This window comes from Coenobita brevimanus, chromosome 3, assembly GCF_032717465.1.
Source record: "Coenobita brevimanus isolate Jiangsu-jjx chromosome 3, ASM3271746v2, whole genome shotgun sequence".
Classification (NCBI taxonomy): Eukaryota; Metazoa; Arthropoda; class Malacostraca; order Decapoda; family Coenobitidae; genus Coenobita; species Coenobita brevimanus.
Window position 1 is genome coordinate 21549453 of NC_136956.1, and position 144179 is coordinate 21693631.

Genomic DNA, 144179 nt, shown 5'->3' on the forward strand with positions numbered 1-144179 from the left:
GGATATTGTCAGCCTGCATCCCACATTACAAAGTGCAGTTAGCAATGATATAGGAAGGCTAAACACACTCCATCTTACTCACTTCCTTCAGAAATAATCATAAATAAATCAGGACTTTGCATTTCCCTCTTTCTTAGCGTTTAGACACACAATAATTACCTTGATGTTGTAGTGGGACGGTTGGTGTGTATTTGTGAAGACTGTGCCTGTTACAATGTTCATATTATTGGAACCAGTGTTGTTGATACCCAAGGCTGCATTATTGGTGTGGTTGGTGAGGCTCTTGTGTATGCCAACCCACACTCTACTGGAAACCAAAAAGCAATATTGTATACCTTGCTTAGAAATGACGTTCATAATTATCATCATCATCATCATCGTCACTGTCAATGCCATTACCGCTATCATTTCATCATTATCATCACCACCACCATCATCATCACTGTTATCATCATCATCATTCATCATTATCATCACTGTTAACATCAACATCATATCATCAATGTCATCATCATCATCAACATCATCACTGTCATTATCATCATCACCAGCACTATCATCATCACTTATCATCACCATCACTGGCATCACCATCATCATCATCATCATTCACACCTTTTTCCCACCTAAGGATGAAGTAGGGTTCAGTCTATCTATCTATTGCCAGACGCCTCAATCCCATTTGGGGTGGCCACAAACAAATCGCCTCCAAGTCGCCCTGTCCCCCGCCATTTCACTGCCCTGCTCCCAACTCACACCCCCCTCTCTCATATACCTCTCCACCCCATCCCTCCATCTCATCCTCGGCCTCCCCCTCCCTCTTCCCCCCTCCACCTCACTCACATACACTCTCTTCGTCAGTCTTTCACCCTCCATCCTCTCCACATGGCCAAACCACCTCAGTGTGTTCCTCATAACGCTTCCTATCACATCCACATCCACACCACAACGCTCCTTTATATCCTCATTCGTCAGCCTGTCTCTCCACGTGACTCCACAGGCTCCTCTTAAATAACTCATTTCCACTGCTCTCACTCTTGACTTGTGTCCTTCCAACAATGTCCAAGCTTCACTTCCGTACGTTAGAGTTGGTATCACAATACTGTCATGTAGTAACTTTTTCACTTCCATGCTCACTTCCCTGTTTCTTATCAATGCTTTCAAGGAACCAGCAACCTTTCTTCCCTGCTGTACCCTTTCAAGCACTTCACCCTCCAGCAAGGAAAAAAACTGATATGAGAAACTGACCAAAAATCTGCCAAAACAAATGAGACACACACTCATCCACTCATCAATCAAGCCCCTGGAATCCTGACTGCACCCCACGGGCATAAACATCCACACTAATGCACTTCATACCATAGTGGAGTGATTGATGTGGTGGAGACAATTTGTTTGTGGCCACTCCTCATGGGATTACGGTGTTTGGCTATAGATAGACAGAAAGGCAGACAGACAGACAGAGACAGATATGGACAGAGACAGACAGACAGACAGACGACACACAGATACAGTAATACCTCGACATAATGGACTTCAATATACTGGAATTCGCTTTTATCGGACTTGCAGAGCTGACTGGACTAAATTCTTATGTATCGGAAAGGTTCATTAAAGCCAATGCAGTCCGGAACACCTTTAATTATGAGTGTAGTGTAATGTACAGTATAATTTAAGTTTCAAAATTAAGTTCTGAATGTGTGCCTTAAAGTATATTACAGCACAGTACTGGTTTAGTATAAGTACCTTTAAGTTAAATAAGTGCATCACCCACCTGTGCAGTACACTCATTTCTACTGTACAAACTCCACTTTCGCTATGTTCATTACAATTAGGTAAATAAAAGATATGTTTATCAGTGTATAATGTACAGTACAGTATTATTATATATATTATACCATTTGATTATTGTAGTGAATGTATAATACAGTACAGTACCGCAGTGGTGGTGAAAACAGTTGGTGATGCCACGGTGAAAAACAATGGTGTGACCCGGACTAATGTCTGATATATCGGAAAAAGTCAGGGTTGGCAGAGGGAAGTCCAGATGTTGCTTTTATCGGACTTTTGCTTTTTTCAGACTGGATTGGGCCCCATGAAGTCCATTATAAAAAGACTGTAATGTAGATAGATAGACATAGATAGATAAAAAGATAGACAGACATACAGATAGATAGATAGACAGACACAGACAGCCAGCCTTACCTTCCAACCATGCATGTAGGGTGAAGGTAAACTTGTAAGGGCAGTGGCTGGTACAATGTTACTATTATGGTAACCCTAGTCTGGCCACACCCGCTGCTCCACTACTGCTGCACTCGGTGAATAGCAACTGCCATCAATTACCACACACTCTTCTGGAAAGCAAAAAGTGACAGTTAATGTTTTGTTTGGATATGTAGGGTAGTTATTCAGATGTGACTCAGTAATAACCCATGCATACCATACCATCCCACACCATACCATACCATACCATACCATCCCACACCATACCATACCACACCATACCATACCATACCATACCACACCATACCATACCACACCATACCATACCACACCATACCACACCATACCATGCCACACCATACCACACCATACCACACCACACCACACCATACCATACCACACCATCCCACACCATACCATACCATACTATACCATACCATAACATCCCACACATCGTTCATTTATGCACAAGGTCAACTCTGGAACTGTCTCCCTCTGTCTGTATTTCCTACTTCCTATGATCTCCAGTCTTTCAAATGCAGTGTGTCCAGGCATCTCAAAATGAACGGATCTTGAATTTGGCTCTCTTTCGTATTGTTTTTGTTTTTTTCTTGGAAGGAATGGTTTATGGGCTCCTGGCCTTTGGTTCCTTCTTCCCTGCATAAAAAAATATAAAAATAAATACCATCCCACACCCAACCGCTGCATACCATACCATCCCACACAATACCAGATCATACCATACCATTCCACACAATACCAGATCATACCATACCATTCCACACAATACCAGATCATACCATACCATCCCACACAATACCAGATCATACCATACCATCCCACACAATACCAGATCATACCATACCATCCTACACAATACCAGATCATACCATACCATCCTACACAATACCATCCCAGTGCACACCAAACCATAGCATACCATTCCATACCACCTTCCATTACACAGGCTGGTGTGGGTGCCTTCATGTGGTGGCACTGGTATAAATGAACAACTCCACATCACTGTCCTCCATTTAGGTGGTACAACACTGAACACAACCAGGCAGTAAATGTTCACAGGTGTACTCTCACTCCATTTACACTCAAATTTGTTTTTCCAATAGTTAGGTGTGTGATTCATTCAATTTTGACTTTCTCATTCATTCATTCATTCATTGCCAGACGCCATGTATCCCAGACAGGGTGGCCAAGGGCTTAGAGTTAATTGTTTTACAGGGAGGGGCACTAATCCTCCACCAACCCCACTTGACGTAGGGATGCCAACAGCATCTGGTGTTCCCAGGCGGTCACCCATCCAAGTACTAACCAGACTTTCTCTTTCTTTCTTTTTTTTTTTAATGCAAGGAAGAAGGAACCAAAGGCCTGATGCCCATACGATTGTTCCCTCCAAGAAAAAAAACAAGATAACACAGAGCCAAATTCAACATCCGTTCATTTCAAGACGCCTGGACACAGAGCGTTTGAAAGCCTCTATGGCGTCTCCTTTGCAAATTGATCCGGGTTGATTGATAAACATGGCAGTCATTTAACAGTCAATCTCAAATGTCAAAATTAAACATATCACACCAAAACCTACTGGGAAAACCAATTGTAGGTAAATTTTTTAACTTTTGGCCAAACTTGAGTCTTGTGGATAAGGCATCATTTTTTGGTACGGTATTTTACAAGTTGCCAATATGTGGTTCAGGGATCTTACCACCATAAACGCATAGTATGATACCTAACTCTAAGGCAAGCATTCCGCTGCACTAGGTTAGGTTAGGTCCAGAAAAATATACTGCACAACCTGGGGGGTGTATTGCCAACTTGTAAAAATTTACCTTTTTTTTTTTTTTTTTTTTTTATTTCCGCAGCTTTTTCTGTTTTTTGAAAGCAGTGATAAGAAACAGGGAAGTGAGCATGGAAGTGAAATAGTTACTACATGACAGTATTGTGATACCAACTCTAACGTATGGAAGTGAAGCTTGGACCTTGTTGGAAGGACACAAGTCAAGAGTGAGAGCAGTGGAAATGAGTTATTTAAGAGGAGCCTGTGGAGTCACATGGAGAGACAGGCTGACGAATGAGCATATAAAGGAGCGTTGTGGTGTGGATGTGGATGTGATTGGAAGCGTTATGAGGAGCACAATGAGGTGGTTTGGCCATGTGGAGAGGATGGAGGGTGAAAGACTGACGAAGAGAGTGTATGTGAGTGAGGTGGAGGGGGGAAGAGGGAAGGGGAGGCCGAGGATGAGATGGAGGGATGGGGTGGAGAGGTATATGAGAGAGGGGGGTGTGAGTTGGGAGCAGGGCAGTGAAATGGCGGGTGACAGGGCGACTTGGAGGTGATTTGTTTGTGGCCACCCCAAACGGGATTGAGGCGTCTGGCAATAGATAGACAGAGAGATAGATTTTTCTGTTTAATTTGATTTTCCTCCTTATTTCTTGCCAACATGTCTCACTCTCTGCTTCTCCTCCTCCCAGACCCACAAAACATTACTTTAACCTCATCTAAGAAAACCAGATCCAACCTAACCTAACCAAACCTCAAAAAGTCTAACTAAACCATTTCTACTTTTACTAATTTATGGAAGAAAGATGTTAAATGAATAACTTGTTGCTATTGGTGAAAGGAACCCAGAGAAAAAACATAAAAAAAAAGGCAGACACAAGTGAGAGTGTATTTATAAACATCCGTGTACATGGCCTGGTGATAGTGATGGGATCTGCCTTCATGTGGTGGCACTAACACAACCAGGCAGCTCCACTGCCTGGTTATACAAATGTCCCTCAGCTCCTTCCCTATCCTCTGCATGTAGGATGGTTGGCTGCAGGAGAGGGCAGCTTAATTCAGCCTTCACTCCACTGGGTTCACGTTAATATGAGTCTGTGGCCACAACTCCCCATTGGATACCCTGGCACCTCTAGTAACTGCCCTCCACCTACAGTCCACCATCTTCCTTTTAAGGGATAAGAGGTTAGAAAAAGACATTTGAATAACCAGGCAGCATCACCATCGGGTCATATGACTGCCACCACGTGAAGGCGTCCCTCACCAGCACCGAGGCTTTCACGTAAAACAAGTATTTTTCATTCCCTGCTCCAGCCACCCTATACACCATCAGTCATTACTACATCAATCACTTTGTTATATACACTCTAACTGCTTCTACTTAATCTTACAAACATATAAATTACATGACAATACTCACTTTCAATTTTTAATCCCTACGTAGCCAGAAAACAGACAATTATATAACGATGGCCGACGTTGCTAGGACGCCATATCACGTTGCTTGGCTATTATATAATAAACAATTTTTTTCCTAGCAGCTTATAAAAAGATATTATTGGCTGGTTAATTGTTATTAATTAATATATCAAAATAATAAAAAGTTTTTTATTTCTACGTTTATTTATTCAAAGTCCAGGTTAGTTTTATAACACGGAGTTAAGATAAAATGAAACAAACTCACCATTATACAAGCCGTAATGCACAGAATTTATGTTCATGTTTTTAACATACCGCGTTAATTTTAATACCTTTATGGTTGCATAGGTTTCGAATTAATTTTCTTACGTTGTTTTTACACAGATTTACCTAAATTAATGATAAAAATGAAGGCGAATATCCATTCCTCGCTCCCTTCCTTCCTTCTTCCTCCCTCTCGTACTTGTTTCCTTCTCATTCCTCCTTTTTTCCTTTCTTTCCTTCGTTCTTTTCTTCCTTTCTCCCTGCCATCGTTGCAGTTTCTTTCTTTATTTGCTTCCTTCCTTCCTGCTTTCTTTCTTTCCTTCCTTCCCATTCCTCCATTTTTCCCTACTTTTCCATTTCTTCTCATTTATTCCTTCCCCTCCTTCCTCTTTGCATTCTTTTTTTCCCCTTCATTCTTTCCTTTCTCCCTTCCTCTTTGTCTTCTATTTTTCCTTCCTTTTTTCATGTGTCTTTATTCCCTTTCCTTCCTTCTCATATACCTATCTTATTCCATCTCACTTTGCCTTCCATCCTTTACTCCTTTCCTCCCCATTCACCGGTTCCTTCATTCCCTTCCTTTTTCTCATAAAAACTCATTCCCACCTGTTTGACTAGTAACCAAGGAGACTCATTCCCATTTCAGTTTGACTAGTAGGCTAACCAAGGAGACTCATTCCCATTTCAGTTTGACTAGTAGGCTAACCAAGGAGACTCATTCCCACTTCAGTATGACAGGTAGAGACTCATTCCCGTTTGACTAGTAACCAAGAAGACTCATTCCCAACTCTGTTTGCCTAGTAATAAAGGAGACTCATTCTCACCTGTCTGACTAGTAACCAAGCAGACTCATTCCCACCTGTTTGACTAGTAACCAAAGAGACTCATTCCCACCTTTGACTAATAACCAAGAAGACTCAATACAACAACGAGGAGGATGAGACAGAAGGGTGGAGTGGAGAGCATGGAGAATGAGAGACTGACTAGGAGTACATAAGAGGGGTGGAGGGGGAAACCAAGGATGAGATGGAGAGAGAGAGTGGAGCAGGTGAAGAATAAGAGACTGACTAGGAGAATGTGTGTGTGAGGTGGAGGGGGAGACCAAGGATGAGATGGAAGGATGGTGTGGAGAGGATGGAAAATGAAACAGAATAGGATAATGTGAGTGAGGTGGAGAGGAAGACCAAAGGATGAGATGGAGGGGCAGACCAAGGATGAGGGAGGGATGATGTGGATGAAGAATGAGACTGGGAAGGATAATGTGAGTGAGGTGGAGAGGGAGACCAAGGGTGAGATAGAGGGATGGTGTGGAGAGGATAGAGAATGAGAGACTGACTAGGAGAGTATGAGAAGGGTGGAGGGGGAGACCAAGGATGAGATGCAGGGATGGAGTGGACAGGATGGAGAATGAGAGACTGTCTATTAAAAATTGACAGGATGATGGAGAAATTGGAAGAAAGGAGGACAGACACAGGAGGAGGAAGTAGACAGCATTACATCACGTGAGTGGATGATGGTCACCAACTCCTACCACCTTTAGAATGAGACAATGAATATAAAAACTTCTAATACATGATTCTTCCTGACATGAATAAAATAGTCTTGTGTAAGCAGGAAAGCTGGACGAGATTATGACAGAGAGAGACAATGAGATACAAGAGAGGCTGAGTGAGGGATGGGACACTGAAACGTGGGAAGGCAGGGTTTAGATGTGAGTTGAGGCGGGAATTTTGAGATGGGAAGCAGAGGGAAGTAGGAAAGGAAGAGATGTATAGTAGTGGTAGTTGTACAGTGGTAGCAGAGTAACCCTTGTCTGTCTGGGCAAGCAGATCCATCAACCACAGGCAATCAACATCCCCTGAAGGCTGTTTTGTGCAGTGAAATGATGTTCCTTGTGGCAGACAACACCTCACCACAGTAAGCTATGGGGATGAGGTTTGGTTCCTGGATGGCCACTGTATTTGCATCTCTCCACCCAGTTAACAAGGGCACCTAGGCTGCATCACCCTGTTACAGTATATTTGGTTATATGGTTACTATCCAGTGCTGTAAATGGTTTCCTGGTTTCGGAAACTATTAGGCTTGGCACTCAGTGTGGAATCACCTAAAGGCAGCACTATGCTGTGTGAGTGGATGGCTGCCCCCACCTGCCACCAGGAGGAAAAGGGTAATAATAAGTACAGACACAGACTTTTATTATAAATATTCAGCTGTTTTTCAAGATGAATCAAAACAGGACTTAAATATACAAGTATACTGTGACGAGTATGACTAAAAATTCATAGAAACAGTTCAGTGAATGGCTTACTGACATTAACATACAAGTGTGGTATATTACAAAGATTAGCAAGTCAAGAGTGAGAGCAGTGGAAATGAGTTATTTAAGAGGAGCCTGTGGAGTCACATGGAGAGACAGGGTGATGAATGAGGATATAAAGGAGCGTTGTGGTGTGGATGTGGATGTGATAGGAAGTGTTATGAGGAACACACTGAGGTGGTTTGGCCATGTGGAGAGGATGGAGGGTAAAAGACTGACGAAGAGAGTGTATGTGAGTGAGGTGGAGGGGGGAAGAGGGAGGGGGAGGCCGAGGATGAGATGGAGGGATGGGGTGGAGAGGTATATGAGAGAGGGGGGTGTGAGTTGGGAGCAGGGCAGTGAGATGGCGGGGGACAAGGCGACTTGGAGGCGATTTGTTTGTGGCCACCCCAAATGGGATTGAGGCGTCTGGCAATAGATAGATAGATAGATAGCAATATTTTAATACATGACTGATCAGGAGACCAATTAATAACTATATGCACAAAAGTACTGTATTTTGATATCAGCAAGTTTATATCACAACTCATATATTAAACAGAAAGATAAATGCAAATCAGCTGCATCAATGGAACTTTAACAGACAATTTTTGTGATTTTTATTTCAGGTTGCAGAGGTGGCTGGAGGTATTTCTATCATGCAAAACACTAACAAGGGCACTGGCTGGTATTCCTTCCTTTAATGTTGTGGATTATGGTGGCCTACTCACAGTCTCCCACACACCACTGAGGGACTTGTCGGCAATAATGAACACCCAAATGCATGACATAATGAAGACTTACAGTATACATGACTGTACTGGTACTTACAAAAGCATGTGTGGTTACTCTGAATGTACAACTCTCTTTATTCCAGTGATCTATCTGCATTTTACCCTTGTTCTATTCAAATAATTTTATTCAGCTCTGGAGTGACCTTTTCCAACTATGAGCAGGTTAGATAAACAACTTCATCAAACCTTTGCCTCCTTCAGTGTTCTTTTCACCTGACTAAAACACATCCTTTGCCTGAAGTAGTTTATAAAAGCAGGTTTTATCAAAGTGGAAGGAGGTTGCTGTAATCATCATCATCAATGCCTTCATCCCAAAAATGTACTGGATATCATGTTTTCTACCTTCAGATGAGTTTATTCAGTTAACAGGAAGCTATTTTACTTGGAGGTGTCAGATAAAGCTTTTACAAACCTTTTCCCTACTTGGACACTCTTTTCACCTTGGCCAAAATGTCAAGTGTCAGTATAAATGAATCATCATCATCATCATCAGGACCTCCTTTCCCACCCAAGAGCAGGGTGAGGAACACAGTACAAACACACCTTCAGACTAATGGGTAAGAGTTCAAATACTGGAAGACTGGGGTGCTGTATTGTCTGTCTCTCCATCTATAGTCAGATGCCATAATCCAGTAAGGGGTGGCCGACTGTCTTCGAGTTACTTGTTTGTATTACACTAATTCGTTCAATCAAGGACATTTACTATGCCCTTCCTACATCTACATACTATATTCAGTGTTGTATTGTCTATATATCTATCTATCTATAGCCATATGCCATAATCCTGAAAGGATGGCCATTTGTCTCTAAGTTGTTTACATTACACTAACTCAATCGCGGACATTTACTATACTCTTGCTATCCACATAACTAAATCCAGTTCAAGGGAAATGCTTCTATATGGAGGGGTTAAATATAGACTTTATTAACCCCTTCCACATCACACATCCATCTTATCCTAATTTCTTCAATATGCTGACATTTTTATACATCTTTGCTTGCTATTTCCAGATGGTTCAATTCAGCCTGAAAAAAGTCTCTTGTAGTGAATGGTTACTGAAGGCTATATCTAAGCCCTACAGTTTTGAAAGTCTCTCCTAGCTGAATCAAATCACCTGGAGAGTGAGAATAAAACAGAAAATACATCAACAGACTGCAAGAGTTAAATGATCAGATGTAAACAAAAGTGCAGTTTCAAATATATCATTGTTGCTAGACAGATGAGATGGAGGGATGGAGTGGAGAGGTATATGTAAGAGGGGTGTGTGAGCTGGGAGCAGGGCAGTGAAATGGCGGGGGACAGGGCGACATGGAGGCAATTTGTTTGTGGCCACCCCTTACAGGATTAAGGCGTCTGACAATAGATAGATAAAGATATTAATACTCTTGCCACATCATCTACAATCACCCATATGCTATTTAATTTATCCCTCAAATCAGGATATTACTACTACACACTCTGGTTCATATATAATGCTCTTTATTCACTCTGTTTGGTGACTTATTTTACTGTGTGGATGGCTCATAGTTACCAATGTCTATCCTGCATCAGTTATTTATTTCCTGCTCCCACTGCCATACCCACACCAGCACACTGAGCCACCCCCACAACACATACAATATCTTCAGGTGAGTCTCTATGTCTACCCTGCATCGTTAATTGATTTCCTACTCCCAATGCCACACCCACACCAGCACACTGAGCCATTCCCACAACATGTACGATATCTTCAGGTGAGTCTCTGTTGGCACTTTTTACAATCCATCCTGTATATACCTGTCTTAAGGCCAGTATTCTGATTGGTTAAGGAAGCTCCCTAACACCTATTCCTGAGTGATTTATTTTGCTTATTACATCTTACTTTCTATTCTGTTACAAAAATCCTTCCAATAGTGCCATAGTCTGCATAAAGATCCCTAACACCTTTTCCTAAGTGATTTATGTTGCTTATTACATCTTACTGTCCTATTCTGAGTTACATAAATCCTTCCAATATTGCCATACTCTGCATACAGCCCCCAAACACCTTTTCCAAAGTGATTAATTTTATTTATTGCATCTTACTGTCATATTCTGAGTTACATAAATCCTTCCAATATTGACACACACTGCATAAAGATTCCTAACACCTTTTCTGAAGTGATTTATTTTGCCTATTACACTGTCCTATTCTGTGTTATATAAAGCTAACATCACCATATTTTGCATGGATAATGTAAAAAGGGATATTAACCAGCCATGGCCAAAAATAAATCACCAAGGAAAAGGTGTTACAGAGCTTCCTTATATGAGCCATAGTTATTTTTTGGTATCTACAGACAGTTATATTCAACGTAGATGTTTTATACTGAAAACCTTCATTATTTATCTAAGCCCCACAGGTCAAAAACTTTCTAAATAAACTCAACTGGAGACAGCAAGATTAACAAAGAGATTCAGTATATGGAGAGTTATTATACTGTCTAATTCAGTATAATCAAGCTATTGCTAGTTGGAGGGGGAGGCCAAGGATGAGATGGAGAGATGGAGTGGAGAGGTATTAGAGAGAGGGGGGTGTGAGCTGGGAGCAGGGCAATGAAATGGCATGGAGGCAATTTGTTTATGGCCACCCCTTACAGGATTAAGGTGTCTGGCAATTGATAGATAGATAGCTATTTTGACTCCTACATCCCAGGAACATCTTACAGTATTTTTTTTACTACAAACAGGTAACCTTTTTGGGAGAGGTTAATTAAGAACCAGGTATATAGGTGACCCTGCCAGACTGAAGGATGTATTTCTCTCTATTGGATTCCATGCAATATTTTTTTCCTATAATAATGAGGGCATTAAGTATGTATGTGATCCACCCTGGTCAAAAACTTCCTCTAACCTACATAAAATAATCCCGAAATAGTAAGAATAACACTTTTTTAGACTGTACGGTATATATTCTGGTAATGACATCATTATCCTAACCATATGCTCCAATGGTACTCTGGTCATTCATGTTGCTTCTCACACCTTCCTACACATCATCATCATCACTGCCATCATCATCATCACTGCCATCATCATCATCACCCCATCATCATCATCACTGCCATCATCATCATCATCATCACTGTCATCATAATCATAATCATCATCACTGTCATCATAATCATAATTATCATCATCATCATCATCACTGCCATCATCTTTATCATCATCACTGTCATCATCATCACTGCCGCCATCATCATCATCATCACTGCCGCCATCATCATCATCATCACTGCCATCATCATCATCATCATCATCATCACTGCCATCATCATCATCATCATCATCAACCTTTAGTACCAAACAGTGCTGCAGCCAGAGGGGTGGAATGGGTGACACTGGCTACCTCTAAATATGCTAGGCCACCCAAACATCCCAGGAAATACCCTTGGCACCCACTTCAGTTTTCTTTGGCCCACCTACACACACATCATCAATGGTGTAGGGAACCTGTGGGGTAATCTGATAGGGACAGTTGCTTACCTGCGATTCACGGGCATGCTCGATCAAACAGACCAGGGATTAAGCAACAACAACTACTACTTTTACCAGTCACTGATCTGGTATATGTTTCCTGTCTTATTTTTAGTGATGTCTTTCTCCCACACAATACCACACCATCCTGCCTCATACACTTCTCACACAGTTATCAGTCTATCTCTTCTCCTCACAACCATTCCACTCTGATGGTCATTTTTCTGTAATTTAAAACCAACCAAATTTAACCCAATCAGACCTAACTTACCCATGCTTAACCTACTTTAATATATAACTTAACCAACTATACCCTAATCAAATATAACTTATGCTTAACCTGCCTTAAAATTAGCTTAACCTAACTTTAACCTTACCTAACCTTGCCTAACTTAATTTAAACAAACTTAACCCTTACCCTAACTTCATCTACCTCACCTACTGTGTATCAGGTCCCAGGAGACGGGGGTGTTAATGGGATAGAGGGGAAGGGGAGCAAGCCGGGGTCCAACTACAGTAATAAGTGTAGTAAATATTCTTCAGTATTACATAATCAAAATTCAAAAAGTGTGATCACATTTTGAAACAAAGAAATGAATGTATTATCAGAATTATCATCATCATCATGATTCAGGGACTAAACAGGGAGGCTGCCAGAGATCAAACATCATGGACAGCTGCCATTAAATGACTAAGGCCGATGTATACTAGCATGGTGAAGCCTTTATAGACAGTTTGATGCAATACAATTACCATCTAGGGATGGGTCAGGGTTACTGACAGTAAGAGTGAATGGTCAAGGGCTCAACGCTTCTCAGCACAAGGGCCACAAGCTGTCTGTCCTGGGTTCTGCTGTCTATGTTTTAGCACAACAGGATAAAACAGTGTACCATTAGCCTGCTGGTAGAGGTCTGGTGTTGGAATGCAGTGTGGTGTGTGTGTTACAGCTGAAGAAGTGACAAGAGGTAGTCCTATAATGCAAAGTACTACCAGAGGCATAGGTCAGTCTCTTACCCTTAAATGTTCTGGACTTAGGTGGCCTAGACATGGGCCCCTACACTCCAAAGATGGTAAAATGGGACTGGTTGATTAACGTTCATGTAGTGCCACTAAGGGAAGTAAGCTGGTCATCTACCCTTGTACCCCTTTGCTCTGAAAGGGTCTAGAGACAGCCAGAGATTTTTCTATTTAGATAAACATAACCAAGGACACAAATTGGTCTCGTACCCTTATACTGGTATGGTGTGGACTACAATAGCCTAGTATAATAGTGAAAAATTGTCCTCAAGCAATTACTAACTCCACCACAAGGCATCTCTACAAAGATGAATTAACTGGTGAAAGAAAGAGAAAAGGTAGGTCCTGCAGTGCCTTCACGTGGTGGCACTGTTATAACTGGTCAAAACCATTGCTCATTCATAACCTGTTCCCCACAATGTGTCTCTACAAAACTGGAAAGCTTTATAGGTAGGTGTTGGAGAGCCTTCAGGTGGTGGCACTGTTATAACCAGCTGGAACCACTGCCCACTCACAACCTCCTCACCACAAGGCATCTGCACAAATTGGAAATGACTCTGGTGGCAGCAACAAAATCAATCACCATACTGTTTGGATTAAGGTGTGTCTTTCATGGCAAATAAAATCCTTTGGTATTACTCACAATAAAATACACCAAGACACTGTAGGGACAAGTCTTATTTTTAACTTATTAATACCACAGAGGGGGGACTGTAGTATACTGTTACATGCATCATACTGAACTTAATACGTACTCTCTATTTTAAGTGGTGTTTGTTGTGTCTTACTGTGGGTAACACCTCATGATTTTATCCGCCTAATTCAGTTTATATTACTGTATAAACCAACAAATAGATGCCTGGTTGTTTAGTGGGTTAATGTGCTCCAAATGACTAGGATAGAGGTCATAACAAAATGGTCTTTAAGTACAAAATCTAAGCTAATTCAAATTTTAAAAAAATATCCTAGGGTTACTGCTGATAGAGTTTTATACAATGTAAATAAATGTCAGGTGAAAGCCAGGATAGCTAATGGTCTTGGTGGAGGATTCACTGATATAAACAGGCAGATCCACTACCTAATTATATAAACACCTCTTAACTCTGATGAGGTGGAGGGATGGAGTGGAGAGGTATGTGAGGGAGGGGGGTGTGAGCTGGGAGCAGGACAGTGAAATGGCAGGGGACAGGGTGACATGGAGGGGATTCATTTGTGGCCACCCCCTATGGGATTAAGGCACCTGGCAATAGACAGAGATAGCTAGACAGATTAACTCCCTCCCTATTCCCCCAAAAGGACAGTGGATGGTGTATGAATGGCAACTTCTGCCTGAAATCTACTGGGTTCACAATCAAATAAACTGTGGCCAGAAGAAGATACCATAACAAAATAAAACAGACATCCTTGTGTACAATGTGTTACTACTACTGAATACAATATTGATACCACAGGGGGGGACTGTGGATAGATGTTAAAACATACATTACATATCACAGTACCACTACGACTGCAATACACTTTTCTAATGATGTCTATTTAATATTGTTGTGGCTGTTATCTGGCAACTACTGTTAAGCTAAGATCTCTTACTGTGGAATTAAAATTAATTCCAATAACATTCACTAATAATGCTTTTATGTATTATTTTCTGGAAGGCTCTGAGATACTGGAGAGAGATGCCTTCATGTGGCTGTACCAATACAACCATGCAGTGGGGCTGCCTGGTTATATGAATGTGCCTCAACTCCCTCCCCATCCTCTTGTATTATGGAGTTAGAGATTATCACCACCAGCACCTTCACTAACAATGCTCTCCACTACATTAAAAAAATAGATGTTGACTAAATGCCTACATGAGGTGGTGCTATGCACCTGGGGTGGAGCAGTTGTGGTGTCCACCCTAGAGCCAAACCTCTTCATATTTCCCTGCACCTCACCATGGGAAGGACCCTGAACCAACTCTGGTGAGGTGCTGTCTACCACAAGGGGGCACCACATCCCTACACAATGTATGTACTGAACTGGACCTGCAGGATGGTCCCATGGAAGCAGATGCTTACCTGTGATCAATGGGTCTGCTCAGCCAGACAGACCAGGGTTAAGTAACAGAAACAACTGCCTTGCAAAAGCTAATATATGGTAACTAAAACCTAAGTACAGTATAACTTCAATACTGCTTGACAAAAGCTAAAGTACACTTACATGGACCAAACCTAACTTTCTTTTGTATATCAATTTGGAAAGTTTTGTGATGATGGAGAAGGATGCCTACACAGTGGCACTGATACAGCAGCAGTGTTACCTGGTTGTACAAGCATCCCTCAACCCCCTCCCTATAACCCAACAGGAGGATGGTAGACTCTGGGAAAATGGCAACTTTAGCCTGCAGTCCACTTAAATGTTCTTGATACTAAATAATAATAATAATAATAATAATAATAATAATAATAATTAGTAATTCAAGCACGAATGGACTGGGACCAGATATGACCTAATCTCATATACTAATCTAACCTACACTAACAAACCAAACATAACCACATCTAACTGATTAACACTAATTCAGATTAACTTTACCAAACCTAACATACATTAACCAAACCACATCTAACTCTTATTAACCTAACCTAACCCTAATTCAGCCTAACCTTACCAACCTTCACTCACATAAAACCACCCTACCCTAACCTAACCTAACTTCACTCACATAAACCTAACCTACCCTACCCTAACCTACTTCATATCAACATTATCAAACCAAACTCACTCAATCTACCCTTACAACACTTAAACTCACTCAATCTACCCTTACAACACTTAAACTCACTCAATCTACCCTTACAAAACTCTCAATCTACGCTAACGAAACTTAAACTCAATCTACCCTTACAACACTTAAACACACTCAATCTACCCTTGCAAAACAAACTCACTCAATCTACCCTTACAACATTTAAACTCACTCAATCAACCCTTACAACACTTAAACTCACTCAATCTACCCTTACAACACTTAAACTCACTCAATCTACCCTTACAACACTTAAACTCACTCAATCTACCCTTACAACACTTAAACTCACTCAATCTACCCTTACAAAACTCACTCAATCTACCCTTACAAAACTCACTCAATCTACGCTAACGAAACTTAAACTCAATCTACCCTTACAGAACTTAAACAAACTCAATCTACCCTTACAACACTTAAACTCACTCAATCTACCCTTACAACACTTAAACTCACTCAATCTACCCTTACAACACTTAAACTCACTCAATCAACCCTTGCAACACAAACTCACTCAATCTACTCTTATAAAACTTAAACTCACATTATTCCAACCTAACCTAACCCACCAAAAACTTATAGTGTGTTTGTTCGATTTTGACCAAGACCCCTAACCCCTTTCTGCTCAGTTACCAGCCACATGTAGTCATATTGGAGTCTAGTAACCAAGGAGACTATCTATCCATCTATCTATCTGTTGCCCGACACCTTAATCCCGTAAGGGGTGGCCACAAACAAATTGCCTCCATGTCGCCCTGTCCCCTCCCATTTCATTGCCCTGCTCCCAGCTCACACCCTCCTCTCTCATATACCTCTCCACTCCATCCCTCCATCTCATCCTTGGCCTCCCCCTCCCTCTCCCCCACTCCACCTCACTCACATACACTCTCCTCGTCAGTCTCTCACTCTCCATCCTCTCCACATGGCCAAACCACCTCAATGTGTTTCTTGTAAAGGTTCCTATCACATCCACATCCACACCACAATGCTCCTTCACTCATTTGAATAATTCCTACCTCATAACAAAGAACCACAGAATAACATGCAATCATAACTTAGTATTTATGTTATGTGACTGGCTCAGTTCTATCAGGTGAAAAAAAATGGCTTTATATTGGATTTAAAATGAAGGGGTGGCCACAAACAAATCACCTCCATGTCACCCAATCCTTTACCATCAGCCTGCCCTCCCTCCCACACACACCAGCCTCACTTACATACTTCACACCATCCCTCCTTCTTATCCTCAGTCTCCCTCCCCCCTAAACTTAACTCTTACTCTCCTAGTCAGTCTCTCATCCTCCATTCTTTCCACCCCACCCATCCCTCCATCTCATCCTTGGTCCCCTCTCCACCTAACTTGCATACTCTCTCCTAGTCAGTCTCTCATCCTTCATTCTCTCCTCACCAACCATCCCTCCATCTCATCCTTGGTCCCCTTCTCCATCTCTCTCTCCCTCTCTCTCTCACACACACACACACACACACACACACACACACACACACACACACACACACACACACACAGACTCTCTCTTTCTCTCTCTAAATATAAAATGAAATAGAATACTTTAGTTATTCTATAACCCCCTCCCCCCCCAAAAAAAAAAAAAAAAACTAACAGCAAGAGAATACTAGAGGTGTGCCATCAAGTTAACATTAATGGCTACATCAACACTGTATCTGCACTGACTCCCTCTGACCCAAATATAACAACATACAGTACTGTTAACTTGAAAAGAAAGCTGGAATTGTACTGACCATGACAGGGTTTCTGGTAACAGTATTAACCCTTTTAATATGATTACTTCTTCATAACTGTAAACTGGATGCACACAAACTGAACTAGAAGGCAGAGAGTGCATACCCCTGTCAATGCCAATACAATTACTGTATTTATGATTTACTGCCGTAATTCCTCTTTCCTGCCAGACAAATACTTTTAGTGTCCCACAGTCAATTAATTCCATGGCCTTATAGAAACCCTTTTACACCATCTTACAGAGTGCATGCCTCTGCCAAAACAAACAAAATTAATAATTTTATTTGCATCTAGATCCAGTGTCACCTCAAAATCATGTAAACTCTTCCTCAACCAATTTTGAGATATCTTGTACACAAATAGACAAATCTACACAAGTAAATACCCTTCACATAACCTCCAATTAACATCATAAATAATAAAATGTACTGCAATGGCATAACATGGAACTCCTATAATTCATTGTGCTGCTGCTGCTAACACATGACTCAACTTGGCAAAGGCCACTTGTAATAAAGGAGTAGAATAAGGTTATACATAACCTCTCCTGATAAGTTCTATCAATTATTAATCTTTGTTGAGGCTGCAGACCTTATATGAGGCACAATAAAGGTGCGCATGGGCCATGCTGTAAGCCTCATATGAAGCACAATTTACACAGGTTGTGACTCAGGGCATGTAAATTACCTTAGAAAGATTCAGCACAGCATCGGTTAGGGCTATATCTACCCTTACTGTTCAAAAAGCCTACTGTATGCTGAATATAATTAAAATAGCAAGCATGACTGAATGAATGAAATCCAAGTGCAAGACAGCAAAGCTCATATGGCACTACATTATGTACAGTAACTCGCTGATCCTCCTCCTGAGTGACTGTACACACAGTCAAAGTCTAAGCTGATATTCTCACAGTGTTACAAATCATACAACACATCTCAAATTTCTTTTTTCTCAACATCTCCCAGCAACTGTTGTGACGTACTTAACTGGTTCTGACACTTGGTTTAGCTTCTAGTACACAGGAAATATCAGCTGTACCATAGCCTAACCCAATACAAGGAAAGCATTAAAATTAAATATGGCATTAGTTTTAAATTACATTAATTATAACACAGTAACAATAGGTATATACCCCACTGACATCCATATTTCCAAAGATAAATAAAACCATCTGGCAGCAGTTACAACAGAATTACAACTGGCTCTATGTAGCATATATACCACAGCCTGATTTATTATTCTTTATCAATCTATTGCCAGACGCCTTAATCCCGTAAGAGGTGGCCACAAACAAATCGCCTCCATGTCACCCTGTCCCCCGCCATTTCACTGCCCTGCTCCCAGCTCACACCACCCTCTCTCATATTCCTCTCCATTTCACCCCTCCATCTCATCCTTGGCCTTCCCCTCCCTCTCCCCCCCTCCACATCACTCACATACACTCTCCTTATCAGTCTCTCACTCTCCATCCTCTCCACATGGCCAAACCACCTCAATGTGCTTCTCCTAACACTTCCTAAGTTCAAATATCTCCAAACCATGGTAGTCCATTTAATACAATGCAACAAACATATAGTACAGTATACATATCCACCGACGATGAAAAATACAATGGCAAGTGTATGTTTTAAGAATACATAGCTAGCCTGTATACCCTTATGCATATACAACCACATCTTATCATGGAAGGAGAGCAACAACAAAAAATTAGCTGACAAAGTACAAGTAGGAGGAGAGTGTATGTGAGTGAGGTGGAGGAGGGGAGAGGGAGGAGGAAGCCAAAGATGAGATGGAGGGATGGGGTGGAGAGGTACATGAGAGAGGAGGGGTGAGATGGGAGCAGGGCAGTGAAATGGCATTGGACAGGACTACATGGAGGCAATTTGCTTATGGCCACCCCTTACGGGTTTAAGGTGTCTGGCAATAGATAGATAGATAGATAGATAAAGTACAAGTTGGCAAAGTATGGCTGGGTAAGAGGTGTGTGTAGGATAAGTGATGCATGTGACAGTGGAATTGCTGTACAGGTTATGTATGTGTGTGTCAGAGAGAGTGATGGCCAGAATTAGCTTTTCCCCATGCTGGCAATGTACATACAGGGCTTAGGTACTTTGTATGAAGAGAACTGAATGTGCAGCTAATATCAATTAACACAAATATAGGTACAAACAAAGATCTTGTGATTTGGCCACATGGAGAGGATGGAGAGTGAGAGACTGATGAGGAGAGTGTATGTGAGTGAGGTGGAGGGGGGGAAAGGGAGGGGGAGGCCAAGGATGAGATGGAGGGATGGAGTGGAGAGGTATATGAGAGAGGGGTGTGTGAGCTGGGAGCAGGGCAATGAAATGGCGGGGGACAGGGCGACATGGAGGCAATTTGTTTGTGGTCACCTCTTACGGGATTAAGGTGTCTGGCAATAGATGGATAGACAGACAGTGATATATATTCTTTTCACCTTAGCTTGGCCAAGATGTTTGTGCTTCTGCAGCTCATATCACATAGCCTGATGGTGGAATGAGGCAATATTACAGATCTACATCCTTTCTACAGCACTTCTTCATGACTAGCATCAGTGTTTCAACTCAGCATTAAAGGTGGAATGATGGCAAGTTTAGGCCACGCTAAAGCGAACAGAATATAATATACATAGGGTCTTCTGTATAAATTTGCAGATCTGTATTGTATATGGAAGGGTGGCTAGTGGTGGTATTGTTGTCAGAATGCCCCAGCCGGAGTGATGGCCACGCATCTGCCCTTCATTTTATTATTTTTTTATGCAAAGAAGAAAGAACCAAAGGGCAAAGGCTTGCAAATCTGTTACAATAATAAAAAAAAGCCAAATTTCAGATCCATTCATTTCAACACACCTGGACACATTACATTTAAAAGACTGGAGGTCATATACAGAGGGAAATATAGACTGAGGAAAACAGTTCCAGAGTTGACCTGCTGCATACATGAAAGGCTGAGAATATCTATTAACTCTTGTATTACAGAAGTGGACAAAGAGGGTGAAAGTGCTTAGCCAGGTGGGTGATATAAGCACACTGTAATGCAAGCAGACAATTCAGAAAAGAAGTGATAATTGAAGTACTTATATTAAAGACATATAGATGCAACAGTGCAACAAAGAGCAAGAGGTTGAAAGGAGTCACTGAGAGAAGGGGAGCTGATGAGACAGAAGGCTTTTGATTCCACCCTGTTTAGAGGAGCTGTAATATCTTATGTTGACTATTTACAGAAAAGAGATAAAGATGCTCCAGTGCTGCAAAGACAGAAAGGTAGCAGGGAGGGAGGGAAGTAGATGAGATGAAAATCCTTGGACTCCACTCTGTTTAGATGTGTGTGTGTGTGTGTGTGTGTGTGTGTGTGTGTGTGTGTGTGTGTGTGTGTGTGTGTGTGTGTGTGTGTGTGTGTGTGTGTGTGTGTGTGTGTGTGTGTGTGTGTGTGTGTGTGTGTGTGTGTGTGTGTGTGTGTGTGTGTGTGTGTGTGTGTGTGTGTGTGTGTGTGTGTGTGTGTGTGTGTGTGTGTGTGTGTGTGTGTGTGTGTGTGTGTGTGTGTGTGTGTGTGTGTGTGTGTGTGTGTGTGTGTGTGTGTGTGTGTGTGTGTGTGTGTGTGTGTGTGTGTGTGTGTGTGTGTGTGTGTGTGTGTGTGTGTGTGTGTGTGTGTGTGTGTGTGTGTGTGTGTGTGTGTGTGTGTGTGTGTGTGTGTGTGTGTGTGTGTGTGTGTGTGTGTGTGTGTGTGTGTGTGTGTGTGTGTGTGTGTGTGTGTGTGTGTGTGTGTGTGTGTGTGTGTGTGTGTGTGTGTGTGTGTGTGTGTGTGTGTGTGTGTGTGTGTGTGTGTGTGTGTGTGTGTGTGTGTGTGTGTGTGTGTGTGTGTGTGTCCAACACATGACATGTCCTCTACACAGGAACAAAAAGGACCCCTGTACAATGTTAACTAAATGGGGCAGAGAAAGTTACAGCAGTTTGGACTGAGAGAGAGAGAGAGAGAGAGAGAGAGAGAGAGAGAGAGAGAGAGAGACCCCCATTATATGAAAAACCAGAATGAGATGAATTCCCTAGAACAATGATGACTAAGAAGTTGTACCTTTTTCAATATACAATAGAATTTTTGTGTATAAGATAATTCTGATCCCATACAAAGCCTCACATACAATATACAATCACTATTTTCACTTATACAATCACCCACACTCAAATCTAGTCATGCGTTTGTTGCAAGATAGCCTTTGTACTCATCCTTATCAGATGTATTAGTGTCAGTGATGCAACAGTAGTGTGGTGGTGAGTTCAAGCAGCAGGTGAAAGGAAATAACTATCTATCTAACTACTGCCAGATGCCATACAGGGAAATAACTATCTATCTAACTACTGCCAGATGCCATACAGGGTGGCCACAAACAAATCACCTCCATGTCACTCTGTCCCCTGCCATTTCACTGCCTTGCTCCCAGCTCACACCCTCCTCTCTCATATATTTCTCTACTCCATCCCTCCATCTCATCCTTGGCCTCCCCCTCCCTCTCCCTCCCTCCACCTCACTCACATACACTCTCCTCATCAGTCTCTCACTCTCCATCCTCTCAACATGGCCACAACATCTGAATGTGTTTCTCCTAATGCTTCCTATCACATCCACGTCCATACCACAACGCTCCTTCACTTCCTCATTTGTCAGTCTGTCTCTCCACGTAACTCCACATTCTCCTCTCAAAAAACTCATCTCCACTGCTCTCACTCCTGACTTCTGTCCTTCCAAGGTCCAAGCATAGGTATATTGCAAACTTCTTAGACTTACTTTTGGTGGTAAACAGCAAGTGAAGTGCAGTGAAGGGAAATAACTACCAGCCTAGGTGAGATGCAAATTCATTTTTAGATTGTTGGATAGATGAACATAGGCCAAAAACATATCCTCACTGAACCCATGCTATAATTTACCTGATATATGATAAATCATTATGCAGTGGATTTTTCAAACATTCCCATCATAAAACAAGGTATACAGTACACTATTGATTCATGGTGTTCAGACATACATTCAAAATATTTCCATACATTTATATTCCTCTCCAGCATCCATTCTGCTTCCCCCCAAAGGAGAATGTTTACTGGGTGAGGTCTCTCTCTCTCTCTCTCTCTCAATTTAGCATACACATTTTTTAGAACCTTCATGTAAACAACTATCATTCATTATAATGCACACACACACACACACACACACACACACACACACACACACACACACACACACACACACACACACACACACACACACACACACACACAGCACACCCTCTTTTTACTCTGAGGATGTGTTTGAAAAATCCTTTAGCACATATCAAACAAATTACAACATGGGTTCAATAAGGCTACATTTTGGGCCTATGATCATCTGTCCAAAAGTTTAAAAATAAGTTTGCACCTAACCTAAGTTGGTATTTACTTCCCTCCACCGCATTTCACTTCCTATTTACCACCAAAAATAAGTCTAAACACAAGTCTACAATTTACCTAAGCTGGATTGCATTTCCCATCACCCCCTGCTTGAACTCCATCACCACACTACTGTAACCTGATAAGGATGAGTACAAAGGCTATCTTGCAACAAATGTATGACTGTAGATTTGTGTGTGGGTGACTGTATAAGTGAAAATAGTAACTGTATATTGTGTGAGGCTTTGTACGGGATCATAATCATCGTATATGCAAATATTCTACTGTACAGTATATCAAAACAGCTCCAACTTCTTACTCACCATAATTATAAAGGCTTCATCCCATTCTGGTTCATCATATAATAAGTGTCTGCTGTACACACATACAAACTATGACCACATACACATACAAACTATAACCACATACACATACATTTATACATACAGGCATCAAATATACATCCATCCATCCATCATCCAATTCAGTGTTGCCCGAGGAGGAGTGTAGGAGTTCAAATATACAAACATACATAAACTCCATAACCTATAAACCATACATACTTACACACTATACCCACACACATAAAAAGGTCAAACACACACACACACACACACACACACACACACACACACACACACACACACACACACACACACACACAAAACAAGCCATAAAATGAGCCTGCAAAACTTATCCCTTTCCATATGATGCTATTGTTGTTACTTAACCTGCGTCTACCTCGCCAAGCAGACCTACTGATCACAAATAAGCAAATGCACCTACAGGGTCATCTCAAAGGGTCCCTACACCAGTGATGCTGTGTGTGTGTCTTGGTGTGGCATGTGTTGTGCAGCGTTCCATTTTGTAATGGAGTTGTTCTGTACGTTCTTAAACCAGTGACGGTGGTACAACAACAAGAACAACCACAACCACCACCACAACATACAAGTGATGGTGCCACAACAACAACAACCACAACATACAAGTGATGGTGCCACAACAACACCACCACCAACACCACCATCACCACCACAACCACAACCACAACAACAACAACAACAACAATAGTTCCATAAGTGAAATCCACCTTAAGTATTACACACAAGGCTTCCTCATAAGACCAGCCACACAAGAAGTTCCACACAGGGTTAATTAAAGCATTCAATCACTCTTGCTCACTGGCCATGCAAACTAAGCTTTTGGTGAGACTGTTCTTGTAAATGTGTGCACTCATTTCAACAACACATCTCAGCTTAGTGCACGGCCAACACACCATACACAGAGACAATCTGGATGGTTGAAGGAGAGTCAGCTTCTGTGTTAATACTGGGTGGATTTATCTATTACCAGATGCCTTAATCCCGTAAGGAGTGGCCACAAACATATCGCCACCATGTCGCCCTGTCCCCCCACCATTTCACAGCCCTGCTCCCAGCTCACCCCCCCCTCTCATATGCCTCTCCACTCCATCCCTCTATATCATCCTTGGCCTCCCTCTCCCTCTCCCCCATTCCACCTCACTCACATACACTCTCCTCATCAGTCTCTGGCTGAATTATTTTTGAACTGTCATCCACAAAACCCTCCAAATCAATGAATGTTTGGCACCACATTTCTCTCAGTCAACTATGTAACCTCTGATAGTCTAATACAGTATACAGATATCTTAAAATATTAACAGAAAGTTTTGAAGCTATGAACAAGGACATGAAGCTTATCTATCTATCTATCTATCTATTGCCAGACGCCTCAATCCCGTTTGGGGTGGCCACAAACAAATCGCCTCCAAGTCGCCCTGTCTCCCGCCATTTCACTCCCCTGCTCCCAACTCACACCCCCCTCTCTCATATACCTCTCCACCCCATCTCTCCATCTCATCCTCGGCCTCCCCCTCCCTCTTTCCCCCTCCACCTCACTCACATACACTCTCTTCGTCAGTCTTTCACCCTCCATCCTCTCCACATGGCCAAACCACCTCAGTGTGTTCCTCATAACGCTTCCTATCACATCCACATCAACACCACAACGTTCCTTTATATCCTCATTCGTCAGCCTGTCTCTCCATGTGACTCCACAGGCTCCTCTTAAATAACTCATTTCCACGGCTCTCACTCTTGACTTGTGTCCTTCCAACAACGCCCAAGCTTCACTTCCGTACGTTAGAGTTGGTATCACAATACTGTCATGTAGTAACTTTTTCACTTCCATGCTCACTTCCCTGTTTCTTATCACTGCTTTCAAAGCTTATATGGTTGTTAATCATGCAAAGATGGGTTGTAGCATTAATATATGGGAGGAATAAACTTAACAGGCACGGAAAACTACAAACTAAATCCATCCATCCATCCATCATCCAATCCTATGTCGCCCCATAAGGAGTGTAGGAACCCGGGGCTAGGCAAGTTGGTCTTCACATTTAAGATGAGAGTGACCAGCCTCACTCACCCGAGTGGCATTATGTGAGCAATAAACTCCAACCACCCCTTGGACATAAGTCTAAACAGGCTCAATCTGATTGGAGTGCCTTAATTATCCACTAAACCTCCAGGCGCCATAATTTGGTTATGTGGTTACCACCCAGCATAGTAAATGGTTTCCTGGTGTACAGGAACTGTTTGGCTTGTCACTCAATGTAGAGTCACCCACAGGCAGAAGGAAGAGGAATGAATGAAGGAAAGAAAGAACAGTTAGTGTAAAGTCGAACACAGGCAGAAGATATGGGAAAGAATGAAGGAAAGAAAGACAGAAGAATCAAAATATGGTATGTAAAGTATAGTACAGTAATCTCAATGTAAAAAACCAGTGATGATGCCCAGACTGCAATAAATTCAAAATCATGCATTTACCTTTATGTTTAGAGACCAACAACGGTGCTAACATGTGTAAGTCTTATAACCTGATGGTCACTCTCCGTGTCATAATCTTGGGCTACTTCTATCAGTTTCCTAGCATGGAGGCCTCACAGCATATACAAAGTGTCCATCTGCCTTTATACTGAGATCCATGGGTAAAGCAGACATCACAGGTCACCACTGTAGCCAAAACACACTGGGAACTATCTATCCATATCCATTCAAAGCTATATCTAAATTATTATTATATGGAGTTACATGGGGAGAGAGACTGACAAATGAGGAAGTGAATGAGCATTGTGGTGTGGATGTGATGGAAAGCGTTGGGAGAAATACACTGAGGTGGTTTGGCCATGTGGAGAGGATGATGAGAGACAGTCTAATGAGGAGAGTGTATGTGAGTGAGGTGGAGGGTCAGAGAGTGAGGTGGAGGGTCAGAGAGTGAGGTGGAGGGTGGGAGAGTGAGGTGGAGGGTGGGAGAGGGAGGGGGAGGCTGAGGATGAGATGAAGGGATGGAGTGGAGAGGTATATAAGAGAAGGGGGTGTGAGTTGGGGGGAGGGCAATGAAATGGCAGAGGACAGAGCAACATGGAGGCGATTAGTTTGCGGCCACCCCTTATGGGATTGAAGTGTCTGGCAAGAGATAGATAGACAGAAGATATCAATCAATAGCTAGACCCGTTAATCCTGCAAGGGGTAGCAACAGACAAACTGCCTTCATGAAACACTCCCCCATCATCAGGCTGCCCTCCCTCCAACTCACAGTAATCTCAGGCAGTAAAAATACAAACAAAATGCCTTCTCTCTATCAGGTAAGCACTGAAAATGAATGCCTTCTCTCAGTGGCACCAATACACAGTTATATGTCCCTCAACTCCCTCCCTATCCCTGCAAACACATACACATCTAAAAAATTACACCATCACCACCATCATCATCAATAACCATCACCATCATCACTGTTAGCATCGTCATCATCATCATCACCATCATCATCCAGACCTTTTCCCACCTACGGATGGGGTGGGGCAGGTTCCAGAGAGCAACAAACACAGAGACAAACAAGGTACAGGTAAAATCATCATCATCACCCTACCAAAGGATGGGATAAGGTGCATGTGTCCAAACAATCATCATCATCATCATCATCCAGACCTGTTTTTCCACCTAAGAATGAAAAAAAAAGGAAGAATAAAAAAAAAGAGGAAGAAACAGAATTGACTCTACCAAACCTAAACCTAACACTGCTTAACCAAATGAAACTTATCATAACCTAACTCAACCAGTCTTGGGTGCCTTCGAGTGATGGCACTGATGTAAATTCAAATACCGGGTGTCCAATGCGATCTCTAAGAAACTTCAGCTTATCTAAAACTAAATTTGAGTAAGAAATGCTATATAAACAATGGTCCGATTCTGAACCATGACTGTGCTGAAATTATTGATGATCTATGGGTAAAAATGGTCTTATAATTAACCCATAATCATCAGTAACTGTACCTCTGTAAGGGTTATGAGTTGGACCCCTGTTGTTAGAGAATATTCTACAATTACTGATAACCAAACATGTGGAGAGAATGGAGAATGAAAGACTGACTAAGAGGGTGTATGTAGGTGAGGTGGAGGGAGGGAGAGGGAGGGGCAGACCGAGGATGAGGTGGAGGGATGGAGTTGAGAGGTATATGAGGGAGGGGGGGGTGAGTTGGGGGGAGGGTAGTCGAATGGTGGGTGACAGAGTGACTTGGAGGCGTTTTGTCTGCGGCCACCCTTTGCGGGATTAGGGCGTCGGGCTATAGATAGATAGATAGATAGACTGATAACCTTATGGGCAAAAATGGTCTCTCATAATTAACCCATAAATCAGTAACTGTAGCTCTGTAATGGTTAAGAGTTGAATCCATGTTCTATTTATCTATTGCCAGATGCCTTAATCCTGTAAGGGGTGGCCACAAACAAATCGCCTCCATGTCGCACTGTCCCTCGCCATTTCACTGCCCACGTTGATATAGCAAATTCTACTCAAAATCAGCCCTAGCATCACCTCCTGAAGTGTCTAAACAACACATCATGTATAAATAAACTACAAAGACGTTGGCACAAAGTCAAAATATAGAACTGTATTGAACAAGGACATCTGGAGGTGAGCTAAAGGAATCAGAGGAGATAAAGGAGTGTTTGCTGTCAGACTCTTAAGTGCCTTTGGAGAGTTCTTAGTACATTTCCCTAGGTGATTTATGCTGCAGGTTACATGTGAATTTTTTGTATATTACTGATACAAGCTTCATAGATACTTAATATATGAAAATATTAAGGTGTAATATGCATAATAAAGTGGTGGCAAAGGAAGCATCTTAACACCACTTACTCAGCAGCTTATTCTACACATACAGTACTAAGCATTCCCTATACGAAACTGATGCATCAGTGTCAGTACTGAAACAATATGACATACAGGATTGTTTTAAGGTACAATATGCATAATAAATTGCTCAGGAAGGGTTTTAGGTGACACAGGCTTCTTAACATCTCTTCCTCAGCAACTTATTCTGCACACTGTACCTCTTCCTCCTCCTGTATGTTATTGAAGCAAACCCACTTTTCACAGTGAAGTTTTGCTTGTACTAACAGGCTTGTAGTTACACCTGCATGGCTTCAACTTTAGGACAAGCATGTGACTACTGCAAAGGTAAATAAATCTTGTATGGTATAAACCTTTGTTGAATGCCATTACACACAAAAATATTGTTACCTTTGTTATTTTTTACCGTGAAAAAAATAAAGTACACACACTTCTAGGAACACATTGTGGTTGCTGCCTTTCTGCTGAGGGTGTGAGGCAGTTGTGTCATGTGCCTCATGGTTGATGCAGCACTGCACAACACCAAGCATCAGGCCTTAAAACTAACAGTGGGAGAAACCAACAGAGGAACCCCCATGAATGGGGTCAGCAGGTGAAGGTATGCACCACCACAACAGCTTCCATACACTGACCTGGAAAGGCAGGTAATTATTAACAACAGTTGGTGGTGGCCGAGTCATTAAAGAGACCATCTGCTGTCCTAATGGACATAAGTTCTATTCCAGGCTGGGGCAAAGAACAGTTTAAAAATTTGAATTTTATTGAGAAACACTTTGGTGACCTACCGTAAGCCCCACTTTAGCTTGGCTTAATACCACCAACTCTCAATTTTGAATGCTGGACTGTAACAATAGGTTAACAAGAGAATATGATGATGATCACAAAGAACTGCCATGGAAAAGATGGTGCAATATAGTACCTACTGTCTTACCTAGCTATTGAGGTGCATGAAATAAGTAGTAAATGGAGAAAAATCTTGGCAAAGTTATGGTGAATGAACTACAGAGTGATGCTGCATAAAGGGTGTTATAGTTTATTCTCTTTAACCTGCAAGAGTTTTATCCTTTTGCAGTCAGTTTCTTTTAACTAAGAGCCATAATATGAAATTACTATTGGTCTACAGCCTTCCTCTAGCACTTCTTTGTGACTAGCATCATATTCTTGCATTCATATCTTGTAACAGTTCAGCATTCAAGACGGAGAGAGAGCAGTTTTAGGCCAATGTAAAGTGACGAGAGCATAGTGAGTGTGTGACTTTGGTATGACATGTGTGAAATGTCAACAGTGAGAGAAGTGAAACTGAACTGCTACCTATTTACATTCACCACCACCACCACCACCACTTACATACATACATACATACATATATACATACATATATACCGATATCGTCATACACACTGTACATCTGAACATATATACCTTCATACATACATACATACCTTCCATTTGCAAGGAGTTTTTGTGTAACATTGCGTCCTTCACCCGACATTGTTGTTTAGGGTATACAGTCTATTTTCAGCTGCTATCCTTGTCGTATCATCAGGGCTTACTGCATCTAGGGTCAGATCTGTAAAGTTTGCTATAAATCAGTGGGATAAACTAGGATAATTTTAGTATTTTCATTATTATTATTACTTTATTACTATTAGGTTGAATTTAGGCATTGTTGGTTTGTCAGTCTGTATACAGTAGTAGTAGTAGTAGTAGTAGTGGTAGTAGCATAATAATAATAATAATAATAATAATAATAATAATAGTAGTAGACTAGCAGTAGTAGTAATAACAGTAGTAGTAGTAGTAGTGGTAGAAGTAGTAGTAGTAATAATAATAATAATAATAGAAGTAGTAGTAGTAGTAGTAGTAGTAGTAGCAGTTAGTTTGTCAGTCTGTATATAGTAGTAGTAGTAGCAGTCTGTTTTTTGTACTGTGCCCTTCTCCTGTAGTCCACCATCTTCCTTTAACAAACAGGGAAGGAGCTGATGGATATTTGTACACCCAGGCAGTGGTGCTGAGTGGTTAATGTTATGTGTGTCACCACATGAAGGCATCCCTCTTTAGCACCACTTAAAATACAATACTTGCAAATGTGGAGAGAATGGAGAATGAAAGACTTACTAAGAGGGTGTATGTAGGTGAAGTGGGGGAAGGGAGAGGGAGGGGGAGACCGAGGATGAGGTGAAGGGATGGAGTTGAGAGGTATACGAGGGAGGGGGGAGTGAGTTGGGGGGGAGGGCAGTCAAATGGTGGGTGACAGAGTAACTTGGAGGGATATTGTCTGTGGCCACCCTTTCCGGGATTAGGGCGTCGGGCTATAGATAGATAGATAGACTTGCAAATGTATGAACTCACCTCGATACAAGAAGGGTGTGGGTGGCTGGCATCAATTACCCCACAACTACAACACACTACATCACAAGCCATTCCAAAGAGACCTGCTGCAGTCCTGTATATCATGTGAGTCAGCCTGAAAACTGAATAGAAAAATGATTCAGATGTTGGACTGGTACTGTGTGATGGGCAATTATTAAGCTAGATGTTGGGGCTGTGCCAGGATTCCAGAGGCTTGAATGGTGAGTCAATGAGTGTGTGGCCCATTTCACCGGGGTCCAGTAAATTAGTTCTCCCATTATCATATTCTTTTTTTTCTTGTTTTCTGGACCCCACCTCAACCCACTTGGAGGCGTGAAAAAAAGGCTTGATAAAAAAATATGTACGGGTAGGGCACACTGTATACAGTAAAACCTCGATATAACGGACTTCATTAGACCGGAATTTGCTTTTATTGGACTTGAGAAGCTACCGGACTTTTTTTTATTTTTTTTATTGCCAGACGCCATAATCCCGTAAGGGGGGGCCATTTGACTCTGAGTTATTTGTTTTACGGGGAGGGGCACTAACCCTCCACCAACCCACTTGACACGTAGGGAGCACATATGGTTTGGTTATATGGTTACCACCCAGCGTTGTAAATGGTTTCTTGGCTTACAGGAAACCATTTGGCTTGTCACTCAATGCAAAGCCAGCCTGTAACAGAAAGAAAAGCATTAAGTAGTGACAGGAAAGATGGGAGAAATAGGAAGAGAGGAGGGCAGGCACAGAAAAAGAATGATTAAGGCTAAGGAAGAAGTAGGCAGCACTACATCAAGTGGATGATGGTCGCCACTACTGGACTAAATTCCTATATATCGGAAAAAGTCTGATAAAGCCAGAAGCGGTCCGGACTGCCTGACCACTTCAGCTATGTTCACCACAATAAGGCAGATAAAAGACATGTTTCTCAGTGTACAGAACAGTATTATTATATATACTATACCATCTGGTTAATGTAGTGAAGGTATAACACAGTACAGTACCCCAATGGCAGTCAAAACAGTTTAAAAACAGTTCATGCAACCCGGACTAATGTTTGATATATCGAAAAAAGTCCAGGTTAGCTGAGGGAAGTCTGGATGTCACTTTTATCGGAATTTCGCATTTTTCTGAATGGTTTGGGTCCCAATTAATCTGTTATAGTGAGGTGTTACTGTACTTATGCCTAAATTAACACAGCCATATTTCAGCGTGCCCTTTTACATCTCACAACCACGACACTGGTTTCTGATAAACTGAATAAATGTTCTTTGTATATGTGTTTTTCTCATAAATAAATGTGCTGGAAAGGAACGCACTCATGTGATGGCATCAATATAACGAGGTGGTTTAACTGCCCTGTGGAGAGGATGCAGAGTGAGAGACTGATGAGGAGAGTGAATGTGAGTGAGGTGGAGGGTGGGAGAGGGAGGGGGAGGCAAAGGATGAGTTGGAGGGATGGACTGGAGAGGTATATGCAAGAGGGGGGTGTGAGTGGGGAGCAGGGCAGTGAAATGGAAGGGGAAAGGGTGACAAGGAGGCATTTTGTCTGCGGCCAGCCTCTGCGGGATCAGGGCATCGGCCTATAGATAGACAGATCGAGATAGGTTTAACGGCCTGGTAATACAAATATCCCTCAAGTACTTCCCTATCCCTGGAAAGACGGATGGTGGACTGCGGGAGAAAGGCATCTTAAACCCTTCAACCCTTGCACATGTTTCAATGCTAGGGCAGTTGCTTGCCTGTGGTTGATGTGTCTGCTTGATCAGACAGACAGGGGTTAACAATTGATTTATCCTTTGTGAGTTGGGGGGGGGAGGGCAGTCAAATGGTGGGTGACAGTGCGACTTGGAGGCATTTTGTCTGTGGCCACCCTTTGCAGGATTAGGGCGTCGGGTTATTGATAGATAGATAGACAGACTTTCAGAGGAGCACTATGGCGCTGATGTGGATGTGACTGAAAGTGCTGTAAGAAATATTTTAATTGGTTTGGCCATGTGGAGAGGATGGAGAATGAGAGACTGGCTAGGAGAGGGTATGTGAGTGAGGTGGAGGGGGAGATGAAGGGACGGGGTGGAGAGAGATATCAGAGAAGGGGGCATGAACTGGTGGGAGGGAAGACAAATGGCTGAGGAAAGGGTGAATGGAGGCGATTTGTTTGTGGTCACCTCTTATGGGATTAAGGCATCTGGCTATGGACTGTTAGTTTCTTTGTGCAAAAGGACGCTGATTTTCTCACATGCACAACTACCACTCAGTGATCTTGCCACTCACAGCTCCACTCCCTGCCTCCCTCTCACTTCTGACCACACAAAGTCCAACCTACTAAACTTTAACATATATTTCATTACTGTACTATAATGACAGTCAAAACCAAAGGCCACTAAGTGACCACATTTTGCTGTCATTAATTTTGAAATGTCCAGGTCACCGGCCAATGAGTGACTTACAGTATCTGCATTCCCTTCTCTTCTGCCAATTATATTATTATTATTATTTTTTTTTATAACATCAGGCCTGTGGCAAGACTTTTTGAAGGGGGGATGGGGGGTCATTTTCAGCTGAATCTGGGCTTGCATAGTAGCCACCTGGTCAAAGGTGTGCTGCATGCTCACTATGGGGATCTAGGTGTATGCATAAGCAACGCTGAGAGGCAGCACCAAACTTCTGAACAACGGAGTGGCTTTTTGCACTGATATTAAAAAAACAGACTGTGGAGAAGTGAACCTTTAGGCAGATGGGGGGTCGTCTGGCCCTCTCGATACCTGCCCCCCCAAGCTACAGGCCTGAATGCAGGAAAAAGAAGTCCCAGTATCAACATGAATCTAGTTCAGCTATGGCTACAGTAGAGTGTTACTGCTTTGACTTTTACAAATGTGGAGCAAAATTCCGCAAAGATGACTGAGAATCTATCAATTTTATGAGACAATGGCCTTCTATCCAAGTGTGTGTTAGGTGCTCAAAGTGTGTCAGTGCTGCTCCCTGCCTCTGTAAGCCACACAGACAAAACCAGAAACTGTGATTATTAAGGCAAGTTCAAGTTAATGCTTAAAATACCAGTACCAACTTTTCTGATCTGGACATGTGGCTTTCCAAGGGTAGGTCAGGAACTGTTTTGGATGGTTACTGATCCGTGAGGGCTACCAAGAGGCAATGTCTTGTGTGTCTAACATAAAAATTAGAGCTGAATAAACTTTGGTAACTGAAAAATTTCCCCTTTTATAATGAGTTTCTTCGACGTTTGTACAGTTTGCCCTATTTCACCCACTGGAGGGGGAGAAGGGGGGTGGGCTCACTATTTACCTGGTTAAAAAACGAGCACTATGTGGGAGCAACGGTAACTACAATCACACAGAGCAAAGTAAAATCCTTACGAAAAGGTAATTTGCAAGACTGAAGGGGTCATTTGTCCGAAACTATAAATTTACCATTCCACATAAACACCATTTTCACTTAAAGCTGTATATGTACCTTTAATTCTCCGATATATCTTAAATATTACCTTCACGCCTTCCAAGATATAATGATGGCATAAATATTTCACGATTTAAGCCACAGCTGTTAAAAAATGTCTTGGTCCGGCCCTTTAACTAAAATGAAAACATTAAACACTTCACCTTCCATGATTCCCGAAATTAAACTAAATAACCTTCAAAGCCTGTCCCTGTAAATGACCACATTCTGCTGTTAAAAAATTACCAATATTAAAAGACTTATGGGAATTAAACCCCACGTCATCAACCTCCCTGTTAAAGGGACATCTTGGTTCACCTGAGTAGACAGCGACGTATAATCTTCCTTATACGTAATAATTACACCATAACTGTACTAAAACCACCTATCCACATTGGCACTAGGCATTAATTAATACGAAGATTGGAAAATTACCAAGATATTAATTAAAGATAATTGAATCAAATGCAAATGCATCCACTCACCTCGATCCCCTCAGCACCTCCATGCCTCTCCCATAATTCTTCAGTGACGTGTCGTGACGTCACACATATTTACCCTAAAAAAAAAAAAATCTTACAAATAATTTATTATGGATGACTAGTTTTTCAAATAATAATTGGCGGCAGATTTTATAAAGGAGCAAGCAAAATTATATTCGTTGTTTTGCATTTCCTGGTTTGTTACTTGTTATGAAAGCAGAGTATAATCCACCTCCTTTAACTAGACATAAAATTACCATAACTCCATCTTGAATACCGGTTGTCATCATCCTCAATGAAGCACAGACATAGCCAGGATATCACAAGTAGGGGGTCGACGGTGAGGCCAAGCTCTACATGATGGGGGGTGGGGGGATCGTCACATGGTGTGCACACATTAAATAAACCGAAATCTCAAATGGGTTGAGGGGGCCTGGAGTTTGACTGGGGTGCCTGGGCTCATCTAGACGTGGACTGCAGGCTGGAGTTGCCTGTTTCCTGCAGTCCGTCCTTCTCCTTTTGGAGGATAAGGCAGGCAGGGCAAGATCCCAAAAGTAGGCCCCATTTTTCCCCAAAGAGGGGGCTGACCCCTCCACCATACCACCAAAGAGGAGAACTGGACCCCACCTCTTCTCCTCAAAACTGAGGCTGTCACCCTTTACCCTGCTGTAGAAAAGTGTTGGTCCTTAAAATGCCTGCCGTGCCCGCCGCCGGACCTCCCACCTCACCATCCCCCACCCCACCACCAGGCCGCCACCGCACCACCACCCCAGGAGGACACAACGGTGGGGTTAGTGACCCCAATCAAGAGGGTCACCAGGACACTACGGTCCTGGGCCCTTGTTCCCCGCAACTGCCCCAACACCAGGTGACCAGGGAAAGGCAACTACCTTGCGGGTGGAACAACTGTCGTCAGAAAAGGGGTGGGACTGAACTAGCTTCAGTCCCAAGTAACACCGTACTGATGGCTATTGTTACACCCTCTAGGGCAGGAGGCCCAAGGGCAGGAGGCCCAAGGCTACGGCCTAATAAAGTGTACGAGGGTAAGGCGACCCAAGGCTCCGGCCTTAGTACACCCCGGAGAGAGAGTTGCCCCAGTGCATCCCTCTCCTGCTGTTCTCCCCTACAGGAGCAACACCACGCCGATGGTCCCTATACGTGGCGGGGAAGGAGCGGCCCTGTACGCTCTTCAGTTGCTTCTGGTCAGGAAGATCAGCTCCTGGCTCCGGCCGTGGCACGTACCAGGGTAGAGAAGACCCTGAAGATAGCCTCAGTACGTACTGGAGAGAGTGTGGCCTCTGTGCCCCTCGCTCCGGCTTGTCCCCTACTACCGGAGCAACACCGCGCGGACGGTCCCTATACGTGGCGGGGAAGGAGCGGCCCTGTATGCCCTTCAGTTGCTCCTTGTACGCCGGGTAAGCTCACGGCCACAGCCAACGTACGTACCAGGGTAAGGCGACCCAAGGCTCCGGCCTCAGGACGTACCAGAGAGGACACGAGTGACGTGAGTCCTTCTCCAGCCTCTTCCCCCTGTGGGAGCCCTTCATCACCACCCGGGAATATAGCCCCGGAGGTGACACTAGAGTGGTGGCAAGGCCCGATATCGGACCTACCTCCCACGCCTGGGAGATCCTTGTTCCTGCCCGAGTCCCGAAGGAGAAGCTGCCGCAGCCCAGCCCTGTCGGCGCCTCTCCCCCGCAGTCCCAGGACACCCAGGTCAGACCCACCGGCTCCCGACGAAGGCGATCCCGGCTCCCTCACTCCACGGAGCCAGAGACGACAGGCCCGACTGCTCCAGCTGTTCGGCCCGTCCCGAAGGCCACCTCTCAGGTCGAGGCCCCCAGACAGGAGAGCCTCCCTGCACCACACCGACGAGGCCCCAACTCGAGGGCCACCTCCCAGGTCGAGGCCCCTAGACAGGAGGGCCTCCCTGCACCACACCGACGAGGCCTCAGCTCGAGGGCCATCTCTCAGGTCGAGGCCCCCAGACGGGAGGGCCTCCCTGCACCCCAACGACGAGTGTGACCCGGGCAGTGACTCCCCTGCGGGTAGTCCCTTGCCCTTTGCAGGCCGGGTCCCCCTAGGGCTCTACCGTCACGCCCTTGTCACGGAGTGAACATTACCCAGAAGATACAGGTAAATAGTGACGCCCCTTGTGTCGAGAACAAATCGGGGAAAAGAACAGTGAACAGTGACTAAGTGAAGACCAGTGCAGTTACCAATAGTCCAAAAAAACTCAGTGTCGGCAGAACAGAGAATAAACCTTAGAGTAATTATCCAAGTCCCCCCAATAAAAGAACTTTCTGTGAACGCATAAGGCTAGGGTGCGCGGGCCGGTCAAAAGCCTGAGTGTGCGTGTCGCCGTGACCAGGTGACTGTGTCAAGTGTCGCTATCCGCACCCTATCTTATTTATAGTAATATTTCCCCTACAGTCTCCCAATCTTGTTTATCCCCTTTGTGATCAGTTCAGTGTGTATCCTGCCTAAAAGTGACACATAAACAATACCATATATAATTCAAGACATCCCTGTATGAGCATTGTAGTGTGCACTGAGTGTAACTATATTTTGTGGTGCTGAATGTTAACTCTGTGTCCCTGTTCCCCTGTATCTCAAATATCACTCTGTGTTGTATTGTAACGGAATTAAGGTAATAGATGTGTTAAGGTGTACTGCCTGGTTTTTATGCCCTGTTCCTTTGTTGGTGCTTTACTTCCGGTCTAGAAAGAGAACCCCGCTTCAGTCGCTAGTGTTTTTAGGACGAACAGTCGCCTTAAAAACACCAGCATAACAGTTTTTACTGAAAACTTACCCATTACAATTATCTTCATCAATACCGTCATTTTGTAAGATACTGATGTTTACTTTGGTGTATATTTATCACTTTATTTTGTATCAGAATTAGGGCATACCATGAATATCTCATAATTATAGTAATATAATCATATCCACTACTAAAATAATGTTACAAGAAATACCCTTTGCGCCACTCTAGAAAAATGCGGTCCATAGAAATTTAATGGATAACTCTTAGAAATGTACTTCCTCTTGCAGATGATAACTCAGCAAGATCATAAGAGAAGTATTTTCAGTGATCACCATTACATTAGCCATTAAGATCACTCATCTGTCAAAGCTATGCGTCCCACAAAATTTACAACCATGCTAACTTTCAATGCAGAATTATCGTACAAACTGTACGATGATAGAAAATGGTACGTACACGTACCAGGGGCAATATTATCGTGTTATACGATAATTATCGTACGTGTGGCAACACTGCTTGCTGCAAATGTAAACAAACACTGACATGTTCGACTCGGAAAGCGCAAGTGAGTAATTCTATCACGGGGTGGCCACAAACAAATCGCCTCCACGTCGCCGTCTCCCACAGTTTCACTGCCCTGCTCCCAAATCACACCCCCCTCTCTCACATACCTCTCCACTCCATCCCTGCATCTCATCCTTGGCCTCCCCCTCCCTCTCCCCCCTTCCACCTCACTCACATACAGTACACTCTATTCGTCAGTCTCTCACCCTCCATCCTCTCCACATGGCCAAGTGAGTAATAATTTATATGATTTGATAATATTTATTGCTGAGAAAGTTACAAAATACTTATACAACAAAAGAAGGTATTGGATTTTGCCACACACCTCCTTCAGCATGTAAAATGATATACAGATATGGATTAATTCGTTTTGGGTCATATTTAAACATTTCGACCGAGACGGATTATCCAAAAATGCCAAACGTTTGATAACAACTGAACTTCTTAACTTTAGCAACGTTCAAAAAAGGATTATTATACTGTACACTAAATATCGCCCAAGGAATGTGTTTCTCTGCTACACGTAAACATAGCCCAGGGAATGTGTGTTTCTCTGCTACACGTAAACATAGCCCAGGGAATGTATGTTTCTCTGCTACACGTAAACATAGCCCAGGGAATGTATGTTTCTCTGCTACACGTAAACATAGCCCAGGGAATGTGTGTTATTTCCTCTGTTATCATCATCACACACCATCATCAACACCTCAAAGTTCCTCCTTGTGATCTCGCTCAAACCACCTTCTCCGGGGCCATCAGCAGGTTCTCCTGCAGGGGGAGTGTCGACCAGAAGTCCAGTACCTGAAGAAGGCGGTGAAGGCAGGAGAAAGCTAAAATGAATGAATGGAAAAACTTAAATGAAGGAATGAAAAAACGATGAAATGAATATAAGAGTGCGGACACACACACACACACACACACACACACACACACACACACACACACACACACACAAATCACTTTTTTTTTCTTTCAACTGGGCCTCTCAGACATAAAATCACATAGGGACAGAAACACCAAGATACTGAAGACATTTTAAATTTAAACACGACTTACAAGATCAATATCCAAGTAGACTGAAGAAAGATGTGACAGGAAGCTTAAGTAATAGTATCAGTAATAGTAGTAGTGGAGTGCAGGCTGAAGTTACCCTTTTTCTGAAGTCCACAATCTTTCTTTTGGGGTAAGTGAGAGAGGTGAGGGACGTGTGTATAACCAGGCAGCAAATCTACCGCGCCATATCAGTGCCATCACGTGAAGGCGTCCCTCTCCTGCACCGAAAAATACTCAAAAAATACTCCCAAAATACCCCCAAATACTCAAAAAAGATAAAACAGAAAAGGGTACAGGACCGCTACACTTGCTAAAGAGGGATATTCAGAGAACTAATACACCTGCCATACACTTGCTAAATACACTGGCGCGGTCACCTACATACACCTTGCTAAATACACTGACGCGGTCACCTACATACACCTTGCTAAATACACTGGCACGGTCACCTACATACACCTTGCTAAATACACTGGCGCGGTCACCTACATACACCTTGCTAAATACACTGGCGCGGTCACCTACATACACCTTGCTAAATACACTGGCGCGGTCACCTACAGTACACACACCTTGCTAAATACACTGGCGCGGTCACCTACACACACCTTGCTAAATACACTGGCGCGGTCACCTACATACACTTGCTAAATACACTGGCGCGGTCACCTACAGTACACACACCTTGCTAAATACACTGGCGCGGTCACCTACATACACCTTGCTAAATACACTGGCGCGGTCACCTACATACACCTTGCTAAATACACTGGCGCGGTCACCTAGACACACCTTGCTAAATACACTGGCGCAGTCACCTACACACACCTTGCTAAATACAATGGCGCGGTCACCTACAGTACATACACCTTGCAAAATACACTGGCACGGTCACCTACATACACCTTGCTAAATACACTGGTGCGGTCACCTACATACACCTTGCTAAATACACTGGCGCGGTCACCTACATACACCTTGCTAAATACACTGGCGCGGTCACCTACACACACCTTGCTAAATACACTGGCGCGGTCACCTACACACACCTTGCTAAATACACTGGCGCGGTCACCTACACACACCTTGCTAAATACACTGGCGCGGTCACCTACAGTACATACACCTTGCTAAATACACTGGCGCGGTCACCTACATACACCTTGCTAAATACACTGGCGCGGTCACCTACATACACATTGCTAAATACACTGGCGCGGTCACCTACACACACCTTGCTAAATACACTGGCGCGGTCACCTACACACACCTTGCTAAACACACTGGCGCGGTGACCTACATACACCTTGCTAAACACACTGGTGCGGTCACCTACACACACCTTGCTAAACACACTGGTGCGGTCACCTACACACACCTTGCTAAACACACTGGTGCGGTCACCTACATACACTTGCTAAATACACTGGCGCGGTGACCTACATACACCTTGCTAAATACACTGGCGCGGTCACCTACACACACCTTGCTAAATACACTGGCGCGGTGACCTACATACACCTTGCTAAATACACTGGCGCGGTCACCTACACACACCTTGCTAAATACACTGGCGCGGTCACCTACACACACCTTGCTAAATACACTGGCGCGGTCACCTACAGTACACACACCTTGCTAAATACACTGGCGCGGTCACCTACATACACCTTGCTCCCAGGCTAACCCCTTAATCTATTTCTCCCATCCTAATCCCGTATTTTATCTCTCTGGTGTTTTTCTTACCTTCTGTCGACGGTCGGGGGCCATGGCTGGATCGAGGTCAAGGTCAAGGTGCTGAGGGTCAGAGGGGTCAAGGGTCATCCAGGTGAACCCCAAGGAGTCATCTGGGGTGGGGTTCCTGGGGGGGGGGTATCTGGGCTGAGTATTCTCTCTCTCTCTCTCTCTCTCTCTCTCTCTTTAATGCAAGGAAGAAGGATGTGGTTTAAGTTAGTATCCAGTATTACTTGTGGTTATATATTGTGTGTGTGTGTGTGTGTGTGTGTGTGTGTGTGTGTGTGTGTGTGTGTTTTATGCAAGGAAGAAGGAACCAAAGGCCAGGACCCTGCAAATTGTTCCAAGAAAAAACAAAAACAAGATAACAGAGCCAAATTCAAGATGCGTTCATTTTGAGATGCCTGGACACACTGCGTTGGAAAGACTGGAGGTCATAGGCAGTAGGAAATGCAGACAGAGGGAGACAGTTCCAGAGTTGACCCGTTGCCTACATGAAGGACTATCTAGGTCTCTTTGATACAGCCTAGCCATATGAAATACAACATGGGCCTGTATTAAAAGACTAAGGGCTTTATAATACAATCTCTAGTCTTTTATAATAACATCTTTGTAGCATTTTCCAGATCTGTGCAACGTTACACAGATCTCTGGGCTACAAACTCTTTCTCTGTAACACATCGCAGCCTTCTGTAGCATAGTCGAGCCCTCTGTACCACAACAAAGGCGTCTGTACCACACTTTAGGTCTTTGTAATGTGTTCCAAATCTCTGTGTAAGAATCCAGGTCTTGGTAACATTCTTTGTAACACTACCTACCCTTCCATAACACAAAGTTGGTCTATGCAACACAATTTATCTATTTGCAACACAGCCCTGTCCTCTCCATAACACAAACTCGGTCTATGCAACACAATATATCTCTCTGTAACACCACCTGCCCTCCCATAACACAAACTCGGTCTATGTAACACAATTTATCTCTGTAACACCACCTGCCCTTCCGTAACACAGAATCGGTCTATGCAACACAATATATCTCTCTGTAACACCACCTACCCTCCCATAACACAAACTCGGTCTATGCAACACAATTTATCTCTCTGCAACACAGCCCTCTCCTCTTTGGCGCAACCGGGGATTCCTGAACGCAATCCAACTCTGTCTCACGCAATATAAGTCTCTGAAATGGAATCTAACTCTCTTTCACTCAATTTAAACCTCTGAAATGGAATCTAACTCTCTTGCACTCAATTTAAACCTCTGAAAAGGAATCTAACTCTCTTTCACACAATTTAAACCTCTGAAAAGGAATCTAACTCTCTTTCACACAATTTAAACCTCTAAAAAGGAATCTAACTCTCTTTCATACAATCGAAGCCTCTGAAATGGAATCTAACTCTCTTTCACACAATCGAAACCTCTGAAAAGGAATCTAACTAGGTCTAGGTCTATGCAACACAATTTAGGCCTGTCTCTCTGTAACACAACCCTGTCCTCTCCAAGTTAAGGTGAAAGGCGTATTGATAGCATAACCAATAACTGCTAAAAGATGTATATTTTTAACAGTCTTTCTCCTGTCATAAAGAAACATGGAATAAACTAGAAAAAGGAAGGAGTTACGGGACACGTTAAGGTGAAAGGCGTATAAAAAGCCTGCCTAATAGCTGATAATAGATATATATTTTAGCACTGTCTTTCTCCTGTCGTAAAGAAACATGGAATAAACTAGAAAATAGAAGGAGTTACGAGACAAGTTAAGGTATGGCCATGTGGAGAGGATGGAGAGTGAGAGACTAACGAGGAGAGTGTATGTTACGAGACAAGTTAAGGTATGGCCATGTGGAGAGGATGGAGAGTGAGAGACTAACGAGGAGAGTGTATGTAAGTGAGGTGGAGGGGGGGGGAGGTCAAGGATAAGATGGAGGGATGGAGTGGAGAGGTATATGAGAGAGGGGTGTGTGAGCTGGAAGCAGGGTAGTGAAATGGCAGGGGACAGGGCGACATGGAAGCGATTTGTTTGTGGCCAACCCTTTACGGGATTAAGGCGTCTGGCAATTGATAGACAGATTGCTACTTAAAAAAATAAATAATCTTAGGAGAGGCCTCAGGTAGTAAAGGATTTATTCTGACATAAGAAGCCTTCCAATAGCAGAATAAAACCGTCTGACTGTGGTAAGGATAATAAAGATGGAATATAGATGGGGTTGACAGAGATTACTGCTTTCTATCCATCTATCTATAGCCCGACGCCCGAATCCCGCAAAGGGTGGCCGCAGACGAAACGCCTCCAAGTCGCTCTGTCACCCACCATTTGACTGCCCTCCCCCTGACCCACTCCCCCTTCCCTCATATACTTTACAACTCCATGCCTCCACTTCATCCTCGGTCTCCCCCTCCCTCTCCCTCCCTACACCTTACCTACATACACCCTCTTATAGTCAGTCTTTCATTCTCCATTCTCTCCAGATGTCCAAACCACCTCAGTGTATTTCTAACTTTGGCTTATTAAATATCTCCTGTCAATAAATTCGTTTGGAGATAACATGACCGAGCAGACCCGTCAACAGTAGGAAAGACTCAAGGTGCCTGGAACCACTGTCCGACTCTCTTCTTCACTTCTGCAACATTCGTGGCCTTTCCTCTAACTTTCGCTCTGTTGAGCACCACCTCTCCTCCTCTAAACCTCACCTTCTTATTCTAACGGAGACTCAGTTGTCTGAGGCAACAGCAAACTCTTTTCTGTATCCTCCTACTTTCTCTATACTCATTTCAAAGCCAAAGGTGGCTGTTGTGTATATATACGCAACGACTTATCTTGCTCTCGTGTTCCTGAACTCGATTCTTCTGAATTCCCTACACTCTGGCTTCGGCTTTCCTGTCATTCACTGACTACATATATCTGTGCTGTTTACTTATCCCCTAATTCTACTGACTATCAAAAATTCTTTGACTATCTTACTTCTACGATGGAACACATTCTATACATTTCTCCTTTCTCTGAAATCTCCATTCTAGGAGATTTCAATGTTCACCACCACCTTTGGCTCTCCTCTCCTTTCACTGATCCACCTGGTGAACAAGCCTACACCTTTTCTATCCTTAATGACTTAGAGCAGCTTGTACAGCACCCTACCCGTATCCCTGACCGCCTTGGAGAGAGCTCCAACATACTTGATCTCTTCCTTACAACTAATCCTTCTGCTTATACTGCTAATCTTTTCTCTCCGTTGGGCTCCTCCGATCACAACCTTTTCACCTTAACCTGTCCTATTGCTCCGGTACGGCCTGTGGACCCTCCAAAAAAATGTCGTCTGTGGCACTTTGGAGCTGCGGATTGGGAGGCCTTCAGGCAGTACTTCTGTGATTTTCCTTGGAATGATTATTGTTTCCATGGCCGGGAGCCATCTGGGTGTGCCTTGCGCATTACGGAGGTTATACTCTCGGGCATGGAAGCATACATTCCTTACTCGTATCCTTTGACTAATGCACGCTTGTTCTAATGCTGTCCGCAACAAGGAGAGGGCCTATAAAAGGTACCGGAGCCAACCCACCCCTGAATCACATCTTTTATACATTTCTGCCCGGAATCGTGCTAAGTCTGTTCTTCGCTCTGCTAAAAATAATTTTATCCGTACTAAATGCTCTCAACTCTCCAACTCGAATTCTTCCCGCTCCTTCTGGCACCTTGCCAAAAACCTTTCTAACAACTTTACCTCATCATCCTTCCCTCCTCTTTTCTACTCTGATGGCTCTTTAGCTATTTCTTCTACTGATAAGCAGATCTCTTCACTGACACTTTCTCCTCCAATTCCACCTTAGACGATTCCGGTGCTGTTCCTCCATCACTTCCCCCCTCTGACTTCCTCACGGCTGACGTTAAAATTTCTTCAGCTGATGTATTTTCTGCCATCACTGGCCTCAGTACTAACAAGGCATATGGGCCTGATGGGGTCCCTCCTGTTGTTCTGAAGAACTGTGCTTCTGTGCTTACACCCTGCCTAGGCAAACTCTTTCGCCTTTGTCTGTCAACTTGTACCTTTCCTTCTTGCTGGAAGTTTGCTCTCATTCAGCCAGTCCCAAAGAAGGGTGACCACTCCCAACCCTCTAACTATCGTCCAATTGCTTTAACATCCTGTATCTCAAAAGTTTTTGAGTCTATTCTTAATAGAAAAATTTTCAAGCATCTTTCCTATCACAACCTTCTTTCTGATCGTCAGTATGGGTTCCGTCAGGGACGCTCCACAGGCGATCTTCTCACATACCTTTCAGACTCCTGGTCATCCTCCTTTCGGGACTTTGGCGAAAGCTTTGCCATTGCACTTGACATCTCAAAGGCTTTCGATCGAGTCTGGCATAAATCTTTAATTTCCAAACTGCCCTCTTACGGTTTCTATCCTTCTATCTGTGCCTTCATCTCTAGTTTCCTTTCTGGTCGTTCTATAGCCGCTGTTGTAGACGGCTATCGTTCTTCTCCTAGCTCTATTAACAATGGTGTTCCTCAGGGCTCTGTCCTATCACCAACTCTCTTCCTTTTATTCATCAATGACCTTCTAAGCTGTACATCTAACCCTATCCACTCATACGCTGATGACTCCACCCTTCACCTTTCCATTCGATTCCCACAACGTCCATCTCAGCAGTTACTTCAACAGGCAAGGGATGAGGCTATGGCACACCTAATGTCTGACTGGGCTCGTATCTCTGACTGGGGTAAAAATAATATGGTTGTTTTTAATGCATCAAAGACTCAGTTTTTGCACCTATCAACCCGACAAAATCTTCCACAGGTATACCCACTAATGATTAATAATACTCAACTTAATCCTGCATCATCCTTGAACATGCTTGGGGTTTCATTTGCTCGGGACTTGTCTTGGAAAGATCATATTACATCTCTTGTAAAATCTGCTTCCAAGCGATTGGGTGTGCTAAGCTGACTCCGTTCCTTCTTTGCCCCTGCACAATTGTTGACTCTATACAGGGGTTTTATCCGCCCCTGTGTGGAGTACAATTCTCATGTGTGGGGAGGCTCCCCACATACAGCCCTTCTCAATAGGGTGAAGTCAAGGCTTTTCGTCTCATTAACTCTCCCCCTCTTAATGACTCCCTTCAACCTCTGTCTCTTCACCGCAATGTTGCATCTTTATCTCTTTTCTATCGCAACTTCAATGGTCACTGTTCCTCTGAACTGTCTGCATGCATTCCTACACTTCTATGATGGTTGCGTAGCACCCGTCTGGCAGCAAACTCTCACCCCTTTTCTGTCCAACTCTCTAATGCAAGAGTTAACCGTTACTCCCAGTCCTTCATTCATGCAACAGGTCAACTCTGGAACTGTCTCCCTCTGTCTGTATTTCCTGCTTTCTATGATCTCCAGTCTTTCAAACGCAGTGTGTCCAGGCATCTCAAAATGAATGGATCTTGAATTTGGCTCTCTCTTGTATTTTGTTTTTCTCTTGGAAGGAACAGTTTTGTGGGCTCCTGGCCTTTGGTTCCTTCTTCATCACATAAAAGAAAAAAGCAATCATCCCTATAAAACCATTCCTTTCAGTGAACCAACTCTTCCCTCACCACATTGGGAAAGAGTGTAGGTTTGGTTCCTGGGTGTACCCCCCATCTGCATCTCCACCCAGTTAACAGGGGCACCATAGTACGCTCATCACCCCGTTATGTGGTTATATGGTTACCACCCAGCGTTGTAAATGGTTACATGGGCTACGGGAAACCATGAATCTTGTCACTCAATGTATGGTTGTCTGACGTGGAAAGAAAAGTAATAAAAAGGAACAGGAAGACAGGAGGGCAGACACAAAAAGACTTATAAAGGTGAAGGAAGACAGGAAAGCAGACATGCAAAAAGAATCAGAAAGGTGAGGGAAGATAGGAAAGCAGACACGCAAAAAGAATTATGAAGGTGAAGGAAGATAGGAAAGCAGACACACAAAAAGAATCAGAAAGGTGAGGGAAGATAGGAAAGCAGACACGCAAAAAGAATTATGAAAGTGAAGGAAGACAGCAGAGCAGACACACAAAAAGAATCAGAAAGGTCAGGGAAGATAGGGAAGCAGTCACGCAAAAAGAGTCATGTGAAGGAAGACAGGAAAGCAGACGCAAGAAGAGTCATAAAGATGAAGGAAGACAGGAAAGCAGACGCAAGAAGAGTCATAAAGGTGAAGGAAGACAGGAAAGCAGACACGCAAAATTAATAATAAAAGTGAAGGAAGAGAGGAGAGCAGACACAGCGAGTCATAAAGGTGAAGGAAGACAGGAAAGCAGACAAAAAGAATAATAAAAGTGAAGAAAGACAGGAGGGCAGACACAAAAAGAATTATAAAGGTGAAGGAAGAAAGGAAGGCAGACACGCAAAATGAAAGGAAGAAGCTGACAGTACCATCTCATTCTGGCAGCGTTATACAGTTCAGCTACATATAGTTATTGTTGTTATGGTGTGCAGTTACTGAAGTGGTTATGGTGCTGGTTATGGTGCCATGGTGCTGGTTATGGTGCCCTGGATCTATAGCCAACTCACCATCACTCCTTCACCACACTAGGTCACCCTCCTTCATGTAATGGTTTTTTTTCTGCGATTCATTTTTAGACCTAATCTCATCTCACATCTTACTGGCTTCTCCACACACACACACACACACACAGTAACACTGGAAATGAGAGCTATCTGAATATGTTTGCAGATGATGCAAAAATACAAAGGAGAATTACTAACAGAGACTCTTGTAAAGAGCTACAAGAAGAATTAAATAAACTTCATGAATGGAGTAGTACATGGCAAATGGAATTCAATGTGGACAAGTGTCATGTAATCAAGTTTGGTAAAGGTGGAAAAAGACCTGATTGGGATTATAAGTTAGGAAATAAAACCCTATACACATCAGAAAGAGAGAAAGACCTAGGTGTGATTATCAATAACAGACTATCTCCGGCTGACCACATCAGCGAGAAGGTACGGAACATGTATACACTGCTTGCAAATATGAGAATAGCATTCACATACATAAATGAAGACATGCTAAGAAGGACAATAACATCATTCATTAGACCAACCCTGGAATATGCATCAGTAGTCTGGAGTCCTCATCTCAAAAAACACATAGACAAGATTGAAAAAGTTCAAAGGGCCGCTACAAGATGGATACCAAGCTTAAGGGACCTAAGCTACGAAGAAAGACTAAATAAACTGAATCTACCAACACTACAGGAGAGAAGGAAAAGAGGTGACATGATAATGCTATGTAAGTGCATATCAGGAAAGGAGAAAATAGACATAAATGATTACTTAACCTATGGGGAAGCATCAGCAAGAGGACACTGCAAAAAACTGCATAAGAAGAGAGGTGATAAAGACGTAAGGAAATTCAGTTTCCCAAACAGAGCAATTGATCAATGGAATGCACTACCGAATGAAATAGTGTGTGCCAAAACAATTCACAAATTTAAGGATATGTACGATAAATATGGTTTAAGACACGGGCCAGTACGAGCTTGACTCATTCCTGTAAAGATACAATTAGGTAAGAACAATTAGGTAGGTAAGAACACACACACACACACACACACACACACACACATTTCCCCTATAACCAAAACGAAAATGGCCTGATATATTTCTAACACAGCTTAACCACTTTCCTAACTTACAATCAAAACCTTACTTTCCCTTGCCTTTCACGCTTACTAACCCTGCCACCTTCCTAACCTTACAATCTTCCTAGCATCATCGTCCTAGCCAGACTCCTTCCTAACCCTGCAAGCTTCCTAAACTCACCAGCTCCCAGTCCTTACCATCTATTACCATCTTCCTAGCCAATCATCCCTCACTCTCCTGTCTGTACCACCTGCATAACTCACCTTCCTAGCCTACCCTGATCACCTCGTTCAGCTTTCCAGGCCATACCAAACCACTGAGAAAAAATGATAAGGATGGGTGATAAAGGAGTGGCCCTTGATCTTATCGCTTGCTAGATTAAAACACCCGTGATAACAGTGTGCTATGCAGTGACCCCCGAAGACAGTGATGATAATTGTGTTAATATTTGTGCTACATCAAGTGAGTGGGTGATGGTCAAAAATAGGAAGAGAGGAGGACAGACACAGAAAAGGATTGATAAAGGTGAAGAAGTAGGCAGCATTACATCAAGTGAGTGGATGATGGTGAGAAATAGGAAGACAGGAGGGCAAGAATGATAAAGATGAATGAAGATGTAGGTAGCACTACATCAAGCGAGTGGATGATGGTGAGAAGTAGGAAGAGTGGAGGACAGACACAGAAACGAATGATATAGGTGAAGGAAGAAGTAGGCAGCACTACATCAAATGAGTGGATGATGGTGAAAAATAGGAAGAGAGAGGAGGGCAGACACAGGAAAAGAATGATAAAGGTGAAGGAAGAAGTAGGCAGCACTACATTAAGTGAGTGGATGATGGTGAGAAATATGAATCAGAAGTGCCGATATAGAGAAAGAATGAAAAAGGTGACGTATGTAGCAGGCAGCACTACATCAAGTGAGTGGACGATGGACGCCAGCACCTACCACAATATCTCCACGTTAAAAAGAACTCTGGAACAAGTGTGAACAGGGAGAATAAGGATGCTGGAAACAAAGAGTGAGGAACTGACGAGGAGAGTGTATGACTGAGGTGGAGGGAAGAAGAGGGAGGGGGAGGCCAAGGATGAGATGGAGGGATGGAGTGGAGAGGTATATGAGAGAGGTGGGTGTGAGCTGGGAGCAGGGCAGTGAAATGGCGGGGAACGGCGACATGGAGGCGATTTGTTTGTGGCCATCCCTTACGGTATTAAGACGTTTGGCAAAAGGTAGATAGGTTGATAGATAGATAGATAGACCTCAAAATAGTTTATAATATTTCCTGTTACGTGGACCATTTTTTTTTTTAAATGTGGAAGAAGGAACCTAAGGCCGCGAGCCCGCAAAATTGTCCCTTCCAAGAGAAAAACGAAATACAAGAGAGAGCACATATCTATCTGCCTCTCTGTCCATCTATCACTCAATCTATCAATCAATCAATGTATCTGTCTATCTATCTATCTATCTCTGTGTGTGTGGTGTGTCTCTGTTCATGTCTGTCTGTCTCTCTCTCTGACAGGATCTAATCACAAGGCCAATACTCCCTGTGTAAAACATTGATCTTCACTAAAATTCCCTAGATTCCAATTGCATTTGTAATTTCTTCCCTCTCCTTTCCTATCTATCTATCTATTGTCAGACGCCATAAATCCGTAAGGGGGGGCCATTTGACTTTGAGTTAGTTGTTTTACGGGGAGGGGCACTAACCCTCCACCAACCCACTTGTTGACACGTGGGGAACACGTATGGTTTGGTTATATGGTTACCACCCAGCGTTGGAAATGGTTTCTTGGCTTACAGGAAACCATTTGGCTTGTCACTCAATGTAAAGCCACCTGAAAAGGAAAGAAAAGCAATAAGAAGTGACAGGAAAGATGGGAGAAATAGGAAAAGAGGAGGGCAGGCACAGAAAAAGAATGATAAAGGCTAAGGAAGAAGTGGGCAGCACTACATGAAGTGAGTGGATGATGGTCGCCACAACCTACTATAAAAGAGAAAATTCCACTGTCTCTAGCACCATCTTTTCCTTATGACCACTTATAACCCATGAAGATCATGGGTCTTCTAAAAATAGGTTCACATTCAGATGAGCCTGGGTACAACACAATATAATATGGTGCTGGAGAGGGACAGCCCAGCACCAGGAGGTAAGAGGGTCCAGCGCGGTGCCTGATGACTCCAAGCCGTACAACTTTCATAATAGTCATGTAAACTTATTAATGAACTTTCGCCTTAAATTTGTAGAAAATCTTTGTGTTGTATTATTATAAACGTTGATATTATGACAAAGTATGAAAAACACTGCCCACTTTTCAATAATAACATGCTGAATCGAGCACAGTGGTAAAATAAATTAACTCATTGTTACGCTACATTTCTTTCTTACATTATGGAAGTTAACCCTACTTGTAACTTCAATATATCATCACAGCTGCATAATTAATGTTTCAAAGTTTGGAGTACGGGGCTGGAACAGCTTAGTGGCAGCGTTCGTACTTCACCACTGTAGGCTGCATGGCATTTCGAGCCGTCGCCAGCAGGGTAGCATATTTCTGGTGAGATGTAGCGGACTCTTAAAGGCTCTCTCCTTACCCTGCAGAGCTGTATGGTCCACTGATTATAGCTCAGGGGAGTCACTTTCCCTTTGCATAAAGTCAAAAGTGTATTTGTTGATTGATAGGAGTATTACGTCAGCAATGGGTGCAGTTTTCTCTCAATTTTAAAGGGTAACTATAATGGATTTACTCAATCGGCTAGGTTTATGTGAAGCTATAGGACGTGGTGAATGTTTTTGCATCCGATAAAGCCAGGATGTATATGGGTCCTGGTCCCGAGGAGAGAGGAAACGACTTTCTCGCCGTCCCCGAGGGATCGCTGAAGGTGCCGCGGATTCGGTTTAACGATTGCGTCGCGGTGCACGAAGGTATCAGTACCAGTATCCTGGCGCTTGATGAATCCGTATCCCGCCCGTACGTTAAACCACACCACGACACCCTTGATCTTCTGGGCCGCCGGGGGTGTTGGTCTGCTGTCAGCCCCCCTCAACAGGTCGTAGGCTGTGGCAGATGTGATGTCCATAGCGTAGGGCGTTTGGGCAGGGCGGTGTCTGGCCTGGCCAAGCACTTGGCCGTTACATATTACATCCTACCACAAAACATCAAGCAGATTAATATACCCTGGTATGGAGGGAAAGCAATATACAGCCAACGGTGCCACGAATTACCGAATCGGTGGTCATTTATCCAATCGGCACTTTTAAGTGGAAGATTATAATTCTTATCACCATATCCCCTTCACCACCAGATGTCTCCCTACAAACTGGAAAAGTCTAATGGTACACAAAAATAAAAATGCCATCGTACTGAAAGGGATATAGAGGGAAGGGGAGGCCGAGGATGAGATGGAGAGGTATATGAGAGAGGGGGGTGTGAGTTGGGAGCAGGGCAGTGAAATGGGGGGGACAGGGCGACTTGGAGGCGATTTGTTTGTGGCCACCCCAAACGGGATTGAGGCGTCTGGCAATAGATAGATGGGCCACCATATAGGTTCATACACACCTAATTATCTGAAATTAAGTCTGTCAACTTTAGCACTTTCTTGCTCTGAATCCTGATATTGCAAACATTCAGTGTAAGCAGAACCGTAGAGAGGTAGATTAGGCGACTGCCAGAGGAAGGCACAAAGATGTCAATAGTCACCGTTCAGGTCCCCCTCGCATTACCACACCACAACAGGGCAACGTTGTCACCGTTCAGGTCCCCCTCGCATTACCACACCACAACAGGGCAACGTTGTCACCGTTCAGGTCCCCCTCGCATTACCACACCACAACAGGGCAACGTTGTCACCGTTCAGGTCCCCCTCGCATTACCACACCACAACAGGGCAACGTTGTCACCGTTCAGGTCCCCCTCGCATTACCACACCACAACAGGGCAACGTTGTCACCGTTCAGGTCCCCCTCGCATTACCACACCACAACAGGGCAACGTTGTCACCGTTCAGGTCCCCCTCGCATTACCACACCACAACAGGGCAACGCTGGAAAGGCAATACCAGCAAGCAGTGGTTACGTCGTAAGAGACGAACTAAACCTTGAATGATGCACAAGATTCTTTGTGCACAGCCTTCGGTCTTGTGGGTTATGTGGTCGCCTTCCAGCCTGTGGTATTCATTTCGCCACTCATAACAACACATTCGATTATCATTACTATCTTATCCTCACATGTAAAATAAGACATTTTTTTATTCTTTAACAATGACAAATAATGACAATGACTGCTGATAATTTTCAACTTTAAGTCCTACTTTTTCTTACTTCTGAGCATATTTAACCCACGAAATTCATGGGTCTTTAAAAATAAGGTTCACATTCAGATGAGCCTGGGTACAACACAATATATGGTGCTGGAGAGGGACACTTTACCGCCACGTAGCCACAAGGTAGGTCCCAGTGCCTGATGACTCGACAGCGCACAGCATTCGTAGTAGTCGTATAAGCTTAATAAATGGTTAACCTCATTTATTTGTAACCATTTTTTGTGCTGTATTATTTTAAGTATTGATATTTTGACAGAATATGAAAAAATATACTGTTAAATTTTTACCAATAACATGTTGATATGAGGACAGTGGTAGAATGGATTAAGTCATTATTACGCGCTTTCTTTCTCACACTGTGAAAGCTAACTCACCCTCATGGATATCGTCATAGCGGAGTAACTTATATTTCAAAGCTCTTCCTTGGCGTAAATGCAGTAAAAAGCGTGTTTGTTGATTAATATGGGAATTCGTCAGTCATCAGCCCCGGGTAACAATTTTCTCTGCACTTTAAAGGGTAACTATTATGACTGTGGGAGTTTACGTTTTCTGTATATGCTGGTACTTCTTCCTGTCTTTTTCTCTGTTTTTTTTCTCATGTAGTGTCGTGTTTCCCTACTGTATATGTAAATGTACTCACTATGATAATTTTAACCCCATGTATGCACCAGTGTATCCCCTTTACTCTTAGACACCTTCTTTTGTTGTATTAGCACTCAGTACCTTCTACAACAAGATTTCAATTCAGTTCAATTTCTGCCTGTTTGGCCTTCAGCGACAACCTTCCTGGAGTGTCGAAGTCTGTACTGAATGATAAATAAAGAATGCACATAAAAAAATAACTAAGTGACTTCTTTAGGTGGTGGCGACCATCATCCACACACTTGATGTAGTGCTGCCTACTTCTTCCTAAGCCTGTATCATTCTTTTTCTTTGCCTGCCCTCCTCTCTTCCTATTTCTCCCATCTTTCCTGTCACTTCTTATTGCTTATCTTTCCTTTACAGTGGTTTTACAATGAGTGATAAGCCAAATGGTTTCCTGTAAGCCAAGAAACCATGTACAACGCTGGGTGGTAACCATATAACCAAATCATACGTGTTCCCTACGTGTCAGCAAGTGGATTGGTGGAGGGTTAGCGCCCCTCCCCGTAAAACAACTAACTCAGTCAAATGGCCAGCCCTTACGGGATTATGGCGTCTGGCAATAGATAGTACATTTTTTTTCTCATCTAGTGTCGCGCTTGCCTACTGTATATGTAACTGTACTCACTAACATTATTTTAACCCCTTGTATGCACCAGTGTATCCTCTTTATTTAATCCTACCTGGTTGGCCTTCAGCGACAACCTTTCCTAGAGTGTCGGAGTCTATACTGAATCGTAAATAACGAATACAAATAAAAAAACAACTAAGTAACTTCTTTAAGTGGTGGCGACCATCATCCACTCACTTAATGTTGTGCTGCCTACTTCTTCCTTAGCCTTTATCATTCTTTTTCTGTGCCTGCCCTCCTCTCTTCCTATTTCTCCCATCTTTCCTGTCACTTCTTATTGTTTTTCTTTCCTTTACAGGTGGCTTTACATTGAGTAACAAGCCAAATGGTTTCCTGTAAGCCAAGAAACCATTTCCAACGCTGGGTGGTAACCATATAACCAAACCACACGTGTTCCCTACGTGTCAACAAGTGGGTTGGTGGAGGGTTAGTGCCCCTCCCTGTAAAACAAATAACTCAAAGTCAAATGGCCACCCCTTAAGGGATTGTGGCGTCTGGCAATAGACAGATGGATAGATATCTTTCTCAGGATCTCAGACTTTATCAGCATCAACAGAGGTCACACACAGCTCTGGCGAGGGAATGAACCTGTCGTACGAAAAATTATTGGAAATGAACTTACGAATAGGCAGATAAGATTTAATTTAAAAATAATGAAAGTTGTGGATGTGATAGGAAGCATTAGGAGATACACACTGAGGTGGTTTGGCCATGTGGAGAGGATGGAGAGTGAGAGACTAACTAGGAGTGTTGTGGTGTGGATGTGGATGTGATAGGAAGCATTAGGAGATACACACTGAGGTGGTTTGGCCATGTGGAGAGGATGGAGAGTGAGAGACTAACTAGGAGTGTTGTGGTGTGGATGTGGATGTGATAGGAAGCGTTAGGAGATACACACTGAGGTGGTTTGGCCATGTGGAGAGGATGGAGAGTGAGAGACTAACTAGGAGTGTTGTGGTGTGGATGTGGATGTGATAGGAAGCGTTAGGAGAAACACACTGAGCTGGTTTGGCCATGTGGAGAGGATGGAGAGTGAGAGACTAACTAGGAGTGTTGTGGTGTGGATGTGGATGTGATAGGAAGCATTAGGAGAAACACACTGAGGTGGTTTGGCCATGTGGAGAGGATGGAGAGTGAGAGACTAACTAGGAGTGTTGTGGTGTGGATGTGGATGTGATAGGAAGCGTTAGGAGATACACACTGAGGTGGTTTGGCCATGTGGAGAGGATGGAGAGTGAGAGACTAACTAGGAGTGTTGTGGTGTGGATGTGGATGTGATAGGAAGCATTAGGAGAAACACACTGAGGTGGTTTGGCCATGTGGAGAGGATGGAGAGTGAGAGACTAACTAGGAGTGTTGTGGTGTGGATGTGGATGTGATAGGAAGCATTAGGAGAAACACACTGAGGTGGTTTGGCCATGTGGAGAGGATGGAGAGTGAGAGACTGACGAGGAGAGTGTATGACTGTGGGGGGGGGAGAAAGGGAGGGGAAGGCCAAGGATGAGATGGAAGGATGGAGTGGAGAGGTATATGAGAGAGGGGGATGTGAATCGGAAGTAGGGCAGTGAAATGACCGGGGACAGGGTGACGTGGAGGCGATTTGTTTGTGGCCACCCCGTATAAGGGATTAAGGCGTCTGACTATAAATAGACAGATAGACAGAAAATTGTTGGTGAAAGTGTACAAGGGCATAGCCAGGAAAATTACCTGGGGGGGGGGCAAAAAATTTCCACTAGTAACTTTACATCACTGGATGATTTATTGGCGAAATAAAATGAGAAATACTATACAAGGCTACAGGCGTGAACATGAATTCTAATAGATTTTGCGGAAAAAAAAAAAAATCACCTCAGGCAGACAGCTTCGACAATGTATACCCATACCAGCATTAATGTCCACGGCTGTATATCATGAAATGCACCAATGTAAGTATATTTTGATTTTTTGAATAATTATATACACTGTAACCCTGTACCACTATGATTACCCAATATACCCATGTTACCACTAAATCTCTTTTTTTTCTTTTAACCTACTGTAAGCTGCCGATTTTTTTTTTTTTTCCACATATAAGATGATCACTAATTAGAAACTGACCAGTCACAGTAGCTCGACCAATATATATATATATATATATATATATATATATATATATATTGTTACGGAACAGAGAAAGATAATGTACACTTTAAGTGAGAATACTAAAAATCACTACTGTCCCGTAAAGTTCCAGGTTCAAAACAAAAGAGTTAGGTAAAATTACAAGTTAAAGTTTAATGCTCAAACTAACAACAAAACATTCAGGACTCATAAGGATAATGTAATGGCAAAAAACAGGTTAAATATATGGTTAACTGCAATTAGCCTCTATTAACACGAAATTAGGAAGAGTAAATTTATCTAAGTCAGCCCTGATAAACTGACACTACCAGATAATACTCAGTGAATGCAAGATATATTATTACAGATACAAAATATTAATGATGGCTGACAATAAGAACCTTACATGAATTACAAAAACCTCACTAGGCCTACAAATTAACACCTTACGCTACACAGTACAAGAAAAAATACAATAACAGTTATACTCAAATTACACAGCTGCTAGATGGTTGGAGACTTCCTGAGCACTCACAATAATAACAACTGTACAGGGGAGGACAGAGATGTGAACAAAATGAGGAGTAGATCTAAGTGGCAATAATGCAGAGACTGAGCTCATTATATAGGGGCCGGCAGAGCTTGATACAACTTGTAAGAAGGACGCGCAAATGAAGCCATGGGGACAAAGAGTTGACAATCCTGCTCTGAACAACAGAAAGAACGACTTACTTTACGATAAGGGTAGAAGGGGGGAGTGAGGTAGAACACGCTCGTGATCAAACATGCAGCATACTGTACGTTAGAATTACACAAAGGATGATGAAATCATAGGCTATGTAACTATATATATATATATATATATATATATATATATATATATATATATATATATATATATATATAAAACCTCGAAAATTATCTGTTATCGTATTACGGTTGTAGTGCCGAACACCGGTAAAAAGTTTACAACGTGTCCTCTCTGTACTAATCTATGGATCAGAAATTTGGAGAGTAACAAGATGTCTATAACGTAAGCTTAGGAATGCCCAAAGCGGAATGGAGACGATAAACAGTAAATGCTACACATAACTTGGAGAGGCAGGAAGAGAGGCTTGGATAAGAGAGCTAACAAAGGTAGAAGATATCCACATTCCTATTAAAAAGAAAAAAAAAAAGAAAAAAGGAAATGGTCCTGGGCACGTCATGTATTTAGAAGACATGATAACAGATGAACTACAAGAGCAACAGGGTGGGAACCTAGAGATGGAGCTAGAAGAAGGGGTAGACAGAGAACCAGATGGACCCTGCAACATCTGCAAGAAGGATACAAGTCTAGGGTGAGAGCTGTTGAGGCAAGTTATCTGAAAGGAGCGTGTGGAGTTACATGATGAGACAGACTGACAAATGAGCAAGTGAAGGAGCGTTGTGGTGTTCATGTAGGTGTGACTGAAGAGGTTAAGAGGAATAATGTAAGGTGGTTTGGACATGTGGAGAGGATGGAGAATGAAAGATTGACCAGGAAGGAGTATGTGAGTGAGGTGGATGGGGATAGGGAGAGGGGAAGACCATGGTCGAGATGGAGGGATTGAGTGAGGAGGTATATGAGAGAGGGGGGTGTGAGTTGGGAAGAGGGCCGCCGGATGACAGGGGATAGGGTGACATAGAGGCGATATTTTTAGGGCCACCCCTTACAAGACTGAGGCGTCAGGCAATAGCTAGATAGATTTAGCCTACTCAAATTTCAAATGACATGGAGGTTAGACCATCATGTTCCTTAATGTATCAATGTCCAAAGTCATTTCAAAGGCCCCCCATAGACTGCAGACAGTCAAGCATAACTAACAACCATGACTGACAAGAAAATATCTAAACCTGCCTAATACAATGGTCCAATTTATTGTGCAAATAATAACACCCATACACGAGGCCCGAGAAATACCAAGCCTGAGCACCGATTTGGAAAAATTCTCGATCTGGAGCCAGAATCAGAGACCAAACAGTATGACTGACTGTATACGGTAACGGTTGATAAACTAGATACATAAGAAAGTATATATATGTACCTCGTCGTCCATCTAATGCAGCCACAGCACAGCAGCTCAGCAACTAATAAATGTCAACAATGAAATATAAACACGCGTGCTGAACATTCGAATAAGAATATAATTATAAAAATAATTTAATTGTCTTGTACGTCTCTTATATAGTACAGTAATATGTATCAAAATGTTTTATTATTTACTAATTAGTAAGATGAGATATTATATAGATAATAACAACATATACAATATTCAAAATTGAAAAAAAAAAAGTTTTTTCAAAGAAAACCACTCATATAATTATAGGGTAACTACACTGTTTAGGCAATGGCGGATTGGCATGCAAAAATTCCTGAATATTTAAGCAACATAAGTGATTATTTGATAGTAATCGTACTATACATATTTTTTACTAAGTTTTGTGAATTGGGGGACCATGGCCCCCCTTGTCCCCCCTCTGACTACGCCCATGAAGGTGTAGGATAAATACCTCCTGTATAAACCGTGATTGAGTTCATGACGAGATATGAGGTCCGTTTTACTGTACCCTTTACCGTGATGTAAAGATATTTACTTTTCCAGAATAACTGACTCATCAAAGCTCAATGAATTCGTCTGGCATTTCCACAATAACATAACATCAAGGAATTATTAGAAGTTTGCAATTATTTCAGCCCATTGACACTACAGCTGCTTTTATCACGGAACCGGGCACCTACCTTTACATGGATAAGATAGTGAGGCCGACCGAAATTACGATATTGAGTGTCATCCTCGAGCAGGGGCCATGCTAATCTGTGTACCGTTCCAATTTTAGTATATGTACTGCCGAAGAAAGTACAGGTGACCGGAATCGTTAAAACGGCAGTGTTTTGTGTGTGTGCATGTCCACTAGACTTTTTTATTTTACCTTTTATTCATTTATTTATTTATTTATTTATTTTGTCGTCTGCCTTCCTTAAGAGCCGACACATTCAAAGACTTATCGACACCAAAATCCTGTTATCTTTTGACTACATGGCAGAGCATTGTAACAAGTGACTCGGACAAACTGGGTAGCACATATCAGTCCAGTAGCAACTGCGTCTCTGATCTGTACTGAAGCTCATTAATTATGCTTGAGAAAGAATGTAGTGGTAGGTGGTGGTGGCGACCATCATCCACTCAGAGGAGTAGACTGTAGCACCAGTCGAGCAGGGCAGTACTCCCGAGGTGGATGGAAAGCTGATGACAGGGAGTGCTGGAGCTCCCGTTTCATCAGCCCTCAGGACCAGTTCCTGACCATCCCCCTTTGCTGAACTTTTTCAGTGTCTCAGTTTCACAGAGAGTAGGCCAGCATGCTCTCCAGTACAAATTTCTCTATCTACACCAAACTACATGCACAGTACACACTACACTTCCTATTCAAAATTCAACAAAAATGGCGTCTCTTCATCAAGCCTCGGAGTCCCCAGGGGGGGGGGACCATAAATGCCCCCACCATCCGCCCCTCTCCCGATGACGACTCGAGGTGCCTGGAACCACTGTCTGACTCTCTTCTTCTTCATTTCTGCAACATTCGTGGCCTTTCCTCTAACTTTCGCTCTGTTGAGCACCACCTCTCCTCCTCTAAACCTCACCTTTTTATTCTAACGGAGACTCAGCTGTCTGAGGCAACTGACAGTAAACCCTTTTCTGTATCCTCCTACTTTCTCTATACTCATTTCAAAGCCAAAGGTGGCTGTTGTGTATATATACGCAACGACTTATCTTGCTCTCGTGTTCCTGAACTCGATTCTTCTGAATTCTCTACACTCTGGCTTCGGCTTTCCTGTCATTCTCTGACTAAAATATATCTGTGCTGTCTACTTATCCCCTAATTCTACTGACTATCAAAAATTCTTTGACTATCTTACTTCTACGATGGAACACATTCTATCCATTTCTCCTTTCTCTGAAATCTCCATTCTTGGAGATTTCAATGCTCACCACCACCTTTGGCTCTCCTCTCCTTTCACTGATCCACCTGGTGGACAAGCCTACATCTTTTCTATCCTTAATGACCTAGAGCAGCTTGTACAGCACCCTACCCATATCCCTGACCGCCCTGGAGAGAGCTCCAACATACTTGACCTCTTCCTCACAACTAATCCTTCTACTCTGTTATTCTTTTCTCTCCGTTGGGCTCCTCCGATCACAACCTTATTACCTTAACCTGTCCTATCACTTCGGTATGGCCTGTGGACCCTCCAGGGAAACGTCGTCTGTGGCATTTTGGAGCCGCGGACTGGGAGGCCCTCAGGCAGTACTTCTTTGATTTTCCCCGGAATGATTATTGCTTCCATGGCCGGGAGCCATCTGAGTGTGCCTTGCGCATTATGGAGGATATTCTCTCGGGCATGGAAGCATACATTCCCTTCTCATATCCTTTGACTAACGCAAGAAAGCCTTAGTTTAATCACGCTTGTTCTAATGCTGTTTGCAACAAGGAGAGTGCCTACAAAAGGTACCGGAGCCAACTCACCCCTGAATAACATCTTTACGTTTCTGCCCGGAATCGTGCTAAGTCTGTTCTTCGCTCTACTAAAAATAATTTCATCCATACTAAATGCTCTCAACTCTCCAACTCGAATTCTTCCCGCTCCTTCTGGCACCTTGCCAAAAATCTTTCTAACAACTTTATCTCATCATCCTTCCCTCCTCTTTTCTACTCTGATGGTTCTGTAGCTATTTCTTCTGCTGATAAAGCAGATCTCTTTGCACAGACTTTCTCCTCCAATTCCACCTTAGACGATTCCAGTGCTGTTCCTCCATCACTTCCCCCCTCTGACTTCCTCATGGCTAACATTAAAATTTCTTCAGTTGATGTATTTTCTGCCATCACTGGCCTCAGTACTAACAAGGCATATGGGCCTGATGGGGTCCCTCCTGTTGTTCTCAAGAACTGTGCTTCTGTGCTTACACCCTCCCTAGGCAAACTCTTTCGCCTTTGTCTGTCAACTTGTACCTTTCCTTCTTGCTGGAAGTTTGCTCTCATTCAGCCAGTCCCAAAGAAGGATGACCACTCCCATTCCTCCAACTATCGTCCAATTGCTTTAACGTCCTGTATTTCAAAAGTTTTCGAGTCAATTCTCAATAGAAAAATTTTAAGGCATCTTTCCTATCACAACCTTCTTTCCGACCGTCAGTATGGGTTCCGTCAGTGACGCTCCACTGGTGATCTCACCTACCTTTCAGACTCCTGGCCATCCTCCTTTCGGGACTTTGGCGAAAGCTTTGCCATTGCACTTGACATCTCAAAGGCTTTCGATCGAGTCTGGCATAAGTCTTTAATTTCCAAACTGCCCTCCTACAGTTTCTGTGCCTTCATCGCTAGCTTCCTTTCTGGTTGTTCTATAGCCGCTGTTGTAGACGGCCATCGTTCTTCTCCTAGATCTATCAACAGTGGTGTTCCTCAGGGCTCTGTCCTATCACCAACTCTCTTCCTTTTATTCATCAATGATCTTCTAAGCTGTACATCTAACCCTATCCACTCATATGCTGATGACTCCACCCTTCACCTTTCCATTCGGTTCCTGCAACGCCCATCTCAACAGTTACTTCAACAAACAAGGGATGAGGCTATGGCACACCTACTGTCTGACTTGGCTCGTATCTCTGACTGGGGTAAAAATAATATGGTTGTTTTTAATGCATCTAAGACTCAGTTCTTACACCTATCAACCCGACAAAATCTTCCAGGTATACCCACCAATGTTTAATAATATTCAGCTTAATCCTGCATCATCCTTGAACATGCTTGGGGTTTCATTTACTCGGGACTTATCTTGGAAAGATCATATTACACCTCTTGTAAAATCTGCTTCCAAGAGATTGGGTGTGCTAAGCCGACTCCGCTCTTTCTTTACCCCTGCACAATTGTTGACTCTATACAGGGGTTTTATCCGCCCCTGTGTGGAGTACAACTCTCATGTGTGTGGGGAGGCTCCCCACATACAACTCTTCTCAATAGGGTGGAGTCAAAGGCTTTTGGTCTCATTAACTCTCCTTCTCTTACTGACTCCCTTCAAACTCTGTCTCTTCGCCGCTCTGTTGCATCTTTATCTCTTTTCTATCGCTACTTTAATGGTCACTGCTCCTCTGAACTGTCTGCTTGCATTCCTCCACCTCTACGACGGGCGCGTATCACCCGTCTGGCAGCAAACTCTCATCCCGTTTCTGTCCAACTCTCTAATGCAAGAGTTAACCGTTACTCCCAGTCTTTCATTTATGCTACAGGTCAGCTCTGGAACTGTCTCCCTCTGTCTGTATTTCCTGCTGCCTATGATCTCCAGTCTTTCAAACGCAGTGTGTCCAGGCATCTCAAAATGATCGGATCTTGAATTTGGCTCTCTATTGTATTTTTTTTTATTTTTTTTTTTTGAGGGAACTGTTACTGCGGGCTCATGGCCTTTGGTTCCTTCTTCCTCGCATTAAAAAAAAATAAAAAATAAACTCACTTGATGTAGTGCTGCCTACTTCTTGCTTAGCCTCTATCATTCTTTTTCTGTACCTGTCCTCCTCTCTTCCTATTTCTCCCATCTTTCCTGTCACTTCTTATTGCTTTTCTTTCCTTTACAGGTGGCTTTACATTGAGTGACAAGCCAAATGGTTTCCTGTAAGCCAAGAAACCATTTACAACGCTGGGTGGTAACCATATAACCAAACCATACGTGTTCCCTACGTGTCAACAAGTGGGTTGGTGGAGGGTTAGTGCCCCTCCCCGTAAAACAAATAACTCAAAGTCAAATGGCCACCCCTTATGGGATTATGGCGTCTGGCAATAGATAGATAGATAGATAGATAGGAAAGGAGAGGGAAGAAATTACAAATACGGGAAATTTTAGTGAAGATCAATATTTTACACAGGGAGTATTGGCCTTCTGATTAGATCCTGTCAGAGAGCGATTTATTCTTTTCACCCCCTTCCCCCTCCCGTGACAGTTGTAGTTGTGGTGGTAGCTGTGGTTGTAGCAGTAGGTAAAGTGATCGTTGTAGCTGTGGTTGTAGCTGTAGGTAAAGTGATCGTTTTAGCTGTGGTAGTAGCTGTGGTTGTGGCTGTAGGTAAAGTGATCGTTTTAGCTGTGGTAGTAGCTGTGGTTGTGGCTGTAGGTAAAGTGATCATTTTAGCTGTGGTAGTAGCTGTGGTTGTGGCTGTAGGTAAAATGATCGTTTTAGCTGTGGTTGTAGCTGTGGTTGTGGCTGTAGGTAAAGTGATCATTTTAGCTGTGGTAGTAGCTGTGGTTGTGGCTGTAGGTAAAGTGATCATTTTAGCTGCGGTTGTAGCTGTGGTTGTGGCAGTAGGTAGTGATCATTTTAGCTGTGGTAGTAGCTGTGGTTGTGGCTGTAGGTAAAGTGATCATTTTAGCTGTGGTTGTAGCTGTAGGTAGTGATCATTTTAGCTGTGGTTGTAGCTGTGATGGTAACTATAGCCGGGATGGACTGGTTTGGCTGAGACTCGGGTAAAGGAATTCTCCCCACGTTAATGCGGGCACGTCACAGGGAAGTATAGTACGTTTTTGTGATTGAGGTGAAGATGCACACACACACACACACACACACACACACACACATGGTAGATACATTGAATCTCTAATAGATTGCCTACACACACACACACACACACACACACACACACACACACACACAGATAGATACATTGATTGTCTGATAGATTGCTTACACACACACACACACACACACACACACACACACACACACACAGATATATACATTGATTGTCTGATAGATTGCTTACACACACACACACACACACACACACACACACACACACAGATATATACATTGATTGTCTGATAGATTGCTTACACACACACACACACACACACACACAGATATATACATTGATTGTCTGATAGATTGCTTACACACACACACACACACACACACACACACACACACACACACACACACACACACACACATATACATTGATTGTCTGATAGATTGCTTGACTGATAGATAGTGATAGATAAACAGACAGACAGATAAATAGATACATTGATTGATTGATAGATCGCTTGACTGATAGATAGACTGTGATAGATAGACAGACAGACAGATAGATATGTACACAAAAATGGTCCAAATAACACAGAAAATATTATAAACTATTTTGAGGTCTATCTATCTATCTATCTATCTGTCTATCTATCTATTGCCAGACGCCTTAATCCCATAAGGGGTAGCCACAAACAAATCGCCTCCATGTCGCCCTGTCCCCCGCCATTTCACTGCCCTGCTCCCAGCTCACACCCCTCTCTCTCATATACCTCTCCACTCCATCCCTCCATCTCATCCTTGGCCTCCCCCCCTCCACCTCACTCACATAAACTCTCCTCGTCAGTCTCTCACTCTCCATCCTCTCCACATGGCCAAACCCCGAATTGCTTGTTAAATATCACTGGCATCCTCGTCTCCATGTTCAGTACTTGTTCCAGAGTTCTTTTTAATACAGAGACCTTATGGTAGGTGCTGGCTGCTATCATCCACTCACTTGATGTAGTGCTGCCTACTTCTTCCTTCACCTTTATCATTTTGTGTGTGTGTGTGTGTGTGTGTGTGTGTGTGTGTGTGTGTGTGTGTGTCTGCTCTTCTTCCTATTTCTCACTATCATCCACTCACTGGATGTAGTGCTGCCTACTTCTTCCTTCACCTTTATCATTTGTGTGTGTGTGTGTGTGTGTGTGTGTGTGTGTGTGTGTGTGTGTGTGTGTGTGTGTGTGTGTCTGTCCTCCTTCCTATTTCTCACTATCATCCACTCACTGGATGTAGTGCTGCCTACTTCTTTATTCACCTTTATCATTCTTTTTCTGCGTCTGCACTCCTCTCTTCCTATTTCTCACCATCATCCACTCACTTGATGTAATGCTGTCTAGTTCTTCACCTTTATCATTCTTTTTCTGCATCTGCCCTCCTCTTTTCCTATCTCTCACAACCATCCACTCACTTGATGGAGCAAAAATATCGACACCCTTATCACCACTGTCTTCGGGGGTCACTGCATAGCACACTGTTATCACGGGTGTTTTAATCTAGCAAGCGATAAGATCAAGGGCCACTCCTTTATCAGCCAGCCTTATCATTTCATCTCATCACCTTGGTATGGCCGGGAAAGCTGAACGAGGTGATCAGGGTAGGCTAGGAAGGTGAGTTAAGCAGGTGGTACAGACAGGAGAGTGAGGGATGATTGGCTAGGAAGATGGTAATAGATGGTAAGGACTGGAAGCTGGTGAGTTTAGGAAGCTTGTAGGGTTAGGAAGGAGTCTGGCTAGGACGATGATGCTAGGAAGATGGTAAGGTTAGGAAGGTGGCAGGGTTAGTAAGCGTGAGAGGCAAGGGAAAGTAAGATTTTGATGGTAAGTTAGGAAAGTGGTTAAGCTGTGTTAGAAATATATCAGGCCATTTTCAGTTTGTTTATGGTGTGTGTGTGTGTGTGTGTGTGTGTGTGTGTGTGTGTGTGTGTGTGTGTGTGTGTGTGTGTGTGTGTGTGTGTGGAGAAGCCAATAAGATATGAGGAGATTAGGACCAGACATTACTCACAGGAAAAAAACAGATGAAGCAGGGTTGCCTAGTGTGGTGAAGGAGTGATGGTGAGTTGGCTATAGATCCAGGGCACCATAACCAGCACCATAACCAGCACCATAACCACTTCAGTAACTGCACACCATAACTGCAATAACTCTATCTGAACTGTATAACTCTGCAAGAATGAGATGGTACTGTCAACTTCTTCCTTCACCTCTATAATTCACTTTGCGTGTCTGCCTTCCTGTCTTCCTTCACCTTTATGATTCGTTGTGTGTCTGCTCTCCTGTCTTCCCTCACCTATATGACTCGCTGTGTGTCTGCTCTGCTGTCTTCCTTCACCTTTATTATTCTTTTTGCGTGTCTGCTTTCCTATCTTCCCTCACCCTTCTGATTCTTTTTGCGTGTCTGCTCTCCTGTCTTCCTTCACCTTTATAATTCTTTTTGTGTCTGCCCTCCTGTCTTCCTGTTCCTTTTTATTGCTTTTCTTTCCACGTCAGACAGCCATACATTGAGTGACAAGATTCATGGTTTCCCGTAGCCCAGGTAACCATTTACAACGCTGGGTGGTAACCATATAACCACATAACGGGGTGATGAGCATACTATGGTGCCCCTGTTAACTGGGTGCAGATGCAGATGGGGGGTACACCCAAGAACCAAACCTACACTCTTTCCCGATGTGGCGAGAGAAGAGTTGGTTCACCGAATGGAATGGTTTTACAGGAATGATTGCTTGACTGCAGTTGACGGGTCTGCTTGGTCATGCTATCTCGAACGAATTTATTGACACTAGGAGAGATGTAGGAATACACTGAGGTGGTTTGGACATGTGGGGAGAATGGAGAATGAAAGACCGACTAAGAGGGTGTATGTAGGTGAGGTGTAGGGAGGGAGAGGGAGGGGGAGACCGAGGATGAGGTGGAGGGATGGAGTTGAGAGGTATATGAGGGTGGGGGGAAGGAGTCGTGGGGAGGGCTGTCAAATGCTGGGTGACAGGGCGACTTGGAGGCGTTTTGTCTGCGGCCACCCTTTGCGGGATTAGGGCGTCGGGCTATAGATAGATGGATAGAAAGTAGTAATCTCTGTCAACCCCATCTATATTCCATCTTTATTATCCTTACCACAGTCAGACGGTTTTATTCTGCTACTGGAAGGCTTCTTATGTCAGACTAAATCCTTTACTACCTGAGGCCTCTCCTAAGATTATTTATTTTTTCTTAAGTAGCAATCTGTCTATCAATTGCCAGACGCCTTAATCCCGTAAAGGGTTGGCCACAAACAAATCGCCTCCATGTCGCCCTGTCCCCTGCCATTTCACTGCCCTGCTCTCAGCTCACACACCCCTCTCTCATATACCTCTCCACTACAACCCTCCATCTCATCCTTGGCCTCCCCCCCCCTCCACCTCACTCACATACACTCTCATCGTTAGTCTCTCACTCTCCATCCTCTCCACATGGCCATACCACAAGTAGCAACAACACAGCATAAGACAGTAAAAGAGTGAATAGTAATAAAGGAAGGAAAGTCGTCTCGGCTGAGGGTAGTAAAGGAGAGTAAAGGATAGTAATGAGGAATTGGAATATCTCTTAAACAGATTAGTCTCTCGATGGAAAAAGAAAGAAAGAGAGAAAGTGACCAGCGCAGTGGGTAATTCTCTGAGTTAAAAATATATAAAACACACTGGTAGAGAGAGAGAGAGAGAGAGAGAGAAGCTTCGAGTCATGGTGAGAGAGCGACTGTGGTGATTGTGGTGGTGGTGGTGGTGGTAGGGATGCGTGAATGCAAGGTCAGTATTGGTGGAATCTTGCATCTCGTGAGGGGTGTGGCGTAGTGCTTGTGGTGCAGGTGAGAGAGAGAGAGAGGAGCTGTGGTGAGTATGGAATAGATAGATATAATGTAATAGATATAACTACTTTGTCTGTCTACCTATCTATTGCCAGACGCCATAATCCCGTAAGGGGTGGCCATTTGACTTTGAGTTAGTTGTTTTACGGGGAGGGGCACTAACCCTCCACCAACCCACTTGTTGACACGTAGGGAGCACGTATGGTTTGGTTATATGGTTACCACCCAGCGTTGGAAATGGTTTCTTGGCTTACAGGAAACCATTAGGCTTGTCACTCAATGTAAAGCCACCTGTAAAGGAAAGAAGAGCAATAAGAAGTGACAGGAAAGATGGGAGAAATAGGAAGAGAGGAGGGCAGGCACAGAAAAAGAATGATAAAGGCTAAGGAAGAAGTAGGCAGCACTACATCAAGTGAGTGGATGATGGTCGCCAGCACCTACCACTAAATATAATGTAACAGATACAATTAACTTCTTTGTCGTTCTGTGTAAATTACCAGAGAAGACATATACAGACAGTAAAATCAGTCTCAGATTTACTAGGAACGGAATTTACTAACTGACAGTATAGGTGGAACTCAGATCTAGTAAGGCAGAAGGACATTAATAAAAATCTATAGCCACACTGGACAGGTCAACTCTGGAACTGTCTCGCTCTGTCTGTATTTCCTACTCCCCATGATCTCCAGTCTTTCAAACACAGTGTGTCCAGGCATCTCGAAATGAACGCTTCTTGAATTTGGCTCGCTTTCGTATTGTTTTTATTTCTTTCTTGGAAGGAACGGTTTGCAGGCTCCTGGCCTTTGGTTCCTTCTTCATTGCATAAAAGACAAAAGTCTCCAAGGCCTCAAAATGACAAAAAGTAGAGAGAGCCACCACCAGCAGAGATAAATTGATAAACAGGGCAAATGTACAAGCAAGATAAGTGTTCCTGTGCTTAAGAGGGAAGGCGCAGGCAAATAAAGACACTATGTACCACGACCCTGTTTCTCATCCATTCATTATATGCTTTCTTCTTTTGTGCCACAGCCTGTCTCACCTCTTCATTCTACCATGCTGTTCCCTGCACCCCGTTTCGTCCTCTCTTCACCCCACACACCACCTCACATGCTGCACATATTTCCTCTGTGAATATCTTGCACACACCTTCCACGTCCCCCATCTGCTCCAGTCCATATTTACCCAAGCGTTCCTCCACTTCTCTCTTATATTCTGCCTTTTTCTCATCCTCTTGTAGCCTGTACCTAATGACAAATCACAAAGAAGGGGTAAACACTTCAAGCTGGGGTTTCGTTCGTGTGGCAGGATCTAAAGAAAAAGCCAAGCTGTGTGTGTGTGTGTGTGTGTGTGTGTGTGTGTGTGTGTGTGTGTGTGTGTGTGTGTGTTCGTTTCCTTCACGAGAATGGTAATAGATATCGACCTAATTCTTTTTTGTATTAGGTCGGGGTAAGTCCAGGGAGTGTCAGAAATATATTAAAATAAAGCTATCGCACGCAACGCGACGGCGGAAAATTGTCGGCAATAGCGACATGTGGAAATATGCAACAATCATTTTTTCGACATTTTGGTCAGAATTGGTCACTGTGGGCTCAATAACGAAATGGAAAAAAAGATACTGGTATTTGCGAACATATCGTGATGGAAAGGCTATTAAATGGTCTTGGATTTTAGTGGGCAAGTATTAGTTTGTTTATACCGTGTGAAAGGGGGGTATACTGACAGCCATACTATCTATCCATCTATCTACAGCCCGACCCCCTAATCCCACAAAGGGTGGCCGCAGACAAAACGCCTCCAAGTCGCTCTGTCACCCACCATTTGACTGACCTCCCCCCAACTCATTCCCCCCTCTCTCATATACCTCTCCACTCCATCCCTCCATCTCATAATTGGCCTGCCCCTCCCTCTCCCCCCCTCTCCACTTCACTCACATATACTCTCCTCGTCAGTCTCTCATTCTCTATCCTCTCCACATGGCCAAACCACCTCAGTGTGTTTCTCCTAATGCTTCCTATCACATCCACATCCACACCACAACGCTCCTAGTTAGTCTCTCACTTTCCATCCTCTCCACATGGCCAAACCACCTCAGTGTGTTTCTCCTAACGCTTCCTATCACATCCACATCCGCACCACATCATAAGGAGGCTATCAGCAAGGAGGATATCCATGCTATTTGCAACATAAAACAGTCCCACCTGATTGCAAACATTCATATTTGCACCACCACATTGCATTCTCAACTCTGACAGGCAAACTCAGCAACACAGCAAAAAATGGTGGCGAAAGTGATGATAATTTTGGAGAATGATGAGAGTGATAATAATATGTGTTTAAATAGTACGTTGTTCTGTATGTATTTTAGCTGCGAATCAAGAGAGTTGTAGTGATATTAGTAATGATGATGATGATGTTAATGATGGTCGTGGGTGTGATAGGAAAAGGTGGTGAATATGATGATGACAATATTGCGGATGTGACAGGAAGCGTTAGGAGAAACACACTGAGGTGGTTTGGCCATGTGGAGAGGATGGAGAGTGAGAGACTAACTAGGAGCGTTGTGGTGTGGATGTGATAGGAAGCGTTAGGAGAAACACACTGAGGTGGTTTGGCCATGTGGAGAGGATGGAGAGTGAGAGACTAACTAGGAGTGTTGTGGTGTGGATGTGGATGTGATAGGAAGCGTTAGGAGAAACACATTGACGTGGTTTGGCCATGTGGAGAGGATGGTGAGTGAGAGACTAACTAGGAGTGTTGTGGTGTGAATGTGATAGGAAGCGTTAGGAGAAACACACTGAGGTGGTTTGGCCATGTGGAGAGGATGGAGAGTGAGAGACTAACTAGGAGCGTTGTGGTGTGAATGTGGATGTGATAGGAAGCGTTAGGAGAAACACACTGAGGTGGTTTGGCCATGTGGAGAGGATGGAGAGTGAGAGACTCACAAGGAGAGTGTATGTGAATGAGATGGAGGGGGCAGAAGGAGGGGGAGGCCAAGGATGAGATGGAGGGATGGAGTGGAGAGGTATATGAGAGAGGGGTGTGTGAGCTGGGAGTAGGGCAATGAAATGGCGGGGGACAGGGTGACATGGAGGTAATTTGTTTGTGGCCACCCCTTACGGGATTAAGGCGTCTGGCAATAGACAGACAATAACAATGTCCTTTTCTCATCTCTCCAACAGAATGTAAGAAGCCAAAATGAAAACTTTTCTGATGATGATGATGTTGGTGGTGGTGGTGGTGGTGCAGGGTGAGGTGGAGGAGGCCCCTGTGGTGAAGACTGAAGGAGGGCTGGTGAAGGGCGTGGTGGAGAGAACAGAAAAAGACACAGCCTTCTGGTCGTATCGTGGCATTCCTTTCGCCCAGCCTCCTGTCGGCAACTTACGGTTCAAGGTAGGTGGGAGCTGATTAGTTTTCCAGAAGGTGAACAGAGGAAGAAAAAAATTACTTGTGAACTGATTATTTTTCAGAGGATGAACAGAGAAAGAAAAAAATTACTTGTGAACTGATTATTTTCCAGAGGATGAACAGAGGAAGAAAAAAATTACTTGTGAACTGATTATTTTTCAGAGGATGAACAGAGGAGGGAAAAAAAAGAAGCTGAAAAAAAATAGTAATGATATGAATGTCAACAGATGTATGTGTTTATCCAAGCAGTAACACTTGACAGATCTTACCTGTTGACCTTGTACCTGAAATCACCTTACACACCATATCAGTAACCAGGGTTGACATTGATTAAATCAAATCGATTTAATCATGGGATTAAATCGTTGACCCTTTGCTAAAAATATATATATATATTTTTTTATTTCTTATTTAAAAGTTAACAAATATAAATTCTGAAGGTTTACAGAAGTAGTGTAACACTTTGTATTGGCATTCATTTATTCCGATACTTAAGCATTAAGTCAGCAGATTTTGGAGAATGGTGCCATTAGACATTGCTACATCGTATGGCAAAATATATATATATATATATATATATATATATATATATATATATATATATATATATATATATATATATATATATATATATATATATATATATATATATATATTTGTGTAACTAAACATCGAAATGATTTGTACATGTGAAATAATAAGCCGTAAATCACCAACCCAGCCATAACACTAGGTGGCTGTGTTGGGTCACTTAAGGCCATGTCATAATAATATCAACTTAAGACTTGTCTATGTGGTAATATAATCAGCTTTGGAATATACTGTGTGTACTACCACTGGCAACCCAGCCTTGAGCAGCAGTGTACAGACAGCACTTGAACAGGTATGTAGGTGGGGTCTGGCCAGTGAACCATCAGTGCACAGACAGGACAGGAAGTTAACAGTATTAAGTAGACTGTTTTTGAAATATTGTATTAGCTATATTATAAACAGAAAAAGCAAATAAGAAATTAAATCAATCAATAAAAAACATCACCACCCTTAACCAAACGTAACTCTACTTAAACCAGCCTTACTTAATCCCGCCTCCCTCAGACTTACACTACCCCAACTAAGCTACTAATCCAGCAAGTACATAGATCCCATACCTAATCTATTCCTGCCAACTTTCCTTTACGTTATTTCTCGTGCCTTTCTCCTCGATAAACTTCTCTCCGTAAGCCAGAAAGAGAGTGAGTAATACTAGGCTTTATATATCCAACAGCAGACGTGATGTGAGCTACCGTTACCCTAAAGTAAGGTTGGATAGGGTTATGATAGGTCTTAGGTAGGGTTAGATTAGGGTAGGTGAGGTGAGGTCTGTATTTCCCACTGCCTATGACCTCCAGTCTTTCAAACGGAGTGTGTCCAGGGATCTCGAAATGAACAGAAAGGAACCGTTCTTGGATCTGGGTCTCTTTTTTTTGTTTTGTTTTTTCTTGAAGGGAACAATTTACGGGTTCCTGGCCTTTGGTTCCTTCTTCCTTGCATAAAACACACACACACACACACACACACACACACACACACACACACACTCCTGGCCTTTGGTTCCTTCTTCCTTGCATAAAACACACACACACACACACACACACACACACACACACACACACACTCCTGGTCTTTGGTTCCTTCTTCCTTGCATACAAAACTCACACACACACACACACACACACACACACACACACACACACACACACACACACACACACACACACACACACACACACACACACACACACACACGGTTTCGTCAAGGTTAAGTACAGCAGCACACACACACACACACACACACACACACACACACACACACACACACACACACACACACACACACACACACACACACACACACACACACACGATTTCGTCAAGGTTAGGTACGGCAGGATAGAGTTAGGTTACTGATTTGAGGGGCAGTAAGGAGAACCAGGCAATCTTCAAAATACGCCTGAGTCCCAACACACATCAGACACCCATGCGTATGCCAAGAGCGCCCAGTGCAAAGCCAGTCCACGTTTCCAGTCACCGAGGCATGGAAAACCCAGCGTAAAGCCATCTTATGAGAGATTTATTTTATACTTTTAATAGCACAGTGCTCTTAATATTGTGCAAAAATTATATGAACGTATCCAAAAATAAATCGCTAAGGAAGAGGTGTTAGGGTGCTTCCTTAACCGACGGGAGTACATGACAAGAACTGCTTATCATGAGCGTTGATGATGATGATTGATTGATGATGGTGGTGATGATGATGATGATTGATTAATGATGGTGGTGATGATGATGATTGATTGATGATGATTGATGATGATGATGATGATTGATGATGATTGATGATGATGATGATGATTGATGATGATGATGATGATGATTGATGATGATGACTGATGATGACGATGATTGGTGATGATGGGTGATTGATGATGATGATTGATGATGATGATGATTGATGATGATGATTGATGATGGGTGATTGATGATGATGATTAATGATGATGATGACTGATGATGATGATGATTGATGATGATGATTGATGGTGATGATGATGATTGATGATGATGATTGATGATGATGATGATGATTGATGATGATGATGATGATTGATGATGATGATTGATGATGACGATGATTGATGATGATGGGTGATTGATGATGATGATTGATGATGATGATGATGATTGATGATGATGATTGATGATGATGATGATTGATGATGATGGGTGATTGATGATGATTGATGATGATGATGATTAATGATGATGATTGATGATGATGATGATGATTGATGATGATGATGATGATGATTGATGATGATGATGATGATTGATGATGATGATTGATGATGACTGATGATGATGATGATTGATGGTGATGATGATGATTGATGATGATGATGATTGATGATGATGATTGATGGTGATGATGATGATGATTGATGATGATGATTGATGGTGATGATGATGATGATGATGATTGATGATGATGATGATGATGATTGATGATGATGATGATTGATGATCGATGATGATTGATGATGATGGGTGATTGATGATGATGATGATTGATGATGATGGGTGATTGATGATGATGATGATGATTGATGATGATGATGATGATGATGATGATGATGATTGATGATGATGATGATGATGATGATGATTGATGATGATGATGATGATGATGATGATGATTGATGATGATGATGATTGATGGTGATGATGATTGATGATGATGATGATGATGATTGATGGTGATGATGATTGATGATGATGATGATGATGACTGATGATGATGATGATGATGATGATGATGATGATGACTGATGATGATGATGATTGATGATGACGATGATGATGACTGATGATGATGATGATGATGATGATGATGATGATGATGATGATGATTGATGATGATGAAGATGGGTGATTGATGATGATGGGTGATTGATGATGATGACTGATGATGATGATGATGATGATGATGATTGATGATGATGATTGATGGTGATGATAATGATGATGATTGATGATGATTGATGATGATGATGATTGATAATGATGATGATTGATGGTGATGATGATTGACGATGATGATGATTGACGATGATGATGATTGACGATGATGATGATTGATGATGATGATGATTGATGATGATGATGATTGATAATGATAATAATGATGGATGATAATGACAATGTTAATAATTATGATGATGGATGATAATGACGATAAAAATAATAATAATGATAATAACAGTAAACAATAATAATAATAATAATAATAATAATAATGCCCTTCTCCTTTCTTCCCCCAGCCCCCCGTGGCCTGTCAGGGATGGGAGGGGGTCAAAGATGGCGCCAGTGACCCGGAAGTGTGTATTCAGGTGGCCTTGGACCCTGGAGACACTTTACGTGAGACAGAAGGATCTGAGGATTGTCTTTACCTTAATGTCTTTACTCCTGTGGTGGGTTTTATTATTGTGGTCCCTTTACTGTTTTATTTGTCTTCCCGCTGTTGTCTTTATGTAGGTGCTGGAGCTCACCGTCTACTCACTCGATGTAGTGCTGCATTGGGTGTCTGTCTATTCCTCTCTTCCTATTCTGTCTTTCTTTCCTTCATTCTTTCCTCTTCTTTCTGCCTGCGGGTGACTTTACACTCCCTCCTCTGTCTTTCCTTCATTCTTTCCTCTTCCTTCTGCCTGTGGGTGACTTTACACTCCCTCCTCTGTCTTTCCTTCATTCTTTCCTCTTCCTTCTGCCTGTGGGTGACTTTACACTCCCTCCTCCGTCTTTCCTTCATTCTTTCCTCTTCCTTCTGCCTGCGGGTGACTTTACACTCCCTCTTCTGTCTTTCTTTCCTTCATTCTTTCCTCTTCCTTCTGCCTGTGGGTGACTTTACACTCCCTCTTCTGTCTTTCTTTCCTTCATTCTTTCCTCTTCCTTCTGCCTGTGGGTGACTTTACACTCTCTCTTCTGTCCCTCTACATTGAGTGACAAACCAAATGGTTTCTTGTATACCAGGAAACCATTTACTACGCTGGGTGGTAACCATATAACCAAATCATGACGCCTGGTGGTTTAGTGGGTAATTAAGGCGCTCCAGTCGGATTGAGCAGGTGAAGGTTTATATCCAAGGAGTGGTTGGGGTTTATTGTTCACGTAATGCCACTCAGGGATGAGTGAGGCTGGTCACTCTCATCTTAAATGTCAGGACCAACTTGCCTAACCCCGGGATCCTACGCTCCTCATGGGACAACGTAGGATTGGATGATGGATGGATGATATCTTATGTTTATCACGAAAATTTGACAGATCAGCTCAAGACATTTATATAAACCACACTGAGGCGGTTTGACCATGTGGAGGGGATGGAGAGTGAAAGACTAACGAGGAGAGTGTATGTGAGTGAGATGCAGGGGGGAGATGGAGGGGGAGGCTAAGGATGAGATGGAGGGATGGAAAGGTATATGAGAGAGGGGGGTGTGGGCTGGGAGCGGGGCAGTGAAATGGCGTTGGACAGGGCGACATGGAGGCGATTCGTTTGTGGCCACCCCTTACGGGATTAAGGCGTCTGACAATAGATAATGTTTTTGTTCTAAATAAAGGATAGTATTCGTGGATTTCGCCTTGACTCCTTAACTTCTCCACTGACATTTCTTAGACTAAATAAACTTCTTTAAGATTGTAAGATTCATTTATGCAAGATATCATTTTCTGGAAGACGTAAAATTGGTACCAAATTATTTATAGTTGGCAAAAATCTATGGCCATCTTAATCCCATGAGGGGTGGCCACAAACAAATCGCCTCCGTGTCACTCTGTCCTCTGCCATTCGTCTGTCCTGTCATCTCACATTCCTGTCTCTCATATGTATCTTCATCCATTCTCATCCAAGATCTTCCCTTCCACTTCACTCATATACACTCTTCTAGTCAGTCTCTCAGTCTTCATCCTCCTTTACTTTCTCATTTGTCTGTCTATATCTCCATTTCACTCCCTAGTGCTCCTTTACTTCCTCATTTGTCTGTCTGTCTTTCCATGCTCTTTTACTTCCTCATTAGTCTGTCTGTCTTTCCATGCTCCTTTACTTCCTCATTAGTCTGTCTGTCTTTCCATGCTCCTTTACTTCCTCATTTGTCTGTCTGTCTTTCAATGCTCTTTTACTTCCTCGTTTGTCTGTCTACCTCTCCATTTCACTCTCTAACACTCCTTTACTTCCTCATTAGTCTGTCTGTCTTTCCATGCTCCTTTACTTCCTCATTTGTCTTTCTATCTTTCTATGCTCCTTTACTTCCTCATTTGTGTGTCTATCTCTCCATTTCACTGCCTAACGCTCCTTTATTTCCTGATTAGTCTGTCTGTCCTTCCACGCCATTATTTGACACTCAAGTACGTTTCAAACCATCCCAGGGAGCCACGCACAAGGACACGCAGCTGCCGGTCATGGTGTACATCCACGGCGGCGCGTTCTTCGGCGGTAGTGGTTCTATGTACCGCCCGGGAGTCCTCCTCGACCATGATATCATCCTTGTGGTGTTGCAGTACCGCGTGGGGGTGATGGGTGAGTGGTAGGACGAGTGGGACGAGTGTGGAGCGAGAGAGAAAGAGAGGGAGAGAGAGAGGATACCCAAAGGAGAAGAATTAGGGACAAAAAAAATAAAAAATAGAATATCAGCTTTACAAATCCTCACCAAAGTATTCAGTGTGATCAAGCTGTTTTCTTTTATGCTCTTTGTTTTAGGGGTTACTTTAAAATGTGATACTTAAATGGTCTCTCTTCACACCAGGGTTCCTATACTTTAAAATGTGATACTTAAATGGTCTCTCTTCACACCAGGGTTCCTATACTTTAAAATGTGATACTTAAATGGTCTCTCTTCACACCAGGGTTCCTCTACTTTAAAATGGGATACTTAAATGGTCTCTCTTCACACCAGGGTTCCTGTACTTTAATGTGATACTTAAATGGTCTCTCTTCACACCAGGGTTCTTATCGACCGAAGACGATGTAGTGCCGGGGAACATGGGGATGCTGGATCAGGTGGCAGGGCTACGGTGGGTGCAGGACAACATTCACCACTTCGGGGGCGACGCATCTGCAGTCACCATCTTCGGGGAGAGTGCCGGGGGGGCCTCTGTCAACTATCACCTCCTCTCACCACTCACCAAGGGTACATGACACTCCTTAGAACTGTCCGTTTTAGCCCGTCAAGCAGGAATTGTCTCAAGCTGTCCAACTGCTATGCGTTTAAGCAGGAAGTGTCTCTGGCTGTCCAATTCCTACGCGTTTCAAACAGGAATTGTCTCTGGCTGTCCAATTCCTACGCGTTTCAAGCAGGAACTGTCTCTGGCTGTCCAATTCCTATGCGTTTCAAACAGGAACTGTCTCTGGCCAAACCATCTTAATCTACCCCTCCTCATGACAACACCAATTCACTCCAGTCCCATCCTTCCTCCTAAACCATCTCCATCTACCCCTCCTCATCACAACACCAATACACTCCTGTCCCATACTTCCTCCCAAACCATCTTAATCTACCCCTCCTCATCACAACACCAGTACACTCAAGTCCCATCCTTCCTCTCAACTCTTCCATCGCAATCCTAGCCACCCCCAGGCCTCGTATTCAAGGACGCACTACACATCCATCTAATCATTGCCATTTCGGTATGTTTAAGTCTACGAATGTCCTCCTCCTTTACTGCCCAGGTCTCACTAGGTCTCTTTTTAGCAGCAGAATTAACAACAGCTTTTCCAACCATCGTCAGGTCTGTTCGCCCGAGCCATAGCACAGTCTGGGTCGGCTCTTAACCCCTGGGCGCGCGGTGGGTCCTTCAGGCAAGTGGCGGAGAGAATTGGACGCGACCTAAGCTGCCCTGACACTACCCACAGCCCCGCCCTTCTGACCTGCCTCCAGAAAGCCGATGCACATGACCTGGCAGCGTATGTCAACAAAATCATGGTAACGGACACTTGCTCTGGGAGGCGATTTGTTCCATTCTTCGATCCATTTCAAGAGTTTTTATTTATGCACTGTGTCGTGATGGATTAGTTTCCTTTTAGTTTTAATTAGGAGACATACACTGAGGTGGTTTGGACATGTGGAGAGAATGGAGAATGAAAGACTGACTAAGAGGGTGTATGTAGGTGAAGTGGAGGGAGGGAGAGGCCAAGGATGAGGTGGAGAGATGGAGTTGAGAGGTATATGAGGGAGGGGGGAGTGAGTTCGGGGGTGCGCAGTCAAATGGTGAATGACAGCGACTTGGAGGCGTTTTGTCTGCGGCCACCCTTTGCGGGATGAGGGCGTCAGGCTATAGATAGATAGTTTTTATTTTTTCTCTTCTTCGTTACACTTTTTGGTCAGAATTCAGGGGTAGAGGTATAAACCGTGCCTGGCCAAACACAAGATGAAGCCCCAGTTTCCTTTTTGAATTGCTGAACAGCTGAATGATGGGATTAATTTTTTCTTTTATTATTGCAAGGAAGAAGGAACCAAAGGCCAGGAGCCCGCAAACTGTTCCTTGAAAAAACAAAACAAAACAAAAGCAATACAAAAGAGAGCCAAATTCAAGATCCGATGATTTCGAGATGCCTGGACACACTGCGTTTGAAAGACTGGAGATCATAGGAAATAGGAAATACAGACGGAGGGAGACAGTTCCAGAGTTGCACACGCACTGCTGCAACATAGTCTACTGCTGTACTCGTGTAGTTCAATGATAGGTTGCAACATTTAGTACTATTCTGAGGCCTGTCTATCTATCTATTGCCAGACGCCTTAATCCCGTAAGGGGTGACTGCAAACAAATCGCCTCCATGTCGTCCTGTCCCCCGCCATTTCATTGCCCCGCTCCCAGCTCACACCCCCCTCTCTCATATACCTCTCCACTCCATCCATCCATCTCATCCTTGGCCTCCCCCTCCCTCTCCCCCTCTGCACGTCACTCACACACACTTTCCTCGTCAGTCTCTCACTCTCCATCCTCTCCACATGGTCAAACCACCTCAATGTGTTTCTCCTAACGCTTCCCATCACATCCACATCCACACCACAACGCTCCTAGTTAGTCTCTCACTCTCCCTCCTCTTCCATGGCCAAACCACCTCAGTGTGTTTCTCCTAACGCTTCCTATCACATCCAAATCCACACCACAACACTCCTAGTTAGTCTCTCACCATCCTCTCCACATGGTCAAACCACCTCAGTGTATTTCTCCTAACGCTTCCTATCACATCCACATCCACACCACAACACTCCTAGTTAGTCTCTCACCATCCTCTCCACATGGCCAAACCACCTCAGTGTGTTTCTCCTAACGCTTCCTATCACATCCACATCCACACCACAACGCTCCTTCACGTCTGAGGTCAAAGAGGTAAATTTATTATCAGTTCACTACGATGTATGTGGTGATGATAGTGATGGCAGTGATGGAAATAGTGATGATAACAACGATGAGATGATGAATACAGCTCTATCAGTGAGAATGATGGTAGCAAATGATGATGATGATGGAGGAGGAGGAAGAGAAATATGATGATGATGAGGAGGAAAAGAAAAGTGATGATGATGATGATGATGATGATGGTGGTGATGTGGAGAAGGAGGAATGATGATGATGATGATGATGATGATGATGATAAGGAGGAGGAGGAATGATGATGATGATGGTGATGTGGAGGAGGAGGAATGATGATGATGATGATGATAAGGAGGAGGAGGAATGATGATGATGATAAGGAGGAGGAGGAATGATGATGATGATATGGAAGAGGAGGAGGAATGATGATGATGATATGGAAGAGGAGGAGGAGGAGGAGTTGAAATGATGATGATGAGGAGGAGATGGAGGAGGACAATGATAACATGTACCGTAACAACAATTCCTGTAATGATACTAATAACCCTGTGCGAATAAGCCTTGCCTCTGTGTGTGTGTGTGTGTGTGTGTGTGTGTGTGTGTTGACCCCCTTGGCTTTCGACGCGCCATACATTCATAAGATTCATAACCGAGAGCTAACAACGATGGCGTAAACTTCGTAAAGTATAGTTGCATGCGTTCAGTTGCTCGACAGTCACACGCACTTCTATGCCCGATTTTTTATAAACATTGTAAACCCTCTACAGGCCAAACCTCTGGGTGGAATGAGCTGAAATTTCACGTGGAGAGGCCCAGTCAGAGGAGGTCCATGCATAGTAAAAATGGAGAGTGAAGACAGGGCCGTTAAGCTGCTGTCTCTGTTAAAAATCGACGTTGTAGAGAGGGCCGTTAAGCGCGTGTCTCCGTTGTTGCTGATACTGTTAATGTTGATGCTGTTGGTGATACTGTTGTTCTGCCATTACAGCTGTTCGGTATGGATCCTGTACTCTTTGCTCCTCGCGTGGATGGGGTGTACTTGCCTGCGGAACCTGCTGTACTTCTGAGGGACGGACTGCATCACCACGTACCCCTCATCACCGGCACCACGGCACACGAAGGAGGGATCTATGCCGTCCGTTAGTAGTAGCAGTAGTAGTAGTAGCAGCAATAGTAGTAGTAGTAGTAGTAGTAGGAGTAGTAGTAGTAGTAGTAGTAGTAGTTGTAGTAGCAGTAGTACAAGGAAAAACAAATTAAATATAAAAAAATCCATGCACCAAAATACAGGTGTTCTCTGTTCATTAAAAAAATCTACAAAAGGTGGACTTAAACTGGTGTAGGTTGAAGGGGGCGTAGGTCTGGGGGGAAGTTAGTCTGGAGAGGCGAGTTACAAAGAGATGCAGGTCTGAGGATGAAAGAATTAACCTTATAATCGAGGGCTGTCATGAAAGAGGCACCAGAATTGACAACATTAAAGAGAGTTTTAATCCTTCCTTGTGATGGAATTATAATTGAGTGTTGTCATAAAGAATACACCACAATTAACAACATTTCAGAAAGTGTTGGCCCTCCCTTGAAGTAACATTATAAATGAGTGTTGTCAGAAGGAATACACCACAATTGACAACATTTAAGCGAGTGTTGTCCTTGCACAGACGTAGCATTATAATCAAGTGTTGTCACAAGGAACACACCAAAACTGCCAACATTCCAGAAAGTGTGTTGTCCCTTCACAGTCATATATGCCAACGCGTCTATGGCCCAGCTCCTGACGAAGAGGGAGGTGCAGGAGGCGTCACTGGAGTTACAAGATGAAGCAGATCCCTTCACCCTCGCCTCCAGGATCTTCTCTCACTACCTCGGGGGCCGTCACTTTGGAGAGGAGCGTCTAGATGAGATGACAGAGGTATGGGAAGTGACTGTTGGTTTGATTTGACTTTGTGTTGCATAGTTTTGTTTGTTAAATTGCTTGTTCTGTGTTATTCCGTGTGTTCTTCTACTGTATGTATCTAGTGTCAGACGCCTTCATCCCGTAAGGGGTGGCCACAAGCAAATCGCCTCCTTGTCGCCCTGTCCCCCACCATTTCATCGCCCTGCTCCAAGCTCACACACCCTTCTCTCATATATCTCTCCACTACATCCCTCCATCCCATCCTTGGAATTCCCCTCCACCTCACTCATATACATTCTCCTCGTCAGTCTCTCACTCTCCATCTTCTCCACATGGCCAAACCACCTCAGTGTGTTTCTCCTAACGCTTCCTATCACATCCACATCCACACCACAACGCTCCTAGTTAGTCTCTCACTCTCCATCCTCTCCACATGGCCAAACCACCTCAGTGTGTTTCTCCTAACGCTTCCTATCACATCCACATCCACACCACAACACTCCTAGTTAGTCTCTCACTCTCCATCCTCTCCACATGGCCAAACCACCTCAGTGTGTTTCTCCTAACGCTTCCTATCACATCCACATCCACACCACAACACTCCTAGTTAGTCTCTCACTCTCCATCCTCTCCACATGGCCAAACCACCTCAGTGTGTTTCTTTTAACGCTTCCTATCACATCCACATCCACACCACAACGCTCCTTCACTTCTTACTTATGTAGATTGTTTTTATTACGTTGTTCAGTCTTACTTATGGCACTGTATGTAAGTAGTAGTTGTAGTAGTAGTTTTCGTTGTTGTTGTAGTTGTAGTAGTAGTATTAGTTGTTGTTGTTGTTGTTGTAGTGGTAGTAATAGCAATAATAATAGTAGTAATAATAGTAGTAGTTATAGTACTGATTTTGTTAGTAATAGTAGTAGCAATAGCAATAGTAGTAGTAGTTGTTATAGTACTGATTTTGTAAGTAGTAGTAGTGATAGTAATAGCAGTAGTTGTTGTACTGATCTGGTTAGTAGTATTAGTAGCAATAGCAGTAGTAGTTATAGTACTGATTTTATTATTATTATTATTATTATTGTTATTATTATTATTAATATTATTATTATTTTCTCCCTCATGCTGCTTGATGTCACTCTTTCCTTCACTAATTGTAGCACAAACCGCTAGTCTCTCGCTTTCATTCTCACGGAAGACGCACATGTGTAATACTGACTGTACATTTCCTGTGTTTATCCATCATGTACTTGTATCCCCATGCATTACTGTACTCCTTTAGATGTCCAGTAATTTGTACACCCATTACTGTACTCCCCAGATGTACGGAGATCGGCTGTTCAAAGTGGGTGTGGAGGAAATGGCCCGCCGGTACTCTCGCCTGGCCCCTACCTACACCTACGAGCTCACACATCAAGGACAAATGTCTCTCATTCCCCTCTTTCTTCCAGGCGTCACACCTCCTCGCCAGTGTAAGTGTCGTGGGAGTGTAGGGTGAGGTGTTGGGGGTGTCCTTGTGGCTTCAGGGTCGTGCGTTAGTTTCCTAGACACTCATATAATGCTAATCGCCCGCCTGTGTTGGCTAAAAATGTCAAGAAAAGTCGCCAAACTCTACGGAATTCAGTCACCGCGTTTCACAAAAAGCCCATCCATAGTAAAAAAAAAAAATGTATATGGTGGCTGGCATTTGGTCGTCTTTGATTAAATCCTCACCAAAACTAATAGGCTTCTGCCCATCTACATTGTTGCCCTTTCCTGAGAGTTTGGTGAAAATTCGCCCTCAACTTTTCGAGATATTTTGACAACACACACACACACACACACACACACACACACACACACACACAAACTATATCGCCTTGCCTTGCTAAACTCGGGTGAATAGTTACTCGTTGTTATTATAAGTACTATTGTTATTATTAGTAGTATTATTAGTAGTAGTTGTAGTAGAAGTAGTAGTGGTAGTAGTATTTTTATTATTATTATTATTATGATTATTATTATTACTACTACTATTATTATTATTATTATTATTATTATCATTATTATTACTATTATTATTATTATTATTATTACTATTATTATTATTATTATTATTATTATTATTATTATTATCATCATTATTATAGCTATTCTTCTGCTTCTCTTCCTTTATAATTATCAGTCTTTATCACTATTATTATTATTATTATTATTATTATTGCTATTACTACTACTACTATTATCTGTACATGGATGGGGTAATAAAAGAGGTACAAGGTAGGGTAGTGGATGTTGGAGTGGCCCTGGTGAGAGAGGATAGTGTTTGGAAACTCCCTGTACTGTTGTTTGCAGATGATACTGTGTTGTTGAGTGAAGACGAAGGGGAGCTGCAAGGCTTGGTGGATGAGTTTGGGAGAGTGTGTAAGAAACGGAATCTAAAGGAGAATGTAGGGAAGAGTAAAGTGATGGTCTTTGAGAGAGGTGAAGTCAGTGAATGTAGAGCGAGGTTGGATGGTGAGGAATTGGAAAATGTGAGTAGGTTTAAGTACTTGGGTAGTGTGATGAGTAAGGATGGAGGTTTGGAGGGTGAAGTGCTTGAAAGGGTACAGCAGGGAAGAAAGGTTGCTGGTTCTTTGAAAGCAGTGATAAGAAACAGGGAATTGAGCATGGAAGTGAAAAAGTTACTACATGACAGTATTGTGATACCAACTCTAACGTATGGAAGTGAAGCTTGGACGTTGTTGGAAGGACACAAGTCAAGAGCGAGAGCAGTGGAAATGAGTTATTTAAGAGGAGCCTGTGGAGTCACATGGAGAGACAGGCTGACGAATGAGGATATAAAGGAGCGTTGTGGTGTGGATGTGGATGGACGTTGTTGGAAGGACACAAGTCAAGAGCGAGAGCAGTGGAAATGAGTTATTTAAGAGGAGCCTGTGGAGTCACATGGAGAGACAGGCTGACGAATGAGGATATAAAGGAGCGTTGTGGTGTGGATGTGGATGTGATAGGAAGCGTTATGAGGAACACACTGAGGTGGTTTGGCCTTGTGGAGAGGATGGAGGGTGAAAGACTGACGAAGAGAGTGTATGTGAGTGAGGTGGAGGGGGGAAGAGGGAGGGGGAGGCCAAGGATGAGATGGAGGGATGGGGTGGAGAGGTATATGAGAGAGAGGGGTGCGAGTTGGGAGCAGGGCAGTGAAATGGCGGGGGACAGGGCCACTTGGAGGCGATTTGTTTGTGCCCACCCCAAACGGGATTGAGGCGTCTGGCAATAGATAGACAGATAGATAGATTATTATAGCTATTCCTCTGCTTCTCTTCCTTTATAATAATCACTCTTTCTCACTCTTATCTTATCAGGGGTGTGCCACGGCGACGATATCTTTTACCTGTTTCCGTTTGGCTTCCCCTTCACCGATAAGCCCACAGACGTGACCCCGAGCGACGGCCGAATGCGTGACCTCTTGACACAACTCTGGGTCAACTTTGCATCCACGGGGTAAGGTCACTTTTGTTTAACCTCACGTGTCCCGTAACTCCTTCCTTTCGTAGTTTATTCCACGCTGTTTTATGACAGGAGAGAGACAGCTGTGGGGTATGCCATCTGTACTCCTTTCACCTAACTTGTCCCGTAATTCCTTCTTTTTGTAGTTTATTCCACGTTTCTTTATGACAGAAGAAAAAAAGTGCTAAAAACATGTATCTTTTAGCAGGTCAACTCAGGAACTATCTCCCTCTGTCTGTATTTCCTACTTCCTATGATCTCCAGTCTTTCAAACGCAGTGTGTCCAGGCATCTCGAATTGAACGGATCTTGAATTTGGCTCTCTTTTGTATTGTTTTTGTTTTTTCTTGGAAGGAACAGTTTGCGGGCTCTTGGCCTTTGGTTCTTTCTTTCTTGTATAAAAAAAAATAGTAAGCATCCTTCCTATACGCCTTTCACCTTAACTTGTCTCGTAACTCCTTCCATTTTCTAGTTTATTCCATGTTTCTTTATGACAGGAGAAAGACAGTGCTAAAATATATATCTTTTATCAGCTATTAGGTAGGCTTTTTATACGCCTTTCACCTTAACTTGTCTCGTAACTCCTTCCATTTTCTAGTTTATTCCATGTTTCTTTATGACAGGAGAAAGACAGTGCTAAAATTCAACAGCTTTTATCAATTATTGGGTAGGCTTTCTATACTCCTTTCACCTTAACGTGTCCCGTAACTCCTTCCTTTTTCTAGTTTATTTCATGTTTCTTTATGACAGGAGAAAGAGTGCTAAAAGTCTACATCTTTTGACAGCTGTTGGTCATGCTATCTATACGCCTTTCACCTTAACTTGGAGAGGACAGGGTTGTGTTACAGAGAGACAGGCCTAAATTGTGTTGCATAGATCTAGACCTAGTTAGATTCCTTTTCAGAGGCTTCGATTGTGTGAAAGAGAGTTAGATTCCTTTACAGAGGCTTCGATTGTATGAAAGAGAGTTAGATTCCATTTCAGAGGATTAAAATTGTGTGCAAGAGAGTTAGATTCCTTTTCAGAGGTTTAAATTGTGTGAAAGAGCTAGATTCCTTTTCAGAGGTTTAAATTGAGTGCAAGAGAGTTAGATTCCATTTCAGAGGTTTAAATTGTGTGCAAGAGAGTTAGATTCCATTTCAGAGGTTTAAATTGTGTGAAAGAGAGTTACATTCCTTTTCAGAGGTTTAAATTGAGTGCAAGAGAGTTAGATTCCATTTCAGAGGTTTAAATTGAGTGCAAGGGAGTTAGATTCCATTTCAGAGACTTATATTGTGTGAGACAGAGTTGGATTACGTTCAGGAATCCCCGGTTGCGCCAAAGAGGAGAGGGCTGTGTTGCAGAGAGATAAATTGTGTTGCATAGACCGAGTTTGTGTTATGGGAGGGTAGGTGGTGTTACAGAGAGATATATTGCGTTGCATAGACCGAGTTTGTGTTATGGAAGGGCAGGTGGTGTTAGAAATAAATTGTGTTGCATAGACCGAGTTTGTGTTATGGAAGGGCAGGTGGTGTTACAGAGAGATATATTGTGTTGTATAGACCGAGTTTGTGTTATGGAGAGGACAGGGCTGTGTTGCAAATAGATAAATTGTGTTGTATAGACTGAGTTTGTGTTATGGAAGGGTAGGTAGGATTACAAAGAGTGTTACAAAGACCTGGATTCTTACACAGAGATTTGGAACACATTACAAAGACCTAAAGTGTGGTACAGACGCCTTTGTTGTGGTACAGAGGGCTATGCTACAGAAGGCTGCGATGTGTTACAGAGAAAGAGTTTGTAGCCCAGAGATCTGTGTAACGTTGCACAGATCTGGAAAATGCTACAAAGATGTTATTATAAAAGACTAGAGATTGTATTATAAAGCCCTTAGTCTTTTAATACAGGCCTATGTTGTATTTCATATGGCTAGGCTGTATCAAAGAGACCTAGATAGTCCTTCATGTAGGCAACGGGTCAACTCTGGAACTGTCTCCCTCTGTCTGCATTTCCTACTGCCTATGACCTCCAGTCTTTCCAACGCAGTGTGTCCAGGCATCTCGAAATGAACGGATCTTGAATTTGGCTCTGTTATCTTGTTTTTGTTTTTTCTTGGAGGGAACAATTTGCAGGGTCCTGGCCTTTGGTTCCTTCTTCCTTGCATAAAACACACACACACACACACACACACACACACACACACACACAATATAACCACAAGTAATACTGGATACTAACTTAAACCACATCCTTTCCTTGCATTAAAAAGAGAGAGAGAGAGAGAGAGAGAGAGAGAGAGAGAGAGAGAGAGAGAGAGAGAGAGAGAGAGAGAAATACTCAGCCCAGTTACCCCCCCCAGGAACCCCACCCCAGATGACTCCTTGGGGTTCACCTGGATGACCCTTGACCCCTCTGACCCTCAGCACCTTGACCTTGACCTCGATCCAGACATGGCCCCCGACCGTCGACAGAAGGTAAGAAAAACACCAGAGAGGTAAAATACGGGATTAGGATGGGAGAAACAGATGAAGGGATTTGCCTGGGAGCAAGGTGTATGTAGGTGACCGCGCCAATGTATTTAGCAAGGTGTGTGTACTGTAGGTCACCGCGCCAGTGTATTTATCAAGGTGTGTGTACTGTAGGTGACCGCGCCAGTGTATTTAGCAAGGTGTGTGTAGGTGACCGCGCCAGTGTATTTAGCAAGGTGTATGTAGGTGACCGCGCCAGTGTATTTAGCAAGGTGTATGTAGGTGACCGCGCCAGTGTATTTAGCAAGGTGTATGTAGGTGACCGCGCCAGTGTATTTAGCAAGGTGTATGTAGGTGACCGCGCCAGTGTATTTAGCAAGTGTATGTAGGTGACCGCGCCAGTGTATTTAGCAAGGTGTATGTAGGTGACCGCGCCAGTGTATTTAGCAAGGTGTGTGTAGGTGACCGCGCCAGTGTATTTAGCAAGGTGTGTGTAGGTGACCGCGCCAGTGTATTTAGCAAGGTGTGTGTAGGTGACCGCGCCAGTGTATTTAGCAAGGTGTGTAGGTGACCGCGCCAGTGTATTTAGCAAGGTGTGTGTAGGTGACCGCGCCAGTGTATTTAGCAAGGTGTGTGTAGGTGACCGCGCCAGTGTATTTAGCAAGGTGTATGTACTGTAGGTGACCGCGCCAGTGTATTTAGCAAGGTGTGTGTAGGTGACCGTGCCAGTGTATTTAGCAAGGTGTATGTACTGTAGGTGACCGCGCCAGTGTATTTAGCAAGTGTACGTAGGTGACCGTGCCAGTGTATTTAGCAAGTGTACGTAGGTGACCGCGCCAGTGTATTTAGCAAGTGTATGTAGGTGACCGTGCCAGTGTATTTAGCAAGGTGTGTGTAGGTGACCGTGCCAGTGTATTTAGCAAGTGTATGTAGGTGACCGTGCCAGTGTATTTAGCAAGTGTATGTAGGTGACCGCGCCAGTGTATTTAGCAAGGTGTATGTAGGTGACCGCGCCAGTGTATTTAGCAAGGTGTGTGTAGGTGACCGCGCCAGTGTATTTAGCAAGGTGTATGTAGGTGACCGCGCCAGTGTATTTAGCAAGGTGTATGTAGGTGACCGCGCCAGTGTGTTTAGCAAGGTGTTTGTAGGTGACCGCGCCAGTGTATTTAGCAAGTGTATGTACTGTAGGTGACCGCGCCAGTGTATTTAGCAAGGTGTTTGTAGGTGACCGCACCAGTGTATTTAGCAAGGTGTATGTAGGTGACCACGCCAGTGTATTTAGCAAGTGTATGTAGGTGACCGCGCCAGTGTATTTAGCAAGGTGTGTGTAGGTGACCACGCCAGTGTATTTAGCAAGGTGTGTGTACTGTAGGTGACCGCGCCAGTGTATTTAGCAAGGTGTGTGTAGGTGACCGCGCCAGTGTATTTAGCAAGGTGTGTGTAGGTGACCACGCCAGTGTATTTAGCAAGGTGTGTGTACTGTAGGTGACCGCGCCAGTGTATTTAGCAAGGTGTGAGTAGGTGACCGCGCCAGTGTATTTAGCAAGGTGTGTGTAGGTGACCGCGCCAGTGTATTTAGCAAGGTGTATGTAGGTGACCGCGCCAGTGTATTTAGCAAGGTGTGTGTAGGTGACCGCGCCAGTGTATTTAGCAAGGTGTACAGTATGTAGGTGACCGCGCCAGTGTATTTAGCAAGGTGTATGTAGGTGACCGCGCCAGTGTATTTAGCAAGGTGTATGTACTGTAGGTGACCGCGCCAGTGTATTTAGCAAGGTGTATGTACTGTAGGTGACCGCGCCAGTGTATTTAGCAAGGTGTATGTACTGTAGGTGACCGCGCCAGTGTATTTAGCAAGGTGTACAGTATGTAGGTGACCGCGCCAGTGTATTTAGCAAGGTGTATGTAGGTGACCGCGCCAGTGTATTTAGCAAGGTGTATGTAGGTGACCGCGCCAGTGTATTTAGCAAGGTGTATGTAGGTGACCGCGCCAGTGTATTTAGCAAGGTGTATGTAGGTGACCGCGCCAGTGTATTTAGCAAGGTGTGTGTAGGTGACCACGCCAGTGTATTTAGCAAGTGTATGTAGGTGACCGCGCCAGTGTATTTAGCAAGGTGTGTGTAGGTCACCGCGCCAGTGTATTTAGCAAGGTGTGTGTAGGTGACCGCGCCAGTGTATTTAGCAAGTGTATGGCAGGTGTATTAGTTCTCTGAATATCCCTCTTTAGCAAGTGTAGCGGTCCTGTACCCTTTTCTATTCTATCTTTTTTGAGTATTTGGGGGTATTTTGGGAGTATTTTTTGAGTATTTTTCGGTGCAGGAGAGGGACGCCTTCACGTGATGGCACTGATATGGCGCGGTAGATTTGCTGCCTGGTTATACACACGTCCCTCACCTCTCTCACTTACCCCAAAAGAAAGATTGTGGACTTCAGAAAAAGGGTAACTTCAGCCTGCACTCCACTACTACTATTACTGTTACTATTACTTAAGCTTCCTGTCACATCTTTCTTCAGTCGACTTGGATATTGATCTTGTAAGTCGTGTTTAAATTTAAAATGTCTTCAGTATCTTGGTGTTTCTGTCCCTATGTGATTTTATGTCTGAGAGGCCCAGTTGAAAGAAAAAAAAAGTGATTTGTGTGTGTGTGTGTGTGTGTGTGTGTGTGTGTGTGTGTGACCGCACTCTTATATTCATTTCATCATTTTTTCATTCCTTCATTTAAGTTTTTCCATTCATTCATTTTAGCTTTCTCCTGCCTTCACCGCCTTCTCAGGTACTGGACTTCTGGTCGACACTCCCCCTGCAGGAGAACCTGCTGATGGCCCCGGAGAAGGTGGTGTTTGAGCGAGATCACAAGGAGGAACTTTGAGGTGTTGATGATGGTGTGTGATGATGATAACAGAGGAAATAACACACATTCCCTGGGCTATGTTTACGTGTAGCAGAGAAACACACATTCCCTGGCCGATATTTAGTGTATAATAATCCTCGTTTGCTAACAGTATAAAGAACGTTGTTAAAATTAGGAAGCTCAGTTGTTATCAAACGTGTGGCATTTTTGGATAATCCGTCTCAGTCGAAATGTTTAAATATGACCCAAAACGAATTAATCCATATCTGTATATCATTTTACATGCTGAAGGAGGTGTGTGGCAAAATCCAATACCTTCTTTTGTTGTATAAGTATTTTGTAACTTTCTCAACAATAAATATTATCAAATCATATAAATTATTACTCACTTGGCCATGTGGAGAGGATGGAGTGTGAGAGACTGACGAATAGAGTGTATGTGAGTGAGGTGGAAGGGGGGAGAGGGAGGGGGAGGCCGAGGATGAGATGCAGGGATGGAGTGGAGAGGTATATGAGAGAGGGGGGTGCGAGTTGGGAGCAGGGCAGTGAAATGGCGGGGGACAGGATGACGTGGAGGCGATTTGTTTGTGGCCACCCCGTATAAGAGATAAAGGCGTTTGGCAATAGATAGATAGATAGAATAAATGTCGGGTGATAGTCAGGATAGCTAATGGTGCTGGTGGGGGATGCACTGATAGAAACGGGCGCATCCATTGCCGAACACTGATAATAAGTTTACAATGTGTCCTTGCTGTACTAATCTACGTTTCAGTAATTTGGAGTGTAACAAACTGTCTATAACGTAAGCTTAGGAAAGCCCAAAGTGGACGATAAACCTAAGCAAAACTTGGAGAGACAGGAAGTGAGGCTTGGATAAGAGAGCAAACAGAAGTAGAAGACATGCACATTCCTATTAAAAAGAAAAAAATATAAGGGAAATGGTCCTGGGCACGTCATGTATTTAGAAGACATGATAACAGATGAACTACAAGAGCAACAGGGTGGGAACCTAGAGATGGAGCTAGAAGAAGGGGTGGACGGAGAACCAGGTGGAGGGATGAGATCAGAAAGTTTGCATGTGTGGGGTGGAACAAGCTAACATGACCAGCTGGTGTGGAAACGTTTGGGAGAGGCCTTTGTTTGTGTCCTGCAGCGGATAACTCAGGCTGATGATGATACCGGCGGCTGTATAATAATGTCTCACACACACACACACACACACACACACACACACACACACACACACACACACACACACACACACAAAAGGCCTGTGGTAAAATATCTAATACAATTCTTCAAATTTGCAAAATCTGTTTAATTCCATAAAATGATCATAAACTCTGGAATATTAAAGTTAGATACCTGCTGGTTTCTTGGCAGTTGTTGTAATCGCCTGGTGCAGTTTGAACATTTTACAGAAAAATCTCGAACGACGAGCTGATGTAGCTGCAAACTTGTCAATAACTTGGTCAATACTTGGTGTCTGTCGCCTATGAGCCTGTAGAAGTGAACAGATGGAGAGAACATTTTGAGGAACTGCTGAATGCACAGGGTTAAAGAAATGCAAGTATCAATGGCTGGGGAATGACTGAGTGAAGCTGAGAGGTGAGGAGGGAGGAAGTAAACAGCAGGATGGAAGCAGCTGAAGCAATGAACAAGATCAAGACGGAGAAAACCCCAGGAACTGATGGCGTGTGTGGTGAGATGTTGAAATACAGGGAAGAGTTAGTGGCAGTGGAGGACTGGATGTGGAAAATGGGCAGATTAGCTTGGGAGGAAGGTAGGATTCCAGAGGATTGGAAGTCTGTATGTGGTATCATAGGGGTATATGTCTCCTTAGGAAAGATATATGGCAGGATACTTATTAACAGAGTGAGGGAAACAGCAGAGGAATTGGTTGGAGAAGAACAGGGTGGGTTTAGGAAGGGAAAAGGTTGTGTAGATCAGATAGGCCTTATCGTGTTGAGATGTATAGCTTGGACCCTGCAACTTCTGCAAGAAGGATACAAGTCTAGGGTGAGAGCTGTGGACACGAGTTATCTGAAAGGAGCGTGTGGAGTTACATAGAGAGACAGACTGACAAATGAGGAAGTGAAGAAGAGTTGTGGTGTTCATGTAGGTGTGACTGAAGAGGTTAAGAGGAATACTCTGAGGTGGTTTGGCCATATGGAGAGGATGGAGAATGAACGATTGACCAGGAAGGTATATGTGAGTGAGGTGGATGGGGATAGGGAGAGGGGAAGACCAAGGTCGAGATGGAGGGATTGAGTGAGGAGGTATATGAGAGAGGGGGGTGTGAGTTGGGAAGAGGGCCGCCGCATGACAGGGGATAGGGTGACATAGAGGCGATATTCTTAGGGCCACCCCTTACAAGTTTGAGGCGTCAGGCAATAGCTAGATAGATAGATTTAGCCTACTCAAATTTCAAATGACATGGAGGTTAGACCATCATGTTCCTTAAATGTATCAATGACCAAAGTCATTTCAAAGGCCCCCCATAGACTGCAGACAGTCAAGCATAACTAACAACCATGACTGACAAGAAAATATCTAAACCTGTCTAATACAATGGTCCAATTTATTGTGCAAATAATAACACCCATACACGAGGCCCGAGAAATACCAAGCCTGAGCACCGATTTGGAAAAATTCTCTATCTGGAGCCAGAATCAGAGACCAAACAATATGACTGACCGTATACGGTAACGGTTGATAAACTAGACACATAAGAAAGTATATATATGTACCTCGTCGTCCATCTAATGCAGCCCCGGCACAGCAGCTCAGCAACTAATAAATGTCAACAATGAAATATAAACACGCGTGCTGAACATTCGAATAAGAATAAAATTATAAAAAATAATTTAATTGTCTTGTACGTCTCTTATATAGTAAAGTAATAGGTATCAAAATGTTTTATTATTTACTAATTAGTAAGATGAGATATTATTTAGATAATAACAACTAATTATACAATATTAAATAATGGAAAAAAAAAATTGGTTTTTCAAAGAAAACCACTCAGATATAAGGGTAACTATACTGTTTAGGCAATGTCGGATTGGCCGGCAAAAAATTCCTGAATATTTAAGCAACATAAGTGATTATCTGATATTAATCGTATTATATATATTTTTTTCTACGTTATGTGAATTGGGGGCATGGCCCCCCTGGCCCCCCCTCTGGCTACAGCCATGAAAGTGTAAGATAAATGCATCGTGTATGATGGGAAAGCCGTGACTGAGTTCATGACGAGATATGAGGTCCGTTTTACTATACCCTTTACCATTATGTAATGATATTTAATATTCCCGAATAACTGACTCATCAAAGCTCAATGAATTCGTCTGGCATTTCCACAATAATATAACATCAAGGAATTATTAGAAGTTTGCAGTTATTTCAGCCCATTGACACTGTCACGGAACCAGGCACCTGTACGGGGATAAGGTAGTGAGGCCGACCGAAATCACGATTTTGCGTTCAGGGGCGCAACCAGGAATATTTTTCGGGGGGGCCATAAAAATGAAAATTGTGGCTAGAAAAAAACAGATATAATGCAAGTCACTTATTTACTTCGTTTCTTACAAGGAAGGAAATTCCGGGGGGGGGATGGCCCCTTGCCCCCCCCCGCTGGGTGCGCCCCTGCGTGTCATCCTCGAGCAGGGGCCATGCTAATCTGTGTATCGTACCAATTTTAGTATATGTACTGCCGAAGAAAGTACAGGCGACCGGAATCGTTGAAAAGGTTGTGTTTTGTGTGTGTGGATGTCCACGACTTATTACTTATGCTTGAAAAAGAGTTAATGTACTTCCCACATGTTTTGCCTTCTGCTCACACACACACACACACACACACACACACACACACACACACACCGCTAATTCCTTTGTTATGTCTCTGGCAAGTATTTTTTTCAGACTCCAAAGTCCGTTTCCTTTCAAAAGTGTTCTGTGCTGATAAATATGAAAGACAATCCATTTTTTCAATAAACAACTAAAAATGCATTGTCTATTAAATCCTAGCATTTTATATTTGCAGTTTATCACACATACCATGGGTTTTAAGCCAAGAAACCATTTACAACGCTGGGTGGTAACCATATAACCAAATCATACGTGCTCCCTACGTGTCAGCAAGTGGGTTGGTGGAGGGTTAGTGCCCCTCCCCGTAAAACAACTAAAAGTCAATGGCCACCCCTCACGGGATTATGGCGTCTGGCAATAGATTGATAGATAGTTACTTGGAGGACCCCTAGAAAATCACCACCACCAAACAAAACAAATAATAATAATAATAATAATAATAATAATAATAATAATAATAATAACATGATAGTGTCCGGACTGACTCAATCGGATACGTTTATGTGAAGCTACAGAACGTGGTGAATGTTTTTGGCGTATCCGATAGAGCCAGGATTCCGGGGGCTTGAATGATGAGTGAATGGAAGCGTGGCCCATTGGATTAGGCAAATTTGGGCTGTCTGGACATTGCTACTCCTCACCCTGCCCTAGGGTGGGAAAGGAGGTCCAGATAATGATAATAATAATAATAATAATAATAATAATAATAATAATAATGATAATAATAATATAGTAATAATATTAATAATAATAATGATAATGATAATAATAATAAGTAATAATAATAATAATAATAATAAAGCATTGACATCTCAGCAATACTGTACTACGGTATTTTGATCGCTATACTCAAACATTATCAACCTTTACGTAACAATGGCCCGAGTCTGCATGATTTGGGCAGTGCGATTTAGCCACCATTATAATCATGAAGCACATAACTCATAAAAGCTAGCATCAGGTTTTTATTCAGTTTATTGGTACATATTATCAGAGAAATTGAAGAACACACTGAATATATATACCAGTGCCTGCCCACGTATATGTTAACAGTAGTTCACATCCACACACTGTCTAACTTGGCAGATGTGAGGGAGGCTCGCGTCAACACCACCAATTCTACAACTACACAATATTCTAATTTCGTCCCGTATTGCAGATTTGGCTTTATCCCATATAATCTCAAGAGGGAAGTAGTTCATTATGGTGGTACACTGCCCTACCCAACTAACGGCGTAACACTCAAGCAACAAGCAAAACACAGCCCATATATAAGCAGCAAATATAAGGCGGTGAGATGTGGCAGTGCTGTAGCGTTATCATTCTTTTCAAACTACTGCATACAATACATACGGTAATTATGGTTATTCATGAAGGGCGTTTTTCATTCCGGATGTAATAGTTTTCCATACACTTGTCGAAAAGTCAAGAATATTAGGCAGGACTCGGTAAATATATGATCTGAAGAAAGGAAGCTCTGTCGGGTCGTCTCCCCTCGCGATGCTGGTGTGTGCTGCCGAAGGTGATTGTTACCAGCTGTAGAAGAAAGACAGGAAGTTAGTGTAGTGACTGAAGTGTTGTATAGCAATAGTTACCAAGATGTGTGTGTGTGTGTGTGTGTGTGTGTGTGTGTGTGTGTGTAAAATACGAGTATACGTTATTCAGAGCAAGGTCCAGAGAATTTGTATGTTTTGGACACTGAGTTAATTATCACCAAGTTATAGCTACAAAGTTAACGTGTCAATGAAAAGAGGACTGTGAAATGAGTGACTGATGAAGGGCAGTATACACACAAGGAAGAGACAGAACAATAGTGCGAGGAAGGGCAGAGGTGGGAACAGCGAGAAAAAGAAGAATGTGATGAGAGAATAGTTGGGTATAATGAGAGTGCCTATACTGAATATATATTTAAGCTTAGCAAGGGTATTATAATTGATGCTTACATTAGTTTTGCTCCTAGTTTGATGTGGGTTTGGGTGGTCAGTACGTGCCACGATTTCTGAGATGCAGGCGGATTCAAAACATCTAACTTGACGGCCATTCGAGCCAGGCCGTCCACCACCCTCGTCATTCCCGCCACGTCAAGTGAACCCCCAATGAATGTTATGGAGGAGTACCTGAGGGAGAGTGATGTATTAGGTTCATTTTATACTCAGTAGACGCCACACCATCTCTTATTTCTTATATAACACTAGAACAATTACAGAGATATTAATAGCCTCAGTACATCTATAATCTGGCTAACATATTTCGTGTATGAAAGATTTACGATGTTTGAAAGGCGTACTACATTAAAAGCAGGAATAACTAAGTGGAAAATAACACTAGGATAGTCAAGAACCCCTATGGCTGAACCAGACATCAGTAAACAGCTTAGGGCGACAACTGGACTGAAAGACAACACGTACACTGACGAGATTCAGTACCTTGTCAAGTGTAAAACGCTAGGGAAAAGCTGAGACTGAGATAGGCGTAAAGCCATTTACCAATGTTCTGCAGTCCATCTCTGAGGCTCACGCCTCAGCATTTGCTTCTGGCATGCCCTGTCAGCCCTAAAGCTGACGGTAACCCTCCCACTAAAGCAGTCCCCGCGACGAGCCCCCCCAGGTTGTCCATCAGTATCTCTGCTACACTAAACAGATGTACTCCAGGAGAGGAAAGCACGGCCAATCATCGTATGATACTGTACTGTATGTACAAACTTTCTTTGTAAAAAGGTGCACAGCCGTGCCCTACATGAGGGATACAATGTAATAATGTCTGTGCGAGTAAGGCGTGAACCAGTCTCTGCCATCTGTCATACTATATATGAATTTGATATTCAGTGTCAGCAGTCCCACACTCCTCCGTTCGAAGTATAAACACCCAGGGTTAGTTTAATGTTGTTCAAACTCTTAAAGTTAAATCTACCTACATCCCTGGCAGCACCATCCATAAACCTTCAGGCGGCTCTGAAAGAGACGAACCCTTGCACACAGCTAGACCACCAGGCGTCTGTAGACGGCGAAATGAATAGTCATGAAGAGGATAGTGAGACAGAGTGGAAGACTGGAGCAGCCCATGACTGTGACACATCAAGGCAGTCGGACAGCTTGAGGCAGTGAACCTTCCTTCAAGAAATCTGGGAAAAGAATGAAACAGCCAACACTCTTAGTGGCTCATCCAGCATCGCCAGAGTGGCCAGATAACGTTGAGCTGAACCAAGTGTCCCGAGGCCATTCATCCAGCACCGTGAAAGCTTAGGATGTCAAGGAGTGTCACTTGGGGCCTACTGCGCGGATGTTGAAAACGTAACTTGATACATAAATGTTAAGAAGTCTTTCAAACTTTCTATGTGGAGATAGCTTACTAAATTATGTACTGTATAAGGTCACCAGTAAATCCAAAATATTGTTCTCCTGTGTTTCCAGTTAATTCCACTTCATAGTATTTTATTCAAGGGAGCGTTTGACCCGATAATAACCAGACAAAGCACTCGCGAACATTCCCACACCCAGTGGCATCAAACACTAACCCCCCAATGCCGTCTCTGCTCACAAGTGCACCACTGCTTGCCCAAATATACCCAGACACAATACCTACCCCACCATGGCCTTCACAATAATCACTTCTTCCTATTCAGTCATAATGAATGAGCCGGAGATGACTGATCTGGAAATGCAAGAAAGTAAAGCAACTGGACGATAGCTACAGGGTTGGGAACGGTCACGCTTCATAAGGACTGACTGAGAACTAACTGCTATCTAGACAAGAAGCTACAGTGTCAAAAATATAGGCGAAAGTATATAATAAACGGACTACATCAAGATCATATGCCTTTCAAATAACATCAAGATCATTTATATATCTATTGCCAGATGCCTTAATCCCTTATACGGGGTGACTACAAACAAATCGCCTCCATGTCGCCCTGTCCCTCGCCATTTCACTGCCCTGCTCCCAGCTCACACACCCCTCTTTCATTAACCTCTCCACTCCATCCCTCCATCTCATCCTTGGCCTCCCCCTCCCTCTCCCCCCCTCCACCTCACTCACATACACTCCTCGTTAGTCTCTCACTCTCCATCCTCTCCACGTGGCCAAATTACCTCAGTGTGTTTCCCCTAACACTTCCTATCACATCCACATCCACACCACAAATACTGAGGCAAGAGAGGACAGAAAGTAAACCCGGAGTAATTTTAGTTACAGGTATGAGGAAGCCAGAGGGAGGAAGAGATGGAAGAGGAGCACCGAAATCATTCAGAATAGAGTGAGAGGCAAAGGTCTGAGCAAAAAGTTCATCTCTGTCACTGGACGAAACACAAGAGCTACCAGAGCAGAAATTGGAAGACGTATATTTGGAACTGGAGAAAAGAAACAGAGAGGAACTGGAAGACGTAAAATTGGAACTGGAAATAAGAATATAAAGAGGAACTGGAAGACGTAAAATTGGAACTGGAAATAAGAATATAAAGAGGAACTGGAAGACGTAAAATTGGAACTGGAAAAAAGAAATGAAGAGGAATTGGAAGACGTGAAATTGGAACTGGAAAAAAGAAATGGAGAGGAATAGGAAGACGTAAAATTGCTGGCGGGTTTTTCAGTATGATGCCAGAAGAGGCGAGAAGAGTCTAAGAAAGTTCACTGCATCTGACCTACGGCGCCATAAGTGCACATACAACGCCATCCACACTATAAATTTAAATCCCTCAGCCTGCCCATATCCTTCCCCCTTCCTTCTCACTGATGCACAATAAACAGTGCTTGTGGTGAGACGTAAACTATGCTGTGGCGGGAGGTATAATAAGAAATCATACTTTATTTGAGAGGAGCCTGTGGAGTCACATGGAGAAACAGGCTGACAAATGAGGATGTGAAGGAGCATTGTGGTGTGAATGTGGATGTGATAGGAAGCGTTAGGAGAAACATACTGAGGTGGTTTGGCCATGTGAGTGGATGGAGACTGATGAGGAGAGTGTATGTGAGTGAGGTGGAGGGGGAGAGAGGAAGAGCAGGAGGCCAAGGATGAGATGGAGGAGATGGAGGGATGGAGTGGAGAGGTATTTGAGAGAGAGGGGTGTGAGTTGCAAGCAGGGCAGTGAAATGGCGGGGGACAGGGCGACATGGAGGCGATTTGCATGTGGCCACCCATATGGGATTAAGGCATCTGGCAATAGACAGATAGATAGAGAGACACTTTCAAAGGCAACCACAAAGAAAGAACACGAACAGCGATATGTTACCAGTGTTTTGGGAAAATGCATCAGATCACTGTCTACCTACCGTCTGTACCCACGAAGATTTATGGAAAGACCCAAGAATGCTATACTGACGGTCATTTACAGAGAATTAAGGCGAGAGTTCTATGTCTATCTATCTATCTATAGCCCGACGTCTAATCCCGCAAAGGGTGGCCGCAGACAAAACACCTCCAAATTGCTCTGTCACCCCTCATTTGACTACCCTCCCCCCAGCTCACTCCCCCTCCCTCATATACCTCTCAACTCCATCCCTCCACCTCATCCTCGGTCTTCCCCTTCCTCTCCCTCCCTCCACCTCACCTACATACACCCTCTTAGTCAGTCTTTCATTCTCCATTCTTTCCACATGTCCAAACCACCTCAGTGTATTTCTCCTAATCTTCTCAACCACATCCATATCCACCCCACAACGTTATTTCACTCCTTCATTTGTCAACCTGTCCCTCCATGACACTCCACATGCTCCTCTCGAGTTCTATGTATGATCGGATATTGTTGCTCATCTAGCGTCATCGTGCCAAGAGAATATGGATTTTTTTGCGTGGGTATTATGGGCCTCACAGTACTTAGACACACGCCTGATTCTCCAAACACCAGGTCACACCACATCTCACCTTCTGTCTTCGAAACCAAACCACATCTCACCTTCTGTCTTCGAAACCAAACCACATCTCACCTTCTGTCTTTGAAACCAAACCACATCTCACCTTCTGTCTTCGAAACCAAACCACATCTCACCTTCTGTCTTTGAAACCAAACCACATCTCACCTTCTGTCTTCGAAACCAAACCACATCTCACCTTCTGTCTTCGAAACCAAACCACATCTCACCTTCTGTCTTCGAAACCAAACCACATCTCACCTTCTGTCTTCGAACCTAACCACATCTCACCTTCTGTCTTCAAACCTAACCACATCTCACCTTCTGTCTTCGAAACCAAACCACATCTCACCTTCTGTCTTCAAAACCTGAGAGGGATGCTGCTATTGCCACCACTCGTGCCGTAATCCATGCTGGCGACATCCCCATCTTCTTCGCAAGATCTACAGCTCTGTTGGGGAAATACTGGTGAGTCAGGTTGGGGAAATACTGGTGAGTCAGGTTGGGGAAATACTGGTGAGTCAGGTGGAGGAAATACTGGTGAGTCAGGTGGAGGAAATACTGGTGAGTCAGGTTGGGGAAATGCTGGTGAGTCAGGTTGGGGAAATACCAGTGAATCAGGTTGGGGAAATACTGGTGAGTCAGGTGGGGGAAATACTGGTGAGTCAGGTCATTATTGAAGGTAGAATCTAATACTGTTACAGACAAATATCTCCGCTAAAAAGGCATTCTACAGACCTCACACCTTCCTGACTTGGTAACAGATCATCCCAGTTTATAAAGATATCGAAGCGAGGAAGTGAAGGAGCGTTGTGGTGTGGATGTGGATGTTATAGGAAGCGTTAGGAGAAACACACTAAGGTGGTTTGGCCATGTAGAGAGGATGGAGAGTGAGAGACTAACTAGGAGTGTTGTGGTGTGGATGTGGATGTGATAGGAAGCGTTAGGAGAAACGCACTAAGGTGGTTTGGCCATGTGGAGAGGATGGAGAGTGAGTGACTAACGAGGAGAGTGTATGTGAGTGAGGTGGAGGGGGGGAAAGGGAGGGGGAGGCCAAGGATGAGACGGAGGGATGGAGTGGAGAGGTATATGAGAGAGAGGGGTGTGAGCTGGGAGCAGGGCAGTGAAATGGCGGGGAACAGGGCGACATGGAGGCAATTTGTTTGTGACCACCCCTTACAGGACTAAGGCGTGTGGCAATAGATAGATAAATAGATAAACTGGCAAGGACATGGGATCAGCACGAAGTTGTTGTTGTTGTTGCTGCTGTTTTTGCTTCACAACCCCAAACATGCCTGGCCCAGCAGATCCGTCCATCACAGGTAAGCTAGTGCCCTTATGGAGTCGTCCCATAGATTCACTACACCGTTGAAACTGTGTCTGTGTCTTCAGTGTGGCAGGTGTGTGTAGTGCTATGATAACACGGACTGATTCACTATCTGAAGCCCCAGAATAATTTAAATGTTTCCGCCATGAATAAATCAAAATGAAATTCGGTACTTTCTTCGTTTCATTCCAGTTTATCCACAGCTGTAAGTTTTGAAAGCGACCTCAAGCGTTTAAAGAGCCTCGTGTTTTAAAATAATGATCTTCCGGTGCAATTTATCCTCAAGTATGGCTGCACTAACCCTCATGATATTATCTTTAGTTGTTTAAATGTGCGAGGCAGGTTTTTAAATTTTTACCCATCGCGATCTCCCCACAGCCAGGAAATCGTGAGTTAAATCAGGAGAATAAAAATACTATAATAGGGGGAAAGTTATCGAGTATGGTATGGTCACTGGATCATTGCAACTGACTAACTGATGCCCACTCAGCGCCGTGCACTGGTTTTGGGCAGTACTGTATTTAATTTCCGGCATATGTCTCTTAAAGTTCATGTGTCAGGACGTCTCTCAAATGCAGCTTAAGACCGACTGTGACTGAAGTTTGTGAGAGCGGAGTTTCATTTAAATCTTTCCGGCAGGGTGAAGTGCTTGAAAGGGTACAGCAGGGAAGAAAGGTTGCTGGTTCCTTGAAAGCAGTGATAAGAAACAGGGAAGTGAGCATGGAAGTAAAAAAGTTACTACATGACAGTATTGTGATACCAACTCTAACGTACGGAAGTGAAGCTTGGACGTTGTTGGAAGGACACAAGTCAAGAGTGAGAGCAGTGGAAATGAGTTATTTAAGAGGAGCTAGTGGAGTCACGTGGAGAGACAGGCTGACGAATGAGGATATAAAGGAGCGTTGTGGTGTTGATGTGGATGTGATAGGAAGCGTTGTGAGGAACACACTGAGGTGGTTTGGCCATGTGGAGAGGATGGAGGGTGAAAGACTGACGAAGAGAGTGTATGTGAGTGAGGTGGAGGGTGGAAGAGGGAGGGGGAGACCGAGGATGAGATGGAGGGATGGGGTGGAGAGGTATATGAGAGAGGGGGGTGTGAGTTGGGAGCAGGGTAGTGAAATGGCGGGGGACAGGGCGACTTGGAGGCGATTTGTTTGTGGCCACCCCAAACGGGATTGAGGCGTCTGGCAATAGATAGATAGATAGATAGTCTCTTAAGGTTCATGTGTCCGGACGTTTCTCAAATGCAGGTTAAAACGGATAAAGACTGAAGGTTGTAAGAGAGGAGTTTCATTTAAATCTGTTCATTAGGAAGTGTTATATCGGCGTTAACCCGGGGCCTATGAAAAGCGAATCATTCTGTAGTTACGATACTGTGCACCTTCTACCTGTTTACTCCTTAGTCAGCTACATGAAAGTTGGTGGTACTGTACTGTGGCGGTAGTTGTAGTGCAGCAGCCACCTCGCAGGCCTTGTCCTCCTCGCCACACCGCACATCAAGTAGAGTCAGGCCAACAGTTTTCACTTTTGGCAGGAGCGAGAGAACTGATGGATTAATGTCTCGTGTCACGCTCACTTCTGAAAATGTAAATGAAAGTCATCAACACGCTGTCACTTCTTATTGCTTTTCTTTCCTTTACAGGTGGCTTTACATGAGTGACAAGCCAAGTGGTTTCCTGTAAGCCAAGAAACCATTTACAACGCTGGGTGGTAACCATATAACCAAACCACATGTGCTCCCTACGTGTCAACAAGTGGGTTGGTGGAGGGTTAGTGCCCCTCCCCGTAAAACAAATAACTCAGAGTCAAATGGCCCCCCCTTACGGGATTATGGCGTCTGGCAATAGATAGATAGACAGAACACGCAGTCTCTCTCCCAACCACCCAATGCTTCTTCCAATTTAAGCAACATTCGCTAATACCATACAAGCAACAGTCGCTAATACACCATCCGTCACCAGTATCGATGGAGGAGGTGGTGGATGAGTACGTGCTGGATATTTTCAGCGGTTAACTCGATCACATATTTTTGAGATGCCTTTTGATGAAAAAAATAAAAAAACATAACCAGTACAAGCTGTTAAAATACACTCATTGTCTATACAAATGCCGCCTGATATCTGTCTAGTCTATCACCTTTGTTCTAGATATTAATATTAAAAAATCTAGTGCATTCATTCACATCTATCTCTGAACACACACCAGTGATGGGAGAAGGAAGTGTCATGCATACCAATCCAAGAGTAAGGTAAATCAAACCAGATAACAGTAATATGCACCTCCATGACAGGGTGCGGTTACTGACGGTCATTTATGGAACCATTGTGGACATTACATGTTGGCCTGAATGAATTGTAATAGAGGGCATTTGGCAACAAGGGTGTTGTTGCTATTGCTGCAGTCTCATCAAAATGCAAACCCAGTGGACTGCAGGCTGAAGTTGCCCTCATCCTGCACTATCCTTCATTTAGGGGATAGGGGTGCATTCATTCTTGCAACAACCATGCATGGCTTTTGTTTTTGTTTTTGTTTTAATGCGAGGAAGAAGGAACCAAAGGTTACGAGCCCGCTAAACAGTTCCTTCCAAGAAAAAAACAAAAACAATACAAAAGAGAGCCAAATTCAAGATCTGTTCATTTCGAGATGCCTAGACACACTGCGTTTGAAAGACTGGACATCATAGGAAGCAGGAAATACAGACAGAGGTAGACAGTTTCAGAGTAGACCTGTTGCATAGATGAAGGACTGGGAGTAACGGTTAACTCTTGCATTAGGGAGTTGGACAGAAAAGGGATGAGAGTTTCTTGTTAGACGTACCTTCGTATCCTCTAATCAGAATTAATATCACAACAATGTCTTTCAGTATTCACCCCACATTCCTCACCAGTTCCATTTCCAGTACTCTCGAATTAAACTATTTCTACTGATATTGTTTCAGTGTCTCCCATCCAAGTGCGTAGGATCCCGGTTGTGTAGGATATATACAGGAAACTCTGTATGTTGTGCCAGATGACGATGGTGAACGAAGCAAATTGGATGAGATCTTGAGGAGGCTAGGAGTTAATCTGCCAAAATCCTGATATTACGTGCATTTAAAGACAACAAGATTACAAGGTAGAAGTAAGCAAGATTCGTACCCTTCCCAGGTAAATCACACACTCTCTCTCTCTCTCTCTCTCTCTCTGCATATGTGTCAGTTACGGACAAAAAACTTCTCGACACGTTAACAGCGAATGAATGAATCTTGTAAGGGTATCCTCTCGTTATTTATTGCGTGGGCATCAAACATAAATCTCTTGCTACTGCTCAGTCTGATAGTAATGTATAAGTTTATCATTTATGCTTCTGTTCGCACTTGATTCTTCTCGCAAATGTAACTGTTCTTCGGTGATCAGTGAATGACAAATGAGGATGTGAAGGAGCATTGTGGTGTGGATGTGGATGTGACAGGAAGCGTTAGGAGAAACACACTGAGGTGGTTTGGCCATGTGGAGAGGATGGAGAGTGAGAGACTAACTAGGAGCGTTGTGGTGTGGATGTGGATGTGATAGGAAGCGTTAGGAGAAACACACTGAGGTGGTTTGGCCATTTGGAGAGGATGGAGAGTGAGAGACTAACTAGGAGCGTTGTGGTGTGGATGTGGATGTGATAGGAAGCGTTAGGAGAAACACACTGAGGTGGTTTGGCCATGTGGAGAGGATGTAGAGTGACAGACTAACTAGGAGTGTTGTGGTGTGGATGTGGATGTGATAGGAAGCGTTAGGAGAAACACACTGAGGTGGTTTGGCCATGTGGAGAGGATGGAGAGTGAGAGACTGACCAGATGAGTGTATGTGTGTAAGGTGGAGGGGGAGAGAGGGAAGGGGAGGTCAAGGATGAGATGGAGAGATGGAATGAAGAGGTATATGAGGGAGGGGTGTGTGAATTGGGAGCAGGGCAGTGAAATGGCGGGGGACAGGGCGACATGGAGGCTATCTGTTTGTGGCCACCCCGTATGGGATTAAGGCGTCTGACAATAGACAGATAGATAGATAGAATTAAGCTGACGTTTGATGGAAGGAAAAAAACACACAAAATAATGGATACTGACGGAGCCACTGCAGATGTGGAAGTGTTCTGAGGTTAGGCAGTATGGTGGAGGCTTGCTGATCAGTGGCCAGGCCTAGATACAAGTCTGTCAGGGTTGAGGGCAGCATCATCTGCACCGAACCCACAATCTTCTTCACGCCACACCTGAAATGTTAGTCGTCAGCAAGCCATGGCACTGATAATGCTAAAAATATGTGTAAAGCTGATCCACCATTAGTCTATCTATCTATCTATTGCCAGACGCTTTAATCCCATAAGGGGTGGCCACAAACAAATCGCATCCATGTCGCCCTGTCCCCCGCCATTTCACTGCCCCGCTCTCAGCTCACACACCCCTCTCTCATATACCTCTCCATTCCATCCCATCCTCGGCCTCCCCTCTCCCTCTCCCCCCTCCACCTCACTCACATACACACTCTCCTTGTCAGTCTCTCACTCTCCATTCTCTACACACGGCCAAAACATCTCAGTGTGTTTCTCCTAACGCTTCCTATCACATCCACATCCACACCACAACGCTCCTTCACATCCTCATTTGTCAGTCTGTCTCTCCATGTGACTCCACAGGCTCCTCTCAAATAACTACTGCAAGTGTAATGATAAATTCGAGCAGATTTTGTACTGACCTCGCCTGCTTATGGAGAAGAGGCAGTAGAAGGGAGTCAGTGGTGCTGCTAACTCCAGGGTCATGGTAGTGATGCCAAACTCCAACGTCAACAGTACAGTTCTTCTCAGAGATCGATTGGAGGAGGAGGTCCAAGTGAGGCAGATCGTCAGGGTAAGCCACAAAATTAAGCTTTACATGGCTGGGGTTTAGATGCGGCATAAGCACACTGAACCCAGCCACTCCTGAACTCTCTATGTTGATTCTTTCCACGTTACCAAAGTAAGACTGGACAATGAAGCGAGCTGTTTCTTGGCTACACCTGACCGCGCCCAAGAGATCCAGCCAGTCTTCCTGTGCTGTGACTCCCGATTCTTCCAACAACAGCACCACTTCCTGTATCAGCTCCTCCTTCACCTTGTTCTTGTTCATCAGTCCCAACAAATGTCTGAGAATGTTCCTTTGTTCTTTTACACGCACTGATATATTTCCTAGTTTCAGTATCTGCCTGATGATGCTGTTATTGGAGTAGTGGTGTTCGTATTCTAGCTGTATGTCTGAGATCTCCTTACAAGATGAAACCAGTGTCATGAGGGAGGTGTAGAAGTTCATATCAGTGGCAGCTAACACGAGACCTTTGGCAGCGAAATAATTCTGGATATCTTCACTCTGGAAAGACAGCTGTGGCTCTCCCTGGGTTAAGTAAATCTGATCCTCTTCGGTGAACGCGAGGTAAGTTGATGCGACTTCCCTGAATTGAATATCTTCCTTGAGAGAGAACAGTGACATCAATCTCATTACTGACTGAGAATCTAGACTCTTGAAGCCGCGGTTTGACGAAATGAGAGCCTCAGTGTAAATGTTTCTCTTGAATTCTTTAGTGATATTAAATGCACCAAAGGGTTTTTCTTGGCAGTAGCGATTTCGTAGATGACTGAGCAACCGTTCTTCCATTACTGCGTACATCATATCATACACCTCCGTAATGGTAGTCTTGTTGTTCATAGTGTCCGGCCAGTACGTCCACAGGTACACCAGTAATGTAAGGTTAAGGGGGGTCCTGCAGAACTCCTGTAGGTGGCTTGATTTGTTGATGTATCGCAGCAGCGCCTCAGTACTTTGCTCACTTTTACCCGCCTTCACAAGTTCATCATGGTACTTCCTCACAAAGTCCCCTAAATCTTCCACTGGGATACTATCAATATTTAAGATACATTTTTCATAATTAGGAGGAACCAATGAGAGGAATTCTCTGTGGTTCTCAGGCCTGCAGGTGACCAGGACTGTGTTGTGTTTGGTCTTACCGAAGTGTAATATTTCACGAAGCACTCTGAGGGAGTTCTTAGAGGCCTCGTCAAATCCATCAATAATGTATAATATCTTCAGACTACACAGATAGGAAGATATATCATCCACGCCAAGATCAGCACAAGACTTGGGGAGGAAGCCTTTATACAACCCTTTGAGGGATTCAGTGTGATGATCTGTGCAGTTCAGACGCACCACGAGGTCGTACTCTTTCAGTCTTGGAATAGTGTGCCTCGACTGTGACCATTTTAATGCCAGCCACTTTGCCAACACTGTCTTGCCGGAACCTACACGTCCCTTTACAAGAATAAGGGAGGGCCTCTCGTCAGAAGCTGGATTGGCTTCTTTCAGGATGTCTTTGTAACTGATCTTGTTAAATGGACTGGCTTGTGTCAACGTCAACTCAGAATAAACCAGTGGCAGTCTGATGTGGTGATCGTGTTTCCCCAAGAAGGACAGAAGGTTAACAAAATCATCCTTGGCAAGCTCTCCCTCAGCCTCCTTCACTCCCGTGTCTCTTATTGTATTTTCAACATACGTCCGCCACCATAAGAGTTTGCAATCCTGGATTTCTTCCTCAGCTGGTGGGTTGTCACGCACCTGATTCACTAAGATATTCACCTGATCCAAGTGCTGTTGTGTGATGTCTTTGCTTAAACCCAGTATTAAACTTACCAACTCCTCAGTGTTCACCAGCATTACTCTCACTTTCTCGATCTTGTCAATAACGTCTGCCTTGGTTAGTTTAGGTTGTTTGTTGGAAAGGCATTTTATCTCCTTATTCATAACATGTAGGTTGCGCCATACGGTACTTTCTTTACATTCGAACTCTGCAAAAAGGCCGTTTATGCTTTTGTCTGGGAATTTGTTGGAGAGGCGACACCTGATGTCATGGGTGACCGAGGCGATCAGTTTCACTAGCCGCAACAGCTGGACATTCTCGAGAGTGATGGGGCCTGTAGCACTTAGATCCTCTTTGGAAGACTGAGCCGTTGCTGCCATGGTCTTACCCCACCTCGTACAGTGTTACCTGGAAAGCAGAGGAAAGTCATCATTTGAAATTTAGCAACTCTATACATTCTGGTCTGTCTTACCACTCACATTTGCAGAGTCAAGTTCAAAAGTCGTGTCCGCTGCCACCAGAAGTCACTGTAATAGCTTGGCTGGGGAGTCAGTATTCGGTTGTGTTTACCTCCCTTTGGATCTGCATCACAAGCGCTGTCAGTGTTAGAACTAGACCCTCCACCAACCCTCTGAGGAATATGTTGGTCGCAGAGAGTTGAATGTCACACTTCATCTCCCATTAAATGTTATTATTGTTGTCAGGAAAAAAAAAAAATGAATCAAGCCCTGTATCAGTCTAATACTGAGGATGGACCAATACAGATGCTGAATAAGTTCCTTCGATATTTCGTTTTGAAAGGGATGAACATTTTTCTTTACCATAATCTTCCTTTTGACGAGTACAGCATTCCATATTGAGTGTAAAGGCTATACAAAAAATAACACACACACACACACACACACACACACACACGAGCAAGGGGACGGGTGTGTGCGTGTGTGGAGGTCACAGCCTTGCCCTTAGATCGGACTATATGAGCTCTCAGCTCCCTTCCGGGAGGGTAAAAGCTGACGATCACGACCATCAAGTGATACTGACCGACCCGGTGAATTACACACCGCTCGCTGGTGCAGTGGTAACGTTCCCGCTTGCCAACTGGTGGACGGGAGTTCGCGCCTCGCTCAGGTTGCGAAAAGTTTCACTGACGAAGTGGGTGGTTACTGTCCCCCTTGAGCAAGGGGACGGGTGTGTGCGTGTGTGAAGGTCACAGCCTTGCCCTTAGATCGGACTATATGAGCTCTCAGCTCCCTTCTGGGAGGGTAAAATGCTGACGATCACGACCATCAAGTGATCCTGACCGACCCGGTGAATTACACACACACACCCGTTTTCAATATAACAGAGGCTCCTTCATTTGTAACATCTGAAAAACTTAGTTGTCGGCGTTCCACATGAGGGTTGTGTATGTGATCCACTAAAGATATTGTCTAGCAGTAATTATGTTTCTTTATATTTCCCTCTTCCAACAATTTACGGATATGAGCTGGTTCAGAGAGAGAGTTACAAGGAAGATATTGAATTACTGCTACAGCAAGAATAATATGTACAGCTGACCACAAATATCCGTGACTTTTTTGTAGGCAGATGAAGTTATAGCATAATCGATCCACTTATATAACACTATAGAAAATTATAGTCATATGTTAATGTGTTGTAGTACCTGGTGGGTGAGAGACGATTGATCCAAGGTTAAGTAACAGAGGAGGAAGCGGCCAACAGGTGACGGTTGTGTTAACGAAGCAGGTACATTGTCAGCCTCAGATCAGTATCACACTCATGGAGGCGAGTTGTTCCACATCTTATCACTTGCGACCATTATCAGCGTCACGCCGCCTCTCTTTACGCCCAATTCAATGAAGCATCCTGTATCATAAAACTGTCAGATTCATTGTTTTTGAGGTCAAGAGATAATGCCTGCCTCTATGTCTGTAGCATTAATCATACCATGTTTGAAGGGCCAGCTGCACTTCCTGATTAACTTAGGCAGCTCCGTTTGTGTTCCTGAATGCATATATCTCACTGACAACGATAGAGTTTGATCTTTACCGAACTGGGGGTTTCTTGTACCTCTGGCTGCTCCTGTGTATGAGTACGTATCATACTATGTTGACAGTCACATCTAAACTGTTGTAATAATTCCCTGTAAACACTATCTATCTATCTATCTATTGCCAGACGCCTTAATCCCATACGGGGTGGCCACAAACAAGTCGCCTCCACGTCGCCCTGTCCCCCGCCATTTCACTGCCCTGCTCCCGGCTCACACACCCCTCTCTCATATGCCTTTCCACTCCATCCCTCCACCTCATCCTTGGCCTCCCCCTCCCTCACTCCCCCTCCACCTCACATACACTCTCCTCGTCAGTCTGTCACTCTCCATCCTCTCCACATGGCCAAACCAAAGTGAGTGTCTTAGTGATTATGCAATTCAACTTTTGGGTTTCCTTACCTGCGCATGCCCAGAGCTACAGCTTACCGGTCGGCCAGTCCTAGACCAACTTCCGCCAAAGTTAACAATATAATCGGTACCTGACCCAGTAAGCAGATTTCGAAAGCGAGTCTGTACTTGCGTAGAAATATATTTTACATAATTGCAGAGCCGATTGTTATTACAGCTGCCACTTCAGTCAAGTTGGACCTCCTGGTTAGCGTGAGATATCAATTTACAGGCTACTGAATGCGTCTCATCGCATACTGTTACCTTTAACCATGGAACTTTAAATTGTTGCAGTGGTGGTAGCGGTGGCTGTGGAAGAGGAACGCTAGTGGTAGGCTACTGTCAGTGATGTTAGGGCTGTAGAGATACAAAGTCGTCATAGTGGCGACAGATAATCAATCTATGAATAGCTCGACTCCCTAATCCCGCAAAGGGTGGCCGCAGACAAAACGCCTCCAACTCGCTGTCACCTACTATTTGACTGCCCTCCCCCCAACTCACTCCCCCCCTCCCTCATATACAGATAATACTGTATTAAAAATTTGTTAATCTATTGTTCCACTGACCAGATAATGCCGAGTGCATCTGCAAACATATACGCTACGTAGCTTTGTAGCATGATTACCCAACTCCTGCTCTTAATTATCACCTAATTTGCCCAAGCTCTTGCCCAGTCTTTTCTCCAACTGTCACTTCTTCATCTTTCGTATATTACATAACTGTAGGCCACTGGGAAGCACCTTTACTACATTAATAAAATCGCTAATATTTTACCAGCGAGATCTGACTTAATCGACAAGCCTCTTATTAAATACTAACTCACCAACACATGAATCACTGTCTGTGTAACATACCATGGTAAATAAAGGCTACAGGACGTGTGTCTTTGAAATATATTACTGGGTATATTCAGTATCCTCTCTGGGTAAATTTAATAACATTTGTGGCATTATATCAGGAATAAAACTACAATGCTGCAGACTTTCTGCATTATGTATGTACACACACACACACACACACACTATATATATATATATATATATATATATATATATATATATATATATATATATATATATATATATATATATATATATATATATATATATATATATATAGTTAGATCTTTGGTGGAAAAGTTTCTAGAGAAGGGAAAGAAGTTGTATGCTTCCTGGATTTGGAGAAACCATATGACGGTGGATAGACAAGGACTGTGGAAAGTATTAAGAATATATGGAGTAGATGGGAAGTTGTTGAATGCTGTGAAGAATATGTTTGAGGGTGCTAAGGCTGCAGTGCGTGTGGATAGTGAAATGAGTGAATTTTTCTATTTGAAGGTTGGATTGAAACAGGGATGTGTGATGTCTCCATGGTTGTTCAGTCTGTATATGTATGGGGTTATAAAAGAGATACAAGGTAGGACAGTGGATGTTGGAGTGGCCCTAGTGAGAAAGGGCAGTGTTTGGGAACTACCTGTACTGTTGTTTGCAGATGATACTGTGTTGTTAAGTGAAGACGAAGGGGAACTGCAAGGCTTGGTGGATGAGATTGGAAGAGTGTGTAAGAAACGGAATCTAAAGGTGAATGTAGGGAAGAGTAAAGTGATGGTCTTCGAGAGAGGTGAAGTCAGTGAATGTACAGCGAGGTTGGATGATGAGGAAATGGAAAATGCGAGTGTGTTTAAGTACTTAGGTAGTGTGATGAGTAAGGATGGAGGTTTGAAGGGTGAAGTGCTTGAATGGGTACAAGGAAGAAAGGTTGCTGGTTCCCTGAAAACTGTGATAAGAAACAGGGAAGTGAGCATGGAAGTAAAAAAGTTACTACATGACAGTATTGTGATACAAACTCTAACGTACGGAAGTAAAGCTTGGACGTTGTTGGAGGGGCAGAAGTCAAGGGTGAGAGCGGTGCAAATGAGTTATTTGAGAGGAGCCTGTGGAGCCACATGGAAAGACAGGCTGACAAATAAGGATGTGAAGGAGGGATGCGGATGTGATAAGAACCGTTAGGAGAAACACACTGAGGTGGTTTGGCCATGAGGAGAGGATGGAGAATGAGAGACTGACGAGAAGAGTGTTTATGAGTGAGGTGGAGGGGGGGAGAGGGAGCTGGAGGCCAAGGATGAGATGGAGGGACGGGGTGGAGAGGTATATGAGGGAGGGGGATGTGAGCTGGGAGGAGGGCAGTGAACTGGTGGAGGACAGGGCGACATGGAGGCGATTTGTTTGTGGCCACCCCTTACGGAATTGAGGCATCTGACTATATATATATATATATATATATATATATATATATATATATATATATAATATAGATCGATCGATAGATAGAAATAGATATTAATATAATGTCTATGTGCGTGTGTTTAGACATCCTTATCTCCTGCGTGGGCTTTGTGTAAAACATTATCTAGGCAAATGATAAAAAGGCAAGAGACGCAAATGTCTTGTGTACTTCCCATTTCACTGATTTTTTTTTTTTTTTTTAACTGTTTTCTTTTATAACTTTCTGATGTGACTCGAAAATAAATAAGAGTGAGGACAGACAAAAGTAGGCAAGGTACAGTATTAGGAAGGGGAAGAAAGGGGAAAAGGAAAGGTGGGAGAAAAACCGAGTGGGGGAGAGAAGAGAGAATAAATTTATGCGTGTCAGTGTGAGGTTTCATAACGGAAATAAACCTATCCCTTTGCTCACACTTCTGGCTGTGTACTGGTTTGCACGGTACCCTGAGTTTAAAAAATGACTGTCCAAACTGTTTACGTAATTACATGTACAAACACATGAGCATCGTGGTGGTGGTGGTGGTGGTGGTGGTGGGTGTAAAAAAAATTTCAAGAGGGTCCGAGGGGGGGACTTTGAGAAAACTTTGGTACATTTTCCAGACCCTTCTGTCTTTATAGCATGGGTTTCAATGTACTGTACCCATCTACGTAGTTTCCATGTGCACGGCGAAATGCCCAGGCCCATTAACACCGTTGATCAAGGGGCACTGCATACATATGTGTGTGTGTGTGTGTGTATATAATTCACCGGGTCAGGATCACTTGATGGTCGTGATCGTCAGCTTTTATCCTCCCGGAGGGGAGCTGAGAGCTCATATAGTCCGATCTAAGGGCAAGGCTGTGACCTTCACACATGCACACACCTGTTCCCTTGCTCAAGGGGGAAAGTAACCACCCACTTCATCAGTGAAACTTTTTGCAACCTGAGTAAGGCGCGAATTCCCGTCTACCAGATGGCAAGTGAGAACGCTACCACTGTGTGTGTGTGTGTGTGTTGGCACATTCCCCTGATGACACTCCGGATCATGCTGAAATAGACTAGAGACCATGGGGAAGGGCACAAAACTCATGGCTGGGTCAAACCGACTATTCATGTCAGAGTGCCAGTGTTGGGGAGAGTTGTTGCCTGGAGGCTTACAGGGAGGAGGGGCGGAGTTGGAAAATGAGTGAGGCCATGTGCTACCACAGCATTCACTTCAGATGAGTGAGTGAGTGATATATTCTGAGTAAATGGCCCAAAAGCCCATGGCATCAAAAGGATGAAATGCTGAAGTGAGAGATTTTGTTTCTTTAATCCCATCCATCCGATTACATAATTCTCACTTTTTTCTCCCTATCTAGAATGGAGTTGTTGAAGGCTATCTTTAACCTGCTCAATTTGAAAAGCTTATTCTAATGAGATTATAATTTTCGAGTAGGAAGAATTTCAAAAAATAATCAGATGAAGATGCCAAAGTCTAATGGACAGACGTTAAGGAATGGAAACTCAAGAGTGGGTTGGCGGGATGAAAGGGGAGGGAGGTGATACAGGGAGATGACAGAAGACACCAGGCTGCTCTCACTCCATTTAAAGAACAGTGGACAGGAATGGTGATAGTGGGCGATGGCAGACCACTGAGCAGGTGACTAGGAGATTAGAAAAGCAATGGGCTTCCTGCCGGGACCATTGGTGGGTGAGCATGGAGGGTGGAGGTTTCAAGACAATGATTCTGAGCTCAGAAATTAGGGTGAGTCCTTTGTTCTATGGAAAGCTATTGATGAATGATGACAATTCAACAGGAACCTACCATTATGTAAGTGGTGTCAGCATACAGCAATGCATACTGATAGTGTCACACCATATCCACATACAGTAATTGTTTACAGTTGGTCATACTTTAAGAAATTTATTTTGCAACATAAAAATATTTCTAAAGCACTCGTGAAACTGAATACTGTATAACAGATTAACTTAGTTTCCTTTTACAACTGTGGTCCATAAGGAAATACTGAGTTACTACTGTTAAGTAGCAGACTGTACATGATAAAGACTTTCTGTACATACCTCTGATTACAGTGAATGCCGTACGTTGAATGATATTCTGCAAGATTACTTATTAAAGTGGTGGTAGGTGGTGGCGACCATCATCCACTCACTTGGTGTAGTGCTGCCTACTTCTTCCTTAGCCTTTATCATTCTTTTTCTGTGCCTCCTCTCCTCTCTTCCTATTTCTCCCATCTTTCCTGTCACTTCTTATTGCTTTTCTTTCCTTTACAGGTGGCTTTACATTGAGTGACAAGCCAAATGGTTTCCTGTAAGCCAAGAAACCATTTACAACGCTGGGTGGTAACCATATAACCAAACCATACGTGCTCCCTACGTGTGAACAAGTGGGTTGGTGAAGGGTTAGTGCCCCTCCCCTTAAAACAAAAAACTCAAAGTCAAATGGCCACCCCTTACGGGATTATGGCGTCTGGCAATAGATAGATAGATAGATAAACTTATTAAAGATACCTTAATAAAGCTGACAAGCTTACTGTGTAAGTAAGTAAGGAAATGTATTGTGTACTAGTGTTCTCAAACAGTTTGATGTGACTTTAACCAAATTTGGTGCAAAAGTTAAGTGCCGGGCAAGGAGCTGACATTGTCACTAAACACACACTTACTTAGGCTATAATGTCACAATATTCACTTCAGATCAGTCCACATGAATGATAATGCTGTTTATCATAAAGCTGCCAAACAACTGTAATAACAATTAATATTTCATGGATACTTTCACAAAAACTCATGTAGTCTTTAATAAATGTATTCCTTTTTAATTACTGTTTCAGGTTTGGTGTTAAGTACTTAGTGAATGAGTAAATGGTAATTTGAGGAAAGATATCATTATCATTATACAAGTCTCTAAACACTCCTACAGATACAAATAATACTGAAATATATAAGCACCTTCATTTTTTTGTTTTGTAGTTTTTTTGCAATGTTCTGTCCTGCTTGTACACTTTGATATCCACATTATTTTATTTAACTTGAGGTAGGCATTATACAGTACCGTGAAGGGTTGTATGAAAGCTGCATTTATACCTTCTACTGTGACGTCACAGAAGAAGAATAAAATTGTCTGGCAGTACAAAGAATGTAATAAAAAACATGAAATCAAGCTGCAGGATTTAAGGGACTGAAAGTTGATGATGCCAGATACTGTGTAGAGTGGACGCCTGCCATCAGATGAACAAGACTGGCACATGCAAGGAGGTACAAAGCCTTTCTGATAAAACAAAAACAAAACAAAAAATGTGGTGAGCATAGATAAGACTAGTTATATTGGCAGTTTATGTAATCCACTTTCTGACAGAAGCCAATTCCATTTTACCCTTTGTGAGTGTAGGGGCCCCGAGGCTTGGCTGTGGCAGTCCAGAAAACATAAGGGTAGGTGAACAGCCTATGCCCATGGTAGCATTTTATGTGATACAAAGACTTCTGGCAGCCCTATATTTACCTGGTAAATTGATAGTTGTCAGACTGCCTCTAGTTAACAGGTAATGTGAAACGTATTGGAGTGGATGGATATGCCTATGGGGTGAGGTCAGGCTTTTTCGAGGGCTTGAATGGTGATTGAAAGAGTGTGGCCATTTAAATGAGTATACTGCTGATTCTATAATTCTTCAATTTTTTTTTCTTCCCTCCCTCTCTCGCTGGACCTTACCTAATCTGATTCTTGGGTGAGAAAAGGGGCTGGGATGATGATAAATGATGAAAATCCTTTGGCCACCTCTTGGATCCACACCACAATACATAAATCACAGCCCATTCTAACCCAGGTGCTCTAACACCACCAAATCTCTTAACCGTCAAAGGCTAATTATAAAATGGGCTCAAAACTCAGTGCTTTTATTGATTCCACGTATCTCAAAGGAGTCACTGGGGAAAGATTTTGTACATCTCACAAAAATTTCATGAAGGGAAAGTCCATAAAACTGACTTTTTTTTTTTTTTCCACTTTCGAAAAGGACCAAATTAAAGAGGGCAAAGACTTCTGATCATTTCCCTGTCCTAAATGCAATCTGTTTTTGTAGGATATGGACAATGTAAAATATTTCCAAGCTTCTTATTCTTTTGTTTTGGAGGAAGGACAAGGACAGTGTATAGTACTGCCATGTCTCTTGTTCTTTTGTTTTGGAGGAAGTACAAGGACAGTGTATAATACTGCCATGTCTCTTGTTCTTTGGTTTGGAGGAAGGACAAGGACAGTGTATAATACTGCCATGTCTCTTGTTTGTTTTGGCAGGACAAGGACAGTGTATATTACTGCCATATTTCTTCTGTTTTGAAGGAAGGACAAAGACAGTGTATATTACCGCCATATCCCTTCTTTTGTTTTGGAGGAAGGACAAGGATAGTGTTTAATACTGCCATGTCTCTTGTTCTTTTGTTTTGGAGGAAGAACAAGGAGAGTATATCTTTCCATGTTTCTTGTTTATTCTAAAACTGAAACAAGTAACCATCCATCCATCCACGAACAAGTACACGAACAAATTTATCATACCTACTTTTTTTTTTCCAGTATGGGCATGGAGTGTGTGTATTCTTCCCATAACATCACTTGTTCTAAAAATAAACAACAGTTTTCAACAATGTTCACAGCTACTTTGTGTTCTTGCAGGAAGAGGAAAGAGAGGTGAGTGGCGGACTTTCTGTGTCAGGCCCACGTCTTGGCTTATCACTGGTGTTCACAATGCCACACCTGCAAACATAAGAAAGCAATAAGTCTTCATTGTATGGTGCCCCCTTTTTTTTTAAAGTTCTTTTATTGGTATGAAGTCCACAGTAAATTAATAAAAATTACCTGACAAACCTCTCAAATTTCAATGCTATCTATAAAGTCAATCAGCCAGTTTGCTCTATCTTACAGCACCAGTTGTAATGGTAAAAGTTTTGATCTTTTGGAACACTTCCCTGACATTTAAGGGCTTACTGTACACTGGTGGTTGAATGTTGTGTCCTGTAGGCCATTCCCAACCATAATATGAATACTGACCAAATAAGGTTACAACAATGAAACATCAGAAGGAGAGGATGCAAGGTGCTGTGGTGGCTGGAGGGGGATTAAATGGGAAGGAGTCAAATTCCTGGTCCTCATTCTGTAGAGATTTACATTGTCGGCGTGAGCGGAACACGATGTTTGAATGCCAGTGTACATTCAGTGTTCCCCACATTTAAACTGTACTGGGGACCAATAAATAATGGAATTTCATCCATCCATCCACCCATCATCTAAACCTCTGTTGCCCCATGAGAAGTGTATGAGCCCGGGGCTAAGCAAGTTGGTCCTGACATTTATGATGAGAGTGACCAGCCTCACTCATCCCTGAGTGGCACTATGTGAGCAATAAACGCAAACCACCCCTTGGATATAAACCTACACCAGCTCAATCCAACTGGAACGCCTTAATTACCCACCAAACCACCACACGCCATAATTTGGTTCTATGTTTACCACCTAGCGTAGCAAATGGTTTCCTGGTGCACACGAAACCATTCGGCTTGTCACTCAGTGTTGAGTCACCTGTAAATGGAAGGAAGAGGATAGAATGTAGGAAAGAAAGACAGAAGAGGATGGAAGGAAAGAAGGATGGAAGAGAGGAAAAGACAGGCACCCAAGAGCAGGACTACAGCGAGTGAGTGTACCTTTCTGAAAATGCACTATAATACTAACTTATCCTTTGACAAACATACTGTATGTTCACATTTGTCAATGCTAGCCCTGTACTTGTGGTACCTTCCAACACTAATGTTTTTCACTAGTACAAATTAACACCACATATTAACACCACATAATCCTACACCTTAAACACACCACATAATCCTACACCTTAAACACACCACATAATCCTACACCTTAAACATGGACAACCTGAAGCAATGGTTGCAACCCCAGGCTCATCTGGACATGAACCCAGTGGACTGAAGGAAAATGATGCTGCAGTCCACCATCCTCATTTTGGGATGTTGGGGGAGGGAAGAATGAAGAATGTTTGTGCATCTGAGCTGGTCTTGTGTTTGGGTTCACTGTTGCCACTGTGGGAATGCATCTCTCTCCAGCACCAAGAGAAAGCCTCATCTGTACCCACAATCTTAAACAATCATCATCATCATCACCCAGACCTCCTTTCCCACCCTAGGGCAGGGTGAGGAGTAGCAATGTCCAGACAGCCCACATTTGCTCAATCCAATGGGCCACACACCTATTCACCCATCATTCAAGCCCCCAGAATCCTGGCTCTATCAGATACGCCAAAAACATTCACCACATTTTGTAGCTTCACAGTCTTAACAAACTTACCATTAATTCTTTGCTGCAACTGCGGCTCGTGTTCCAAGGAAAGACAAGGAGGGTGCAGAAACTTCCCATGCTAATTATTCTTTCTGGGGAAAAAAAAAAAAATAATGATTACAAAAGTATCCAAAGTAATTTTGTATTGTAAAGGGCAAAGACAAGAGTGCAGGGCCTTAATCCCATGTCTCAGTCTTCCTGCAAGCAAATCCTGTACTCTTTTTATTCTAAACTGGCCTCAAAATGCCCTCTCTCCACCCTGAATACTGGGCTGAAACATTACAGTAGATCAACACTAGAAAATGATGTTAGTCACGAAGATGTACTATAGAAATGAACAAGAGCCATGGTAGTCTTTTTTTTTGCCACTGAGCTCCATGAAGTAAGCTACTAAAGGAGAGAAATTTGGGCCAAGGCAAGATGACCAAACATTCATGAAGAAGTACTATGAAAGGATGCAGAATTATAGTACGAGTATTCTCTTTATCTGCCACTGAGCTATGTAAAATAAACCGCAAAAGGACAGAAATCTGAACCAAATTTGGATGAAAGCATTACACTTATACAAGACTATTATTGGTATGCTTGTGTGTGATGGTATCCCCTGGCTGGCAATGCCCCATATCACCAGCAGTTTTGCAGTCCATCATAACACCTTGAATTGCATTCTAAGTGGCAGTATGAATTCTACACATTAAGCCACAATATCCTATCTATCTATCTCTTGCCAGATGCCATAATCCCGTACGAGGGTGGCCATTTGACTCTGAGTTATTTGTTTTACGGGGAGGGGCACTAACCCTCCACCAACCCACTTGTTGAAACGTAGGGAGCACATATGGTTTGGTTATATGGTTACCATCCAGCGTTGTAAATGGTTTCTTGGCTTACAGGAAACCATTAGGCTTGTCACTCAATGTAAAGGCACCTGAAAAGGAAAGAAGAGTAATAAGAAGTGACAGGAAAGATGGGAGAAATAGGCGGAGAGGAGGGCAGGCACAGAAAAAGAATGATAAAGGCTAAGGAAGAAGTAGGCAGCATTACACCAAGTGCGTGGATGATGGTCGCCACCACCTGCTGAATGTTTATGATGCATACTATGCTGACATTACAGCAGCATTAAAAAAAAAAAAAAAAAAAAAAAAAAAAAAACACACACACACACACACACACCCAAGAAAATGCTGAGGTATAATATATAAAATAAATACCTCAAGAAGTACTAGAAAGCCTCCTGTGTCACAAAAAAAAAAAAAAAAAAAAAAAAAAAAAGCATACAGTATAAAATAACAAATATTTACTGCTTTATTTCCATACACAATACATTAATTTTCTCATCTATGATATTTATACAAACTAAAGTACAGTATGTCCAAGTACAGTCCTGGAGAGGACCCTTAACAATGGTATCAATACCTTAGGTGAAGAGAAGCAAATGCAACTCCTGCTTGGGAACCAAACTTCCTCATCCTAACCTGCATCCTCAAAGAGGACTATGGTCTAGCCTGGCAAGTTCCAAATTCCATGTGGAGGCAGATGCTCCCTACAATTTTTTTTTTTTAACACATGGAAAATGACTCTCCAGCAGTCATTCCCCTATTCCTCAAGCTTGCCAGAGACATTAAGAGGAATCCCAGGTCCCAAACACAATACTGTATATTTGCCTGTTTGCTTCCTACTCATCTCAATCACAAGATGAACATGTGGATTTATTCACAATACTGTAATTCTTGCAGACAATGGATCCACACCACACGCATTACATCTACAAATATCAGACAACACCACAGCATAGGGGTAAGCGACAGGTGCTACATCCACAATCACTGTTCCTGTCACTCAAAACAGTTATCTCTCATCCCCTCCAGCAACACCCTCACTCACACAAACACTGGCATCACAGCTCAGCCCCTACGCACAAACACTACAACTACAACACAAACCCAAACACACACACCATTTTGAACACACAGCGTAAAACTATTATAACTAAATGTTGAAAGCATCCACACTAAAACACCATACACTGAAAAGCTTCTTCTACGACAATATTGTACACATTGCACTCCTATGAGAAACAAAGCTCAAATGCACACATAATACTCCAGACATCAGTCATACCTCGTGCATCTGCACTGACAGAACTGATGGCCATGGAGGATGCCTCTTCACTTACAGTCACACATTCATCCTATACAAAGACACAACATGTATGAAGCATATAAGTATGGATGTTCATGCCTGTAGACTGGAGTCAAGAATCCAGAGATTTGAATGGTGGGTGAATGAGTGGCCCATTTAACTGGACAGACTTTTGGTTAGTTTCCCATTCTATTAGTGATGATGACAACAACGACAATGATGATGATGATGGATCAAAAACTTGATGCTGAAATGGTATTAATTAATCAGCAACTAATGAAACAATCTAAAATGAAATAACATTAAATAAGGACTAACTGTATGAAGGTATTCTAAGATACAGAAACTCCTCATTTCATTGTGTGTTCTAAATATCACTTTTTTTTTTTTTTTTTTTTAAATACAACTGGTACTGCAAACTGTAGGCAACTGGTAAATCGGCTTAACAGGTTCTACAAAGCAAACCCAGTGAACTGCAGACTGAAATTATCTTTCTTAGGCAATTTACCTACCATATCATGGAGCAACAGACCTGCTCAGTTATATCGGTGTCTCTGCATTTTGTTTCCCCCTCCAGGATTAGTTTTACTGGCAACAACAGAACATTTACGGTAAACTATTTAGTAATTTACTATGCAGTTTATCTGCAAAAAGGACATAGCAAATGTGATGTATAATGAGGGCTTCCTGTTAACTGGTAAAAATATGCTAGAGCCTCCTAACATCTAAAGAATACTGACCTAAGACTCCTGAAGGATGATGTAGCTGAAACTGGACACATCTGCTAGGTGTTCTGCACCCTCCGTCACCTGCACCACATTGTAGTTGTCTTGCTCCTCTAGATTCCCTTCACAATTCGTGATGGACACTTCCTGACCCACATTCATGTTGTCTGTCCTTCCCTCCCTCCCTACCTCCACCCCTCCAACATTCTCCCTCTCCACCTCTGCCTCTGACTCCCTTACATCCTGGTAAATTTGTTCCTCTATCTGTGTATCAGTGACTCTCCCTGGGTGTCGGCGGAGGCAATTGCTCTCACGCTGGTGCCGTGCATAGGTCCGTGCCAGTGTGTCTTCCCAGGCCACACCATGCTTAGTCATGAGGTGTGTACGCAGCTTCTTACGATCATAATACACCTTGGGGCAGTGAATACACTTGCTAGGGTGCTTGACCTGGTGCCGTCTCTTTATGTGCTCTGTTAGATCCCCTTTCCTCTTGAACGTACGCTCACACTCCCGGCAGGAAAACAACTTATTGCTGTGGATGTAGGTGCGATGCTGACTTAACTGATGGTATCTGGCAAACTCCACCTGGCATATCTCACACCGCCACTTGTTATTTGCATGCTCATAGAAGATGTGGGCTTTTAGATCTGTCTCCACATTGTACTTCATGGAACAGAAATTGCATGAGAATTTCTTGAGGTTCACATGAATGTTGGCAATGTGCTTGTCAATGTACTTGGCGCTGTAGCTCTTGCCACAGTACTTGCACCTGACTGGAAGCAAAGTGTTGGCACCATGCTTCTCCTGCATGTGTTTCTCAAGTTGGGTGCGAGTCCTGCAGTGGAAGATACACAGTTTGCATCGGTACTTGAGGGGGCTCTTTAACACTTGTCGGTGGACCCTACCCAGGTGGCTTCGCAGGGAATTGGTGCCATGAAGTTTGCGTCCACACAGATGGCATTCTGCCATCACCAGCCCACCCACTTTTGGTGCTGCCTTGCCATGCACCACCTGCCTATGCTGCATCAAAAACACACTGCTTGTGAATTCCTTGCTACACACACCACACACATGGCTTCCTTTTGCGATAGGATTTCCATGATTATTTGGCCCCTGAGTTTCTGCAGTATCTCCCTTGTTCTCTTCCTCCTCCTCATCTGGCCCCAGGACCCTGGATATGTTGATTCGTCGCTGTCTGATTCCTCCACTCCCATCTCCCTCCAAGACAACGAAGGAACAATGTGCTGCATCCCTATGATTGTCTAGAGCATCCTGATTCTCAAACACCTCACCACACATCTTACATGTCACCTTGTTCCTCCCACTGCCTGACAAGGGGTGAGGGGGCCCTGGCAGCAAGGTAGGAATGCTGGTTCCTCCAGGGGCCTTGATCTTCCTGACTCGGACTGACTCTGGATGCCTGGACAGCTTGTGTTGGTCGTGTTCCACTTGGCTGCCAAATATTTCTGTGCATAAACGACAACGCCACTGCCCTCCCTGGCCCTTCTCTGGACTGAGGGCTGTGCTGTCTCCATGTATTTCTGTCTCTTGCAGTCCAGTTGCAGAACAGTCTTCATGTATTGCTGTCTCATGCTGTTCAATGGCAGCACTGTTTTCATGTACTGGAGTATCTCTCAGTCCTTCATCTGGCACTGACACTGAGGACTCACAGATATCAGGAGTGACACAGTTTCTCTCTGCCTTAAAAATGGTCATCATGGTTTTATCCCTTGTACTCCCAACCTCCAAGCTCTTATCACAAATGTCTCCTCCCCCATCCAACACCTCTTCCCACACCATTTCACTTTTCATGGCAACACCAATTCCTTGACCAATAGGCTGGGATGTGCTACTTGTTGTTCTCACACTTGCCTCAACACTCTGTGTCCTCACGCTGCCTGCCTCACTAACATACACCAGGAACTTGTCATCAATGGTCATGTTGTGGTAGTGACGCAGGTGCTCCACAAGTTCGTTTCTCCCAGCATACTCCCTGCCACAAGCTATGCACTTCCTCAGGCTTGTGTGGTCCCCCATTGGCGTGGCATCATTACGCTGAATCTCCCTAACTAAGTTCATCTTCAGTCCGGTCTGCTGGCTGGACCCCTGCTGCCATTTGAGTTTAATCATGTGCACTGCTGCTGAGTGGAGTTTGAAGTCATCCTCACCATACAGGTCCATCCCACAGAACCCACAGATCAGCATCTTGTTGGATGAAACTTCCTTCTTCACTTTAGCTGACTTAAACTGTGTCCCACCACCCGGAGTTTGCTGTGCCTCGCTACCTACGGTTCCATCCGCCTGACCTGCCTGTGGTTTGGGTAGGATGGGTACCGGGGCCCTCACTGACTGGGCCACGTGTCTTGAGTGCTTCTTGCTGCCGTGCTTCAAGGTGCGCATGGAGATCCTTGAATTCCCCTGTCGAACATCCAGCCATCGCTGCTTCATCTGTGTGGTGAGTGTGAGGAGGCACCGGTACATAGCGTCCCCCTCTAGCAGCAGTGACTGGCACCTATGACACAAAATGAGGCAGTCCTTATGTTGCTTAATGGTATTGGATGGGGGGCACACACCCAGGCACTTCAGGAGAGACAATGTACTGAGACAACTCTGAGGGAGGACACTGCTTGAAGGCACAAAGGTGATTCTGTCTGATATGTTTATAACACCCAAGCACAAACTACATGTTTGCTTGCTCTTACTCACTTTCATCAGAAAGATGTCAGAGGTTTTCTTAGCCAGTGTGTTCCTTGTATGCTCAAAGCTGTTCGACTTATTGAATTCTGTAGCACCCACAGCAATGATATCTTTACTAGATAACTCGTCTCCAATGCGTCTCTTTATCAAAATGTTGGAACCATCAGAGCACTTAAAGATGGGTTTCTCAGCAGCAGACTCCTGATTGCAGTCATTCTTCATGCTGATCTTGTCTCTCACTGGTGAATAAACTGGTGGTGGGGTCCAGGAGGGAGTACTCTGGCGCTCCTCATATGAGTCTGCGATGCTAACCTCAACAACATCACTGGTTTTCTGGTCATCCATCTCTCTGGTTATCAAGACAGCGTCAGCCGGGACATCGTGTTCTGTGCACGGGTCTTTTGTTTTCACCACAACTGAGCCAGACTTCTTAATGTGAATCTTTGCTCCACCTGACAAACTGCTGGGGCCCCTGCTAGATCTGGGGGTCATGAATGGGGGCACAATAACATGAACAGAGGAACCCCTCTCTGAGTTTCTGCTTTCACCCGGCACTCCATCACTCACAACTGCATATGAATTGACACTACAGGTGGAGGCTGATGAGACAACACAGGGGTCTGAGGCAAGTGGAGTGGATAAAGGGGAAGAAATACCAACAGAGAACATTTCCGATGGTGGATATGTGGGTCTCTGATCCCCAAGAATACGGATGCTGTTCTGTGCCTCCTCAATGTTTATGGTGACCACATCATCCATGGCTGGATTGAAACTCACAACACTGATGTCTTTGGAGTCCATGGTGTTGTCTCTGATGTCAGCAAGGCTTGTGGCAATCTCTGTTATCTCTGGTGAAGTATCTAGTACCTGCAGTATATGTGGTGGTGTGGTTTTGTGTTAGTGCTGTTTGTAGCAGTGCCTATGGTCCATGAGGTGGTGAGTGTACTGTCTGTGGCATTGTCTGTGGCACAATCATGGCAAGGCAAAAGAGGAGGATAACTATTCAAAACCCTCACCATTACCATCGTCTTCGGAGATTATATGCTCCTTGGTCCATGGCCCGTCCTATCCTGATGGACACAGAGGGTCAACACATGCAGTGTGGTTCTTCATGTGGATTCACTGTGTTCACCTGTGCACCATACATATCCATGTGTGCAAAGACTGCTTACATAACTGTTTCAATTTAAACTTCAGTGGTATCAATGTATGTGCTTACAGAGTCATCACACACACACAGTCCCTGCTGTGTGCATTTTCCCATGTTAATGCATGCATCAGCCACTGCACCACTGACCTGCAAGGAAGTAAAGAATGATGAGCAGAGTTTAAACACACTAGTAGTGCAGTGCTGTATGTCTGTCTTTTTTCTTTTATCTTAAGCCAATATGTCTACCATCCGATATTTTCTTTCTTTTAGGAAGAGGAATAAAATTAATATCAATATATTTATTACCTTTTATTACCATACTGAGTCTACCATTAAGGAATTTCATTCAGCTTAAGAAGGACATAAAGAACAATGCGTATGAATGCCTTCCACACCATGACATAATCTTATTTTCACTACCTCCAGATAACTTTATAAAACTTAGTAAAGATCTACTGCACTACAGTTGTGAAAGATCCTCCACCAGGTACTTAAAAGGATATAATTTTTCTCCTTACTAATTCCTCCAGTAGTGAAGATCTGCCTGCTGAAACCAGGACCCAGTAATTCTCAACTTACAGGATTCTGAAAATGATAGAACTACTAGAATTCCTGGTGTAACTACAAGCAGAAAATGAAGGTACTGTATATTAAATTTTTATATTTTTACAGCATAATACATCATAATTTTGTTGTTACATGTCACAGTTTTATATACTGCCTACCAAGTTCTAATGTGATTTTTTTCAGATAAATGATGACACCTGAGGATGATACACAGCATTAGCCTACCAATGTGTTCCTATATTTTTTGGTGATATCATCTACATCCCCGTAACAGGAAATACCAAAGGTTTAGTTAGCTATTGTATTATGAGAATCTCCAAGATGCTGGGTTGGAGGGAAATGCCTAGAGTGATAAAAAAGTTCCTTTGCTTTAGATCCTATGCAGAAGGAAGCCTGCATTCTACAGCCTAGGGAGAAATTGTCTTTAGCCCTCACGCTGTACTAGTAAATGACCTCTAGGCTCTTAAAAATAAATGTTAATAATAGTTATTGTTGTTGTTCGACCCCAGTCCTTCTGACTGAGCAGACCCACTGACCGCCGGTAAGCAACCATCCCTATGGGGCTATTCCATAGGTTCCCTACACCGTTAATATTGGGACTGTCTTAGTGTGGTGTGTGCTCTGCAGTGCTCCATTATGTGTTACCGTATGTTGTCTGGGCCTATTTTACAAGTTGGGCACATGTCATCAGTCATTCCACTCAGTACAAATCTCAGGTGGTACTGAGGATAGTTGAGTGATGTCCTGCTCTAAACCTACCAAAATGAAACAGATCATCTCTATTTAAGGACACCTCCGATGGTTCGATGTCAGGAGGGGGGCTTGTAATATAGTGCTCTGATTAAGGTGTTGTAAACGTAATGGAGAAATGTCTGAAGTTAGCGAGATATGTTATTACCTTCCATTTTACTTCGGTTGCTTGCAATGACTTTCCAGTGCTGCAGGATGTAGATCTACATCACCAGTGTTTCGAAGGGGAGGTAGATCTATGTCGCTGGCAAGTTACGGGTTAATGTAAATTATGCTAAGTTAGGTCACCAGTAAATGGTAAACTAGGTTAGGTTAGGTAGCAAACCACGATAGTTTGATGGCATCTATCATTCATGAAATGTAAATTTGTTGATTTCTGTAAAAAAATTAATGTTGACCTTTCTTCCAGTCTTTATTGGAAGCTGTCATATCCTTGTTTTGATCTATCAAGTGCATATACCAATTTCCAAGTACTGGTACTCTGAGAGTGGCTGTTACATAATGGTGCATCTGCATAAGGATAGGTAGGGTAATAGTAACCTACTGAACAAATCCAAGAGAGCTCCTACTCCTATAATACAATACCTGTATTGTATTTTACTTATTATATTAGGGCAAACTGCAGGAAAGCCCCCATTAACAAATGAAAATTTTATGACAGTAGCACCAAGTTAGGTTTGCTGACATCGGCATGGCATCCTACAGAAGGCAATGGGTCAATTTGGACCTGAAATTCATTTATGATTCATCCCAAATTGTTTGTTTGTTAGGTTAAATTGTTAGATAATGCTGAACCAGGTTAGAATAGGTCATTAGGTTACTGGTGTTAGGTTATAGGAGAGGTTAGGTCACATAAGGTTAGGTCAGTAGGATGAACGATTGGTAAATGTTTACACTGCCATGATGCTGGATCCCTACGAAATAATAACAGGAATCAAAACTGCACAGTTCCAAGTCATCTTTTTTCTGTGACACTTTTTCTGCAAATCAAAAATAAGCGAGATACAGTATTGTCAGGTCTTTTAATGGGGTGTTATGACTTTGTAAACATTTTCCCAAACCTACCTTTATTTTTTTTTCTTAATGGTGAAAATAAACAGATACAAATGAATTTCATACCTTATTAAGCATCAACCTACCCAAATGCCAACTAACCTAACCTAGATCCATGTCATATGAGCCCAACCAAGACTATTTTCCAATCTCATCCTTCGTAGTCAGCAGAGTCCACCTTGACTGATTTCAGATGTGAAAATATATGACAGACCCACTTCCAACTCTGTGACTGGCTGAATCAGGACCATGTACCAGCAAAAACAAAAGCATACCACATATGACCATAACACACCACCAAGTCACAAAAACGCGTTGTCTTCAATGGATGAAATGTTGCAAACCACCAGCACAGGCTAATTTGCAGAGGAAGCATCACAGAAGAAAGTTGACCTAGAACTGAGCAGTAATTTGATTCCTGTTACTGCTTCTTAGGAATCTGGTGTTAAGGTTTTGTGGACATTATCCAAATGATTTGCGATGGACTGATTTTTGAGCCGAGTCAACCTGAGTCGACATGGTGGATAACCGTTTGTCATGGTTTACATGTAAAACTGATGAGGTTGTTGATTAAAACTTTTAAAACTTGTCTCAATGATAATTACATTACAATGTACCGTAGTTTATTGAGAAAAAACACAACTGTAAGTCTGTTATAGCCTTGTGATAGGTGGTGGCAACCATCATCTGCTCACTTGATGTTGTGCTGCCTATGTCTTCCTTCACTTATATCATTCTTTTTGTGTCTGCCCTTCTCTCTTCCTGTTTCTCCCATCTTTCCTGTCACTTTTTATTACTCTTCTATCCTTTTCTGGTGGCTTTAGATTAGGTGAAAAGCCTAATTGTTTCGTGAAAGCCACGAAATCATTTAAAACACCAGGTGGTAACCATATCACCAACCCATACGTGTTCCCTACTTGTCAACAAGTGGGTTGGCAGAGGGTTAGTGCCCCTCCCTATAAAACTAACTCAAAGACAAACAACCACTGTTTATGGGATTACGGCGTTTGGCTAAAGATGGATATATTTTCTATGCATGGGAGTTTTCCTGCAGTTTCACCTTCCATTATAACCTGGTTACCAAAATAACAGGCTATAAAACCAGCAAGAATGCATCATTTTGAAATTACTGCCTACAGAACTCATCACTAATACATGCAAACCAAGCCTACAAGAACCTAACTCAATCCTGAATGCAACAATGGTGTCCTAACCCTGGCATGATAAGTTGTTTCCATTGAATCTGAATGTCAGTTTCAAAATATACCACACAATGAAGAAACATCTGTCATAACCTTGACGTGTGTCGAGAGTTCTTGATTTTATTCCAATTTAATATCTGCTATGATTAGGTTAGGCTTAATATATTAGTTGGAGTCAGGGTAATAAGGTAGCATGAATCAGTCGTAAGGCAACTTTGGTTTGGTTACTGTGTTAGGATTTAAAGTTGTAGTTACTGTAAAACAGGTTCTGTTGGGAACCACAAATAATAGCAGCTCTACAACGCACCTTCAGCAGTTGATCGTCCACTACGGCCATGAAGCTCCAAGATCGTGAAACTTTGACCAAATATAATATGGCTTATGGACTGAAATATTTACCAACAAAACAGGGAATGCACTGCGAATACTGTATACAAATTAACAAAAAATTAACAAAATTCAGAATCCTGAAATCTTCTTCCAGATGTAAACATTGATGAATACGAGCCTATTAATTATGTTCACCATGATCCTTCAGTTTATTTATTGAAACTGGTTATACTAAGACCCAGAGAAACTACAGGACACTTTAGATTTAATGTGCAATGTCAGCACAAAAAGCTGAAGTGCATGAATTTAATTAGCACATACAAGGAAGGACCCGAGTCAGACGTGTGTGTGTGTGTGTGTGTGTGTCAGGATTGTTCATTTGACATACAGTCGCTGAAATAATCAATCAATCAATATGGCACTAATTCTTTTCTTTACATCTTCCTAAAAACCCCCCCAACTCATCATTCTGTTGGGCCGCTGCGTTCTCTTGTAGTCGCTGTTATTGCAGAGCTGTGGTGGAGAGCGCAGGTGTGGGTCCCTGGCAAGCTATACATTTATTATACGATTACAGTGTTTGGTATGAATATATGCGATGAATGAATGCATGCACTGAATCGTTGCAAACCTCTCCAGATCAAACTCAATAGGGAAGAAAGGCTGTCGTAAACTGCATAAGAGTTCCAGCCACTTCCTGCGTAAGACGTGGTGGTCGGAATTGCATCATCATTATTAACATTTTTTATTCGTACGGTGAATTGACAGCCTCCATACACACTAGTTACTGGTGAGGGTGGTTGCAAGTGACTAGGCTGATACACTTAATGGAGCTACTGAACTTAGGGTCCAGAGATGTAGTGCAAGAGTTGACCACGTGAATCTGTTGTCCTTTAATTCCAGTTGCCGTCAGATGTTTTTATGATGCTTAGGTGATTAAAATATTTGTTGTAAAGGTATGCAGGTTACATATACAGCAGATGGAGGTGCATAATGTCTTGAATTAGGATTTGGCATTTCCTTTTTGTGTGTGTGTGCTGTACTTGGCAAATTTTACTGATAATGAGGAGGTGTCTTTCTCTTTTAAATGATTTTTTTTGTATATACAGTATTTTTTTCTATTTTAACCTGTCACAACTCCATGATATTGTCAGGGTAAACATAATTATGCATGGAGGCAGTAGAGGCACCTTACCAAATCATTTCTTCTTCATTCTTATAGTTTGTTATATTTTTCTTTTTATTTCTGGGGTGGTAAGTAAACGTTCCATACGAAATCTGTTTCCCTGTTGTTTTTAGCTATGTTCTGCAGTGTCAGCTCGTTTGATTTGTCAGCGTAACGGCTGAAGGGACTGACCTGACTATGGGGTTTTACTGAACCTAACCTAACCTGGCTGAACTGTACCTAATTATATAATCTAATCCAACCTAACCCAGGTGAGTAAACCAGGTGAGCATCCAGTTGGGAAATGAAATCCACTTTTGAGTACATTGAGTAAGAGAGACTGGCGAGGAGAGTGTATGTGAGTGAAATGGATGGAAGGGAGAGGGAGGAGGAGGCCGAGGATGAGATGGAGGGATGGAGTGGAGAGATATATGAGAGATAGGGGTGTGAGCTGGGGGGACGGCAGTGAAATGGCGGGAGACAGGGCAACATGGTGGCAGTTTGTTTGTGGTCACCCCTTACTGGATTAAGAGAGTAAGATTCTTCCATTATGCTGGAAACAATCATAGGTATGGCTTAAGTAACATGATAAAAACAGTGGGAAATTTTTCAGCAGGAGAAAGTAATTACCACCCTGAAAATAGTCATAAGAATACAGAAAACAAACAGGAGGAATATGAAGTGAGTTGGTAAGGTGCTTCTACTGCCTCAGGTAAAGCATACGTTTACCTTTTTCAGTGTACTGCATGAAATTTCCTCGTCCAGTTGAGGGACATCTATGGTATTTCCTTTGTAAATGTGCCTTTCTTGGGTGTTATGTTTATCCTGTAATTATGTCAGGTAATAGGTGGGATGCACACAGAAAATTTTAGTGACTTTCAAGGCTTGGTTTAGTGGTGATCAGGATGTTAATGCCATGGAGTGTGTGGAGGGCTATAGACCTGCTTGTTTAGGCACCTATTTTTTCTGATGGTTTTTCATGTGGTTTGATTGATTTTTTTATGTCTAGTTTTTGTTCAAAATGCCTTATTTTGCCATGATAATGATGGTAATGGGGGGAGGGTGGGTGAAGGTGGCAAAATAGGTCATTTCAGATAGAAATGAGCATCTGATATTTAAAACATTCAAAACATTGAAAAAAAAAGAAAAAAAAGAGGAAAATTACTGGTCAAGTTAAAGTTAAAAGAATTCCAAAGTGCTCTGCACCTCCCTCCCCACCAAGATGTAGCTATAATTTTCCTGTACTAGGCTGTTGACAAAAGGTATATACTGTTTTATTTAGCAGGGTTGGCGGAGGGTTAGTGCCCCTCCCCGGAAAACAACTAACTAAAAAAACAAGCAAGAAGCCTTGGACAAGGACTGACCAAACGATGACGACCCAGGACCGGACAAAGGACTTGGTAATGAGTACATGGAATGTAAGAGGAGCGAATGATGAGGTGAAAGAGAGAGAGATTGTCCAGGTGCTTGAGGGTGCGAAAGTGGATGTATGTGGAATAACTGAAACAAAATGGAGAGGAGAAAGTGTGAGAGAATGGGAGTATGGATGGGGTATATGTGCAGGAGTAGATGAGAATGAGAGGGCAAAGGAAGGAGTGTGTATAGTTGTGAGTAAAAGATGGAAGAAGAGCATAAGACAGTATGGATCAGTTGGGTCAAGGATTGTGTGGGTAAAGTTGAAAGTTGGAATACAAATGTGGGCGATTGTGTGTGTGTAGGCGCCAACGCAAGATCATGCTAGAAGAGTGAGAGAAGAGTTCTGGACAAATGTGGAAGTGTGCATGGAAAAGTTTGGAAGGAATGAGAGAGTGTTTTTGATTGGTGATATGAATGGTAAAATGTGAAGGTGGATGGAATAGGTGGTGAGTGGGGTGTGCCTGCCGAGATAGATGAGAATGGGAGTGCGTTAGTGGACATTTGTGCTGGGAGGGGGTTGGTGATAGCCAATACCCTCTTCAGGCATAAAATGATCCACAGGTATACATGGCGAGTGATGAGAAGGGTGGGTGGGGAACTGAATGAAAGGAAGGCAATGATTGATTATGTGTGTGTGGATGAAAGGATGCGAAGATGTGTAAAGGATGCAAGAGTGTATAGAGGTTGGGGGAGTGGACTTTCTGACCACTACTTGGTGGTGGCCAGAATTAGGATGCAAGTGAGATGGAGGAATAGAAGAAGGGAAAGACGAGAGGAAGGAGTAGTTGCAAGGAGAGTGGAAAGGTTACAAGAGGATGAGAAAAAGGCAGAGTATAAGAGAGAAGTGGAGGAACGATTGGGCAAATATGAATTGGAGCAGATGGGAGACGTGGAAGGTATGTGTAAGATATTTACAGAAGAAATATGTGCAGCATGTGATGTAGTGTGTGGGGTGAAGAGAAGGCGGAGGGGGGTGCAAGGAACAGCGTGGTGGACTGAAGAGGTGAAACAGGCTGTGGCACAAAAGAAGAAAGCATACAATGAATGGGTGAGAAATAGGGGTGTGGAAGAAGTTGAGAGGCGGAAGAGAGAGTTATATGTGGAAAGGAAGAGAGAGGTGAAAAGATTAGTAAGAGAGAGTAAGAAGAGAGTGGATGAGGAATTTGGAAGGAATTTGAGTGTAAAGTGGAGGGACTGTAAGAAAATGTTCTGGAGAGAAGTGAAAAGAGTAAGACAGGGTGGAAGTGAAGTTAGCAGGGGAGTGAAAGATCAAAATGGTAGATTACTAGTGGAGAAGGGAGAAAAAGTGAGCAGATGGAGAGAACACTTTAAGGAATTGTTGAACATAGAGGATGGAAGTAATGCGAGTATAAGTGGCTGGGGAATGGCTGGGAGAAGGAGGGAGGTGAGAAGACAGGAAGAAATCAGTAGGATAGAAGTTGTGGAAGCAATGAAGAAAGTTAAATCGGGGAAAGCCCCAGGAATTGATGGAGTGTGTGGTGAAATGCTGAAGCATGGGGGAGAGATAGTAGTAGAATGGATGTGGAAGATGTGCAGATTGGCCTGGGAGGAAGGTAGAGTCCCGGAGGATTGGAAGTCAGGTATAATTATTCCCTTGTACAAAGGAAAAGGGGAAAAAGAAGTGTGTGGTAATCATAGGGGCATTTGTCTTCTTAGTATAATAGGAAATGTGTATGGTAGGATACTTATAGACAGAGTTAGAGAAAGAACAGAGAAATTAGTAGGAGAAGAACAGGGAGGCTTTAGGAAGGGAAGAGGTTGTGTAGATCAGATATTCATTCTTAGATCTTTAGTGGAAAAGTTTCTAGAGAAGGGAAAGAAGTTGTATTCGGCTTTCATGGATTTGGAGAAAGCATATGACAGGGTGGATAGACAAGGATTGTGGAAAGTGTTAAGAATATATGGAGTAGATGGGAAGTTGTTGAATGCTGTGAAGAGTATGTACGATGGTGCGAAGGCTGCAGTGCGTGTGGATGGTGAACTAAGTGAATTTTTCTTTTTGAAAGTTGGTTTGAAACAGGGATGTGTCATGTCTCCATGGTTGTTCAATCTGTACATGGATGGGGTAATAAAAGAGGTACAAGGTAGGGTAGTGGATGTTGGAGTGGCCCTGGTGAGAGAGGATAGTGTTTGGAAACTCCCTGTACTGTTGTTTGCAGATGATACTGTGTTGTTGAGTGAAGACGAAGGGGAGCTGCAAGGCTTGGTGGATGAGTTTGAGAGAGTGTGTAAGAAACGGAACCTAAAGGTGAATGTAGGGAAGAGTAAAGTGATGGTCTTTGAGAGAGGTGAAGTTAGTGAATGTACAGCGAGGTTAGATGGTGAGGAATTGGAAAATGTGAGTACCCGGTACGTTGAAGTATTTGGGTAGTGTGATGAGTAAGGATGGAGGTTTGGAGGGTGAAGTGCTTGAAAGGGTACAGCAGGGAAGAAAGGTTGCTGATTCCTTGAAAGCAGTGATAAGAAACAGGGAAGTGAGCATGGAAGTGAAAAAGTTACTACATGACAGTATTGTGATACCAACTCTAACGTACGGAAGTGAAGCATGGACATTGTTGGAAGGACACGAGTCAAGAGTGAGAGCAGTGGAAATGAGTTATTTAAGAGGAGCCTGTGGAGTCACGTGGAGAGACAGGCTGACGAATGAGGATATAAAGGAGCGTTGTGGTGTGGATGTGGATGTGATAGGAAGCGTTATGAGGAACACACTGAGGTGGTTTGGCCATGTGGAGAGGATGGAGGGTGAAAGACTGACGAAGAGAGTGTATGTGAGTGAGGTGGAGGGGGGAAGAGGGAGGGGGAGGCCGAGGATGAGATGGAGGGATGGGGTGGAGAGGTATATGAGAGAGGGGGGTGTGAGTTGGGAGCAGGGCAGTGAAATGGCGGGGGACAGGGCGACTTGGAGGCGATTTGTTTGTGGCCACCCCAAACGGAATTGAGGTGTCTGGCAATAGATAGATAGATAGTTTTATGTTTTTTCTTGCATCTTGGTAACGTAGGAGGTAGGGTTGCGAGATATCTGTTGAGTCCCTTATCCTTGAGGTAACAATCTATGACCTTGTCCCATGTCTTTTTCTGTCTGCCTCTTGTAACCCTACCCCAGACATTTACGCTTGTCACCCTTAGCACCCAATTTTTATCCTCTGTCCTCTCAACATGCCCAAACCATCTCAGTCTACTCTTCCTCATCAAAACACCAATACATTCCAATCCCATGCTTCCGCTCAACTCTTCATTTGTAATTCAGGCCACCCCCAGCTTCAAAATCAAGGATGCACTACACATGCATCTAATCATTGTCATTTCTGTATGTTTGAACCTGCAGATAGGCTATCATCTTCCTGTTTATATACTGCCTAGGTCTCACTGGCATACAGCATTTAGCACCCCCCCCCACTTTTTTTTTCTTCTTCTAACTAAGTACCAGTAATTGTTGGAGTGATTCTGTTAAATAGTTGTACAGTATATGAATTTCATGTACAGTAAAAAGAAAAAGTCAAAGGATCTATTTGCAGACGAATTTCACATGTGATATGGAGCCAGGATTTTGAAGGCTTGAATGATGTGTGAATGAGTGTGTGGCCATTCATTCATTGGGAAGCTTTTGAAAAATTTTCCGTTTTTATGTTTTCTAAATGCCAACGGCCATACCACGTTGAGTACACCACTTCCCATCCGATCAGCGAAGTTAAGCAACGTTGGGTCTGGTTAGTACTTGGATGGGTGACCGCCTGGGAACACCAGATGCTGTTGGCATCCCTACGTGTCAAGTGGGGTTGGTGGAGGATTAGTGCCCCTCCCTGTAAAACAATTAACTCTAAGCCCTTGGCAACCCCGTTTGGGATACATGGCATCTGGCAATGAATGAATGAATGTTTTCTAAATGTTTTGGGAGGAGTTTTGTCTTGCTACATCTTTTTGCATGAAGATGATGTTTTTGATGATGACAGTGATGGTATAATATTTTCAGCTCTGCACTACACAGCAAAGGCCACCACCACCATCACCACCACTAGTGTTAGGCTATAAGTGTTCAACCACGGCTTCTCGTATCACTAACAATGGTGAGCAGTTGTAGTTTATATTACCTTTAAAAGTCCATTTTCCCTTTTCTTTATTAAATATTTACTTCTGTTTTGTTCATATGTGCTTGATGATCACTTGTTACCCCTTCATTCATTTTGTGACATCTTTCTTATTATGATGTCTTCTTGGTTACCTCCAGACTGTACTCTTCAGCATCAGAGAGACATGTATAACTGGAAGGACTACATTAGGCAGTCCCTTCACCTCTACAGTTAAAAGTAATTGTCTGGTGGTAACGTGATTCAGATGAAAAAGACTTGATTGGATTCAAAGGATTAATTATGCCAGTACAATACAGGTACTGGTTATTGCTTCTTTAAAGTTGTTTCATTCTTAATTACCTGATGAATTAGCACCTGTTTTTGCACTTAAAGCTGCCTGTTATTCACTGCTATGGAAGACAGAAATGAGATTAGTTTGTGCTTATAGCCCCATATTTATGAATCAACAGTGGCGGAGGGTTAGTGCCCCTCCCCGGAAAACAACTAACTAAAAAAACAAACAATAAGCCTCGGACAAGGACTGACCAAACGTTGACGACCAAGGACCGGACAAAGGACATTGCAATTGGAACGTGGAATGTAAGGGGAGCGAATGATGAGGTGAAAGAGAGAGAGATTGTCCAGGTGCTTGAGGATGCGAAAGTGGATGTATGTGGAATAACTGAAACAAAATGGAGAGGAGAAAGTGTGAGAGAATGGGAGTATGGATGGGGTATATGTGCAGGAGTAGGTGAGAATGAGAGGGCAAAGGAAGGAGTTTGTATAGTTGTGAGTAAAAGATGGAAGAGGAGCATAAGACAGTATGGATCAGTTGGATCAAGGATTGTGTGGGTAAAGTTGAAAGTTGGAAAACAAATGTGGGCGATTGTGTGTGTGTATGCACCAACGCAAGATCGTGCTAGAAGAGTGAGAGAAGAGTTCTGGACAAATGTAGAAGTGTGCATGGAAAAGTTTGGAAGGAATGAGAGAGTGTTTTTGATTGGTGATATGAATGGTAAAGTTGGGAATGTGAAGGTGGATGGAATAGTTGGTGAGTGGGGTGTGCCTGCTGAGATAGATGAGAATGGCAGTGCGTTAGTGGACATTTGTGCTGGGAGGGGGTTGGTGATAGCCAATACCCTCTTCAGGCATAAAATGATCCACAGGTATACATGGCGAGTGATGAGAAGGGTGGGTGGCGAACTGAATGAAAGAAAGGCAATGATTGATTATGTGTGTGTGGATGAAAGGATGCGAAGATGTATATTGGATGCAAGAGTTTATAGAGGTTGGGGGAGTGGACTTTCTGACCACTACTTGGTGGTGGCCAGAATTAAAGTCCAAGTAAGATGGAGGAACAGAAGAACGGAAAGACGAGAGGAAGGAGTAGTTGCAAGGAGAGTGGAAAGGTTACAAGAGGATGAGAAAAAGGCAGAGTATAAGAGAGAAATGGAGGAACGATTGGGCAAATATGAATTGGAGCAGATGGGGGACGTGGAAGGTGTGTTTAGAATATTTACAGAAGAAATATGTGCAGCATGTGATGTGGTGTGTGGAAGGAAGAGAAGACGGAGGGGGGTGCAAGGAACAGCGTGGTGGACTGAAGAGGTGAAACAGGCTGTGGCACAAAAGAAGAAAGCATACAATGAATGGATGAGGAATAGGGGCGTGGAAGAGGTTGAGAGGCGGAAGAGAGAGTTATATGTAGAAAGAAAGAGAGAGGTGAAAAGATTAGTAAGAGAGAGTAAGAAGAGAGTGGATGAGGAATTTGGAAGGAATTTGAGCGTAAAGTGGAGGGACTGTAAGGAAATGTTCTGGAGAGAGGTGAAAAGAGTAAGACAGGGTGGAAGTGAAGTTAGCAGGGGAGTGAAAGATAAAAATGGTAGATTACTAGTGGAGAAGGGAGAAAAAGTGAGCAGATGGAGAGAACACTTTAAGGAATTTTTGAATGTGGAGGATGGAAGTAATGCGAGTATAAGTGGCTGGGGAATGGCTGGGAGAAGGAGGGAGGTGAGAAGACAGGAAGAAATCAGTAGGATAGAAGTTGTGGAAGCAATGAAGAAAGTTAAATCAGGGAAAGCCCCAGGAATTGATGGAGTGTGTGGTGAAATGCTGAAGCATGGGGGAGAGATAGTAGTAGAATGGATGTGGAAGATGTGCAGATTGGCCTGGGAGGAAGGTAGAGTCCCGGAGGATTGGAAGTCAGGTATAATTATTCCCTTGTACAAAGGAAAAGGGGAAAAAGAAGAGTGTGGTAATCATAGGGGCATTTGTCTTCTTAGTATAATAGGAAATGTGTATGGTAGGATACTTATAGACAGAGTTAGAGAAAGAACAGAGAAATTAGTTGGAGAAGAACAGGGAGGCTTTAGGAAGGGAAGAGGTTGTGTAGATCAGATATTCATTCTCAGATCTTTAGTGGAAAAGTTTCTAGAGAAGGGAAAGAAGTTGTATGCGGCTTTCATGGATTTGGAGAAAGCATATGACAGGGTGGATAGACTAGGATTGTGGAAAATGTTAAGAATATATGGAGTAGATGGGAAGTTGTTGAATGCTGTGAAGAGTATGTACGATGGTGCGAAGGCTGCAGTGCGTGTGGATGGTGAACTAAGTGAATTTTTCTCTTTGAAAGTTGGGTTGAAACAGGGATGTGTCATGTCTCCATGGTTGTTCAATCTGTACATGGATGGGGTAATAAAGAGGTACAAGGTAGGGTAGTGGATGTTGGAGTGGCCCTGGTGAGAGAGGATAGTGTTTGGAAACTCCCTGTGCTGTTGTTTGCAGATGATACTGTGTTGTTGAGTGAAGACGAAGGGGAGCTGCAAGGCTTGGTGGATGAGTTTGGGAGAGTGTGTAAGAAACGGAATCTAAAGGTGAATGTAGGGAAGAGTAAAGTGATGGTCTTTGAGAGAGGTGAAGTCAGTGAATGTACAGCGAGGTTGGATGGTGAGGAATTGGAAAATGTGAGTACGTTTAAGTACTTGGGTAGTGTGATGAGTAAGGATGGAGGTTTGGAGGGTGAAGTGCTTGAAAGGGTACAGCAGGGAAGAAAGGTTGCTGGTTCTTTGAAAGCAGTGATAAGAAACAGGGAAGTGAGCATGGAAGTGAAAAAGTTACTACATGACAGTATTGTGATACCAACTCTAACGTACGGAAGTGAAGCTTGGACGTTGTTGGAAGGACACAAGTCAAGAGTGAGAGCAGTGGAAATGAGTTATTTAAGAGGAGCCTGTGGAGTCACATGGAGAGACAGGCTGACGAATGAGGATATAAAGGAGCGTTGTGGTGTTGATGTGGATGTGATAGGAAGCGTTATGAGGAACATACTGAGGTGGTTTGGCCATGTGGAGAGGATGGAGGGTGAAAGACTGACGAAGAGAGTGTATGTGAGTGAGGTGGAGGGGGAAAGAGGGAGGGGGAGGCCGAGGATGAGATGGAGGGATGGGGTGGAGAGGTATATGAGAGAGGGGGGTGTGAGTTGGGAGCAGGGGAGTGAAATGGCGGGGGACAGGGCGACTTGGAGGCGATTTGTTTGTGGCCACCCCAAACGGGACTGAGGCGTCTGGCAATAGATAGATAGATAGATAGAACAGTGTCTTACTTAAAATTTGTTTAGCAGAATTTTGTCAATCTGAGCCCCTCTTTCTTATTTTATTCTTGCCACCTGCTGGTAAATTTATATAGCTTAAGATTGATTTCCTTTAACTGGAAAGGGTAGATACAGTCTTCAATATGTTAAATGATACTAATAACAGCAGCAGCAAGAGTGGAATACAAAAAGATGTCATTGCCTTGAAGAAGTTAAAGTAGCATAATGTCTGCACACATGTAGACTAGATTGACCTTACAGTTATCCATTTAACACTTGGTTTTGTTGACAGAACAAAGTAGATGAGTGCGGTGTGTGCTGCCTCACATATGAGAATGAGCGTCGGCCGCACGCACTGCCCTGCGGCCACACGTTATGTTCTGCCTGCATTCAGAAATTGATAAAAAATAAGAACATCTCTTGCCAGTGTTGCCGCAGCTGCCACCCTGTGGAACATTTCCCAGTTAACTATGCCCTGGAGGCAGCCATAAAGCAGTTAACCTCACAGACAGGGGAGGCAGCCAGTGTACCAGATACAGTGAAGACAGCCGTGAAGAGCATGAGGGAGGCTGTGGGGACAATGACCACAGCCTTTGGCACAATCACTACAGCCCTGGAGACAATGGCAACAGCCCTGAAGACAGTGAACACAGAGCTTGGTGACACAAGGCCAGTCTCAGCCAAGAGTCAAAATGAACCACAAACAACATTAGACAACAGTGTAAATAAACCAGAATCAGCTTTAAACAACAGTATGGATGTACCAGAAATGGCAGTAAACAACAGCGGTAACAAACAGGATCCAGTAATAAGTGTAAGTTGATCATTTTAACTCTTATGATAGGGACAGCGTAGTACTGTACCGTATGCCAGCTAATGCCAGATGAATTTTTTCTGGTCAGTGGAAGTCACAAGAGTATGAGAGAGTTAATAATTTCACAGTATGATTGGGACAACTCAAGTAATCTGTGTGAACTAGAGCCAGGTGCTTTTATTCCAGTGATAGTAAATTGTAAGTGTATAAGAGAGTTAATACAGTAGTCATCATTACTCTGTTATGATCACAACAATTCAGGTACAGGAAAACAGTTGTAGTTACTGTCAGATGATATAATTCAACCAGTTCAGGTGCAGGTACACAGTTCAAGGTAATGTCAGATGATATAATTCAGCTGAGTCTTAGGAGCCTCTCATGTAACTCTTAACCCTCTTACCATTGGGTTAGTCGTGGTAGCTATTGTATTCTATCTATCTATCTATTGCCAGACGCCTCAATTCCATTCGGGGTGGCCACAAACAAATCGCCTTCATGTCGCCCTGTCCCCCGCCATTTCACTGCCCTGCTTCCAACTCACACCCCCCTCTCTCATATACCTCTCCACCCCATCCCTCCATCTCATCCTCGGCCTCCCCCTCCCTCTTCCCCCCTCCACCTCTCTCACATACACTCTCTTCATCAGTCTTTCACCCTCCATCCTCTCCACATGGCCAAAGCACCTCAGTGTGTTCCTCCTAACGCTTGCTGGTTCCTTGAAAGCAGTGATAAGAAACAGGGAAGTGAGCATGGAAGTGAAAAAGTTACTTCATGACAGTATTGTGATACCAACTCTAACGAATGGAAGTGAAGCTTGGACCTTGTTGGAGGGACACAAGTCAAGAGTGAGAGCAGTGGAAATGAGTTATTTAAGAGGAGCCTGTGGAGTCACATGGAGAGACAGACTGACAAGTGAGGATATCCAGAATTTAATGACACTTTATTTGAACCCTCATATAACATTTAGCTTGAGGTTTGTTTACATTTTTTATTAATTACCGTAAATTGAAAACATTTTGAGAGTGTATTTCTCATTGGCTGACGAGGGATCTTACTGGTATCAGAGAATTTACCGGGACTTTGACCTTACCTCCATATCACAAGAGGATTTATATCATCATCATCATCCAGTCCTACACTGCCTCATGAGGAGCACAGGAGCCCGGGGCTAGGCAAGTTGCTTCTGACATTTAACAAGAGAGTGACCAGCCTCACTCATCCCTGAGTGGCATTATGTGAGCAATAAACCCCAGTAACCCCTTGGATATAAACCTTCACCGGCTTAATCTGATTGGAGTGCCATAATTACCCACTAAACCACCAGGCGCCATAATTTGGTTATATGGTTACCACCCAGCGTAGTAAATGATTCCCTGGTGTACAGGAAACTGTTTGGTTTGTCACTCAGTGTATCATCATCCACAGGCAGAAGGAAGAGGAAAGAGTGAAGGAAAGAAAGACAGAAGTGGATGGAAGGAAAGAAGGATGGAGGAGAGGAATGGGCATACTGGTACACCCGAGAGCAGCACTACATCGAGTGAGTGAATGATGAGCGCCCCCACCTACGACAATAGATAATACCGTGGTCTGATAAGGATCTGGGTAAATGCTTAGGTACACTTATTAATCATGGCCTCTGCTTTCCCTCTAACTCTGCTCTTGGCTGGAGGGATGTAGCCAGGATTTCATGCGACAGGAAGACCTGTTCACTGTTAAGGTGGTAGTTCAGTGCGTGGGTAGGTTGCACAAGGAATGGTTTGCTTTGACACTGTTACTTATAGTCTGGAAAATCTGCAAATTGGTAACAACAGTTATTTACCATATGTGATACCCTGGCTGTTACTTCCTTTCAGCCAGAGACAGGGGTGGAGGGTCGGCAGAGACTATGACTCATGAGAGTACTGTGCAGGTACAGTATTTTGGGTCTGGTATCTCCATTGTGAATCCACCTGATGGTATTGAATTCAGCTCCTTTTATGGACATGAATAATATTTTTTTTTTGTTATTTAACATAGGTAAAAATATACTGGTATAGCTAACACTGTGATGTACTGGCAGGTGCCAAGTGGTCCACTGGTAGAGCTCTCAGGTTGGAGATAGTTGTGACTTATGGATTGTGATTTAAATCCTAAAGGTGGCCAGAGATTTTTTTCCCATAAAACTTTACTCTGAGTATAAATTGGTCTCCTGTCCTTATATATTGTATATTTCATTAGCCTAACCTTGGGTGTCTGTGCTCTGAAGGGAGTAATGTGGGATTGACTGTTTCCATTTTTACTGTTTAAACTGTTGAGCTTGAGGATGGTGTTTTGATTTAACTTAAGCTCTTTCCAGACAGTTTATATCACTGTAAAAAGTGACTGATGTACTCAAGGGGTTTAATATAACTGTCATTAGGCCCTCTGGTACTGTGCCACACTTAGTTCTAAGCTGAACAAAATTATCAGGATATAGCAGGAATAATATGTAGAGTTGTACATTTTTGGATTGAAGGGGTTATTATTAAACTACTCTCATTGTCTACAGATTGATAAGCTACGCAGGATGCGTGGGTCCATCAAGAGACTACTGGAACGTGGTGTGGTGGCTGTTCAGGAACACGAAGGTCGTCGTCTTCGTTCCTCCTTGAGTCGCAGCCGTTCCTCCAGGATAACCTTAGAGAATGGCAATGTGTACCTCTACTGCCTTGATGAGCAACCCCCACCCCTCGGTGCCCATACAGTCCAGGTTAGTCAAACAGTCAGTCTTAATTTCTCCTAATACAGCAATTCCACATGAGGTACATTAGTTTTATTTTTCCCAAAGTCATGTACAGGAAAATTGACTGTTAACCTGTTCCATGCCGTGTCCATACATATACAGACAAACCAAATGTGTCAAAATTGCCCTGTCCGTATATATATGGTCAAACGTACGTATACTAAATTGCCGAGTCCGTATATATACGGACGCTTTTCCACACATTTGTGGGTAATTATTTGAGTCAGCCCTGGTTGCTTGTCAGAAAATGGGAAGACAGACACCCTTCCTTCTCTCCCATGGGTGAGAGGGGTGTAAAGGCCTCCGTCACTGGACCATCAGTACCTATTCATGGGAGAAAAAAAAAGGAGGGGGGGGGGAACAAAAATGTCTGGCATTTTAGGTAACTT

At 43.2% G+C, this 144179-nt stretch overlaps 3 protein-coding genes, 2 non-coding genes and 1 pseudogene across 5 annotated transcripts in view; 3 read left to right on the forward strand and 3 right to left on the reverse strand.

Moving 5' to 3' along the window:
* Positions 1-57428: 57428 nt before the first annotated feature.
* LOC145393759 (acylcarnitine hydrolase-like) lies at positions 57429-90659 on the forward strand. Its single transcript, XM_080267809.1, has 12 exons — positions 57429-57547; positions 64746-64755; positions 70913-71056; positions 74929-75078; positions 77024-77174; positions 77599-77784; positions 78383-78576; positions 80961-81111; positions 81709-81878; positions 83182-83332; positions 87698-87798; positions 90597-90659. The coding sequence occupies exons 1-12, from the start codon at positions 57429-57431 to the stop codon at positions 90657-90659; spliced, it is 1590 nt and encodes a 529-aa protein (XP_080123935.1).
* On the reverse strand, positions 58981-59090 carry LOC145394348 (U6 spliceosomal RNA). The gene has a single exon (XR_013896402.1). It is a non-coding gene; the product is annotated as a U6 spliceosomal RNA (small nuclear RNA).
* Positions 90660-94290: 3631 nt separating the features above from the next.
* On the reverse strand, positions 94291-94369 carry LOC145394355 (U6 spliceosomal RNA; annotated as a pseudogene).
* Positions 94370-122226: 27857 nt separating this feature from the next.
* Positions 122227-129967, reverse strand: LOC145393768 (uncharacterized). Its single transcript, XM_080267820.1, has 3 exons — positions 129938-129967; positions 122416-125775; positions 122227-122358 (listed from the first exon to the last, which is right to left on the reverse strand). Exons 1-3 carry the CDS (start codon positions 129965-129967, stop codon positions 122227-122229), a joined length of 3522 nt encoding a protein of 1173 aa, XP_080123946.1.
* Positions 129968-130468: 501 nt separating this feature from the next.
* Positions 130469-144179, forward strand: part of LOC145393779 (uncharacterized) — an 18062-nt gene continuing 4351 nt past the window's right edge. Inside the window, exons 1-4 of the mRNA XM_080267831.1 lie at positions 130469-130491; positions 136530-136623; positions 140508-141029; positions 143557-143757. Of these exons, the coding sequence (XP_080123957.1) occupies positions 136621-136623; positions 140508-141029; positions 143557-143757 (726 nt within the window). The 5' untranslated portion in view covers positions 130469-130491; positions 136530-136620. The remainder of the gene's footprint in view (positions 130492-136529; positions 136624-140507; positions 141030-143556; positions 143758-144179) is intronic.
* LOC145394235 (5S ribosomal RNA) lies at positions 136197-136315 on the forward strand. The gene has a single exon (XR_013896342.1). It is a non-coding gene; the product is annotated as a 5S ribosomal RNA (ribosomal RNA).

Excerpts from the sequence above, each read along its gene's own strand:
- LOC145393759 (XM_080267809.1), top strand. The coding sequence starts at position 57,429 with ATGATAACAGATGAACTACAAGAGCAACAGGGTGGGAACCTAGAGATG. Across the intron at positions 77,175-77,598 it reads GTACCGCGTGGGGGTGATGG|GGTTCTTATCGACCGAAGAC; the intron begins GTGAGTGGTAGG and ends TCTTCACACCAG. Across the intron at positions 87,799-90,596 it reads CCCCCGACCGTCGACAGAAG|GAGAACCTGCTGATGGCCCC; the intron begins GTAAGAAAAACA and ends CTCCCCCTGCAG.
- LOC145393768 (XM_080267820.1), bottom strand. The coding sequence starts at position 129,967 with ATGGCCGTAGTGGACGATCAACTGCTGAAG. Across the intron at positions 125,776-129,937 it reads TGGACGATCAACTGCTGAAG|GTACTAGATACTTCACCAGA; the intron begins GTGCGTTGTAGA and ends CATATACTGCAG. Across the intron at positions 122,359-122,415 it reads CAGAGGTGGAGAGGGAGAAT|GAAGTGTCCATCACGAATTG; the intron begins GTTGGAGGGGTG and ends AATGTGGGTCAG.